The sequence below is a fragment of the Nelumbo nucifera genome, chromosome 1 (genome assembly GCF_055504915.1).
Source record: "Nelumbo nucifera cultivar China Antique chromosome 1, China Antique-T2T, whole genome shotgun sequence".
NCBI lineage: Eukaryota > Viridiplantae > Streptophyta > Magnoliopsida > Proteales > Nelumbonaceae > Nelumbo > Nelumbo nucifera.
The window spans coordinates 165,793,093-165,937,271 of record NC_142649.1 but is presented as its reverse complement, the minus strand read 5'-3'; the positions used below and the strand labels follow the sequence as shown (position 1 = coordinate 165,937,271).

The 144,179-nt window shown below is 38.2% G+C and overlaps 5 protein-coding genes, 1 long non-coding RNA gene and 1 pseudogene across 8 annotated transcripts; 4 read left to right on the top strand and 3 right to left on the bottom strand.

Annotated features, from left to right (window-relative positions):
* The first annotated feature begins 3,706 nt into the window (after positions 1 to 3,706).
* LOC148804112 (protein ELC-like) lies at positions 3,707 to 4,753 on the top strand. Its single transcript, XM_088886850.1, has one exon. It carries the CDS (start codon positions 3,707 to 3,709, stop codon positions 4,712 to 4,714), a length of 1,008 nt encoding a protein of 335 aa, XP_088742976.1. The 3' UTR covers positions 4,715 to 4,753.
* A 39,345-nt stretch (positions 4,754 to 44,098) lies between these two features.
* Positions 44,099 to 45,398, top strand: LOC104613276 (protein ELC-like). The gene has a single exon (XM_010281021.2). The coding sequence runs from the start codon at positions 44,170 to 44,172 to the stop codon at positions 45,151 to 45,153; it is 984 nt and encodes a 327-aa protein (XP_010279323.1). The 5' UTR covers positions 44,099 to 44,169; the 3' UTR covers positions 45,154 to 45,398.
* A 5,981-nt stretch (positions 45,399 to 51,379) lies between these two features.
* Positions 51,380 to 54,423, bottom strand: LOC104613267 (GDP-mannose 3,5-epimerase 2). Of its 2 annotated transcripts, none has more exons than XM_010281008.3 (7): positions 54,261 to 54,423; positions 52,918 to 53,331; positions 52,677 to 52,770; positions 52,445 to 52,574; positions 52,218 to 52,350; positions 51,903 to 52,110; positions 51,380 to 51,808 (listed from the first exon to the last, which is right to left on the bottom strand). In XM_010281008.3, the coding sequence occupies exons 2-7, from the start codon at positions 53,325 to 53,327 to the stop codon at positions 51,653 to 51,655; spliced, it is 1,131 nt and encodes a 376-aa protein (XP_010279310.2). In that variant the 5' UTR covers positions 53,328 to 53,331; positions 54,261 to 54,423; the 3' UTR covers positions 51,380 to 51,652. The 2 variants fall into 2 exon arrangements, with proteins under 2 accessions (XP_010279310.2, XP_010279312.2); XM_010281010.3 differs by having other exon boundaries at positions 52,918 to 53,328; positions 54,261 to 54,402.
* An 18,171-nt stretch (positions 54,424 to 72,594) lies between these two features.
* On the top strand, positions 72,595 to 89,061 carry LOC104613268 (armadillo repeat-containing protein LFR-like; annotated as a pseudogene). Its single transcript, XR_016080557.1, has 8 exons — positions 72,595 to 73,047; positions 76,126 to 76,295; positions 76,504 to 76,646; positions 76,756 to 77,012; positions 87,718 to 87,822; positions 87,915 to 88,053; positions 88,436 to 88,563; positions 88,660 to 89,061. The product of XR_016080557.1 is annotated as an armadillo repeat-containing protein LFR-like (transcript).
* LOC148804111 (uncharacterized) lies at positions 78,768 to 83,627 on the top strand. Its single transcript, XR_016080558.1, has 2 exons — positions 78,768 to 83,307; positions 83,522 to 83,627. It is a non-coding gene; the product is annotated as an uncharacterized LOC148804111 (long non-coding RNA).
* An 8,330-nt stretch (positions 89,062 to 97,391) lies between the features above and the next one.
* Positions 97,392 to 101,427, bottom strand: LOC104613269 (3-ketoacyl-CoA synthase 20-like). The gene is made up of 2 exons (XM_010281011.2): positions 100,468 to 101,427; positions 97,392 to 98,422 (listed from the first exon to the last, which is right to left on the bottom strand). Exons 1-2 carry the CDS (start codon positions 101,107 to 101,109, stop codon positions 97,640 to 97,642), a joined length of 1,425 nt encoding a protein of 474 aa, XP_010279313.1. The 5' UTR covers positions 101,110 to 101,427; the 3' UTR covers positions 97,392 to 97,639.
* A 14,498-nt stretch (positions 101,428 to 115,925) lies between these two features.
* Positions 115,926 to 138,515, bottom strand: LOC104613270 (uncharacterized). The gene is made up of 17 exons (XM_010281012.3): positions 138,059 to 138,515; positions 135,373 to 135,475; positions 133,907 to 133,976; positions 133,777 to 133,815; positions 133,576 to 133,693; positions 133,447 to 133,504; positions 133,231 to 133,295; positions 133,056 to 133,062; positions 132,908 to 132,968; positions 130,854 to 130,913; positions 130,722 to 130,741; positions 130,567 to 130,632; positions 122,671 to 122,838; positions 121,972 to 122,229; positions 117,476 to 117,688; positions 116,590 to 116,861; positions 115,926 to 116,486 (listed from the first exon to the last, which is right to left on the bottom strand). Exons 1-17 carry the CDS (start codon positions 138,145 to 138,147, stop codon positions 116,348 to 116,350), a joined length of 1,806 nt encoding a protein of 601 aa, XP_010279314.1. The 5' UTR covers positions 138,148 to 138,515; the 3' UTR covers positions 115,926 to 116,347.
* Between the last annotated feature and the right edge of the window lie 5,664 nt (positions 138,516 to 144,179).

Genomic DNA, 144,179 nt, shown 5'->3' with positions numbered 1-144,179 from the left:
AATCAGAAAGTTAGAGCAGTTGGTGTCAATGATCCGTGTGTTCGGTGGTTTCAGATTCTGCATTTCTGCTTATTCTACAAACTGCAAAGCTTTCCTACTGCTTCGGTTGCAAGGGGCTAAAAAATGTCATTTCTGATAAAATAAGTACTTATTGAGAAAGTGGCTCGTCAAACATCTTCATCCCAAATAAGTAGTTAAAATAAGTATAAATGATTTGATAAAAATAGGGCTGTCAATGGTTCAGGACAGGATGAAACCGTTTCAAACCAACAAGAAATTAGATTGTTCCGGTCCTGAACCAGACCCTATCGGAACAATAGTTTGGGACCCAAAACCGTATTGATTATTAATCAGGCTAGTCAGGTCTGGCTCGATAAGAACAATTCAGAGGGTTTTCCTTCAAAGATTAAGAGGTAAAGCTCTGCAATCGAATTTCGAATCTGCCCTAATGGTTACTCATTGCTGAAATCAAATTGAATGTGGAAAATACTTGGCAGAGTTGTACATAGGAGCTTAGGCAAAGAGGCAACGGTAACCCTTTATTATTGGGCCGTCAAGCATCCGCATGTACCAAAAGAAACAAAAAATAAAAATAGAATCACATAGAGGAAGAAAACACAACTCAAAGTGCTACCTGCTACTGTAACATGTTTCTGCCGTTCAAGAAGAAAAAACAACTGATATAAAACAAAATACAGTGGGGATTCAAGAAGAAAAAAACCATTGCTCAGATTAGATGGTCATTTCCTGCTGCAGTTCAAGAAGAAAAATCACCGATTAATGGTTACTTGCCACTGCCGTTCTTTCTATTCTTGCATGCATTCTCTACATAGATGCCCTTCGCTACACTTCCCAACAAGCAGATCTCGTCTTGTGCCTATCGCCTACAACTGCAACGTCTCAAAGTTTTGTGAGTGGTGTTTGGTTTTGGTGTAGGTGTTTCCCATAGTGGGCAGCAGATGAGATGAGAATAGTTTAGGTTTTAGAACTAGTATTCAATAATAGAAAGAGTGAAAAACGAAAGGGTTTAGGGGTGCATAGGATTTCATTAATAAAGTACTTCTGTTAGATGGACAATTTTAGACATCTACTATAACTAATATTATGTAAAATACCATTAACATATCATTAATGTTATAATATTTAATTGGTTTGAGACAGCTAAAACCGGTTCTGAACCGATAATAATCGGGACACACAATAAAGAACTAAGACCGAGCCAACGGGATAGAACTCTGAACCAGGACCTGACTCATTGACAACCCTAGGTAAAAGGGTCACCAAACAACCTTAAGTACTTGTTTAAATAAGCACTTAGAATAAGTATTAAGTACTTAGAATAAGCAACAAGTGCTTATTTCTCAAACCACTTAATCACCAAACATAGCCTAAAGAATCACATACTCTTGGTTGTGAAATTCCCCCAGTCAAGAGTAACGATCAGGATCCAAACCAATGAATCTGCTTCTCTGTGGTTATAAAACCGCTTATTTGTCTACGTTCTTCCTGCCCAAAAATATACCGCTTAATTTCTAAAACCACCTTCACTCTAAAGAACCAGAAAACCGCTTTTGTCGAAGCTGCTTCGATGTACCTCTTTAAGCTAGCTTCTATAATATATCTTGCCTCCCTTTTCGTCCCCTCCAAACACTCCAAAAATGCTGCTTTGTCAATTCTTGTTCTTCCAAACACTCCCACGAGATAACTAAGGCTCAGTTTGGAAAGAGTACAAATGCAAATATGTACAGTACAAATATATACAAAATAATACATAATATAAGATTTTGCACTCTACATATTTGCATTTATACTCCTTCCAAACGGAGCCTAAAGAACATTGTTGACTCATCTCTTTCATTGTTTGCTTTGTAGTAGGCAGACCTGTTGGCTCGAGTAAACCCAGTAGAAATTTTCGCTTCCATTTTATTTTCCTATCCTTTATTTGACGTAAATAAGTGAAGGTGGATCCAAGAATTTCATCAAAATAGGGTCATTTCAATAATTTTGTATATAAAATAATTTATAAAAAAGTATTTAAAGAAATTGATTCATTAGTTTAACGTTTTTTAAATGATGGAAGGGAGGTTTTTATCGATTTTTTTTTTTAAAGTTAAGGAGAGGTATTTTATTTAATAAAATGAAACGGAGGTTTTATGATTGTCAGACACTTTAGGGAAGGTTTTTGTATTTTACCCATACAAATAATTACAATATAAAACCTTGTATACCTTGTATTTGTATATATTGTATTTATATGTATTTGAGCTTAAAATAACACGATGGGGTGCTTCTACTTCTTAGAGCACCTAACTATCCAATAAAAAAGATGCAGATCCTGACCTGTGACAAGTGGGCTATTTTGTTAATGTTTTCTGGTAATCTAAATTTGGTAATCTTCAACTCTTTTGTTGTTCAACTGTCACTCACCGTCCACCACCCACTGCAAATTCCTTTATTGGTCCGGTCAATAGTGGTCAGTCCAATCCGTTTCTCAGATCGATGACCCTTTACATTTCTAGCTTCCCTCCCCTCCTTTAATTTGAGATATTCACAGCTAATAACATTACAATAAGCTGCAATTTGAAATCCTTTATTAAAAAAAAAAGCAAAAAGGTATATAAAAATTGAGAGTTCAGGACTGGAGCAGATTCACAAAACAAACTATTGGGAGTTCATGGATGTATTTTAGGCCTTAAATGGTCCCTTCTATGGTTGAATAGAGAAAAAAAAAGCAAAAGGTATATAAAAACGAAACAACGAAAGAAGAAAAGGATGTGCCTACGTATTTCAAATAGATTGCTCACCAACTGTCTACGTGAATATCTCAATCAGTAAGCTTCTGCATTGATACTACAATCTGGTTTCAACCCACAGTTCCCACTATCACCTGCAGCAAACTTTTTAAACTTTTTGACCTAATAGACCTAATAAAATCCAGAATAACAGACCATGTCATGCATGGAGCAGTCTCGCCTAGCTAAGAGTGAAGTGAGCTAGCCCATTAGTTGCCATGTTACAAAAAAGATATGTATAGTTGAGTTCTAGAGGGGAGAGATGGGGAATAAGCCTTCTGCCAAACAACACCTGCAAACTTACTACCCGTTCCAAAAATGTACCTTCACCTCATCAAAGCATGCTCAATTTTCAAAACAATACTGGGCCTGAATTCTCCTGGTTCACCCTTGATTAGTTGAATTACATCTTATCAAATATGAAAGTACCCTTTATGAAACATGAATCAATAAAATTAAAATAAGAAAGCTTTGATACGAATATTTAGTTGAGATTTGGTAAAGCAATATTATTTAACTCTCACAATATTATATTTAATTAATGAGTTTCCTAAAAGAAATTTAGTAGAAACATACTGGATTCGTTGAATGATGTGTTTCTTGGGGAAGAAGGTGGAAAGAAACATCCAGCAACGGTCATTAATCATTATTATATATATAATATAACCTTGAATTTTCATCATCATCCAACTAAACTAGCTTAAAGACATTGAATATATAATATAACCTTGAATTTTCTTGAATTCAACTTCTAGCCTTTTTGTAATGTACAAAACAAAAAGAAAAGACTATATCAGATTCATGCATGTATGATTACCAAACATATATTTTGAAGGAAAAAAAACAGATTTTTAATCTATATATTTTTTTAATTTCTTATTATTAAGTCTTCCCTATGGCTCACTCTGTTACCAATGGCACAACTATGTTCAATAATCCAATTCGTGGATGCTGCTCTTGCTTGTTCCTTCCCTTTTGCGCTATCCTATGGAGACCCTGATCAGAAATGGGTAATCCGCCGGCACTTGCTCTCCCTATTCCAGGACTTTCCCACTCTCCTCCCCTCGGCTGACATATTTGTCCATAATGATGGTGCCACAGTTTACCTTTTAAATGCTAAAGGTCATCTTCTGGTCTCCAAGACCACACCTCCTGTACCTCTCACTATCTGGGTCCATCAGAACTATCCATCAGCTCCTCCTATTGTCTTCTTATCTCCAACCTCCGACAACCCAGTTCTTGGTTACCACCCTTTTGTTGATTCGTCTGGCTTTACTACTTTACCCTACCTCGAGACCTGGCTTTACCCTCGCTCCAACCTATCTGACCTTGCACACAACCTTGTTCTCCTCTTTTCTCACCATCATCCTTTCTCTTTTCCTTCAGCCTCTGCTATGCGTAGATTCACTAACCCTTGTCTTGCCTCAAAAGAAGAGGCCATCGACCGTCTCTTTGGGGCGCTTCACTGTGATGTGGTGTCCAAACGTGCCCAACTGGACGAGGATATACAAGGACTACTAAGGTTGCAAGATCGGCTGCAGGACCGAGCCAAAATCACCACAACCATTTTAGAGGGGGCTGAACATGAAAAAACAAGTTTGGAGCGGAGACTGGCAGAAGTGACAGAGGAAGTTGACAAGTTGGAAGACTGGTTGAAAGTTCATGGCTCCAACTTTGATGTTTCCACTGAAGTTGATGATGATATGGGAGCATTTCAGGCTACAGATTTAGAGTCGGCAAGCAGACTCAACTTCATGGTAAAAGACAAGGCTATAGAAGACGTGCTTTATGCATTGGACGAGGCACTGATGGAAGAGGTGGTGTCTTCAGAACAATATATTAGACAGGTCAGGTCATTGGCAAAGAATCAGTTCTATTACAGAAATAGACTGATAAAACTAACAGAGACAAAGACTTCATAAACCAGATTGATTTAAGTACTCTTCGTTTCCTTGTACATGATGGACTAAATGGTTTGCTGTTTATTATTCCTCTCATTCTCTCATCAGTCGTTTAGTTTTATGAGAAGAAAAGTTGAATTAAGCTTTAATTTGTCTTTTTTTTTTTTTATAATAGGGAAAGAAAGCTTTGTCTTGTGTTAGATTGACTAAGCTCTCTCTTCGTTACATGTTATTCCAATAAATGAGGGCATTTTCTTGTTTAGCCGTGACTGAGCTGCCCTGTTAGATGAGCTACTTGTGTGATTAATATTATGTTTAGTTTAACAGTAAATAAACATCAAGAATTGGAAGAGATGAGACTAGTTACAACCACTTGCAGCTACGATCGAGTATTGAAATGTTCTACGAAAAAGCAATGGAACATACTATGGGGGGCAACGAGGGAACACTAGACCACTTGGTCAAACAGGGTTTTTATTCTGTAACTACAGATTGGATTGAGTGCAATAAAGTTTGTATATTTGACCAGCATGAACAAACTATGGATGAAAAGCAGTCGTTTTTCTAGTTTTGTTAGCTACGGTTGTTTAAGCCAGAGCAGAACCCATAGTTTTCCCTAGCCTGCTGATGAGATAGGTTGGTTAGAGATAATCAAGGCATCTATCATTTTCTATCTTTTTTGAACTTATTAAGGGGTCCCATATTCAATAAAATGGAAAAAAGAAAAGAAAAGCAGTTGACCTTCCTGTATATATTTCAAGTGATGAATTAAATCTTATAATAATTTAATTATAGTTGAATCCAAATGCAAATATAATATATAGTTTGGTCGATGGCGGCCACAAAAGTTAGCTATTAAATATTTCTTATGTTTTTGGAGGAACAAGTAATGCCCCCACCTCTCTCCGTCTTTATCGAATGCTCCGTATATATTATTTTCAGTTGCACCATAGCATCTATTTCACAACGCTGTTATATCTTATAGCAATGCAAGAGATATTGCCATCTGCCCATGCATCATTGCATATATTAAGCTTCTAATGAATCTAGTTAATGGAATTTATTGTGAATTAATATTAATGCCAATAATAAATGCTTTTCTAGTTTTGTTTTTCAAAATTAGTTACCTTATTTCTTATGGAAACGTCTTTTTCATTTGTAGAAATCAAAAGCGGTCAATAAGAAAGAAAAGATATATGCTCATGTATAAGGTTTAAAGTATCGACATGTATCGGTCCGTATCGATAGATACGTATCGTTTCGACTTCTGGGACCTTTCTGATACGTCCTTACAGTGGATGTATTGGGGTCTGACTGGTTCAGGGTGTGGAGGAGGTTTAAACCGGTTCCCCTGAACCTGTTATAAAAAAAAGTATCAAAAACTGTATCGATTCGCCTGATACGCCCATACCGGTATATCAAGCATATTGATATTTTGAACCTTGCTCATGTCCTAGTATAGACAGAAGAATTGGGCATATCAGATGTATCGATATTTTGAACCTTGCTCATGCTCTAATATAGATAGAAGGATTAAGAATATTTATGTTCATGATCATTGCTTTAATTTGTAAAAATTAAGCAATAACATTTATGTTCATGAAGGATAAAGAACATTTATGTATGTTCGTTATCTTTATAGAAAATCAGGAAGATTCCATATTTTGATCATCCATCTCACACCTCAATTGAACAGTTATCTAAGTGTCCTCACTCCTCGCAAATAAATTACGATGGGGTTACTGAGTTAGTTGTGTATATAATAAATTAATTGATCGTTTGATAATATATACAACTGTCCAGTAATCGATTGTCTCATGACCTAATAACAGCCTCGCTTGCCCGCAGCAAACACCATATCATGCTGACCATTAAACAATGGAGTGAGTACTTGGTGATAACTATAACATTTATTAACTAATGAAGAGGAAGAAGAAGAAGAAGAGGATCACTAACAATTAAGGAAGAAATTTAAGTTTTCTACCGAGAAGGAAGATGCTGAAGCTTCATCATAATTAACCTTATCATCAGAAAACTCCGTAAAAATGGTAACCAATTAAATGGATTTAATTATGTGATATTGTGATTAACATAAACTTCCGGTCCTTTTGCACATAATGAATACAAATTAAGCTTTGATGATGGGACAATCCTTATTTTGCTAGTCTCGGGTTGGGTGGGTGTTTCGGGCCGGCCGGTGTTCTTGTTTGGGGTTGTGCAGTTCCCTGTATTGCTTTATTTTGGGCGGGGCCGTCTTCAGTTTCTCTTTTTTTTAATGTTTTTTAATAAAATTTTTATTTTATTATCTAATAAATAAATAAAAATAATGGCACAATCCTCTACCTCCTAAAAGCCAAAAGCTTCCTCTAGCTAGAGCCCCAGCTGCTTTGCCTCTATCATTTGCCCCCATCAATAAAACAATACTTTAAAAAAAGAAAGCTATTTTATGAAATCTTAAAACACCACTCATGGTGAGGGGATAAATATAATATATTGTTTGGTTGGTTAGCTATATAAAAGTTGATGTAGCGCGATCTGGCTACTCCTTGTTAGAGGATGATCTAGCTTTTAGTCGGGCAGCGAGTTAGGTGAATCTGCAAGATAGGATCAGAGAATACGAGGTGGCTAACCCGACGAGGTCATTCCGATGCTTAAGTCAGTAAAATGATGCGAGCCGAAAAGCTTTGGGAGCTTAGAGAGCTAGAGAGCTAGAGAGTAGAAAAATCACGCGTACCTTGTATCATTGGGGTTGGTGCCTTTATATAGTTGAGCCCTCGCGGGTTTTGCAGATTGGTTCCGGGATCTTTGTCCTGATGGGATCTGTTTCCGCTTTGGTTGGGGAGCAACGTTATCAACAAATAAAGATTATCAATCCCGCCCGAACCGGGCGGGGAGAAGATAAGGCCTGCTGTTACGCGGCGTGATCCCGTGAGGTTCGGAGTTTGTTGGAGAGACTTCCGGGATCGTTACATGATGGTCCAGATCGGTAGCCTCGAGCTGATACTTCAATCTTTTAGTTCCGAACTGAATTGAGTGCTAAGGTGCCTCGATGCCGAGGTGACTATACGCCGGGGTGATCCTGCACCGAGGTGACCTTGTGCCGAGGTGAGCCTTGTGCCGAGGTGACCCTTGTGCCGAGGCGACTGAATACCTGAGCTCAATTGTTGCGAACTAATCTTGCTAGACTGAGATGTCATCTCTTGGTCAGGTCATGTCCACGTGTCCCCTTTTCACTAGGTCGGGCCAAATCACCCTTCATCAAAAGTACCTAACTATCCACCAGCCAGTGGAAGGTATATGCTATCATTCAACCCGAGCTATACACAAATTCCCTTGTATGTCCAGGGAATGCTCCGGTCAATCTAATCCTTCACCATCCACCCAAAAAAAAAAATCCAATCTATTGCTTTGATTGATGATCCTCTACATTGGTAGCTTTATATCCCCACTTTTTATTTGTGATATTTACACGTAATAACATTAAGGCTATTTGGTTTGAAGGAAAAGGTAGGGAAAGGAAGGGAAAAGTAGAGGTGTAAATGGCTCGTGGGTGGTCCGTGCAACGTGGTGGCCCGCGAGTCGTTATGGGCCATGCCGCCCTCTCTGGTGAAAATTTTGGGGGTTGGTTTGGCACGACTCACGACCTAAATCTGTGTGGGCCCGTGTCATACTGGCCCGTGGGTTGAGCCTTGGGCCTGGTCGGGCCGTGCATTGTGCCAAAGCTATTTATTTAAAAATAATTGACAATAAACTTAAAATTTTAATTTTATATGAATGTTGTGTATACAATTGCTTATATATACAATAATTAAATAAATTAGTATAATAAAATTAAAAAAGTATTTATTTTATTAATATATTATATACTATATGATGCGGCACGATCCGAGCACTCCTAGCTGGCAGCTGACTAGCTCCTTGTTGGCAACAAACGACACCTGAGAAGATGAAGAAGAAGGATTCCCGGGGATTTGCCCGGCGGGAATACTCCGAAGCTTAAGTTAGAATGCTGGGGAGGAAGGAAAGAGTATCAAAAGCTAAGAGTGTAGGTTGCACTAGATCACTGTGCTCGCGAGGTTAACTCGTGAGTAAGTAAGATAATCCAAGTTCAGAGTGAGTGAATGCGAATATCTCTCTCCTTCGCCTAAAAGGCTTTTATAGGGGCGTTCTTGTCAAATCGGGCGTAACCGCCACTGGCCTCCTGTCTCAGCCATTACCTGCCAGGTCTGCACAGGTGATCGTTATAGTGTACTATCCGCTTGGCTGAGTGACACGTCCCAAAGGGGCAGGCATGCCTCCATCTGTCGAGAGACGTGGGTCCAGACTGTAGAAAGGACAAGGACTGCACCGCTAGTCGAGAGACGTAGCGCAGTCTGACCGGTACGGTCTTGTCAGATGTAAGCTTCCTGAGAACATCGCATCACTCAGTTGCAAGTTACTTCGTAGCAAGCTATCATTGCCACGAGCTACTTTGTAGCAAGCTCTTAGGGGTACCTCGAGGCGACCCTCATCAAGGTTGGTTTCCCTAGCTCGCGAGCTGAAATAGTCTTGGGGTATTCCCTTCTTAGTAGCTCGGGGGACATGGAGCTCGCGTTGTAGTGAGCTCTCCCTATAGCGAGTTATGACGTAGCGAGCTACTCTACAGGCTCGTTACTTAGTTGTGGTCAGACCATGATGCTGAGCTGTTGCTCGTGCTGAGTCAGGTCCACGTGTCATCACCTTAGCGCGAGGAGTTCATGAAGTGTGACGGATTGATTTGACCAAAATTCAAACTTAATTGGCTGTTCATATTAAATGCGAGTGCGGGAATCAGGGGCTTTTATGGCATTTCGAATACCGAAAACGTGCTGAAGCAACTCTTAACTCCGGGTGTCATGCAGCCATCATTACCTCAATCATGGGATACATGCAGCCAGTCACATTTCGGTTTCAGAAGGCGTGCGGTCAGCTTGACTGCGAACCGTCAAATCTGCCTCGATCTGGGCCGTTGATTCGGAGGCACAGTGACTATAAATAGGACCCCCTGGGCCTCATTTCCTTTCATGCCATCTTGTTGCCTTCAGATTCTGAGGTCGTGCATCCATCTAGTCTACCCGAGTTCCTCAGTTTACTTCGTTTCGTCTCTTCCGGTGAGTTCCAATCACTGTCAATCATGTCTGGGTACCCATACCATACCTACTACTGGGGCGGTAACCAGGACGACGATGCTCCCTCGAGCTCGGGGGAGCTTGGGAGTAGGTCTCGGAGGCTCGGGAGACCTCCGGTGATGTAGAATCTACTTCCCAGGGGAGGGAGCCTGACACCTTCGGCCCTTCCTCCATGACGGCGGAGAGACTCAGGTCTCTAATCCGCTATTTTCACCTTCCTAGGGACCTTGTCTACAGCCTCCCCACTGGTAACTTCCCTTGGGAGCATGGTCCCAACGATATAGTTATCTTCCAGGAACAACTCGAGTCTGGCTTGCGTCTCCCTCTACAACCCTTAATAGTGGAGGTGCTAAACCATTTTAATGTTACCATCCATCAGCTTCATCCCATCGCTATTCGGAACATGGTTGGGACTATATCTCTGTGTTATGAGTATTGTCTCCCCTTGAACCTTGACATTTTTGCCTCTATTCTTTGTATAAAAAATGCCACTCCCGGGGTTCCACCGGAGAGGTGTTTTTACTACCTCTCTCCCCGCCGCGGGTATAAGTTCCTGTACGAGTTACCAAATAAGATTCCCGCCTAGAAGCGGGATTATTTTGTGGTCCGTAACCCCGAGGGGTGGCCCTTCCCAACTTCTTGGAGGGGCGCCATCTAGGTCCCCGGGGCCGAGCTTGACAACAAAACTCAGAAAACGATGTTGTCCTGGGCATCGGTAGGCTTCCTCTGTTCGGAATACTTGACCGAGGAGAAGCTCGTGCAGGCCGGCCTGAGTCTGGGTAGGTTGTCTTTTCAGGTCGCGTAGTGCCTTGTGGTAATATTGTGTATATACATATACTTTGTTCTTTACCAAATTGATATCTTGCGGTTTCTTTTTCAGCAGCCATCATGTCTGGTATTGACTCGCGGCACCTCCTCTCGAGCAACTAGAAGCACAAAGTGAAGAGGTCGCGCCCCGACCAGACCCCCACCTCTAGGGGTACCGAGTTCGGGTCTGCTGAGCCAAACTTCACCTCTCCACCGCCCAAAGTTCCGCTGCCTCCATCTGAAGGAGGTGCTGATGGGGCTAGCCTCGAGGAGAGCGAGCTCCCGTAGCAAGGGGTGATCCCTCCTAGTCCTTCTTAGACGTTTCCCTACCCGCGGTTCCTAGTGGGGAACTAGGAGGGTGTGAATGATTTCGTTGTGGCTCGACAGAAGAGCCGAAGGGCAATCTGCAATGAGGAGGTCGCTAAGTGGGGGGCGATGGAGCCTAGGGATCTCGCTGCGCTCACCGCCTCTCACTTTATGGTGGTAAGTGGTCATTCTCTTCTTCTCATCTTTCGCTTCCTTTTGTTGTATTCTGACTTCAGTTTCTTGTTGGCAGGTGAACACCACCATCCATGCCATGGCCCTCCAGACACACGTCAACTCCGGCGATGCTCGCAACTAGAGGGTCATCGTTCAGAAGCTCCAAGGCGAGCTCGACCGGACTCGAGGCGAGCTCCTTCACACTCACAAGGGGAGCGAGTCCCAGGAGCTGCTCGTCCGAGACCAGGAGGTGCAGATCGCCAGACTTTCTGAAGAGAGCATGCGCTACAGGGAGGAGTCATCGAGGGTGGCAGCGGAGAGGGAGCTCCTTTGCCAACAGTTTTGGGACTTGGAGTCCACTCTCCTAGACCGAACTTGGAAATTTGACAACATGGTGGAGGCCGAGCGAGAGAAGGCAATCTGGGACTTCAAGGACTCCCAGGAGTATCACGACCTCCAAGTGGAGTATGGCTCGAGCTCGTACCGCTCCAGATTCAAGCTCTGCCGTTGGTTGGTCCGAAAGAAATTTTCTGGGCTCAACCTCGATGGCATTACCATGAAGAGCCTATCTCCCGAGATGGCAGACCAGGCGGAGGAGGAAGAGAGCCTGACTCCCCGGAGGACGAGGACGAGGTGGAGGAGGTTAACCCCTGAGGCTGGCGGCATTGGTTTTCTGCTCTGATTTCTGGTGGCTCCCGGGTGCCATAAACCCGGTCTTGAAAAGATCTTGTTGGGCGGTTGTGCCCTTTTTACCTTCTCGAGCTGTTTAGCTCGTTTTTTTTTAAATGGTAATGAAATTCCTGAAATTCCTTCCTTTTTTCTTCTAAGTATGGTGTGCTCCCTTTATTTTTGCTAAAGCGATCTCATCACTTGAGCTTTCAGAGCTACATGCCCGAAGTAGGATTTTTCGGTAGTCGTTATCCCGAGCTGTCCTTTAACGTTTAAGGCATCTCTATGGTGTACCGCAAAGTGATTACCATGTGCGCCCGAACTATGCGTTTGTTGGTTATTACTTAGTTCATCCAACGTACTGAGACGAGCTATGCTTCGTGGGTTTAAACCCGAGCTGCTTACGCCTCTGATATTTCATACTTTGCCTTCACCGCTGAAGTGACTAAGTCTTTATTGATGTTGAGGTCTCAGTTAGCTCGGTATTTTATCCCTTAGGCTGAGGGGGTGACTTATAGTCTACCCTTGAAGTTTGCCCATGCCATGGAGGTGACTGGGTCTTGTTGTGCTGAGGTCGTGAGCCTAGCATTTTGGCCCTCAGGCTCTGGGAGTGACTTGTGGTCTACTCAGTAGTTCACCCGTGCCATAGAGGCCACTGGGTCTTATTGCGTCGAGGTCGTGTTAGCTTGACATTTTGGCCCTTAGGCTCTACGAGTGACTCAGGGTTTACTTAGTAGTTATAGGTAATATTGCCTTAAGTTGACAATATTCCATGCTCGATGTACTTGTTTCTCTTCTAGGGTTTCGAGCTCGTATGTTCCTTCCCCGGGAACTCGTTTCACCCAGTAAGGTCCTTCCCAATTCAGTCTGAGCTTACCCACGCCGGGCTCAGGTACCATAACTTTTCAAAGGACTAGGTCACCAATGCGGAGGTTCCGCTTCTTGACCTTGGCGATATAGTACCGAGCTACTCTTTGTTGGTAAGTTGCGGTCCTGATATATGCGAGGTCCGTTACTTCGTCGAGTAGGTCGAGGTTGGTACGTAGCTCGTCTTCATTTGCCTTATCGTGATATGCTTCCAGTCGTAACGAGGGTACCACGATCTCATCTGGGATGACTACTTCGGTGTCGTAGGTGAGGTTGAAGGAAGTTTCTCTTATGGCGGTCTTCTCTGTGGTTCGGTAAGCCCATAGAACACTGGGTAGCTCGTCTAGGCACGCTTTGAGTCCACGAAGAATAGCTCTGTTCATAACCTATGCTTGACCGTTTGCTTGAGGATGTGCGACCGAAGTGAAGTTCTATCGGATCCCCATGTCTTGACACCAGTTATGGAATTTGATGTCCTCGAACTGCTTACCGTTATCAGAAATCAATACCTGAGGTAACCCGAAGCGGCACACTATGTTCTTTTAAAAGAAGTTCTGAACGTTTCGGGCTGTGATTGTTACAAGGGGTTCGACTTCTACCCACTTGGTGAAATAATCCACTGCGACCACTAGGAACTTCCTCTGGCCTGTTGCTGGTGGAAACGGTCCAAATATATCGATGCCCCATTGCACGAAAGGCCACGGGCTAGTGAGATACTTGAGATCGGCAACGAGTTGATGGTGGATGTTGGAATGTCTCTGGCAATCGTCGCACTTTCTGACGAGCTCAATGGCGTATGCTTTCATTGTTGGCCAGTAGTATCCCTGTCGTAGTGCTTTTTGGGTGAGGGCCCTGCCCCCCAAGTGTCCGCCGCACAGACCCTCATGAGTGTCGCGGAGTACGAGCTCAACTTCGGAAGGTCGCAGGCAGCGCAGATTGGGGAGCATGTAGGATCTTTGGTACAACCGTTCGTCTACCATGACGTATTTGGCCGCCTGATGCTCTACCCTTCTGGCGGCATTGCAATCCGCAGGGAGGGTCCCCTGTAGTAGGAAGCTCGCGAGTGGGTCGATCCAACTCGGCTCTGCTTGAACGACGAGAGCGACCTCCTCTACCCCCCCGAGAATACTAGGCCGAGGCAGGTCCTCTATGTACACGGTCCTCATGGTGTTATCACTGGTGCTAGCCAACCGGTACAGGGCATCGGCCTCAGCGTTCTCCAACCTTGGGATCTGCCTGATGAAGTGTGATTGGAAGTTGAGCAGAGCCTTCTATAACTTTGCTAAGTAGGCAATCATAGTTGGTTCGCGAGCTTCGTATTCGCCTGTAACTTGGTTGACTACGAGCTGGGAGTCGCTGCAGATGATGATATGCTTGGCTTTCACTTCTTTGGCTAGAGCTAGGCCGGCTATCAACGCTTTGTACTCCGCTTCATTGTTAGATGCCGCGAACTCAAAGCGTAGTGCGTACTCCAACTTTGTGCCACTTGGGACATGCAGAACTATTCTGGCTCTGCTGCCCTGCTGGTTCGAGGAGCCATCTACGTAAAGGATCCAGGGCTCCTCATCCCAATTCGCGCTTGGCCTAACTAGGAGAGATGCCGCACTAGCTGCTACCTCACGATGCTCAGACTCAACCGGCCTGGGAGCTCTGGGCTCGCTCGAACTGGGGGCCTCGTGCTCAACCGGCCTGGGGACTTCGGAGCCAAAAGTGCACTCTGCAACGAAATCTGCTAAGGCTTGGGCCTTTATAGTAGTTTGCGGCTTGTATTGGAGATCATACTCCTTGAGCTCAATGGACCACTTCGTCAGTCGACCAGAGACCTCGGGCTTGAGTAAGACTTGCCTCAGAGGTTTGTTGGTGAGGACAGTAACAATGTGGGCTTGGAAGTACGGGCGGAGCTTTCGGGCTACAGTCACCAGTGCGTAGGCCAGTTTTTCTCTCTGGATATCTTGTCTCTGCTCCCTACAACACTTTACTAACATAGTAGATAGGTCGTTGGACCCGATCAACCTTTAGTACCGAGCTGACTACTTCGTCGCTGGCCGAGAGGTACAACTCTAAAACATCGCCCTCTTCGGACCGGGTTAAGACCGGTATACTGGCAAGGTACTTTTTGAGCTCGTCAAACGCGAGCTGACAATCTTGGGTCCATTCGAACCCTTTGCTCTTCATTGCCTTAAAGAAAGGAAAACAGCGATCTACCGATTTGGACATGAAGTGGCTCAGAGCGGCTATTCTGCCGTTCAACCTCTGAACCTTCTTCACTTTTCGATGTGGTCTCATATTGACGATGGCCTTTATTTTGTCTGGGTTGGCCTCAATGCCGCGCCGGTTCACAATGTACCCCGGGAATTTACCCGAGGTGACTCCAATGGCACACTTATTCGGCTTCAACTTCATATTGAATTTACGCAGAATTTCAAAAACTAAGTTCAAGTCTTGTATTAAGTTGCAAGAAAGCTGAGTTTTGACGACATTGTCGTTTATATAACATTCCACCTTTTGGCCAATCAATGGCTCAAACAGTTTATTTACAAGTCTTTGGAAGGTTGCCCTGGCATTTTTTAATCCGAAGGGCATGACCTTGTAATAGTACAAGCCGAGCTTGGTTATGAAGGTAGTTTTCTCTTCATCAGCTGGGTCCATCCTGATCCGATTGTAGCCCGAGTAGGCATCTAGAAAGCTCAACAACTCCTGCCCCGAGGTCGCATCCACTAGGCGGTCAATCCTGGGGAGTGGGAAGCAGTCCTTTGGGCAAGCTCGGTTCAGGTCGGTGTAGTCGACGTACATGCGCCATTTACCGTTAGCCTTTTTCACCAGAACGGGGTTGGCCACCCAGCTCGGGAAATGGACTTCCTTGATAAAATCGGCTGCAAGGAGCTTCCCAACCTCTTCTATCTAATGGGCCTAACTACAAGATCAGTATTAAGCTTATGAGTTATGATGTTGGGGTCTATGCCGGGCATTTCTGCCGCGGACCAAGCAAAAACATCTAAATTCTTAAGTAGAAAGCATACCAGTTCGGATCGCAGGGGCTCCTCGATGGAAGCACCGATCTGAAGCGTTTAGGTAGGATCCTCTGCCGAGGCTGGGATAGAGACGGTCTCCTCCGTAGGCGCAGCTCGCTCCTCGCTCTGCTCTGTAGGTTGCTCTAGCTCGAGGTCATTAGCCACCTTGGCTTTTCCCTTGAGGGCGGAAACATAGCATTTGCGAGACTCAAGCTGGTCACCTCACGCTACCCCGATGCCGAAGTCCGTGGGGAACTTCATGTCCAAGTAGTAGGTGGACACCACAGCCCGTAAATCATGGGTAATCGGCTGACCCACTATGGCGTTGTACGGGGAGGGGGTTGCGACCACCAATAAGTCATGGTTGAGCCTCACAATGCTAGGCCAGGTGCTGACTTCCACAGGTACTATCACCTTTCCTAGGGGCCGAACTTCCTCTCCGCTGAAGCCCACCAGGGGAGTGTTCGCGGGCATTAGGTCGCTCTCCTGAAGGTGGAGTTTGTCAAAGGCCGCTTTGAAGAGGATGTCTTCCGAGCTGCCTAAATCGATGAGGACTCACTTGACTTCGAAGTCATTGATCTTCACCTTTATGACGAACGCGTCGTCATTTGGGTAGTGGACCCTGCGTGCGTCGTCCTCTATGAAGAAGATGGGGTCCTCTGTCCTTGGCCGTTTCGGAGGGTTCTGCCCTTCCCTGCCGGTCTCGTGAGCTGACGCGCGAGCTGCTATTGCGGTGCAGCCCACCACGATTGAGCCTCCGATTATAACATGGATGATCCCCCGAACTGGTCTCTCCTCGGGGGGCTGCTTCTGCGGTTGCTCCGCTTGCCTGCTGGACTCGGGGGCGTCTCTACCTTGTTCCCCTTGTCGAACTTCTTTATTATTATTACTATTACTTTGTACAAAATTTCGTAAATAGCCGCGACGGATGAGCTCTTCTATCTCAACGCGGAGGTTTTTACAACTTTCGGTACTATGACTGTGATTTTTATGAAAGCTACAATACAAATTTTTATTTTGGGTGCTCGGGTTGGCCTTCAGCCGAGGTGGCCACTTCACATATGGAGCGTCCTTGATCGCCATGAGGATCTCAGCCCGCTTTGTGTTGAGGGGCGTGTAGTCCCTTTCTACTGCTAGAGCTCGGGAGGGCTGGACTGGCCTTGCCCCCCAAGCTATGTCCTTCCTCTTCCTGCTGTCGCCTTGAGACGGGGGCTTCGGTTCCCTCTTTCTTTTTTCTGGGGTCTGCTCGCCCTTCTGGTTAATTTCCTCCTCGGTCCCAATGAACCGATCCGCGAGCTTAAGGAACTCGGTCACGGTTTTGGGTTGGTGACAACTACGTGCCACTTGAACTCCTTAGGGGTTAGCCCTCGCTTGGCTGCTTTGAGGCGAACTGCGGGATCCAGGTCGGGTATCTGCAAACAAGCATCATTGAACTGCTTGATGTAGCTCCGGATGGACTCCCCTTCCTTTTGCACTATGCCGAGGAGGCTCTCTTGAGTTCGCGGACACCTCTTGCTGGTGACGAAGTGGGAGGTGAAAACTTGCATGAACTGCGCCCAAATTCTTATTGAGCCGGGTGCAAGGTTTCGGTACCAGTGCGGGCCACTCCTTTGAAGGTAGTGGAAAAGGTCATGCACATGCAGGACTCGCTGGCTCGTGCCAGGTGCATCTGGGACTGGAAGGCGTCCACATGGTCATTTGTATCGAAAGACCCATCATACTTGTCTAGAGGAGGGAGCTTGAAATCCCTTGGCATGGGGACAACAAGGAGTTCTGGAGATAGCGGGGAAGAAACCGAGAGGAGGGGGGTAGTTTTCACTTCACCTGAGCATACCTCCTCTTTTTCTTTGACCTCGGGAGAGGATCTGTAAACAGTTCTGTGAGCTCGTCGGCGTCTTCACTGCTGCCTTGCTGCTCGGCCTTGGTGCTTGACACTTCGGTGCCGCCGAGCTCGATAGGCTCAGACTGCTGGTGACGACTCTGGACCGAAGGGCCTTGTCTATAGTCCGTGGCCAGGACCTCGAATGGATTCTCCGCGAGTGGGAGCTCGAACTGCGAAGGCTGTGGTGACACGGGCTTTGTTGGCTGAGAGGCCTCTGACTCGCCCACAGGTTGCGAGGCGGGGGTAGCTGGCCTCTCCTTCTTGCTACGGGAAGAGGCTTGTCTCTTGACTGGATCCTGGACCTGGGAGGCTTCTCCCTGACGAGCCCGCTCACCCCAGCGGGAGGGCTTGGTCTGCTTCATGGCCGGGTGCCGAGGGGGAAGCGATGGCTGGGCCTAAGGCAGAGAGGGAAACTGCTGCTGGTACTGGTATTGGGAAACCTGGTGCAACACTTGTTGTTGGTAGAGTTGGAATTGTTGAAACTGTTGCGTTTGAGCCTACATGGCCCACATGCATTGCACCAAGTCCTCCAGTTGGTTCGGGTTGGCCATTAGGGGCACAACCGAGGGTTCAGCAAAGGTTGCTCCTACTGTAGAAGGGAGCGATGCAATGGCGGGTGCCACTATAAGAGGCACATTCAACCTGGGAACTCCGTCCACGGAGAGGGAGACGGTAAACTGTCCAATGCAAATAGTAGGAAGCTGGGGTTGCTCCCCAGGAGCGTTCTGGTTGTTTCCATGTCCGGCATTGCTGGATGAAGCCATGAAGAATGCTAAGTTTTCGGAAGGAGCTGTAAAAACTTGGAGGGAGGCTTTTAGAAGCGTAATTCCCACAGACGGTGCCAAATGATGCAGCACGATCTGGGCACTCCTAGTTGGTTGCTGACTGACTCCTTGTTGGCAACAGACAGCACCTGAGAAGATGAAGAAGAAGGATTCCCAGGGATTTTCCCAGCGGGAATACTCCGAAGCTTAAGTTAGAACGCTGGGGAGGAAGGAAAGAGTATCAAAAGCTAAGAGTGTTGGTCGCGCTAGATCACTGTGCTCACGAGGTTAACTTGTGAGTAAGTAAGATAATCCACGTTCAGAGTGAGTGAATGCGAATATCCCTCCCTTTCGTCTAAAAGGCTTTTATAGGGCATTCTTGTCAAATCGGGCATAACCGCCACTGGGCTTCTATCTCAGCCGTTACCTGCCAGGTCTGCGCAGGTGATCGTTATGGTGTACTATCCGCTTGGCTGAGTGACACGTCCCAAAGGGGCAAGCACGCTTCCATCTGTCGAGAGACGTTGGTGCAGACTGTAGAAAGGACAAGGACTGCGCCGCCAGTCGAGAGACGTCACGCAGTCTGACCGGTATGGTCTTATTAGATGGAAGCTTCCTGAGAGAGTCGCATCACTCAGTCGCAAGTTACTTCGTAGCGAGCTATCCTTGCCGCGAGCTACTTTGTAGCAAGCTCTTAGGGGTACCTCGAGGCGACCCTCATCAAGGTTGGTCTTTGGGGCAGTTCTTCTACCCAGGTGTTGGAGTGAGCTGGTTTCCCTAGCTCGCAAGCTGAAATAGTCTTGGAGTATTCCCTTCTCAGTAGCTCGGGGAACCTGGAGCTCGCGTTGTAGCGAGCTCCCCCTATAGTGAGTTATGACGTAGTGATCTGCTCTACAGGCTCGTTACTTAGTTGTGGTCAGGCCATGATGCTGAGTTGTTGCTCGTGCTGAGTCAGGTCCACGTATCATCACCTTAGCAGGTCGGGTCAAATCATCCTCCATCACTATATATTATTATATAATTATAATATTATATAAATATATAATATATAATATAAAATATATATATATATAGGTCGGGCTAGGCCGGGCTGCGAATTGGGCAACATGGCCCACTCGGTCGTGTCGTGTTGTGTCGGCCTATGGACCTAAAACCCCAGGCCCAACACGACCTACATGATCGCATCGGGCCTAGCACGACCCGTGGACTGTTGTATTGGACCATGTCGTGCTAGTCCAAATTTGTTTTAGGCCACACCAAACTGTGGGCGGCACGACCTGATTTACACCTCTAGTGAAAAATAAAGAAACCTATACAACATTTGTAAATATTTCCCTACCTTTTCCTTCAATTCCTTTTCCTAGTTTTTCCTTCAAACCAAACACAACCTAAAGGATGCAATTTCTTCTTCATCATCATCTTCTAAGTTGTATTACAATTAATTATATGGGGCCGGGATCGACTACATGAACCCTTTCGTACCATTCTATTCTGTTTAGTGCCTTAGCCATACTAACCCATGCCTTTTTATTTCTGTCTGCAATTTAATTAAAAATTCTTTATTAAAAATCCAATTGGATATCTATTTTAATTCAGCTTGGTTTCTAACTCGTGGTCGTAAGTAGATTCACAAAGCAAAATATTGGGAACTCATGCATGTATTTTGTCAAACTGCGAGGTTGATAAAACAGGAGATGTATTTAGGCGTTAGATGGCCCTTCCCCAGGTTAAAGCTTTCAGACCAGAGAATGATTATTTGCACTATTAAAGGGTAGGAGTAGTTACCTAGCTCTACCATATTAATAATCACCAACTAACCATGTTAATTGAATTTTATTAAAATGTAATACCTAAAAAGAATTATTGCGATACAAATTAAATATTTATAAATAAAACTTGATTTAATCTCTTAAATAATAAAATTCTAAATCAAATTTACCCTATAGATAATGGGTGCCAGATAAAATATATCAGAAAAGGATGTGTTTATGTATTCCAATAGATTGTTTACCTATCACACGGAAAATTCCACCAAATAAACTAGCTTAATGACCTTTATTTTTTATAATGCCTTTATCTTATCAGGACTTTTGTTTTTTTATTGGAAAACAAGGAAAAAAGTTTCACATTCATGCATTGCGTTACCAAAAATAAAAGATTCATGCATGGTTACCAAACATAGTATTATGGAAAAAAATCAGATTTTAATCCGTATTTCTTTCTTATAAAATCTACCTCCTTGGCTCCCTCTGTTATCAATGGCACAACCGTCTTCAATCAAATTCGTAAATTGATGGAGGCCCATCACAAGAAAGCCCATCACACCCATAGGGGCGGCAGCTCTAGGATAAGGATAAGGCAAGAAGTCAAGATAGAGAAGGAGCCAAGATTATCAAGATTAGTCCAAGAGAGATAAGCAAGAACAACTCAAGACTCCCAAGACTATCAAGATTAGCAAGATAAGGCAAGACTCTTCCAAGACTCTTCCAAGATTATCAAGAAAGACTCCAAGAAACATCAAGATTAGCAAGATAATCCAAGATACATGCATCTAGGGAGATCGGACGGTGGAGATCAGGCAAAGAGGAATTCGATCCTATCTAGATTAGATGTTTTGATCTATCCTAATTGTTCTTTCCCAATTCTTTCACAATTTCCAGTTCTTTTACAATTTCAATTTTCAGATGTATTATAAATACTGCTATTTTCCAGTTAATGAACACAATTCGTACTTCAGATTTTCAGATTTTCTTGAGTTCTCTTCTTCGAGTTTTCGCCACCTTTTCTCTCTCCTAGAGAAATCGGTGTTATTCGCTAGGTGCTAGCGAACGCCCAGTGCTTGCATAGCCAGCTCCGGTTCTCATTGCTTCCACGCTGCGTCATAAATGATGCTCTTATTCTACTCCTGTAGCATTATAATTGATAATTGATTGATTTGATTTGATGAAACTTTTCACTTTGTAGCATTAGATGCTGCAATAATTATTCAATCTTCAATTAAAAATCCGGTAGACCAATTCTTAGATTTCTCTTGGAACATTGAGAGTTCCTAAGGCTCAGTTTGGAAAAAAGTATAAATATAAATATGTATAGTGTAAATACATACAAAAGACAAGGTTTTGCACTGTACATTTGTATTTGTACTCCTTCCAAACTGAGCCTAAGGCAAATTTCAAATCAATAATTGCACAGACAGTAATAGTTAGGGGCCGGGCTGGTATTTTATTAATTACACCTTTTCACGTAATTTGCCATGTTGGATGCGGAATGTCTACATCATAAGTAAAGTAGTAAACAAATATGGTTAATTAAATAATATGCAGAAGGGAAGTTGTCTAAAACTCACCCTGAGTTTTTAATATTTCTCTTAAACTCACCACAACTTTTCAAACTGTCTAAAACTCACCATGTCACTAACTTGACATTAAACAAACTAATGGGTGTTAATATATTACTATTTAACCTTCATAGAAAATATAAAATATATACATATATTTTAATAATTAGACATGAAAAATAGGAAAAAGTTCAAAAAAATATTTTCAAATATAAAATACATAAAAATACAAAAATTGCAAATAAATAACAAAAAATACAGGAAAATTTATAAATTGTAGAAAATACAAAAATGTAAAAAACAGAAATTATAAAAAACATTGGAAATTATAACAAAACACTAAAAATGCAAAAAAAAAAAACATGAAAATTGTTATTTATGCTGATGTGGACACCAATGTTAAGAAGCATTAATAATGCACTGACGAAAGGTAAGTTTTGGAAAATAAAAACTTACTGACATGGTGAATTTTAGACATTTTGAAGAGTTGTGGTGAGTTTAAGAGAAATGTTGAAAACTCATGGTGAGTTTTAGACAAATTTCCCTAAACAAATCATATTAACAATTTTTGTTTTGACAGATTCAAAGTCAATTGGAAATTAAAGTGCCCATATGAATCACATAATTAACCTACATATATGGATTTATGAGAAACTTCCTGTTCAAAGATTTTTTTACATTATTATAGGTATGATCTAAGTTAACCATCTGAATTAAAAAAAAAATCTTTTATTAATTTGGGCCCACTAATATTTTTGTTAGACAGTTTTGTATGCCCTTAGCTTCAATCAGAATGATGTACTTTATGAGTTTATTGTAAATGAATAAAGATACATATTTGATTCATGTTCCCTTGGTATGTTTCTGTGTAATACCCTTAAACTAGACACTTAATGAGACTCGTGTTAGTTTAGAATGTTCACAGCCAGTGGGTCGGTCTGGGGAGACCTATCCTGACAAAGCTGACACTGTGGTGCCACCAAGTCGGTTGGGGTGGCCTGTCTCAGCTGCTAGGGTGAGACCCTAGGCACATATAGTGTAGGATTAATTGAATCTTTGAACTGGACCAGATTTCCAGTATTGCCCTGGACCTTGGAGATTGATGGGCAAAATTGGAAAGTTACACCCGACCCCTAGACTCGATTATGATACTACACTAGGTGTCGGATTGGGCTGTCTTTGATGTACCAATCAGTGAGATCCTTAGCGGGGGTCAAAACCTGGGTATGTTGGAACAGTCCGAGAATTCATCTGAGTGGGTGATCATAGTGACAGGATCAGTCCCTTTGTCGGACAAAGGTAATGATCGGGGATGCACTCTCACTGATGGAAACCAAGACTGCCGGCAGCCGATTTCAACCGTTGAGATTTGATTTGCAAAATATATTTTATATAAGATATAAAAGTATATATGTATGGCTTCTAAATTGTTTGCAAGAAGGTTTTAATTCCCGGGATCCATATAAGTGGAGAGTGCAACACTGTTTCCTTGCAGCCGAGGGAGAGGTCCTCTCTTGTCAGGCAGTGTATGATCATTATGGGCTGAGAGGTTAAGTGTAAGACCATTGAGGATAATACCTGATGGGCTAATCTTGCATCTGCTCACAGTCCCTGGGTGTTACAAGGTGGCTTGGCCCAGGGACCACTTAGTGTAAGTGTTGGGCCCATAGAGCCCATTTGATGGGTTTCAGGGGGTGCACTGTCATTAACAGTGTATTCGGCCAGGCCTTGTAACAAAGGCTGGGCCGAACCCATGTGGCTGATGTGTAGATGAATGCTTGGGTCCCACGCCATACAAGGAAGCCCAACTGGGCAGCAATTTGGAAGCCTTTTGAGTACATAACCTTAAATGGACCTTAAGCCCATTTCGAACTGGGCTGATTTGATCAGTCATTTAAAGGGGGCGAATTCTAAAGAGGGTCAGCTGAAAGGATTGGGCTTAGACCCTATCCACTCAGAGAGTCCAAGATCTAAATGGGATTTAGATCTGGAAACCTCCTAATTAGATTAGGAGACAGCTGATCTTATCTGCAGATAAGATAAGGGTTATCCCTTATCACTAAGGGACTTCTAACCCAAATATGATTTGGATTAGCAGCTCCTAATCTGATTAGGAGCTGATCCCTTTTGAAATTATAAAAGGGGAAGGGGGCGGCAACCTACTACACAACAACATCCATAGCATTCTTCTCTTTGAAGAAAGAGAGATTGAGAGATTTCCTGCATACTGCGAATTCTCTCCTGCCGCCACCTTCCTGCTTTTGCCATTCCTTCAGTTCGATCTCCAGTTCTTGGGAGCAATCAAGATTGGATCTTGATTTCAATCTTTTAGGGAAAAGATTGGTTGGAGCTGTACTCAAGTCGTCCAGTTGATCCTTAAGAAGGGTCAAGTTCTTTTGGAAGAACGTTGTTGATTCTGCTCCACCCTGCACTGCGCCATCTTCAGTGGGAGCAGTCTTTGGATTCTTCCTTGGGCGTGAACACCTCCATTGGGAGATATTACATCTCTGTATCAGGTATATTCCTCTCCCATTTTTTTTGGTTCAGATCTGGTTTAGTTTATGGTTCAAGATTGATCCTTGAAAATATGATTTTCTAAATAGGGAATACGATTCCTAGTTGAAGGGAGAGAAAAATTTTTTGAAATTCGCCCCTTATTCCGTAATCTTTGGGCGTCCACAGGATGGATCTCTCATCCCTTCAATTTTGAACTCCATCTGTTAGTTCCAGCATCAATCAATTTCTTCTGTTGCATGTGTTAATGGGCCATGACCCCTGTTAAATTAATAGGGTACATTATTGAAACCTCCTCTCAAGTTTTTGGTTGTTGATAAAACTTTCCTTAAAATTTGGTAATTGCAATTACCTTCTCTGAACTTTTTTAACAATGTTGCAAGACCTTTCTTTCTTAGAATCCTCTAAAAAGAGGCATACAAATATTCAAAATACCCATACAATTAGTTTTGACCAAAATGCTTATTTCCTAAATTTTCACCTCATATGAACGGTTAGTGTAAATGCTTCCAATCTATTTTCTAAAATAGATTTATTTTCCAAAATTGCCCTACTTATAACTGTGACAAAAACTTTAGGAGAGGTGATTGCAATTACCAGACTGAGAGATTTTAGCAACAGTCAGAAATTTTGGGGGGTGGTTTCAGCAATTTACCCAATTATTATTGGGTTTATTCAGAAATCACTCAGAATACAATTAGTGCATTTATTGAATTCAACGTGTTTAATTTAGTTCATTCAACTTGACCTAGCCTCAAATTTACTTCCTTGAAGAAAGCTTGATTGATTATTTTTTGAAGGTTTCAATCATGTTTCATTCATTCAAGAGATTGGTACAAAGAAATGTCAACTAGGCCAAATAAAAAACAGAGATACATTCTCAAGAAGAACAAAACAAATAGATGGAATTAGGAGAATCAGAAGAACTTCTACAACCAAAGAAAGGTGATTTAACATCACCAACAGAAATGGATAAGAATATCTCCAAACCACCATAACTAGCAAGCAAACTGACAAGAGGAATTACCAACACAACCGAAAACTTATTATCATAAGACATGCTATGAACAAGAACAAGAACTCAATTGTTGTCCCCACCTATGAACAAGAACAAGGAGTCAACCAAAAACCAAAACCCGAAAACCGAAAGCTTGATTGATTTGAGCTGCAAATTATCGTCCCCACCTATAAATCTCTAATTATCATAAGACATGCTATGAATAAGAACAAGGAGTCAATTTGAATAAAAGAATATTGGTAAATTCGTGGATATGTACGTAGCGAGCTGATTCAATTTGATTCATGGAATGATCAAATGGTGTCAGTAGAAAGTAGCTTACACAAATTAGGGGTGAGCATAATTCAGTTAAAATTAAAAAATCTAACCAAAATTTTGGTTTCGGTTTAATCGGTTCGGTCTAATCAGTTTTTTGGTCGGTTTCGATTTTAAAATTTGGTTATTTTGTATTTCAGTTTTTGGTTTCGATTATTATAGTTGATAAATTAGTTAATCGAAAAAACCGATTTAATTTTATAACAATATATTTTTAATTTTACTTATATTATAATTTATAATTTTATATTAATATTTAATATATTATGCAATATACATCATTACTTCATTTAATGCCAAGTTTGTAAAAAAAAAGTAAAACTGAAAAGAGTGAAAGACAAGTAAAGAAAAGCAAAATTCAAAAGAGTGAAAGACAAGTAAAGACTCCTCTCTCTATTGGGCATTGGCTGGCGCGATAGTCTAGTTTCTCTCTAAAGAGTAAAGAGTGAAAGACAAGCAAAGTTCAATTGTCTCTCTCTCTCTCTCTGACTTTGTCTCTTTGTCTCTCTAGTTTCTCTCTAAACTCTAAAGACTCTCTAGTTTCTCTCTAGTTTCGAACAAACCCAAGCCACCAATTGTTATTACCAGAGACAACGACTCTCAATCTCTCCAACTCTCTCAGTCTCAGCCTCTCGTTGATGCTGATTTGATTCTCTCACTTCTTCACAGTCATCACTGGTGGAGTAGAGAAGTAGAGGCACCAGCAAATGATCCCCGACGTCTCTTCCTCTCTCTCTCTCTCTCTCTCTCTCTCTCTCTCTCTCTCTCTCTCTTCTTCTTCTTCTTCTTCTTCTTCTTCTTCTCTGTTTTTGATAGAACACAGAAGGTTTGACTTAATTTCAGTTTTAACCAAAATATCCTAAATAACCGAAAAAAAATTCGGTTCGGTTTAAATAGTTTTTACATATTTCAATTTCGGTTTGGTTTGCTATTTTGTTAAATCGGTTTTGAAAATATTGGTTTTTTTGGTTCAGTTTTTATCCGAAAAAACCGAATGCTCACCCCTACCATGAACCAACAACATATTAATTCTTCACCGAATTTTGAAGATGAATTATAACTTAGAAGTCGATCTAACGATATTGGTGCAAAACGAGATACATGAAAAATCTGTATAATATTTCTTGATGCAATGTTGGAGGGAGATTCAAAATTTCAAGAATCTCTCCTCCCTCCTTTGTGCTATTTTAGTTTTGTTTTTTCATCTTTCCATCTTTGATTGCATGGGAAAACTTCTTATCCCACATTGCTTGGGAAATGAGTTGAGTTGGAGTATATTTATAGATTTGCTCTCTCTATGTTGGGGGGTAGGGTGTAGGTGCTTGTATATGCACGCTACACCAAATCGTTTTGGTTTTGACCAGTTTGACTTTTGAATTTTAAGACTTCTCTCTAAAAGGATTGGTCTGACTTGAACAAACTCTAGATGAAACTCTCAGGATTAGATTGTTCTGCATTAATAATTTTAAGGGTCCGTTTGGTTTGAGGGAATAGGACCTTGGAATCGGAATTGGAATGGACCATTCCGTTTCTGGATGTTTGGTCGACCGGAATGGGAATTAGTAGGTGGAATGGGATTCCCCCATGTGGGGGAATGGCCATTCCCGACCACCTTCCCTGGAATTCCATTCCCATTCTGCTATTTAGGTTTTTTTGGACAAAATTCTGATCTCTTAGCATTAGCACCGACATAGGTACATAAATGCTCTCTCTCTCTCTCTCTCTCTCTCTCTCTCTCTCTCTCTCTCTCTCTCTCTCTCTCTCTCCCTCCCTCCCTCCCTCCCTCCCTCCCAAGATTTTGATCTGCCTGCCTGCTGAAGTTTCATGTTTCCATTGTTCAGATCTGGTTGATTCAACTCAAGCTCGAAGAATCCCGGGCTATAGGTAGAAGGATTTGAATTTTGCTCTGCATTACTCTTCCCAAATTTCTTTGTCTCTGTTTTGGAAGCACTGGATTTTTCTTTCTTTTCTGATACAAGTTTTTGGGTTGAGGAATCTCCAATTTTATAGTTGGCATCGAGTTTTCATGGTACAATCCCATTAAAGCTAGGATTTAGTTGCTCCTCATATAGGATTTTGTTCTACAGATTTTGTCATTTTAATTGAGACTGAACAGATTGGGGCCATTTTCATTGGAAAAATTGTAGTTGTACAGGTACATCCCTATGAACTCTTGGCCCAGACAGTTTCATTCTTTAGTCTCAAAGGGTATATTTTGAAATTTTAAAAGAAAATGAAGGACAAAATAGTCACAAATGCTTATGTAAGTGCTTATTAAAGTAAAAGAGTACCAAACACCCAATATAAAATAAGTGCTTATGTTAAAAAATAAGCACTTGAAAAAGTTGGGTGCCAAATGCAAATAAGTGCTTATTCGAATAAGCACTTGTTTTTAAGCACTTAATTTTAACTTAAGTACTCTCAAACATGGCCTTAAACAATTTCCCTTTTATTTCTTATGACAACTCTTGGTTTTCATTAATTTGTAAAAATTAATACATCATTCACATATAATTGAAAGAGAATAAAGGAAACATCTTGATACCTCCCCCCTCACACCCAAAAAATAAATTAAAATAAAAAGACCCATCTCAAAATTAATAAAAATAGAGCCACCTAATTTTGTTATGGTGTTCCAATATAGCTACCCTATAATTCAAGACATTTATATTCATGGTCATTGCCATAATTTGTATAACAAACTCTCTTTTTCTTTTCTTTTTATCTTTTTGTTTTTTGACTGAACCAAAGAGAGCTGCACAAGATGGGGGTAACATGTCCCCAAGCATCACTCAAACAAAAGAAAAAGCTCTCATATCCATAATCTTGGGAATGTTCACACTCCACATGTACAAAGGATTTATTGAAATTTGAATTTGAATATATAAGGTTCATTCAGATGTGTAATTACAGATTTTTGGTCGATAATTTACTACAACATTTTAAAAAATGATAGAGAATCAGAACCATTCTGGCCATTGGTTTCCAATTCAATGGTTCAACCATTCGATTTGAACGGATGGCCTGTTTTGACAAAAAAAATTAAAAATTAAAATAATAAATGACCAAAACCATTGAATGGGTCAAACAAGTCGACGATTCAAACCACCCGGGTCAACAAGTTATTAACTGATTCAACGGTTTCTATCCAAAAACCGGTTTGGGGTAAAATGGAGTCGGTTGCCTGGATGGTTCTCAAGCCAAACGATCCAACCGTCCAAGTCAACGACAATTCAAAAACCATGAATTATTGCAATTTTGCACTTGAAATGTGTAATTGATATGGAAAGACATGCCTCTAATGCATTAGCACAAACAAAATGGGATTTTGAAATTGCATCAATTCTAGGTCTTTTGAGTTTTTTATTTCTTCTCCACTTTTTAAGATCAATTTCTTTGGAATAAGTTATGGATCTTGTTATTCGTGATTCATTAAACCTTTGGTTGTGTTTGGTTGTAGTGCAATTTTATTTGTACTAATACAAATTTATGGTAGTGCAAATGGAAAAAATGAAAAATTTTGTTTTGGATTTTACTTTATTCTACTTTACTCTCTTTATTTTGGTTGGAGCGGCTACTTTTTCTCTCTTTCTACTCGGACGCCAGGTATAGTGAAGCCTTAGTTTTGGGTTTTTTAAGTGTTAGACTGACCTCAATTAGGTCTATAAAGCTTGAAAGCCTTGCTTTTTGATTTTCATTTGATCAATGGAGCAATCTAGAAGTGAGATGAAGCAGATCCTGGTGTCAGGGGTTGGTCCCATAGATTCATTTTGACAGAAGTGACTACAATCAAACTTGATAGAACAAATTATTTAGCTTGGGCACAATCTATAAAGATTCATGTCTGTAGTTGAGGTAAAGTGGGGTTTCTCACAAGTAGTAAGGAGAAACCGAAAGAGATTGATCCTACATATGAGAAATTGATGTAGGATAACTGCACAGTTATTGGATGGTTGGTAAATTCTATGCAGCCCCACATAAGTCAACATTATCTTTGGATTACTTTAACCAAGGAGATTTGGGAAAGTGTTACAGAAACATATTTTTCGAAATTGAATGTTGCAAGGGCCTACAAACTGAAGAATGATGTGAAAAATGTAAAATAGGGGGAGAAGAGTGCAATTGTCTACTACTTAATGTTGAAGTCACTATGGCAGGAGATTGATATTATGGAAGCAATTATGTAGGAGGGCACAAAGGATGCAAAGACATTCAGGAAATTTGTGGAAAGAAATAGGGTGTTTGAGTTTCTTACAGGACTTAACCCTAAATTTGATATTATGAGACAAAAATATTCTAGCCAAGGATGAAATAACACTTGCTCAGGCATATTCTATGGTGAATAGTGAAGAGCGTAGGCGATAGGTATAGTTATAGGGTCCACCACCTTCAAAACATTTTACACAAGATGGAATAGAACCAAAGAGGGAAATTGAGAAGAAAGAGGTAATATGTGAATACTGCAAGAAACTAGAATATACTAAGGATACTTGTTGGAAACTTCATGCAGATCTTCTTCCATATAGGTTTTGGAACAGCAACAACTTTAAGAAAGGTGGTCAATCTAGAAATCCCAAGAATGCAAATGTTGCTACAACACCTGAAGGTGAAAATAAAGAAAGTGAAGAAAAAACTGTTGTGGAGTTGCTAGCAGCAGTGAAGGTAGAACTTAAGAGATATGGGAGATTAATTAATCACTTGGAGATTATGGTTGTAGCTTCCTCCTCAGGCAATACCTCTTCATCCGCATTTTCCCATTCAGGTATTCGTGCTTCTACAAATCATTTTACAGCCTTAGGTAATCATAGAATACCTTAGATTATAGATTCTGGTGTGTAAGACCATATGACCAGCATATCTAACCTTTTTTGTTCATATTAGCTCATCTATGGTAAAGAGAAGATTTCCCTTGTTGATGGGTCTCTTGCTCCTATCTCTAGCAAAGGGAATATTAGATCCTCTGACTCCCTTGGTTTGTCCTCTATCCTTCATGTTCCCAAACTTAACATTGACCTTTTATCTGTTAATTAACAAAATCAATGAGTTGTAGTGTAACCTTCTTTCCTACTCATTATGTTTTTCAGGACCTAAAACCTCAGAGGATGATTCGGAATGAAAATGAAGCGAGTAGAATATATTTGTTGGATATCTTTGATTAAAGTCCTGGACCACCAAGTGGAGTAGCTTTGGAGTCTATCTCATTAGAATCAATTGATAGGGTTATGTTATGTCATTTAAGATTTGGTCATTTGTCTTTTTCAACTTTGATCCATTTGTTTCCAGAAATGTTTAAGGGAATATCCCTATCAAGTTTTCATTATGAGTCATTTAGTGGAGTAGCTTTAGAGTCTATCTCATCAGAGTCAGTTGATAATCATATTATGTCATTTGAGGTTTGGTCATTTGTCTTTTTTAACTTTGAGTCATTTGTTTCCAGAAATGTTTAAGATGATATCCCTATCAAGTCTTCATTGTGAGTCATGTGAATTTGCAAAACATTGTAGACAATCTTTCTCAATGAGTAATAAAATATCAGCTTCTCCTATGCATATTGTGCACTCTGATGTGTGGGGGCCATATCATTTATCTGCTATGGGGGGTTACAAGTATTTCATCTTTTTCATTGATGATTTCTCTCATTACACTTGAATTTACCTTATTAGATCCTAGGCTAAAGTATCAAATATTGTACAAAAATTTCATGAACTTATTCTTACCCAACCTAATACTCGGATCAAAATATTTTGATCTAATATTGCAAAGGAATATGTTGAGAAGAGACTTTCCTCCTTTGATAAACCGGATGCCTTCCCAAGTTCTGAGTTTTAAAACCCCCTTTATCCTCCTATTTCCAAATGAGGGTTTCTTCCTCTTTCTCTTTGAGCGTTCGGGTGAACCTGTTATGTTCATGTTCACAGTCATCAGAAACATAAGTTTGAGCCTAACGCACACAAGTGTGTCTTCTTGGGATACACTTTTACACAAAAGGGGCATTGTTGTTTTGATTCAGTTTGTGGTACTCGCTTTGTTTCCAGAGATGTCACATTTGTTGAATTTGTTCTTTTCTTTGGTACTTCTTCTTAGGGGGAGCATTCAGAGGAGTTGTTTGCAATGTCACTACCAATGCCTTTTTCGATCCCCATTGAGTCTTTTATTGAGTCTCCTCTCGTCGAATCTTTTATTAGGCCTTCTTCTCATGTTCCTGCTCCCCCTCTTTCTGCTCATCCTTCCCAAATTTAGTTTCCACACATTCAAATGAGCCTCTTGCACCTCCCATCACTATTGAGGTAACAAGTCAACCCCCTTCTACCACTTGTGATACCTTCCTTAACCTTGATCTCCCTATTGCTCTTCGCAAAGGCAAAGAGAAATGTACAAATCATTGCATTTCCAAACACCTATCCTACAACCTTCTTTCCCCTACTTACTATTCCTTTCTTGCCTCTGTTTCCACACATGTGACTCCTAGATCTGTCCTACAAGCCTTATCCAAACAAGAATGGAGGGATGCTATGATAATTGAATTATATGCTTTGCGTAAGAACAATACTTGGGAAATTATGGATTTGCTTGAGGGAAATGAATTGATTGGCTATAAATGGGTGTTCACTATCAAGTATCTTTAAGATGGTACTATTGAAAGATTTAAGGCCCGTTTAATTGCTAAAGGATACACTCAGATTATAGTATTGATTACCTAGAGAATTTTTCCCCAATTGACAAAATGACTTTAGTTCGAGTTTTGTTATCTTTAGCTACTACTTTTGATTGGTCACTTCATCAATTCGATGTTAAAAAAGCTTTCTTAAACGAAGACCTACATGAAGAGGTCTATATGTCTTTACCTCTAGGGGTGTATGGGAAGGAAATACAAGGGAAAGTCTATAAACTGAAGAAGTCCCTTTATGGCCTTAAGCAATCTCCTAGAGCCTAGTTTGACAGATTTCGGGCAGCCCTTGTTACTTTTGGGTACACACAGACTCAGTCTGATCATACCCTGTTTGTTAAGAGCATAGATTCCTTTGTAACCCTTCTGATTGTCTAATGATATTGTGGTTACTAGTAATGACACTTAGGAAGTTACTCATCACAAAAGATTTCTTAACATTGAGTTTGAGTTTAAAGACTTGGGTGAACCAAGGTTCAAAATATCGACACGAATCAACCTATATCGACTGATACGTATCGTATCAAGAGCTTCCCGGTACGCTCCTATAGAGGGTGTATTGAGGTTTTGACCAGTTCAAGGGGTGGACAGACCTTAAACCGGCCCCTCCGAACTGGACTTGAAAAAAAAACTAAAAACAAACTACCGATGCACCTTTACTAGTGTATCAAGTGTATCAATATTTTGAACCTTGGGGTGAACTTAGATATTTCTTGGAAATTGAAGTTACCAGATCTAAGGATGTTATCTTCACTTTGCAACATAAGTATGTTCTTGATCTTCTTGCAGAGACTGGAAAATTGGGTGCTCGACCAACTTCCACTCCTATAGACCTAAATCATAAGCTGTTAGCTACTGATGGTGAACTATTGATTGATAGGGAAGTGATCTAGAGATTGGTTGGGAAGTTATTATATCTTTGTATGAATCAACTAGATATTTCCTATGCAATTAGTGTAATTAGTCAGTTCATGCATTCTCCCATAGATACACATTTAATAGCTGCTAAGAGGGTTTTGTGTTATCTAAAAAGGACTTCAGGAAAAGGTATCTCGTTTGCTAAGCATGGACACATGAAGCTAAAAGCTTACATTAATGCTGATTGGGCTGGATGTATTGATGATAAGAGGTCTACCTTAGGTTATTGTGCTATGGTGGCAAGGAGCATTGTATCATGGAGGAGTAAGAAGTAGTTTGTAGTGCCTAGATCCTCGGTTGAAGCAAAGTACAGGGCAATGGCACATGAAGTTTTAGGCCACTATCAACATTGCACATAAACCTCTTCAGCATGATAGAACTAAGCACATAGAAGTTGACAAGCACTTTATATGGGAGAGAGTTGCTTCCGGAGAAGTCTGTCTACGATTTATTGCTTTTAAAAAACAGTTGGTTGATGTTTGACAAAAGGTGTTCCTAAAGGAAAACCGGTTCATTGATATCTATGCTCAGCTTGAGGGGGAGTGTAGAGAGTCTAGGCCGAATGGGCCCATGCCCCTTACTATCTTATTGATTAGTTCTTTCTTGTTATTTGTTCTTAATGGGCCTTTAATTCTTTTTATGTTTTCTAAATATGTTGATGAGGTGGATAGCCACTTAAGGGTAGATTTATAATTTATGTAATCTTAGTGAGATTAATAAAAGATTAGAGAGGAGAAAGAGGAGATTATCGAACTCCTTTCTCCCTTCTCCATTCCTCCTTCTTCTTGTTGTCTTCTTCTTCTCTTCCTCTTCTACTATAATCTGAAATATTTTTACTATTTTTTATTGGTCAGAATCACATATGCTTATTCTTAAAATGAGTTCTTTTATTATCCTACTCTTATTTCACTTTATGAGGTTTTCTCTTGCATCTTTTTTCTCAATGCGAAAGTTTTTTCAACACCAAGTTAATATAAAAGCATTTTTTCAGTATCAAGTTGGTATTAGAGCATTATTAGAATTCTTCTGGTATAATTGCCATAACCAACTTAATTAGATGACATCATGCAAAAATATATCCTCACAACACTACTCATATATTCCGCTTTATATATCTTTTTTTTGTCAGTCCCAAATAGATTGATTAATCACCAAAATCAGAACTAATATGGGTATATGTGGTCGGTCCACCAGATCCTGACATGTGGCATTGGCCATGGGTACATTCAACTGACGACAATTTCCTAAGGGTGGGATTCCTGAGGGCATTCGGGTAATTCCCACCCTTAGCGAATGAGGAGCACTTAATGTGCGGACACACGTTCTAGGCGCATTTACTCCTAAGCCAATGACATAAGATTATAGTCAAACAATGCCTTTTCAGATCCCCCTATGTGACTGCGATATACAGGATGGTTACACATCGTACATTCCCCAGCTAGGCAATTCCTACTATAAAAGGGACACTGGAACCAGAGGTAGGTTAACTTGATCATCAAAGTTCTTGCAATTGGAAACACTCCTGGGGCCTCTAATGCCTTTTTACTCTTAATAGGCGGGACCTACACCCCTTGGGCCTTAGAAATGACTCCATTGCCCTCGGCTCCAAATTTGGCATCATCAAGAACTAAGAAGATTCCGTTTGCTGATCCTTTATATCTTACACTTACAACACAGTCACAAAAGTGTCCTCGTTCAAGACTGATGGTATATATAGATGATGCTAACAGCCTGATCATATATATATATATATATATATATATGTATGTATGTATGTTGACCATTCAACCATATGAAGCACTTGGTGATGATAACTCTTACATTTATTAACTAATTAAAGATAAAAAGGAGAAGAGGATCACTAACAAAGAAAGAAATTAAGTTTCCTAATAAAAAGGAAGATGTTGATGTGGTGGAAGCTTCATAAGGACTTTGTCAAGAGAATAGTACTCCCAAAAATGGTAACTGATCGATCAAATGGACGACTTTCGTGATTAACAATATTAAACAGAAACTTCATGCTCATTTTTGCATGCATATATAGTATGAACACAAATTAAGCCATCAACTTCAGACATCTTTCTCATCAACAAATTTAAAATATTCATGTATTGCATGTCACTATTAACTAATAACATCTCTATGTTCTCCTGTACCTCGCCCCTTCCTTATATTGACATAATGGCACTATCATGTTTAATTCAACTTTGTAGTAGATGCCCCATTTCTCTTAATATCGCTGCTTCTCCAGCCCTTATGAATTTTCTTTCAAAAACATCAAATATTTTTTTCTTAATTCATGAGATGAGATATATTCAGCTTTGATGATGCAAAAATTCTTTACCTTATAAAGCCAAAAGCTTCTCTTGGTCCCCAACTAGCTCCATGATGTAATCCCTCTTGCCATTTGTCTCTATCAAAATGGAAGATCCTTGGCCCAGCCCTACTACGGTGGAGGACATGTATGTCTCCTACCATAGTCATTTTACACACTGATTTTAGGGTTTAGGGTTAATGTTTAAGAATTTAGAGTTTGGAGTTTTGATTTTAGGATTTAGGATTTAAATCTAAAAATGAAGAGGTGGTAGGAGCCAAATATTTATCCTTAGTAAATACATCATGATACGAAAACAAGAAAGGCGAATGGAGAAGATAATAATTTCTCTACTATCAATTCAATAGGTTACAGCTCTATTTATAATAGAGTGAGATATAATCAAGAAACTAGGCCGGTGACCTAAAGTAGAATACAAGAAGGAAAGAAATAAGAGATAAGGAGATAAGATATGTACAACTAATTATCTCCTAGAAGTAAGGAGATAATGATACTAATTTTGATGGAATACGCTATTGCTAACATCCCCCCTCAAATTCAAGATGGTAATGTATCAATCATCTGGAGTTTGCCAACTAGAGCACGGAAGCAAAGAGGAGAGTGAGCTTTGGTAAATATATCTGCAGACTGATCCTGGGAAGAGAAGGGAATAAGGCAAACAGTACCCTCGAGCACATGATGACGAATAAAGTGACAATCAGTCTAAATATGCCTTGTGCGACCATGAAATACATCATTGTGGGCAATCTGTATGGTGCTACGATTGTCACAGTAAAGTGAGGTTGCAGATGAATGAGTAAGTCCCATGTCATGGAGTAACCATCGTAACCATAACAGCTCAGAGGTAGTGTCAGCAAGAGCTCTATATTCAGCTTCAGTACTAGAACGAGAGACAACCGTTTGCTTCTTACTACGCCAAGATATAAGAGAATCTCCAAGAAAAAAGCAATAACCAGTAGTGGAGCATTTATCAATAGGATCACCGGCCCAATCAGCATCAGAATATGCAATCAACTGAAGAGAGGAAGAACTGGAGTAGTGAAGTCCATGAAACAAAGTGCCATTGACATATCGGAGGATACGAGGCACAACAGTATAATGAGTAGTGCGAGGAGCAGACATGAACTGACTCACAATATGAATAGCATACGCAGTATCAGGACGAGTAGCAATAAGGTATACAAAACTACCAACTAGTTGCCGATATAAGGTGCAGTCACTAAGAGGAGTTCCGTCAATGGCTGTAAAATGGGCATTAGGCTCAATCGGAGTATTAACAGTCTTAGTATCAGTGAGTCCTGTACAAGAAATAAGTTCAGTAGCATACTTGGCCTGAGACAAATAATATCCCGATTAGTCGGAGGAGACCTCAACGCCTAGGAAATAATTTAGTCGACCAAGATCTTTCATTTCAAACTGTTTGCTAAGAAAAGTCTTAAGAGCGGAAATGCCCTACAAATCATCGCCAGTAATGATCATGTCATCCACATAAAGGAGGAGGACACAACCTTGAGAGGTCTTACAAATGAACAAGGCATGATCATAAGTGCTAGATTTAAAATCAGACTAACAAACAATAGAGTTGAATTTGGAGAACCATGCTCGAGGCGCTTGCTTAAGTCCATATAGAGCCTTACGGAGACGACAAACCTGATTAGAGAGATGATCATAACCAGGAAGGGGCTGCATATAAATCTCTTCAGAAAGATCGCCATTGAGAAAAGCATTCTTAACATCCATCTGAAATAGCTGCCAGTGCTTAGCAGCAGCAATTGAATAAGACTGCGAACAGAGGTGAAACGGGAAACTAGGGCAAAAGTCTCCTCATAATCAATGCATACTCCTGTGTGAACCCTTTAGCTACCAATCTATCTTTATACCTTTCAACCGAACCATCTGCCCGGGTCTTGACTTTGTAGAGTCATTTACAACCAATCACGGATTTATCTAGAGGCAGGTCAACTAAATCCTAAGTGTGAGTGCTTGTGAGAGCTTGAATTTCTTCTGCCATTGCTTTCTGCCATAGAGGGTCAGTACTAGCCTCATGATAAGTGCAAGGTTCATATAAAGATACAATGGTAGAATAACAATGAAAATCACGAAGAAGGACAAAAGGTTTAGTGACCCTACCAGAATGACGAAGTGGAGCATCAGAATGGTTAGGGTTGAACTCATCAAGAGCAATCAAGGGCTCAGAAGAAGGCAGAGCTGGAGGATCCATAGCCAAGGTAGATGCATTCGGAGAGGTTGCAGGTTGTGCAGTACTGTTAGAGCTATCAAAGGAAGTAGTCAGACTTGCAAGTAAATCATCAAGAAAAAGCGAAATAGTAGGATCAGTAAAAAAATGTGAATATGTCGTGGTAACTCGAAATGGGGAGAGACTTGAGAACATTTTGTGTTCCCAAAAGGTAACATGACGAGATATGCGAACTCGTTGGGAAAGAGGATCCCAACACCGATATCCTTTATGTTCAATACTATACCCGAGAAAATAACATAGACGTGCTTTTGGTTCCAATTTGGTATGTTCATGAGGTTGTAATAGAACAAAACAAGCACAACCAAATACACGAAGAGACTGGTAATCAGGGCAATGGTCATACAATCGTTCATAAGGAGAAATGTTACCAATAACAGGAGGAGGAATGCGATTGATGGTATAAACAGCAGTGAGGGCTGCTTTCCCCCAAAAACGTTTAGGACAAGAGGAAGAGATTAAATGAGCTCGAACAGTATCAAGAATATGCCTATATTTTCATTATGCACGCCCATTTTGTTGAGAGGTACCAGGTCAAGATCTATGAATGATAGTTCCATTTTGTGAAAGAAATTGGGTAAGGATAGAATCTCTATATTCCATGGCATTATTAGTGCGAAAAATTTTGATGATAGAGGAAAACTGAGTTTTGATCATGGTGGCAAACTGAATATAAATTGCAGGTAATTCAGATTTATTACGCATGAGATAAATCCATGTATATCGAGAGAAATCATCAATGAAGATCGCAAAATAATGCGAACCACCCATGGTATTATGAGGCGAAGGTCTCCAAATATCATAATGAATAAGATCAAAAGGTGTAGAAGAAACAAAATCACTTATATTAAAAGGCAAAGCATGATGTTTTGAAAGAGGACATGAAACACAATCAAAGTGTGTTGTTTTAACAAGACCCTAACATCTATTAGAAATTAAAGATCCTAATCTAGAGGTAGAAATGTGACCTAGGCGAAAATGCTAGACACTAGAGGTGATAGCAACAGCAAGAGATGGTAATTGAAGAGATGATAGCTCAAACAGTCTCTCAATCTTACGGCCTGTCCCAATGATCTTCCCTATCCGTGGATCCTGCACAGTACAACCACGACTTGAGAAATGTATTTCAAAACTAAGTTCACATAATTGTCCAACAGATATAAGATTTAGAGATAATTGAGATACCAAAAAAGTATTAGGAAGTGACAAACGAGATGTTGAAATAGTTCTTATACTTTTGACAATTAAGGTGGAACTATCGGCAGTATGAACAATTGGTGCAATAGAAGGATGTGACTTGGAAGTAAACAGGGATGAATTGGATGTCATATGATTGCAATTGGCAGAATCAAAATACCATGATGAGGTAGTACCTGGAGTGATGGATAAGACTGAATTAGAAGGCCTACTAGAATTAGGTTGGAGCTGGTGAAGAAGAGCTTGGAGTCTCTAAGAGAAAATTTTGGAGAGGTGTTATCAGAAGAAGTCTCTATGGTAGCAGCTGTAGTAGAACTCGAAGCCTGAGAACCCATGGATGAAGACTTCTATCCAGACACCTTTTTGGCTTGCAAGCGGCGGCACTCAGAAATAGTATGACCAGTCTTCTTGCAGTAATTGCAGAAAGTCCGTTTTGAAGATTTAGTTGAAGAAGTAGCAGATGTACCCAGAGTAGCAAGAACAGCATCAGTAAATAATAAGGATCGCTCATCTCGAAGTGTTTTTAGACGAGTTTCTTCAGAAAGCAAATCTTTTATCACAACTTCAAGAGAAGGCAATGGGCTACGATGAAGTAGAGTACCACTAATAGGTTCATACTCATCCCTAAGAGTCATCAGAAGATGCCAAACACATTGGCGATCACGAAGTTTGGAATAAGTAGTAGCTGCAGAAGGACTATCCCATTCAGGTTCACACTGTGCTAACTGATCCCAAAGAACTTGTAATTCAGAGACATAACTGTGAATGGTCTGTCCAGGTTGCTACTTCATACGGTGAAGACGCCTATAGAGCTGAAATTGATGCACATCATCAGAAATAGAATAACGGGCTTGTAAGAAATCCCATACCTCTTTAGGAGAGTCATATCTGCAAAATTCCAACTTGATGCTTGCAATACAAGTATTGCGAAACCATGTCAATATTTAATGATTTTTCCCGTCCCATTTTTCTATTCGTTCAGCAAATTTATCTTCTGTTTCATCAACAATTTTAGTAGGTTTAGGAATCTCACCAGTCACATATCGCCATAAAAGGCGTCCCTTGAGAAAACTGCACATCTCTTGGGACCATAAATCATAGTTTGAGCCATCGAAGGTAACAGTGATGGGATGAGAGATATGTTGAGTAGCTTCAAATGAATCCATGAGGAGAAACACAGATCTTTGGAGCAACATGAATTACGAGAAAATACTGACCTTAAAAAAAAAAAGAAAACTTCGCAAAATCCCTAATGTCTTCTTCGTAGGGGCAGCCTCAGTTCTGGTACACGCAGATGCTGACAAAGGTTCTGCACCTACGTAACCTTCCTTTCTAATTCGCAGACCACAGGATGTGAACCGCTGGTTTAAGCAGCGGGTTTGTCTGGCTTAAGCAGAAGAAAGGAACGCAGTACACCTAATGCAGCACACCTTCAAGCGCATCGGGAAGCAGGTCTCGTGCGCGAATGAGATCACCGGTTTGGTACTTCTTGAGGAAGCTCAAGAAGTTCTGACGAAGAGGAAATTCGACTGCGTCAATCAACGACATGACCGGATTTCTTCCAAGAGGAAATTCAACGACTATGGTTCTTCTGACGAAGATTTCTACGACTTAGTCTCCGTAAGAATGAAGAGAGACGAAGCTGATGTCGTCAATTCCTCTAGAGTAGAAAATGAGACTCGATTATCACCTAGTGGCAAAGCCGATGATGAATCTTCCGGTCTTGGAGTTTGATTTACCGAGGGTAGCAGCTCTAGTGGGAGCAGACGCTCGCCGAGTGCTCGATCCAAAACGACGTGGGGCTCCAGTTGGTTGGACAGATGAGCTTCTAAAGCAAAGGCTCTGATACCATGATACGAAAACAAGAAAGACGAATAGAGAAGATAATAATTTCTCTACTATCAATTCAATAGATTACAGCTCTATTTATAATAGAGCGAGATACAATCAGGAAACTAGGTCGGCGACCTAAAGTAGAATAATAAGAGATATGTACAGCTAATTATCTCCTAGAAGTAAGGAGATAATGATACTAATTTAGATGGAATACGCTATTGTTAACACATCATATTATTTTTTTTCTCTTATTCTTTCTTAGGTTGGTAGCTGTGCGATTAATATCGATATGTCCGATATATCAGTTGTGGTGTATCGAATAGTATCGATAGCTTTTATTAATTTTTTTCGAAACTAATTTAAAAGGACCGATTTAACCAATCGAAACCCTAAAACACCCCTGTAAGAACATATCGAAAAGCCCCCGATACAATATGTATATGGCCCTATCGATACTTTGAACCTTGGCGTCCTATCTCTAGGGCTGGCTCTAACATTCTTACCCTTCCTGGATTTTGCACAGAAAAATCATCCGCCTCTTTACCACTAGAGTACCTTCTCCTTTCCTCCAACCTCTATATCTCTTCTTGCTTCAGTGACCTGGCACATCTTGCCTGGAAAGTGATGACCCCCGACATTCTCTGACACGGTTAATTTAAGTTTGAATCTACTACCAATAAGACAAGACGCTACAAACACAATGTCCAACATGATCTATACACACATCTCAAAACCGCCTCTAAACTACCACATATCAAACAAAATGAAAACGTATAACTAATCAAATACAAAGCATGTTTGAGATGCGCAGCCAAAGATAAGGAAGCTGTTTTAGTATCTGATCCCGGCTCAGTTTATAAGAGCCTATTTTGTTTCCACCTTTCTAATTAGTAATTACCAATATAATTATGGCTTAACAATGAGCTGGGATTGGCCTGGCCTGGCCCAGCCCACACTAAAAATTTAGCACCCATCAAAGCTGCGGCCCACCATTCAAATAGTGTAGATATAAGTAAAATTGGTTTAAAATATTAAACCAAAAAAAAAAAAAAAAACTGTTGGGCAAATGTAGTTTTTTTCTAAATACCCTCAAAGCCTCAACCTATTATATATCATCAAGTTCATCACCAACAATGCAGGCAATCCGCTTCTAACACAGTTCTTCCGTTTCGTATCTCTTTAATTTCTTATTCTATTGACATTCAAACCAGGATTTTCATTTTATAAGGTGTAAACAGTAATATTGAAGTGGCCTCCATGGGTTCGGAACTCGATAGCAACTCCACCAACTACTGCTCTTTTCATGCCGAATGCCGAGGAAGTTGATGCAACTAAGAGAGAATGGGCAGTTAAGTTTTCCGTTGATCTTATTATTATTTATTAATTCGCTTAATTTTGATTATAAAATCTCATCTTAAATCTTAGCACACTCCTGACGTCACCACAAAGCAAATTAAAATATAAAGAAACAAAGAAATCACGTAATATTAAAAAAAATGGTTTGGTCGGCGAGTCAGTGTTTTCAAAATCCGGAACCGGTCACTTAATTGGATCTATTTTATCTCAAAACCGTTATTTGGCCAAAAACCATTGATTTGGTCAATAAATCATTGACTCGGGTGATCAAACCGTTCGACTCAGAAACTGTTTTTGGCCATTTATGGGTTTCTTTTTTTAATTTTCAAACTTTTTTTAATCAGAGCGGGCCGTCCATTCAGATCGGACGGTCGGACCATTCGACCCAGGAATCAGACCTAGAACGGTTCCCTGTTCAGTTCGATTTTAAAAACCTTGCGGTAAGCTTTTGCAATGGGTTCTTTTAGGTTGTATTTGGTTTGAAGGAAAAAAAAATAGAGAAAGTAAGGAAAATGTAGGGAAACCTTTACAAACTTTGTATAAGTTTCTCTATGTTTTCCTTCCTTTTCCTTCAAATCAAACATAGCCTTAGATTTTACAGCCTGTTCAATGCCCCCCCCAGGCCACACCACATTGAGATTTAATTAATTTAGATTTAGATGCTGCAATTTAATGTTTAATTAAAAAAATCCCCAGGGAAGATAGAGGGTAATTAAACTAATTGTTAGATTTCTGTTGCAACATTGAGAGGTCAGATACTGCATGTACCTCTGCAACAAGAAGGTCGGTAGGAAAATTCCTAAAGCAACTTTAAATTTGGTTAAGCTCACTACTGAAAGTAATGGATCGGAGCAGATTGGTATTTTAATTTATAATTAGACCTTTCCACGTAATTTGCCATTTTGGCTGTGGAAATGCCAACATGATCAACATCATACGTAAAACAAATATATGATTATTAAACAGAATTAAGTAATCATAAATTTTGTGTTGACAGATTCAAAACTGGATGGCACAATGCCCATAGGGAAAAGTACAGAACCTACAAGTATATATGGACGCGGATTTATATGAGAAATTAAACCTCCTACCTGTTCAGAGATTTTCTTTTACAAATCTAACGATACCAAGTAATCATTAATATTAAAAACAGTCTTTTATTCGGACCCACTAATATTTTGAACTCCATCTAATTCATACATCAAATAACTTGATTTTTTGGGTAAGTTACATGAAATATCAAATGACAGTGATCAGAGCAGTTCATGTGTCCATGGTGTAAATATTGGGGCCTCTACCTAATGGGTCATGGCCCTTTTAAATTAATTTTGGGTTTATTCTGAAAACAATGTATTTATTGGTTTAATCACGAGTTTTAATTGATTCAGATCGACTTCAAATTTAGGGTCTATTTGGTTTATGGGAATAGGGGTTTAGAATTACAATTGGAATGGGCCATTCTAATGGAATTCCATTTTTATTTTTGGTAGAATGACACACTTTTCCATTTAAGAGAATGGGAACACACCATTCCTTAGAAATAAGATTTTAGTCCAGCTGGGATACTTGAAAAATCTAAATCTGTATAATATTTATTGATGCAACAACCAGGTGATTCCAATCTGCATCATCACCCAACAAAAAATGGCCATCTGCTTCGCTTACTAGACCTCACACTCCCACGTACTAAAGCATGTTTTGCAGTACTGGATGATAATCTCTTTACGTTAAAAAAAAAAATTGATATTTGAATAACAGGGATTAATTGAGAAGTTTCTCAATGATCTTAGCTTATTGACTGGTGTGTTTTACTGTTTTTTCCTTGAAGAAGAAGTTTAAGAGAAACCTCCAGTAGTCGTCATCTCATAGCCTTATCAAATTAGAAGAAAGAAAAAACAAAACTTTTTTAGTTTCTTGATTGACTTCAACTTCTAGTCGTTGAGTAATGGAACAACAGACAAGAATATAAGATTCATGCATTAATCATCAAGACATTTAAAATATACATGCATTAATTCGTATAAATTAACATCTTCTGATCTTGAATCTTCCCTTTCTCCCTCTCCTCTCTCTCTCTCTCCTCCAATTACCAAATACCAATGGCACCACCAGCTTCGACCAAAATCATTGACTCTGCCTTTTCCCGCAGTAGCCCATATGCTCTATCTTACACAAATCCTGAGCAGAAATGGCTCATCCGAGAACACCTCCTCTCCCTATTACACGACTTCCCCACTCTGTCCCCCTCGGCTGACACCTTCTTCCATGATGATGGCAACATCGTCTACATTCTAAATGCAAGCGGCCACCTCCCAATCTCCAGTGCAACACCTCCCGTTCCTCTCACCATCTGGCTCCATCAGGACTACCCCTTTTCTCCTCCTATTGTCTTCCTCTCACCCACTCCCACCACCCCACTTCTCCCTCTCCACCCTTTCGTACATCCCTCTGGTCTTACTACCTCTCCCTACCTCAATACCTGGCGCTACCCTCACTCCAACCTCTCCGACCTTGCACACAACCTTGTCTGCCTCTTCAGCCACCACCATCCTTTCTTCTCTCCTTCAGCCTCGTCGTCTGCAGCCACCTGCAGGTTCACCCACCCTGCCCTTGCCTCGAAAGTAGAGGCCATTGACGGTCTCTTTGGGGCGATTCTCTGTGACATGCTGGACTTAGGCGCCAAAGCAGATGATGATATACACGAACTAATGGCTTTACAAGCTGAGCTGCTTGCTCGAGCCGATATCATCACAACCATGTTACTGGGGCTTGAACATGAAAGGACAACTTTGATACGGAGGGTGAAAAAACTGACAGAGGAATCAGACATACTGATAAATTGGTTGAAAGTCAATGGATCCAACGCTGTTGTCGCTACTTCCGAGGATGATATGGAGGCATTTGAGGCTGCAGATGAGGAGTCGAGAAGCTTGCTCGATTCTGTGGCAGCAGACCTGGCCATAGAGGATTGTATATATGAATTGGACAGAGCAGTGGAGAGAGGGGTAATTACTTTTCACCAATACATCAAGCAGGTAAGGGCCTTAGCAAGAGAGCAGTTCTTCTACAGACTACAGGGCTAGACAGATGAAACCAGGAGCTCAAACTTCTGCTTGAATTAAGGGTCCATTCTCTGAATATATATACTGAAATCTAGTGATTGTCCATATTTCCTCCTTTTCCTTCTCAGTCTTTTTAGTTTCATATGAGAGGAAAAGTTGGGTTTCGTCTTGCTTTGATTAGATTGACTAAGGTATATATTAATTGTATGGAAATTGAGCAATTGATCATATGTAAATATTTACATAATCAATATTTTATATATTAGTGAAGGTGGTGTGATGATTAATTTACCCACCGAAAAGAGGAAAAGGCTTTCTGCATTTTTTTTTTATTTCCCCCTGGTGTTCTTAGTTAATTATAGTAATTAATTTATATTATCTTTCCAAATCTGGATAATAAGGATTAAGAAATCCCATTACCCCCACCAAATAAAAATGAGTAAAAAAGTAAAGGGTGATCAACTTCCTTCTCATATTCAAGTTAAAAAAGTGCTGCTGGTTGTTTAAGAATAACTGGGGTACGTCCAAATGCTAAGATAATATGTTCGTTGATGGAGGCTATAGAAGCTAGCTATTAAACAATTCTCATGTTTATCTAGAAATACCCAATCCCCAACCCCAGTATCTGTCTCAGCACGTGCACGTTATTTATTTATTTATTTATTTATAATTGGAGGGAGGGGGATAAACATCACATCAATTCCTGAGGCCATACATATTTGGTTTGATAAAAAATAAGAAAAAAAAAACAGAAAATTGGGACAAAGTGGTAAACAATTTTTTTGAGATTGCTTAAGAGCTTAATTTCCTTAACACTCTCTTATTTTGATATTTTCTATCAAACCAAATACAGACTAATGGAATATGAAATAAGGATTCACAGCCACATCTGCTATAAGAATGAAAATGAATCAAAGTTATACTCAAACCTTTACACCAAATCGAAAGTTTTCATTATTTTGCTCTTGTGTTTGATTTGCAGTACAATTTTATTAAAATAAGATAAAATTTGAAACATAAATAAATCAAAATTTATATTTAAACCATTTGCACTACCATAATTTTGCACCAAAGCAAATTTTTTTGCTGTGCAACCTAATGCAGCCTTAGGCTCCATTTAGGAAGAGTGCAGGTGCAAGTATATATTCAGTACAAATAATACAAATTGCATGATTTTTAAAAATGACCCGGAGATCGAACCGGTCAGGGGTTCAGTTATCGGGTTGAACGAGAATGGTTGGCTCGTTCTGACAAAAATTTAAAAAAAAAAGTCAAAACCGTTCGAATGGTTCAAACAGTTAACCGCTTGGGTCAGCGTTTACTGACTAAAATCAATGGTTTTGGGCAAATTTTCGGTTTTGGAAAAAACTGAAACCGATCACCTGACCAGTTCCCGGTTTTTCCAGTCCAATCCGGTTTTAAAAACCATGACAAATTGAGCCTATGTACATGAGTGGTACATATTAGTATTTGGACTGAACATATTTGTATTTATACTCTTCCCAAACAGACTTTATGTACAGTTTGAGAATTGAGAGTTCACCGTGCAATGCAGGTGGTATATATATATATATATATATATATATATATATATATATATATATATATATATATATCCATTACTGTCATTGAGAGTTCCTCTCCCTATATAATGTAATTTGAATAAATCCCACATTTTATAAATTGGGCAACAAGGCAATCCAAATTCCATCATTTTATATTTGGATTGAATATGAATCCATGTGTATGTAACCAATATCAAACTCACTTAAAGATATAAGGTTCTGATAATTTTCAATTTAATTTAATAATGCTATCCAATATCTGGATAGTTTTGATCCAAATGGATTATCCAATTCAAATCCAATCTACTTGCATCCCTAAACCAAGCAGCACATCCCTAATGAAAATACAAAAAATAGTCTGCTTGTATGATGATAAAAATTAAAAAAAAAAAGGCTACAACCTACGTGTGCCTTTCAAACATGTACTATTTAATTTACTAATAGTTTGTGGTCTCTGTTTCATTTATAAATTATAATGTTAGTAGTGTAGAAGAAAGCTTATATCGCTGAAAAGACATAGCACATGCAGCATCAAGTGGATCCCCAGAAAGGGTGTCAAAAATATTTATATTGGATTGGATCAATTTGGTCCAAAATATTTATTAGATTGGACTGGATCTGGTTCATCCATAACAAATTTATATTGGATTGGATTGGATTAAGCCAATATTTGGTCCATTGATATTTTGGAATGAACAGGTTTGAATTGAAATCAATTTAAATCAAAATGAATTTGAACAGATTGGATGGTCCAAACATTGAATTGGACAGATCCAAATTGGTCTAAAACATTCATTGGATTGGATTGGGCCCGGTCCATTTATAATGGACTCACATTGGATTGGATCGGATTGGACCAAATCCAGTCCAATGACACCCCTAAATTCCCGAATCGAAACACAGACCTTACATTATATGTTCAAGCGGAAGTCTTCACTTACACGCTCAAAGGTGTATTTTCATTCATGATCACTCACAAGTAACCACCAAACCGTCCCATTCAAAGTAGTGTTACCAAGGTTCAGTTTGGAATGAGTATAAATACAAATATGTAAAGTGCAAAATTTTATATTTTGTATGTATTTGCACCATATATATTTGTATTTGTATCTTTCCAAACTGAGCCCAAGGTTCAAAGTATTTGATGCATATAAGATAAAAAAAAAATGTGTTTTTAGGCCACAATATTACGGTTTTTTTATTTTTCAACATGATGTTTTAAGATTATGTAAGGGTGTTCAAGAATATGGTTGGTTTTGTTTTTGAAAACAAAAAACAACTGCCACATCAGTAAAATCGTACTGTTTTTTGCTGACATGCTAGTTGATTTTGTTTTCAAAAACAAAACCAACCATGTTGTCGAACACCCCTGAAGTCATACAAATTAAGGAACCAGGAGTAGATCCAATAAGTGATGCTTTGGTTATGCGCATAGAAGACCAGCTATAGCACCTATTAAAAGAAGTCATATGTCTCAAGTTGAAAGGCCTAAAAGAAATAGGGACAGACCAAAAGGGGCCTGAGTGGAAGTAGTAAAAATTTTTGGAAAAATTCCCTATTAGTACCATGCATGTACTTTGGGCCTACTGCGATTTTGATCCCCGAACTTTAAAATGTGACAATTCAGTACCTGAACTTTTAAAATGTGTCATCAATGCAGTACCAGCAGTTAATCAATCGTTAAGTGGTATTTGAAAAGACAAAAATGCTTCTTGAGTGTCATTAATTTTCTTTATTAACCATCCAAATGTTGACAAAAAAAAAATGAACAATCCCAAATCTTTGCCTTTTCTATCCAAGAAAGTTGGGGTCACCAGAATGCCCACTGAGATGTGACCTCAACCTTCTTGAATAGAAAAGAAAATGATTTGAGACTGTTCATTTTTTTTTTGTCAACATTTAGATGGTTAATAAAGAAAATTAATCACTCAAATTGATAACACACTTTAAAAGTTCAAGTACTGAACTGTCACATTTTAAAGTTCAAGGACCAAAGTACAGGATAGTAGTCAGGAATTTTCCCAAAAATTATTTAAGCATTCCATAGTTTGACAATGAATATGGCCTGAATTGAATGGAACAGAATGGTGAAATAAGATTGATGTAGCTCACCCCAACCCCTCTCTCTTGACTGATGGAAGCACCATTTCTGATTCCCTCCTTTCGTTTAGATTTATTTGTTTTGATTTATTCTATCTTTTGTATGCACTGCGGCGGAACTTTTTGTGTCCAAAGTACTTGGAAGGAAGCTGAGTTAATGGCAATCTTTAGGGCCCTCTCTAAAGCTCAGGAATTGGGTTGGATAAATCTCCTAATATGTTCCTATGCCAAACTCGTCATTGATAGCCTCCATTCTAAAGCTACATCTTGTCTCCCAGACTAAAATGTTTTACTTAATTTGATGGGATCAGATGTGTTAACTCATTTTTATCGCACTGCTAAAGTTTTGGCCCATATGGTGGCCCAACGTGCAAAAACTCAGGCTCAGCAATCTTGTTTCTTTTATGACTCCCCTCCAAACTTTGTATTTTTGGCTGATCCTGAATGAAATTATTTTGCCCAGACAAAAAGAATAAAAAAAATTAAATCGTATCTTACTTTGCAATATTTTGAATGTTGGATATAATACTGCCCAATCAAAAATTATATCCAAATAGATGCTAGCAGTTATTTGGTTTTATAAAACGAAAAGCTCACTAAAAATAATTTCTGATCCAGCCATTAGAAGTTATCTTATCCAAATTTGTTTAGAGTCGCATGCGTCATAATCGCCTAAATAGCGTTGGACTTTGGAGTGTGTCAGATCTGCAATACTCACATAATTCAAATGCTTTGATTCGTGATTTATATTTTGAGCAAATTGTTTTCCTTCCAAAATGCAGACTTCATATATATATATATATATTATACCAGTCACTGGATCAGATCATTGGATGGATCCTTTCTCTGTTTCTTTGGATAAACTTGTATATATATTATAGAAAAAGAAGCAGACAAACGTTGCCTTCCACTTGTTCTGCAATTTTCAGACACACCATTTGAATTCAGAGATGACAGTATGACACATACAAGTGGGCCGCTTTGTAATTAAGCTGCAACCCATGTTTGTCAGTTTTTGCTGTTGCTTCCACGTAGAAAGACAGGCACCTCAACTTTTTCAACAAAGTTCAGTCCTGTCTTATCCCAACCTTGAGGACAGAGGTGAGAGGACCACAAACCACAAAGGTCAGAAACTCAAAAGAACTCTATCAGCGGTGGCTTAGCGATACATTTATGCATCCTTTACTTGAAATTTCTATATGATTCAATCAGTATTAAAGCAGTCCAATCCAATCCAGATGCGCCTTAATTTTTCGAGGACTATTTTGCAATACGGTTGGATGATTTGATGTTTCATTTCCATCTTAAATATACCATTTCAAATTTTCAATTTTGTTGTTAGTAAATAGTAAATAAGGCTCCTTTGTCTGCGGTTCATTTGTATTAATGCAAATGAATGCATGCAACTAAGGCACTGTTTGGTTGCAAATTTGGCATCTGGTTTGGATTTGAACCGCAAAAAAAGTAGAACCTATAAGAACCAGTATTATAACTAATTCTTATTTATATACCTTATTTTTATCACAGTTAAAATGAATAATTAAAATAGTGATGAATAAGATAAATTTATGTGGAAGGCTTGACCAGTAGGTTGCAAAAGAATCATCCACAAATTCCATAGAAGCACATTAATGAGAACCACTACAAAGAAGTGGATGGATGTTGACTTTGACATTTTGTCTTAGTCCAATTCCCAGAAACACAATGCCCTTCTGTGTAATTTATACATTCCAATCTACCATTCCAAATATTGCAGGTAAGATTGTTGAACCAATATCAAGCTGCTGAGAGATTATTGTGTTCTTAAAATCTGGGTAAGTTCCAGAGTTTCATCAATGAAAGATTTACCTCTTGGAGCTCTTTTATTTTGGCCAATCTCCCGGGCTTTGAATCAACAAATATTCATACGTTCATTGACAGAGGCAACCCACCACCGTGACATCACTCAACTTCTAAACAGTTAACTGAAGAAAACAGTTAGGTTTGTCAACATGCTATAGACAATCGCAGACTTTACGAAGTATGTTGTCATTCAGGACTTGGTTTTCATGCAAGGCATCATCTATACTTCTAGCTATGCTCACTATACTTTATAAAACTATAGTACCTTAATAATCTTGTATATATCAATAGAAAAAAAATGAGTAGGAAGGGGTAGCCCTAGTATATACATGTCTGTGTTATGTTACTGCTGCAAGTTACATTGTGTCTTCAAGAGTAGCAAGTCACCATGTGAGCATGGTCACCCAAAAACATAAGGTCATGTCTAAAATTAATCTCTATGTTACATAGGGAACTGGATATCCAGCGCCCATACAAGTCTACCTGATCTGAAATATCCGTCTATGGTAAGAATTTCTGGACCACCACATAAGAATTCCCAAGAGGCTTCTGTCTCTACTGATTCTACAGCCTTCCTAGCTCTTTGATCTCAGTCGACCTTTTCAAGAACATAGAAGATTGCCATTGATTACATTGACAACCATCATTTAACCAAACTTCATAACAGTGACTTGCACGAAGAATTCACCCATTTAAAAAGAACAAAACTACAAGAGAGACAGTACCATATTATCCATTCATTGACACATAAAATAGGAAGCTCACATTCGTTATTATATCATTCAACAACAGAGACCCACTCTCAAAATCTAGAGTAATACATGAGAATAAAACATTCCTTTCATACACCAAAATGGTAATTATAAAAATGAAAAGGACCATATGCCTGACCTGCATCATGAATTATTACTACTGTCTGTACCCAGTTCATCCCTGCCAACATGATAAGGTGGTATTGAACATAATACTAAGCATTTTGGTGCAACCGTAGATGTTGATTGGATTCACCAACTTCATTCTTTGCCATCAGCTGCACGTAGTGAGCCAAGTTGAACAGGTGCTTGCGTTGCAACCACTTTGGATGACCCATAAACAACAACATCAACACCCTGAGCCTTCTCCTTCTCAATCTGCTCCTTGATCCAAAAGTAAGTGATTCTCAACCCATCCTGCAAAAACACAAAGATAGGAATGCCCAAGATCATTAAGCATGTCAAAGACTGAAGTACTGAACAAGCCAGTCAAAATTCTCCTTGCACTTACCTTCAATCTCATAGTTGGAGCCCAGCCAAGTTTCTCCTTAATCAGAGTATTGTCTGAATTGCGTCCCCGCACACCCTCTGGGCCAGGAATGTGATGGATTGGAATATTCTTGTTCTCAAAGCTAAGGACAATTTCTGCCATTTCATTCATGCTAACCATTTCATCACTCCCAATATTCACAGGCTCCCGGAAATCTGACTTTGTCAATCTAAATACATATAAAAGTTAATGCAGTTAACAAGAGTGCAAAGAAAACATTATAAGAACAGAGCTTGAAAAGATACCAGTGAGATAGATATTCAGTTCAGAAATAACCTTAGAACACCTTCTACACATTCATCAATGAAGGTGAAAGACCGTGTCTGGAGTCCATCTCCCCACATCTCAAACTTATCAGTGGATGTAAGGACCTTCCGACAGAAAGCAGCAGGGGCCTTCTCCCTCCCACCTACAATTGGCGAAAGCAATGCAGCATATATCAATACATGGCCAGTGAAACAAATATACCAAATAAATATGAACTCCGGCATGTTTACGATAACCTTTCCATGTTCCAAAGGGTCCATATATGTTATGGAACCGTCCAATTCGGCACTCAATTCCAAAGTCCTTTGTGTAATGTTTGCACAGCTCTTCTGTTGCGAGCTTCTCCAAGCCATAAGCATCTTGAGGCTACAAGAAGATTAAAAAAAGGATTAAATCCCATAAATAGTCAGTAAGATGAAATCAATAGAAACATATCCAACTTCTTTGAATTAATTATGGACAGCAAACCTCTGCAGGCCAGGCATCAGACTCCTTCAAGCTCACATTAGTTTCCAACTGCTTAAATTCAGGGTAGATGCAAGCACTAGAAGCATAGAAGAACCTACAAAACTCAACATATAATTCAAATATTAAGACATTCAGACAAAAACTGCATCAATTGGTAACACAGTAACAATATCCAGAAACCAGTTCTCAAACAGAGAGTGCAAACATGATACAGTCAAGTGTTATTTCCAGGTTAACAAACCTTTTAACTCCATTGATTCTTGCAGCCTCAAGCATGTTGAAACTGATCATTGTGTTGTTGTACATAATAACTGAATGGTTAGACTGAATGAAACCCATCCCTCCCATGTCAGCAGCAAGATTAAAAACGTGATCAACCCCAGTTGTAACCTTTAAGCAGTTATCCATCACCCTGAGATCAACAAGATGGAATTCATGACAGAACATATCTTCGGTCATGTGTTCATTTTTCTTCCAGTCAGAAGCAATGATGTAATGGCCTTCACTCTTCAACCTCCTTGCAATGTGGGAAGCAATAAACCCACCAGCTCCAGTAATGGAAATTCGGAGCTTCTCCTGTGGCCAGTATGGCTCCCTCTCCAGATTCTCGTATGTGTATGCCCCATAGGTGGATCCATCGGTACTCCCCATTCTGCTGCACTCAATAATTCAGACAAAAGATGAAAAGAAAAAAACATAACATAGATACAATCCGCAACCCTTGATAAAGAGAGAACAAAACAAGCAACGATAAACTATCTCTTAGTCTTACCATCATCACCATATCCAGCCACAGTTAAGAAAAAGGAAAAACAAAGAAAAATAAGCAAAGCTATATTAACAGAGATGCAAATGCAGATGGAAAAAAAAAATAGCTGAACCAAATGAAAACCTTGTAAAGGCCTATAGAGTACCAACTATCTGAAGAAGAGGAAGAAACACACCGTCTAGAGATACAGATAATTACGAACAAAATACCAAAATGCAACCTCATCCACCCATTTGTAATCTATATCCCAGCACTAAAACATTATTAAAGCACTACACTAAACTAATAAAATAGAGATCGGTATAGATATAATAGCAAAAGAATTTCATCTCAACACAGAAAAAACTTCAAACACGCTTACACTCTTCTTTCCCATCTACAAAGCAAAATTCCAAGAGCCCGTATAAGCAAAGGAAAAAATACTGAGAAGCTTCATTAAATCAAGTAAAGCAAACTAAAAATTTAGGGAAATTAAAAAGAAGGAAAGGAATTAGCAAAACAGGAGCAAACAAAGGTGCAACACAAAGAATGAACACGTTTTATCAGATCAAAGACATGATCTAATGCAATGAGTGAACAAAAAAGATGAAGAAACAGAGCATCTATGAACGCTACCTCCACCGCCACGAAACTAAAAGATATAAATGAACCCACTACTCCATTAACATTGTCGGACATATCTATGCATTACAACGACATAGCAAACAAACGACCCATAACAACAAATCAACCATCCAAATCACAAATCACAAAAGACCAGAGTAAGCACGGCAAGCAAAACCCAGAAGACAAAAACACTAGGACTCAATGTTTACCTCTAAACGTAGAACTCGAAACCTCGGACCTCAAAGAGACGCAGAGAACAGAAAAGTCGGCGCGATATCGCTTGAAGAAACTCAAATGGATCTCAGCTCCAATCTCCCAGCGTTTTTTCCTATATATAGAGAGAGAGTGTGCTCAATGCCCAAGTGCGCTCTCATCTTCCTTTTTTTTTCTTTTTTCCCCAAAAATTAAAAAAAAAAAAAAAAAAACCTTTGTCATTTTAAATTTTTATTTTATTTTATATTTAAATGGTTGCGTGAGTGGAGTGAGTGGGTGCGAATTGGCCGCCACTGGCAGTGGGACTGTCCTTCAACGGAGACGATTGACGCGAATGGTAATTAACATGCCTCGTGATAGGTTTGCCCTATCCAAACATACGACGGGATGCACTGAACCAAAAATTAAGAAACTAATAAAAAACTGAAATATATTTTTTTATTAGCTACTTGTTCTTGTTCATTTCTTCACTTCAAAATCCATATGCCAAAATTGAAATTTGAAATTTCTGCAGGACTTATCTCTAATGAGATAGGTGCTTATATTAAATATAGAATTACTGATTTCTTTTTCTATTAAAAAGGAATATACTTTCCCATTAATGTTGGATTTTAGTGAATCACTATTTCAAGCATGTGTTTGAAAAAAATTACGTTGGGTTTAATTGACAAATTTAGCCTCCAATGATTACAGCAATTAGGTTAATTGACCAACCATTAAATTAAATAAGCTACGGGTAAACCTTTTTTAATAAATATTCACTGTTTTTATGAATCCTGTTGGGCCAACCCGTGCTATTTAAAACTGTATCCATTTGTAATATCGAAAATGAAAAATCTCAATTGCTATAATTAGGTATTGTTTGTGCTGCACAAAACCGAGTGCAAAATCTAATTTGCTATTATCTTGATGTCACTTTGTTTTGCTTGTTTGGGATAAGTAAATTTGGTGGTAAAATAATATGGTCCCCACTTTACATGAAAGAAACTGCCTGCTTTGAAGGAATAAGGTTGTAAGAAAATGGACATGGTTGCCATTTTGGTTTCGTTTTGAGTCGATAAAATGTATATTGCCTTTGATTACTAAGGTGATGTTTTGACATCAATGCTGTTTCTTCTTTATTGTTACAAAAGCAAACCTTAGGACTAAGGTGAAAAATCAGCTTTGAATCACAAAAATCGGGATCACTGATTTTCCATTGATTTCCTGAAAATCACAAAACTTGGCCAACCAAACAAAAAATTTCAGCGCCAATTGCTCTAGCACTGACATGGTAGTGATTTTAGGAAAATGACATCAATTGACTAATTTCAAGTGCAAAGTTTATTTATTTCAATATTCTTCATTTGCATTCTTACGAAATACAACCTTTAGTGACAAATGTAAATAAATGTGTAAATATAAATCTTGGGGATGTTTGGCATTGATGCCTATTTCCTTAAAATCAATGTCATATCAGAACCACATTGGTGTTTGAGGATTTGGTGCTGAAATTTCTGTTTCGTCGGTCGGTTTTGATGATTTTAGGAAATTGGCCAAAAATTGATTCTTGAAATCAATCCTTTTTTTAAGGATCACCACTTTTATGATTTCCTGATTTCTAGTTGATTTTGATTTTGATTTTTTTTTTTTTTTTTTGAGATTGACATGGCATCTGATGTGGCATTGAATAATAACTCGAATGCAAAAATAATTGGCTCTTGAAAATTAGTACCAAATAAAATCAAAAAGTCAATTTCTCAAAAAATGGATTATATGGAGAAATGATAGCAAACAACAAAATTCACTTGCTTTTGAAAAATCAGCAACATCAATGACAAACATCACCCTAGTTTAAATTCATGTACAACCCTAACAATTAAAACTAAAAGCATTGTTCTTTTTGTTGAATATTGATTTTCTGAAAATAATAAGTTTTCATCATTTTAAGAATGGCAGGAAAAAAAAACATATATAGTGCCCGTACGAGAGGTTTTTCACATATATAGAAAGCCTATAGGGCTATGTTTGATGAAAACCCCAAAAATCTATAATACAATTTAAAATAAATTGACTTTCTAATAAAACCATTTTCAATAGTTTTGATTTTTTGAAGGGCATTTGATAATGGTTGAAGTTTCTGAAAATTTTCAAGGATATTTTAATTGTTATTCAATTTGAATTTCAACTTCAACCGCTAATAAACTCAGAAGTTTCCTTATAAACAAACTTATTCACCAGAAGATATTTCAGCATGGTTTTTCAAATCGTTGTTGATAGGGTTGGATTGGTCGAACCGTTCAGCTCAGGAATTATTTAGGCAATTAGTTCAATTTTACTCTAAATCTGATTTTGATAAAAACTATTGAATCGATTAATAATTCATCGACTTAGGTGATTGAACTGTTGACCCATCAAACGGTTTTGACTGTTTTTTTATTTTTAATTTTTAATTTTTATTATTAAAACGGAGCATCATCAAATCGAACGATCAAACTGTCGACCTAAAAACCAGTGACAAAAAAGATCCCGTTTCCTGATGGTTTTTTAAAACCATGCATTTCTGTTTATCATCTTCGACTTTTATGAGACGGCTCTCAATTAAAAAAAGAAGTATTCATGAATGGGTGGCTCCAAACGTTGACATCATGCCGCTACTCACGACGTGTAGCTCTAAATGACCAACTCTTCACGGAACACGTGTATGGGTCCCTTCCTGATGTGACAACCGAATATTCCGTGAACGCTCCTAATTCTGTAATCCTCCGATACACCAAATGGAAAGCTATCAACTATGGAAGCGAAGCAGCTTCCCGGGGAGTTTAATTTTTAATTTTTTATCCTCTCCTGCTTATCAACGACAAAAGAATTCCTGTAAAGCTGGTCCACGTTCTCAAGGCACCGTATTCAAACACGGGTTGATTAACTCGTATGGGTAGCATCCATCCCCATTCCTTTTTGTACTCTTCCTTTATGGCAAATTGGCAATTACCAACCAACCATTGTGGGAAGGACAAAACAGACAAGTACAAAGTACAAGAGGGTTATATTATAACTCTGTTTTGTGGGATCCACATAAGATCCTTACTGTCTATGTGTCGTGGGTCCCAGGATTCCAATCTGACGGACAAAGACGATGAAAGAGGTTTCTTACATGGGAGACATATCACCTAATCAAAATGTCCAATATGATAACCGGTGTTTCATTATTAAGAAAAAAAATTATAAATAGATATCTTGTATTTTAGGCTAATGACACCTAAAAGGGTTTCAAAACTTTCAAGTGAGAAAATTAAATATGTTTCAACATTCAAAAATCTAGCATCCTTTAAGTATGTCTTCCAGCATCGATGTAGATTTAATTTCCACAATCACGAATACGAAAGGGGTTATGAGTGGTGCGTATCATCATCAAATATAAAAGAAATGATAAGGTTAATCTTGTTGAATCTGTTTGAGAGAATGATAGATGTATGATTTAATTTGTTGAATCTGTTTGAGAGAATGGTGAAATGATCTCATAAATATGTAAGGGGTGATTTAGGGGTTTTGAAGGAGTATCTTCTGTGATTTATTTGGGTATCTTCTGTTTTTGATAAATTATAATAATTATTATTAAAAACTCCATTTTTTATATTTGGTGACATGCCCAAATCCCTCATAAGAGCCGTTTGAATAACACAACACCACATTAATAAACCCCCCTCTCCTCAAAATAAGTCGCAACCAGAAACCAGTCCATGTCTTTACTAGAATAAATTAGTTAAGATACCAATTGACCCACCCTTCACATGGCGCACCCCATATTTTTAGACTACTGAAATTAATAACCAATTGTGGTTAGTTAAGATACCAATTGACCCACCCTTCAGATCGCGCATCCCTATTTTTAGACTACTGAATTTAATAACCAATTGTGGTTTTTTTGTCTTTTTTTAATAGATAATTAGTAAGTGTATACGTGCATTTATTTACATGTGGCAGTATCAAATGATGATAACAATAATAGTATTTTACTGTTTTTATTAGAATTCATGGTGCATGCCAAGAATTCTGGCATCAATAGATTTTGTGTCATGGATACAAAGATTATAGGCCAAAGGAAATAATACATGAATACATGGTGATCAAAATATTGAATGTAGTCAACTCACCTCAAGCATGTTAATAGAGAAGTTGAAGATTGTTGGTAAAGCTCAACTTTTCACAAAAGTTTCTGCGTCAACATTTAAATGCTCAAACCAGATTTCGATTTTGGGAATATCAAGTTCAACTCTAAGAACAACCCAGATACAGAGAAAGTAACTCAATAAGTATATTCAAGGGAAAAAAATTCAATTCAGCAAAATGAAGAAAAAAGAAGAGTCTCTAATACCTATCAATTCAGTCTTTGAGCTTCAACAAAATCTTCTCATTATCCTCCTTTGCAACTCTCAATAACCTCTCTAATAAAATCTTCTTTTCTTGTAAATTGAGACTCTCAATACCAACTTCTTTGGTCTCACCCCCTACTCCAGATAGTAGACCTTTCCTTATATGGTTATAAGTGGGCAGTTTATGAACAGTTAGTTATAAGTGGACAGTTTCTAAAGTGAGAGTAAAGGATATATATATGCCCTCTTTATGCCCGCTATATGCTTAGACAAACGGGGTAGAAATTTAACGTCCAATAAAAATCCAGAAAGAAGAGATATTCACTCTTTTGGCTCAGTTTGGAAGGAGTAAAAATGCAAATATGTAGAATGCAAAACTTTGCATTTTGTATTATTTTGTAGGTGTTTATACGGTACAAATTTGTATTTATACTTTTTCCAAACTGAGTCTTTATAGGTAGTATAGATATAGATATAGATATGCACTCAAACCTCAGAGAGAGAGACGAAACTTCATGATAAATAATAATAGAGTTAAGGGTTGGAATTGCATCGGAGGCTTCTAAAGGAGGATTGATTGAAAACGGAGACAAATAACGAAAGATATTGGACACAAGACTAGGCCAATAGCAATTGGACCATTGGTGCCATATATTTGCTCATGGGGCCCCATGATTTAACAAGCAATGAGTACACCACACCAGAGATCAACTGTGTCTCGAACATGTGCGAGCAATTAATGAATGAATTTTTACACTACTATAAATTTTAGGCTAGAAACTCGACCTAAATATCTGATCTCTCTCACTCGAATTGGCCAAAGAAATGATCAGTTAATTAATAAAGATACAATTTGCCACTAAAAATAAGAAACTGAATTTGTTATTGATTACCTAGAGAAGAAAGAGCTGTGCATATTAGCTGAGGATGCTGAAAACCGGGTGCTAATTAGGTTCGATCGTGTGGAATTGGTGAAGCTGGGGATGAGGAAGGTTGTGGCCATGGTGAAGCAAGTCTTCTTGGTTCTAGCTATTCTAATGCTTAAGCTCATGTCTTGCCAAGCTAGCAGGCTGGGTTTTCATATCCTTAATTGGGAATAATGTATTAATACCTCCTCTGGTTAAGGTTGTATTTGGTCTCAATATTCAAATGAAATGGTAGAGGTTTGTTTCTGATAGATAAATTTATGGTTTTGTTTGGATTTTCTTGATATATTGGAAAAAAAAAGAATGAATAATTTTTATATTTTAAGATGAAGAGAGACATTCATGTCAATAAAATGAATCAAGAATTAAAAAAAAAACTTTTTTCCATGTCAGTGCAATGATTTTAATTGGTTCTATTTAGAAAAAATGGATGTATTTTTTATCAATTAGGGTTTAAGAGAAAATGGTGAAAAAAATAAGGAAAGTTTGGATGAACATTTTGGTAATTTAAAGCATTATTCTATAATTTGGCTTAATGATCAAGGGATATTGTTACAAAATGTAAATTTAGCAGGGTCTTTGTCGCAAATGAAAGTTTAAGTGTAACCAATGTCAAAAACAACTTAGGGTCGGCTTAGTTTGTAGACAAGATCGAAATCGAAGAATCCCTTCATTTATAGCTAGAATTTCTCATTTGAAGGCATGATTCTCAGAAGCCATATGTTTTCGCTTCTAAGGAATAGAGATTATCATCCTTTCAATTGTCGCTATGTCCTTTCTGAAAAAGCGAACACATGGGCACTTGGGTAATTTTGTGCTAAAACTTATCAAGTCAATGAAAAAGTCCTAAACTGCTCTTGTTTTGGCCTTCTTCCTTCTCCAACGGCTCTCAGAATTTCCAATTGCGTAGGCAGTCGACTAACTTCAATAAGCTAGGTAAAATCACTTCTTCTTCTTCTTTTGTTCTTAACCAATTTTCTTCATTTTTCATTCCTTCTTTCAAGTGTTATCTTCTTGTATATATATTGGCGTTTTTACGGTTGTCATCTTCTCTGTTGTAGTGCTACAACTGATCTATCTCTTGTTCTCTTCAAACGTCCAACCATATTCCAAAACAAAAACATATGGTATGTGGGAGTGTGATTTTCGGTTTTTTTCTGGTTTTTCAAACAGGGTATAAGATGGTGGAAGGTATGAAAGTCACTGTTATTTCCCTATCCTCTTGAGACCGTTTGGATGCCAACCGTGCAGGAGAAAACCTCCTTCCCCATATTTCATCGTCTTTACTGACCTATCCGGCTATCCCAATTAGGTTACTTAGAGAAACAATATAAATTGGGTCGTCATTGATAAATGGATGTTCATCTCATTTGCATTCTGTTAACCAAGACAGGCACGTGACAACCAAGACAGGCAGTTGTAACAAATACACACCTGGAATAAACACGTGGCCAACTTGTTAGGCCCATTTGACCACTTGATCCAAGTCGGTTGTGTGTATATGTGTGTCAAAATAATAAATTATACACCATTTTATTCTCCTATCCAATATCATGTACAAACCTCATCGTACTCTTCCTTCGTGTGATAACATTTTACATCGCACCCTTCTTGCAATAACATTTTATATGGTATTAGAGCCACTAGTTCTGATCCAATTAGCATCATCGTTCCTCTTTCCCAGTAGCTTCAACCAAAATTGCTCCCTTCTACATCAATGGCGGCAGAACAAAACTCCAGTTCACTACGCATGAATTCCAGCCAGGAAATCAGATCCGAGCAGATAAGCTCTCTGTTTGACAATCCTTTCTATCTTCATCCATCAGACAACCTAGGACTGATCCTCGTCGCTTGTCCGCTCACCGATGCTAATTTCTACACCTGGCAGTGAGCAATGAAAAATGCTCTTTGAACCAATGAAAAATGCCAATTTCTAAAACCATCGAGCTCCTCACCAGAAGAGAATGTTTGGATCAAATGCAACTCAATGGTAGTTGCATGGATCTTTAATTCATTGGCAAAAGAACTTCATCACAGCGTTGCCTTCAATGAATCGACCTATAAAATCTGGCGTGAACTTGAAGAGAGGTTCAAACAAGGTGACATCCCACGCATACATCAATTGAAGCATGATCTTGCTCTACTCTAGCAAGGAGATCTGTTTGTGACAAATTATTTTACGTGATTGAAGAGCCTTTGGGACGAACTTGCCTCAACCACTCCAATGCCTAATTGCAACTATGGAGGTGTTGTGAAGTACTTCCTGGATGAGCATGAGAAAGAAAAGATCCATCAATTTCTCATGGGATTGGGAGACTCATTCAACATGATTCGCTCCAACATTCTTGGATTGGATCCTCTTCTAAATCTCAACAAGATTTATGTAATAATTGTCCAAGAAGAGTGTCATCAACTTGCGATTTCTTTGAGAGCTCCGCCCAATCTTGGAATCTGTAACTCTTAATGTTTCTTCTCAATCTAATACTATGACGCGTCCCTCCAGTCGTAATCGCCCATTCTATGACCATTGTAAACAGCTTGGGCACACCAAAGAAAAATGTTTTGAGCTCCATGGTTACCCATCTGGGTGGAATAGGTGAGCACAATCAAAGTCTAATAAATCTGATAAATTTGAGAAGGCAACTTCATTCACAATGACTGTACCGTCACCCTCTACTCAGACTTCTCCTGTGGCGGACTTACGCCAATTGATCTTGAATGCGAACCAACTGATCTCCCTTCTCAATAAAGATTCACAAGAAAATGTTTCTACCAATCTATCTAGTAAGACTAATTCTGCTTCTTCAATAGAATGGACAATGGTGCATCCAACCACATGGCACAATATCTCTCCATGTTCATAAATTCGTACATCTACCAAATGGGTCCACAATCAATGTATCACACCATGGCACAATATCTCTTACACTTGAGATTTTTCTTGATGGTGTCTTGTATGTTCTCGGATTTTCCTACAACTTATTATCTATCAGTAAACTGACACAACAGTTGTGATGTTCCATTTTGTTTTTCTCTACTCACTATATCATATAGGACCCTGTCTCAAGGACCACAATTGGAATGGGTGAGCTTCGAGGTTTTTATCATCTTCGCTTCAACACCTCCACATCTATCCATGTTTCTAGTTCCACAACCAGTTACAGCCTATGCCATCGGCGCCTTGGCCATGCCTCTAACTCTCATATGACTCATCCATCGAGTCTCTCCTCCCAATTCTAATGAATGTTGTGATCCCTGTCATCGCGTAAAGCTATCGCAGAGCCCTTTTCTAGTCAGCCACATTCGGAGCACAACCCCATTTCAGCTAGTGCATTGTAACATTTGGGGAGGCTATAAGACCGCTTCCTACACAAATGCTCATTTTTTTCTTACCATAGTAGATGATTTTTCAAGATGTACTTGGACTTTTATGATGAAAAACAAATCTAAAGTTTATCATTTTTTTACCTTGTTCTATTCAATGGTTGAGACATAATATCAGCAAACTATTCGCCAAGTCCAGTCTGATAATGGGCATGAATTCACCTCTTGACCCATACTAGATTTCTTCTCTCAACATGGCATTGTTCATCAACGATCTTGTGTTGATACGCCACAACAAAATGACGTAGCTGAACATTGACATCTATTGGAGGTAGCTTGTGCTCTGCGCTTTCAAGCCTCCCTCCCAATCACTTTTTGGGGAGAACATCTCCTCACAGCTACATACTTGATCGACATTACTCCTACTCCCTGTTATCTGGCAAGTCACTATATGAGATGTTGCATCGCAAGCCACCTACTTACAGTCATCTCTGAGTTTTTGATTGCTTATGTTACGCTCAAGTTCGGCCACAACCTCGTGATAAATTTGCTGCTCGTGTTGTTCGATGCATCTTTGTTGGCTATCCCTATGGCCAAAAAGGATACCGAGTGTTTGACATAGAAAAGCAGCTTATATTCACCTCTCGTGATGTTACGTTCCACGAAGAAGAATCTCCCTTTTCAGTCCAGCAATCGACTGAGGATCATGTGATAACCCCCATTGAATTTGTTGACAACCAACTTTCTCTTGACTCTCATCCCAAGTCAATTGCTGCCTAACATGACCCTAATAGCACATGCATCCATACCTCACTAGATTTGGACAATAGACACAATGTCGTGCCTAGTACCAGTAATCCTTCCCCAAACCCCTTAACTAGACCCAATGAATTTACAATTCTTGATAGACCCACTCGTACTCGCAAAATATCATCTCATCTTTGTGACTTTGTTTGAAACATTCCACTATCTATTTTTTCTCCTCAAGCCTTAACCACCTCCACCACACCACCAACCGAACCCTCCTCCTACCATCAGGTCATACAAGATTCTCGTTGGCAACAAGCCATTCGAGAAGAGTTGGATGCTTTATATCACAATGGGACTTGGACACTTGTGGACCCACCGGTTGGCATGCGACCAATTTGTAAATGGGTGTACAAAATCAAATTAAATGATGATAGGTCTATTGATAGGTATAAGGCATGACTCATAGCCAAATGATAAAACCAAGTTGAGGGCCTGGATTATCATGATACATTTGCCCCGGTTGCAAAAATGGTCACTATGTGATGCTTACTTGTCGTAGTTGCAGTTAAGCAATGGGAATTACATCAACTTGGCGTCAATAATGCTTTTTTTACATGGAGATCTTCATGAGGAGGTATACATGACCCCACCTCCTGGCCTACTCTCACATAGGGACCATCATGTTTGTTGCCTAAACAAATCTTTATATGTTCTCAAGTAGGCTTCTCAGCAATGGTTTGCAAAATTCACTCAAGCCCTCGTTGCCATTGGATTTAAACAATCCATTGTTGACTATTCATTATTCACCTCTTAACACCATAACTCTTATATTGCAATCCTAGTTTATGTTGATGACTTAATCATTACCGGGGATGATCTAGCTCGCATCGCATCCCTCAAAAACTACATCAATAATTGTTTCAAGACCAAGGACCTTGGACCCTTGAGGTTCTTCCTTGGCATTGAGATCTCTAAATTTGAAAAAGGCATATTTCTATGTCAACACAAGTACATTATGGATATATTGACTAAAACTGGAATGCAAGATTGCAAGTCGTGCTCAACCCCAATGGAACAATAGAAGCACCTCATTGATGACTCCAACCCACTTTTATCTGATCCAGCCTGCTATCGTAGACTGGTAGGCCACCTTGTTTATATTACCGTCACTAGACCTGAGTTGAGTTTTGTTGTCCACACACTCAGCCAATTCATGCATGAACCACATCAAGAACACCTTGATGCTGCTCTTCTGGTGGTACTATACCTCAAGGATACTCCAACACATGGTATACTACTGTCTTCAACAAATGATTTCATTCTAAGAGGTTTTTGTGATTCTAATTGGGCCAATTGCCCTATAACCAGACATTCTACTACCAGTTATATCACTATGCTAGGGGCATCCCCTATATCAGGGAAAACCAAGAAGCAATACATGGTTTCTTGATCCTCTACTGAAGCCAAGTACCGGATAATGGTTGTTCTCACCACTGAACTACTATGGCTTAAGAGAGTACTAGCTGACCTTACAATTAATCTCCCTTGCCCAATGCAACTTCATTATGATAGTAAGGCTGCCATTCACATTGCAACTAATCCAGTCTTTCATGACCACACAAAACACATCAACATTGACTATCATTTTGTCCGTGAGCACATTCAACAACAAGAGATTTAGATACATCACATTTCTAGACTTCACCAGCTTGTTGATCTCTTCACTAAGGCATTAGGATCTAATCGGTTTCATCAATTACTATCCAAGTTGGGCGTCACTCCATCACACATCCAACTTGAAGGTGGTGGTAGCTAAGACAGGAATGTGATAACCAAGACAGACAGTTGTAACAAACACACAGCTATAACAAATGTGTATATGTATGTCAAAATAATAAATTACACAACATTTTATTCTCATTCAATATCGTTTACAAACCTCATCACACTCTTCCGTCATGCGATAACATTTTACATCGCACCCTTCCTTCTTGCGATAACATTTTACACATTCTCATTTACAAAAAATGTGCTTGTTTGATGACTTGATCATCAGAAGTTGTTGTCTTGTATTTTTCTAGTTCCACAAATTCCATGAGTTGTAGGACTCATCATATGATTCTTCGTTAAGTAGGTTCCCAAGGGATTCAATCATGATTCAAGCCAAAATGGAATTCAGGGGAAAGATCTGAATTAGTAGAAATGTCTGATGTAAATTGATGAAATACATCAAAAACTTACAAGAGTCTTTGTTTCAAAAGCAAACAGATAAAACTAAGACATTCTTACCTCCCCAGATGTCCATTCCTTGGTTTTTGGCTCTCATAACACAATTTAATCATCAACACTCTGCATTGCACAACAAAATCCACTAAGGCCAAGCAAAATATATATAACTTCTCCAAGATGACAAGTAAGATTTAAATCATGGCCTTAGAGGATGACTCAATTGTCATAGAATCCCAATTTAGAAGTTGGGTGAGTTGTGGACCAAGGCATAATTAAGCTCATAGTTAGCTACTTAGCTTGACCACAATAGAATGTGAGGAATAATTTTGCATAACAGACATTGTATGTGTATGTTCACATAAAATAAGGGGAAATTTTTTGATAAGTATCTTGTACTTTAGGCTTAGTGACAATCTAGTACCCGAACTTTAAAATGCAATAATCTAATACCCGAACTTTCAATTTGCGACAATCCAGTACCTAATGTTAATTCATAGTTAGTCAAAATGCAAAAAGACATAACTACCCACCTACGGTTTCGACCAATGTATGGATTATTTTTCAAAATGACAAAAATGACCTCAACTATAACATCCTTTCTCTGCAAGTGGGAACCACTTTTCACCCACACTGTGACCTGAAGTTTTGAAGAAACCAGTTCCTCCCGCCGGTGATGTAAAGTGGAAGACGACACCACAAAAGTTGAAATCGATGAATCACACACCAGACAGTGTTGTACGAAGATCTTCTCTGTGTATTTTGAAAGAAATCATCAAAACAAATCACATCTGCTTCTGGTACCCCTTGTTTTTAACTCAACCATTATCGAAGAAGATGACCTCTTGTTGTTGGTGCCAGAGGAGACAACCAGGGTATTTTTTTGCTATTTTTTTATCATTTTCTATGCTTTTCTACTCTCATTATATTACATCGATTTCTAGTTGATTTTGATGCAAGAATTTTTAGGGTTTTGGTCTTTTAGCATATTTTATTCCAATGCCATTAGCATTAGGTAATGACTCCGGCGAAGTCAACCAGGCGTACCCGACAATACGCAGTGACTTGAACAATTAGGTTGTATTTTAAGTATTTAACATGTTTCTCTTGCCCCGCCTAGACTCCTTTTAACCTCAAATTATCATCCAATCATGTTTTGACCCATTTTGCTTCATGTCCTTCTACTATGGTTGCTTATGCTGACAAAGGCGACAGCAACAGCGGTAGCGTCAATGTTGTCTTTGACAAATCACGCGCGACTACCGGGAGAAGTGTGGGAACCTCAACATCCCTTATCCGTTTGGCATCAGAAATGATCCCAATTGTTTCCGAAATGGAGATTTTCAGTTTATTTGCAACACCACTAGTGACCCACCATGGTTACCATGGCTTGTTACAAACATATCTCTGTAAGGTGGTGAAGTGCAAATAGTCTTTCCTATACTTATTGTGACCTGTTACGTAGAGAAAAACCAAAAACTTTGAGCAATTGAATAGCTCAGCTCTTGTGTTTCCAGAGGTGTACACAGTCTTTGATACTAAGAACAAATTAATGACTCTCGGTTGTGGGAAGCATGGCGTTCTGAGTGGCTATGATGGGTCCTATGGTCAATGCGCTTCTTTTTTCTTGAACGATACAAAAACTGACAAATTTATCTTGCATTGGCCTTGGATGCTACCAGATCGACCTCAATAGTAGGGAATCTCAATGCATTTTAAATAGAAATCAGAAGCTATTATGAGGCCAGTTGTTGGTTTTTAAGTGAACCTCTTTTTCCTCTATTTACAGAAGCTAATTAGATGTTAGGGGTAAAAAACTTCAGCTCACCACCTTCGTTGTTCCTTCAACCTGCGTGTGCTCAAATGGAATAATAGTCTCATCTATTGTTCAACTCAATTTGAAAAGAAAGGGACGGAATGGGGTAAGTTTATCACCTTTTTTGTCAATAAACAGTTGGAGTTGATTGAAGCTTACCACCTCACCCAGTTTGAAAGAACGGTCATTTAGTCTCCTCTCCTCTCTCGCTCCTTCAACCCACATTGAAGAGAAAGGGGAATAGGGTAAAATGGTCTAATTATTATTATAAAGGTTAGTTCGGGCATTATGAAATTATTTAAACCACACCTGATCTCACGTGATGGCCCTGACTAATGGTGAATTAACACCAAGTACTCGATTGTCCCAAATTGAAAGTTTGGATACTAGATTACCGTGTTTTAAAGTTCGAGTGCTAGATTGGCATTAGGCCTAAAGTATATGATACTTAACGGGAATTTTCCCTAAAATAAGTAAAATGAGGCATCTTGTTCTGAATTGATGAAGTAAAATGATTTGATATTATCATAAATTTCAACCTAGTTTGTAGTTGAAGTAGACTAAGCAAGAAATCACCTTTGATAAGATAAGTGAACATAGTTGGAATAAACTATGTTTAAAAGTCACCAAGCTACCTATTATAGTCAACATAGTTGGAATGAACTAAAGCTATGAGGACCTCTATTTGAAGAATTGATATGAGAAAAAGGGTAATGTCAAACATGATTCTAATTCCAAGAAATAGGAATCAGATGAACGTGCCAAATAGATTTATAGATTCTCTGAATGAGAACTCTCAGAATCCATTATTTTATGGGAGGATTCTAAGATTCAAAATTTTCAGAATTGATAACAAACGGGGCTTGAGTCACCTATTCTTGACATTTGTTTGGTTTGATCAAGAATTGGAATTAGATTTTAATTGTTGTTGTACTTTATTATTATTATTTTTATTAATATCACATTATTTTTATTTATTATTTTAAAACTAATGTATTATTATTTAATAATTAATATGTTAGTATTTTATTATTACTTTAATTATATTATATTAATATTTTATTTTTACCTAATTATTATTTAATGAATAATATCTTTGCTTTTATTATTAATTTATTAGTATTTTATTATAAGACTATTATTTTATTAACAGTATGGTTTGAGGGTTTTAGTCATGAGTTCTTTACTTCTTGATAGACTCTAGAATGGGAATCCCACTCCCTAGGAGGAGCTTGGAATTAAGGGTGTCAGTAGTATTCAAAAATTTAATTTTGAATTCAAAATTTGACATAATTGAATCGAATTTGGATATTTCAAATATCATAATTGATCGGATTTGGATATCCTATTCATACCGTTTAAGTAATTGAATTGAATTTAAATATGACCTTATTTGATTCAATAAATATCTGAATTCAACCAATTATTCAATTCTTATATATAATATATAAAATATTTAAATTATATAAATAATTTATATATTTATATAAATATTTATTTTATATATTTATTAATTATTTAAAATAATTAATCAGTTGAACTTGAATCGAATTGAATATTCAAATATATTATCGAATTTGAATTTCAACATTGATTTTCAATATCCCTCAAATATCAAATTTTCTAATTGGATTCAAATTTGGATATTACCTAATTTGATTTGAATTTGGTTGATTTACACATTACCTGAATGTCCCCTATATGGGAATGGGGATTCCCCCGGTATGATGGGAATCATAATTCCATTTTTGTCAAACCAATAGTTGATTCCGATTCTAGGCACCTATTCCCATTCCATAGATTGTGGATTTTGAAACTGACAACTCTCACCAACCAAGGCTTGGCTTGTTGGTGTGTTAGCTGGTTTGTTCCAGCATTGACGCAGAACCAAATCCTACAACCAGCACTTTGGGCTGCATTCGTTTGCGGTGTAAAACGTCACCACCAGTTCAGTTTCGTCGATGTTTGGATGCAGTGTAAAACATCATCAGCAGTCCGGTTTTGTAGGCGGTGGATGGAGGTTTGGTTTACATCGTAAATCCATGTAAAACATCACTTATAGTAAAGTTTTACACCTATTGTCAATGTAAAAATCTATTGATCTAGTTTTTACATCAATAGACACATTTTTCAAATGGTTTGGTGTGGAGTTTTACATTGATGAAGTTATTAATGGTGCATATTACCTAAGGTGCCAACTAGTTGGTTGATAAGGTCTCTTGTTGGTCGTAGTGAAGACTTGGGATCGAATCCCGCCTGCACTTAGGTTGGGGATGGACTACCCCCCATTTTTAATAACCCTTTAAAACATATAAAAAAGGGGCAAATTTCTTAAAGTACCCCTAAGGTTTAGCTAATTGACTAACTCTACCCCAACTATTTGACTATTGTCTTAGAGTACCCCTTACTGTTTCTGACAATTGAATAGCTCTACCCTTATTGTTAGCATCCATTAATATTCTGTCAAAATCCATATACACGTGACACCACGTGATGTATAATTTTTTAAAACCCAATTTTACTCTTTGTCTCTCTCCCTCTCCCTTCTTATTCTTCATCTTCTCCTTTTTCACTATTTTCTTCCTTTCAACAGCGACAAACCTAGTAGTGGCAATAATCCCCTCCGCTAATGTTGTTTCCATTGCCACCAGAGTAGTGACCATTAACCTCAATTCCAACTCATGCACAACAACACTAGTGGCCAATACCTCCACCCTGTGTTTGTTAAAGTCAAATGACCAAAATATTTCCTTCACTCCCCTTCTCTCTGAACCATTGCAACTCGTTACAATAGAGGGGTTTTCTTTTCGTTGAAGACTATGGTTTGTCAAACCTGATTTTCTGTTGTTTTTTTTTTTGGTTTAGGGAAAATGTAGAAAATGCATAGAACGATGGATGGTCGGGTGGTGGAGACTTTAGTTTTCTATACCTACAGTGGTCAGGTGGACAGAGACCGTGAATTGCATTCTATACCTAGATGGGTGATTCAAAGTTATTCATGACTGCATTCTATTTTTTTTATGAGGTTTATTTCTCTCCATTGACTGCATTTCAGTCAAATTCAGGTGGAAGCGTCATTGGTAGCAATCGTGACAATTCGATTAATTCACTGGTTATGAATGTTCTTCCTAGTGGGAACATTTGCCCCTCCGCATGAAGAACTCCCCTTTCTCACTCACTCTCTCTCTCTCTCTCTCTGCATTGAAGCCTATGGTTCATCGAACCTATTAAAGTTCTGGAGATGCTAACATATGCCATGGCCAACATGATAGGGCATGCCATACTTAGCCAGCGTGGTGTGTTTGCGATAAAGGGGTCAGAGTCTAACGAGTTCAAGGACATGGTCGTGGAGCTGATGACATTGACTGGGCTATTCAACACCGGTGACTTCATTCCATGTTGGGGGGAGATTCAAAACTTCAAGAATCTCTCCTCCCTCTCTTGTGCTCCTTTAGTTTTGTCTTTTCCTCTTTCCATCTTTTAATGCATGGGAAGACTCCTTGTCCCACATTGTTTGGGAAAGGAGTTGAGTTGGAGTATATCTATAGATTTGCTCTCTCCTTCTTTTTATGGGTAGGGATTCATATGAGGAAAGCACTATAGATATTCACATGCATGTGGGGGGGGGGGGGGGGGGGGGGGTTGGGAGTGCTTTTCACACGTGCGCCGAGTCAAGATGGGATGGGATGAGGGTGCGGGTGTGGGTGTGGGTATACGTGTGCTATACTGAATCGTTTGGTTTTGACCAGTTGACTTTTGAATTTCAAATTTATTTTTTAAACGCTTTCTTTTATGTTTTGTGTCTCTTCGAACATGTGCACTGTTCGGAAGAGACTTCTCTCTGAAAGGACACTTCTGTGTCCGTTTGGGTGACTGAGAACATTCTATAAAAAAGAGTGTTAGTCAACCCAGAAACACAAATCATTGCACACAACACATCTCTCTCTTTGTCGAGTCTCGAGTTTTTGAGCATCATTATTTGTGGTTTGCAGAGGTCTGGTAAGCGAGTGCATACCTACCAATGGCATGTGGGCTGTCTTATCTTGGTGATTGAAATCAATCACCCGGCTACACCACAGAGGGCAAATGCGGTTTTAAGGAGAGTGACCAAGTGGCACGACTGAACCCTCCTCTCTGCAAGTTCTCAATTTCACAATTCTATAATGTTACAGCTTTGCAAGTTCCCAATTTAAAAAGCGATTATCGATAAATTCCATTCTGCCTTTTTACTATTTTTCAACATTCCATGGATCACTTGGATGGACTTGCAGGGGATCGAAGGCTCACAAACATGATGGAAAGCTAGACTTTCATGATTTAATCTATGCCAACAGGGGTGACTCGGATGGAAACAGGGCTGAGAGGCTCAATCAAACCAACATCGACCCTACTATTGGTATGAATATGATGTTCTCACGCCAGTGTCTTCATGTCTCTCTCTATCACTAAAGAGATAATCGGTGGAGGGAAACCACTGTTGTGCCGCCGCTGGTTCAAATGGAGAAGAAGAAGAACTGTCACTAGTTCTTGTCGTTGCTGGTTTTATTCTCTCTATCCCTTTCTCGTCTCTCTCATCTCTCTCTCTATTCTGCAACTTTGAAAATCTCCATTCTGCAAATATGTAGTTCAGACGAAAACAAATTTTACTTGAGTAATTGCCATTCTACCAAATTTATTCAGACATTTGTTCCAAACAAATATTATTGGGCATATTTCTTTTTGATTGAGTAATTGCCATTTGATGAAAACATTCGGCCACTTGTCATTAGTCTAAATGTATCCACAGATAACAGATCTGAAGTTGACACTAAATGTATCCACTTGTCATTAGAGTTGGAACCTGTTGGTGGTGGCAATGCCTTGGTTGGTAGTCCGGGAAAGAGGTGAGGAGAGAGATTTAAGAATAATGATAATTGTTTTCGTCTTTGACGTTTTAGGCCTTATATTTAGGGTATGTCCTCATCTCAAGGCTGAGGATGATGTACAATTCATTTTGAAAATTTAAAGAAGAACGATGAGAAAAATAGTTTTTTTAATCCTTCTGTTAACAGATACCAACGACAAAGAAGATTCACAAATGGTGCATACTGCATAGCACCGAATAAAAAAAAAAAAACTGATAGCTCTCGCATTTTACCGGACCGGGCGGTGAAATTGTCAAGCGGGCGAGGAAGAGCGAAGAGTGAATTTGGAGGGAGAGACCGAGAGATGCAGAAGAGAGAACAGGGTAAGATGGGTGGAGCAGCGGGTGCTGCTCCACAGCCGGCGAAGCGTGGTCGTCCTTTTGGTAGTGGAAGCAGCAGTGCCGCTGCTGCCGCAGCTGCAGCCGATTCGTCGGCACCGTCTACTCTCCTGGGCCCATCTCTCCAAGTCCACAGTTCTTTCGCTGGTCTTGACGACTTGAGTTGCGATTACATCTTTGAAATTTGAACACAACTCATACTTGGATTGTAGAATGAAGAAAGTTTGGAATTTTATAAACAAAGTTCGATTTTAGAAGAAGCAGAAACTAGAAAAACAGATTAAAAGATTTTAGCAGGATTTGAGTGTTTTCTACAAGGTCCGATTTCCCAAAAAAATATATATGAGAAAATGTGTGGTAGGAGATGGCAAGTTTTGTCCTAAACCATAAACACCAAATGCATCTGGTGTAGAAAGATATTTGCACCATTCTAGATTTCTAGGTAAGTGCAAAACGGGCCTCTTGTTTAGTTGTCTCTACATGTAATAAAGTTGTTCCCCCCTCTCTCCCCCTTTAATAGATAACAAAAGGATTTTACTAGAAAAGATATGAGAATGAGAGAGTATAATCATGCCAAATCAGTAACATGACCAATATGCTGATCTCAGAAGAGGTCCACCAAAGAAGTGAGAATCAGTTCTCACTCTTAGCCCAAAAAATCATCCAGAGTATTGGTTAAAAGGGTGCAGCTTATGTTGTTACTGACTACCTACAAAACTAAAGAAACATGTAAAAAGTCTGGTAGAGTAAGGACTAAAAGCAACTATCTCCGCTGGACGGAGCAAGCAAGACATCTGCAATGAAGCCAAAAGTCTGGGAAAATTCTATTTCAGGAAAAGAAGACAAATAGATGACATATTGAGAGTTTTTGAAGAGTCTGAGGGATTTCGAGCATTGGGTTAAATCTTTTGCATAATTTTAATCCATCTCCAATAGAGGACATATTGAGAGGCTGGCAAGCTGTTGCAACGTCCATCTCAGCAAGGAGTATAATACAGCCTTATTGGTCCCCACCAATCCTTTTAAATTTTGATGGCTGCAGCTTCGAATCTTGGAAGATCAGGCATTGGTGACCTGTAGGTAAGGTGATTCAATAAGGAATGAATTACAAGCAGAGCAGTACATCAGGGACTGAAGCTAGGGAAATTATTAAACTACAGAGAACTCAGTTGAGGGGGATTCTTGGGTCGTAGTGGGCTTGGGGAGCACAAAATAGCCCAGGACTGTGGTAATACAGACATGTTGTGAGGGAAGCAAAACAGTTGGCAATAGAATTGAGAGCTCAAGTTGTATTAACACTAAGATTGGCTAATAGCATGGCAGATGCCTTGGCCAAATAAAGAGTAAACAGAAATGAGGAATTGGTGGGGTTTTCAGAAATGAGAAAAGAAATACTATAGTCCTTTTCTCTGGTCCAATTGGAGAGGGTGATTCTCTCAGGGCTGAGATATCAGCAGCCCTGGAAGGGATCCAAAGAACAAGAGAACTGGATATTAGGAGACTGATTTTTGAAGGAGATTCGAAGCTAGTAGTAAGTTGGTTAAAGGAAGACAAACCTGGTTTGTTGAAATACAACAATGAAAGGAAAAAAATTTAAATGGCTGGCAAAGGATATTGAAGTCAAGTACAGCTGGGTTAAAAGAACTGCAAATGCCTTGCTGACGGGCTAGAAAGCAAGGGGTGTATAGGGCTTCATTGTTTTGGGCTTCTTTCTAATTCTGTTTTTTGCTTGTGGGGGAGTTAAGACAGTTTACCTCCCTCTGTTTGATTGTAATACCTCCTAATTAATTCCAACGAAATTCTGTTATTGATAAAAAAAACAGTAAGCAGAAATTAACTGTATTGAGGGGTTACTAATAGATATTCTGATTCCTAGGATTGTAAATAACAGTTTATGGATAATGATGGGAGAGGTAGTATAGGCTACCAAGGATATGGGGGTGCATGACACAAACCCTTGTCTGTTCCACATTCTTTCATTATTTATAACAAAAAAGCGGACTTTACCCCCCCGAGTTTTGCTTTTCATTTGTGATCAATCAAGTGACAATGCATTAGGTCATAAGTTTGTTTAACTATGAAGCAAGGTTCCAACCAGCTGGTTGGTAAGGTCCCCTGCTGGTCGTAGGGGAGACTTGGGATGGAATCCTGCCTGCACCTAGGTTGGGGGGGGGGCGGATGGGCTACCCCCTCGTTGTGTAGCTCCTCAAAAGAAAATAAAAAAAGTTTGTTTAACAATGGAAAATAGACTTGGCAAAAAGTTGACCCAACCCAACCTGAAAAAACAGGGTTAGGGTCTCATATCTAGCTACCTGAATTTGAGAATGGCCTGAATCGACCCAGAAAAAACTGGGTTGGGTCATGGGTCAACCCGCTGACCCGATTGTCAGGTCTAATTAGAACTATTTATGCATTGTTAGAAGTTTCCACTCTTTAGTTTTTACTATTTTGTCTTTACTCTTTATTGTTTATTCTTTGAATTGTTAAATGTTCAAGTTTTTTTATTTTCTATTTGGAATTTTAAGGTTAATTCCTGTAATTTTGGCATTTTTTCATGTATTTTTCTTTATTTTTTTTTTAATTTCAGCTATTTTTTTAGGATGACCCGAATTAACCCATGGGCCAACCCGAACCCGAACATTTAGGGTCAGGGTCTATCATTTGACAACCTAACCTGAAATTCAACCCAACCCGTAATCAACCTGAAGTGTCTTGACCCAACCCGAACCCGACACACCGAACCCAATTGCCAGGTCTAATGAAAAAGCATCCATATCAAATATAAATATATCAGAGAAATTAATATGGTCATTACATGGTGCAAAACATATAACATGAGGAAGACAACTTTAGTAATAAGAACATAAACATATGGAGTCAGTTATCAATAAAAGAGATATAAGTCAATATTTAGGTATTAACTGTATTAAAAAGGTACTATATATGCTACTTCGGGTGCTTCTTGTTTGTTTTTCCTGACTAATCTCATTTGAAGTGATGGATTTATGAGAGCTATTTGTTTCCATCTTGAAAGGGTGAGATACAGCACTTTTGATGACTGTAATTAAGCTCTGTTTACTGAATAGTGCTTGGAGTCTTGAACATTTCATAATTCATAAAGTAACATTCTAATGGACACCAAAGTGTATATCTATTGGCATTTGACCATATAGAAATTCTTGCTGATGCCTGTACTAATAATTATTGCAATTACTTTTCACCCAGATCAAAATAACAAAAGGATAGTTCTGGCTCTTCAAAGTGGATTGAAGAGTGAAATGACATGGGCATTGAACACTCTCACATTGCTTTCTTTTAAAGAAAAATATGACATACGCAGAGATGCAACCCCTCTTGCCAAAATATCTGGATTGCTGGATGCTCTTCTTCAAGTTGTGGGTGTTCCTTCCCTTGTGTGTTTTGGTTTTACAGCATATATATATATATATATATATATATATATTAGGAACGGGAAGCTTTTCTTAGAGAAAGTAGCTGCCATGTATTCTCCAAATTCAAATCTGGCAATACTATGGTTCTTTTTGCACTGCATTGTTACCAAAGAGGTTTATTTTGGAATAAAAACTTTCATTAATGGAACAGGTAGATGACTGGCGTGACATTGCTCTTCCGAAAGAACTTGCAAAAGCACCTAGAGTTAGATTGTTGGGTGCAAATGCTGTAGTTTCAGGTTTTGGGAACGAGTACGAGGCATTACACTCAAATGATGCTGTCCCTAATCCTGGGTAACCCCACCCTGATGTCCCTCATTGTATGTGGATCATGCCTTAAATCACCAAGAATATGGAATGTAGATTTGGAACTTTGAAATCGTTTTGACATTTATTTTTGCAGCATGGGATCTGGTTCATCTAATAATGAAACCCCGGGTCAGAAGAGCATGACCAAGAGTGGCCCTTCAGAATGGTGGTTTGATGAAGATGGTTTGTTTAATCTGGATGATGAAGGGCGTGCGGAGAAACAACAGTGTGCTGTTGCTGCTTCAAATATCATCCGGAATTTCTCTTTCATGCCTGATAATGAAGTGATTATGGCTCAACACCGTCATTGCTTGGAAACAGTATTCCAATGCATAGAAGATCACATCACAGGTAAGTAACAGGAATATGTGGAAATAAAAGTTATTTTTGTATTGACATTATCTTTGTTATTCAATTCCATATGTGCACCTTCTTTTGAGCCAATCTTCTAGTTTTTTTTTTTTTTGAAGAGGTAAAATAAGGTATTGTATTATATCAACAGTATAAGGTCCTGTACAAGAAAGACCAGAATTACGACCACCAAAAAAGTCCACCCTCAAAAAAGAAGCAGAACAAAAAAACATCAAAGACAACCAGCTCTTATGCTCCTTTTTTTTGATAATTGAAAGATAATTTCATTAATCAAAGAAGAAAAGCTGTTACATGCATCCCTTGGAGAGGCACAAGGTGCAGCCTCTCCTAAGCATTACAGTGAAACAAGAGAAACAAGAAAAAAGTTACAAACTTGCCCAAAATAGCTCTTCCCTAGATACCCCTTGTTTGGCTAGAAAGTCAGCGAAAGCATTTGCTGACCTATCCACCCGTTGGACTCTAATAGTGATGTGCCTTGTTAACCATTTGACTTTTTTCATAAGATCCCTATAGTTCCAAGTAACTGAATCTGGGTCCAGCAACCCACCCACAATCACCTTAGAGCCCCCTTCAACGAGTAATTTCTCTACCCCAAGTTGGTTGGCAATCTTATGCTCTTCCTCTATAAAGTTAATCACCTAAGCCTCAGACTTAGCTTTCTGCTAAAAAGACCTTATTGTTTCTTTCCAACCAGATGGCCCACATAACTCTAGAGGGAATAACAGATCACACTTGTTTTCCTTCGACATGCCTGGGACTCTCCACCCAGATAACAAGGAGGAGACTGTCTCCAGCCAGCACCAGCTCAGATTAATTGCCCTGAGGAAAATACTGCCAAACCACTGCCATGAAATTGCAATGAATGAAAACCGGACAAAACATAGATAGAATCACTTTAACTTCAGTTCCTGATTGGTGATTTCTTCCAATTGCAATAGAGAACACAATACATTTATCTTTCAATTATCAAAAAAAAAAAAAAAGAGAACACAATACACTCTGTGCGGCTTACTAAACTTTATTATTTTTTGATGCTAAGAAATATGAATGTTATCAGTCCCTATTCCCTAAACTGAACTGTTACATACATACAGTTCCCCAAACAGATTAGGGTTTTCACTCCCCTACAAAATTCAAAATTCCTCTTCCCTCTGTTTTCTTCCCAGCCCAGTTTAGGAGTAAGTTTCCAAAATCAACTAGGTGAGGTGAATTATTGGAATTTCTCAATTCAAATCATCTACTTCCATTCCTTTTCTTTTTTTTGAGTAAAAGGTAACGTATTTCATTAAAAGAAGAGAGAAAACCTGTTAGGAACTGCCTAGCACAGGGTTCTACTGAGGAACCACCTCCTGACTCGTGAGAGAGAGAGAGAGAGAAACTGCAGCTGTTACATTTGTTACGATTCTTGGAAGTTGTGGGTAGTGATTTAAAAGGTGCGCCTAGGCACATTTTAGGGTAGGCGCCTCGCCCAGGTCCTAGGCACGGCCCTTTCAAAAGGCGCATACCTGGTCCGCCTCCGGGCCCCTGTGCCACACCCCTTGAGGCAAGCCCAAACAAGTTCATGTTAGGGTCTTAAATTCTTAGATTTCACACAAAAAATAATAATTTTATAGTTTTAATTGCTTTTTAAGAAGATGTTTTATTAGGATGAATGAATGAACAACATTACCAAATAGGGGTTCCTGATTCTTCGGTGAGCGAGCGAAGCAAGTGAAGGCGGCTTGTAGAATCAGGATTGTAATATGTCACATTAGCTACTTGAAGTAATGTAATTGAGAATAAAGAGATTATGAATTTTATATGCTTGAAAATTTTGTGTTTGATTTTATTTTTAAATTCTCATTTGAATATGCTTTACATGTTATATTTATGTATTTTAATTTTAGATAATAGGTTTTTTAAAACATTTTTTCTAAAATATCAGTTTATATTTTTATTAGTATTATGTTTAATAATTTTTTTGATTTTTTGGCATTTTTTATTTTTTAGTTTTTTTTTATTTATTTTTGTGCCTTGCTTAAAAAGACGCATGCCTCGCCTTGTGCCACCTCAGGCACAAATTGACCACTGTGCTTTTTTTGCGCCTTGTGCTTTTAAAACACTAGTTGTGGAAGCTAACTTCCACTTCTTGTTGCCTTCGGTTATGCCAATCTGTCATTACTTGGACCTGAGAGCTGACGTGGCTTCCTTCTTTTGTAGACCTTGGCCTCAAGGTCAAGATGAGGAAACTGGCGGTGGAGTTGGATATAAGGTTCCCAGGTTGCATCTTCCTTGGGTAATTGAGACCATACTACAAGAGCTTCAGGTTCCACATGGTGTCCTTTCTTTACCCAGGGAAAGTCAATAATGGACTGGGGTTCTGTGACTAAGGCCATATCTTCAATAAACTCAGGTAGAGTGGGTTGATTTACTACATTAGGCTTGAGCCCCTTCTTCAGAACTGAAATGTGGAATACCGGGTGAATTTTTGAGTGTGCCAGTAGCTCTAAGCGGTAGGCAAGCTTGCCTATCCTTTTGATGACCTTGAAGGGCCCAAAGTAGCGCGGAGACAACTTATTCCAGCGTTGTTGTCTTACTGATAGTGAGCGGCAGGGCAGCAATTTCAGATATACAAAGTCACCCACTTGATATTCCACTTCTGGGTGGTGTTTGTTATAGGCATTCTTCATCCACTATTGCACTCTGTCTAGGTTGTGCTTGAGCTCCTGTAGAGTAGCATCTCGTTGGGTCAATGCTTCCTCCAACGAAGCCACTGGGGAAGACCCCTTTTCATAAGGCAGTAAGGCGGGAGGGTCTAAACCATATAAGGCACGAAAGGGTGTCATGCCTGCAGCTGCATGATAGGTGGTGTTATACCACCATTCAGCCCAGTGGAGCCATTGGGTCCAACGTTTGGGTGTGGACCCTGTAAAACAACGCAGGTAAGTCTCCAAGCATCTGTTGACTACCTCAGTTTGTCCATCCAACTGAGGATGGTAGCTAGTTGATTTCCTTAGCTGAATGCCCTGTATTCAGAATAGTTCCCTCCAAAATGTACTAAGGAACACCAGATCCCTATATGATAAAATAGATTTGGGGAATCCATGAAGGCGTGCTATCTCCCGTACAAAAACATCGGCCACCGTATTTGCTGAGACGGTCTACCACTACCAAATTCACTGATTTACCTGTTGAGATCGGAAGCCCAGTAATGAAATCCATCGAGATGTCTTCCCAAACTTGGGTGGGAACCGGAAGCAGTTGGAGATGTACTTCCGGATCATTCTCACCATTTCCTTCCAGTAGAAATGCGATGCAATGCGTTTGTATGTTTGAAGTACCCCTGAATGACCCCCTATGGGTGACACATGGAAGTAATCTAACAATGGGCCTATATGGGCTGAGTTGGCTGGTAGCACTAATCTGTTTTTATGATAAAGCAAGGTCCCCTTGACCATGTAATCAGGCTCAGCTCGCTGTGATAGGCTGTTTTTTATCTGTTGCAGTTCGGGACTTGTTGCTGCCTTTGGTCCCAGAGTTTTAGCTATGGGCTGAAGAGAGACCTATAGTTGCTGCAGTTCTGGGTGTCTTGACAGTGCATCAGCAGCCTTGTTGGTTGCTCCTGGTCGATATTCAATTGAATAATCGAACTCCATGAGCTTTGTGATCCAACGTTGCTGATCTGGTGATAGAATTCTCTGTCCCAGTAAGAATTTGAGGCTTTGATGATCAGTTCTGATTATGAAATTGCGCCCCAGTAGATAGGAACACCAATGTAAGACCGCCAAGACTATGGCTATCAGCTCCCTTGTGTACATTGAGCTAGATCCCCGCTGAACTGAGAGTGCTTTACTAAAGAAGGCAAGGGGTGTCCCTTCTTGCATTAATACAGCTCTAACTCCTTGACCCGTTGCATCGCACTCTATAACAAATGTTTGGTTGAAGTCAGGTAATGTTAATGCTAGTGGTGAAGATAAGGCCATTTTGAGATTTTCAAAGGCCCGTTGGGCTTCTAGAGTCCACGTGAATGGATCCTTCCTTAGTAGATGTGTTAAATGGGCTAGCAATGAGGCCATAGCCGCTAATGAAGCGGCGATAGTATCCTGTCAAGCCTAAGAAGGCTAGAAGTCCCTTCACATTTGCAAGCACAGGCCACTGCTAGATGCTTGCTTCTTTCTCGGGATCCACAATTACCATGCCTCCTACCAGGCTACCACGTGGCCGAGGTAGTGTACTTGGGAATGTCCAAAATCACACTTGGATGCTTTCGCATATAGCTGATTTTGCAAGAGAACCTTCAAGGTGGCTTCTAGGTCTTCCATGTGTTGGGCCAATGTAGGGCTGTAGACTAAGATCGTCCTAAGTACGAAATGCAATCTTGAGCTCGTCCAAGAGCTCATCAATCACCGGGATTGGGAATCGATCCTTGACGATGATGTTATTAAGTGCTCTATAATCAATGCAGAAACGCCATGCCCCATCTTTCTTTTTGACTAAGAGGACTGGGGAAGAGAATGGACTATGACTTGGATGAATTGTTTTTCTAATAGCTCTTTAACTTTCTTCTCGATTTCCTTTTTCTGAAATTGAGGATAACGATAGGGTCTTACATTTGTAAGAGCCGCTTTCGGGAGTAATGGAATGCAGTGGTCATGTTCCCGTGAAGGTGGTAGGTTTATCGGCTCTTGAAATATTGCTGGAGAAGTGCTTTCAGCTATTGCTAATGGTCTTCTTATGGGATTGCATTCCGGGCCTGGGTTAGCATGGACCTTGTCTGAGTGAGCTCCCAGAGGATGGTTTAAGCGGGTTCTTGGGCTGGTTTCAGGAGAGACGAGAGGCTGATTGGGCTTGGGCCTCTAGTTGGTATATCTTGGAGGCGGATCTTGGTCCCATTTGTCATGAAATCCATTGACAACTAGGCCCAATCAGATAGTACCAGCCCTAATTGTCTCAGCCACTGTATCCCCAATATTATATCGGCTCCACTAAGCTCGAGTGGGTATAAGTCCACCACGAATGGCTGTCCTTGGATTGTCGGTTCAATGCTTGTACAAGATGCCTTTGCAGGGAAGAGATGTCCCATTTGCTACTTGGACCTTGAATGATGCCGTGGGTTGGATTGGTAGCCCCAGTTGTTGGGCCGATACTCCCGTTATGAAATTCAGGAAGCTCCCACTATCGATTAGTATGGACACTTGGCGTCCTTTTATTCGTCCTGGAACCCTCATAGTTTGTGGGGAGTTGTGCCCAATAAGGGCCTGAAGCGATATCTTCGGTGCCGGATGCTGTTCTTCGGCCCAGTTGAATTCTGCATTGTTTTACACCGGTGGCCCGGCCCAAATTGTTAATCACAATTATGGCAGAGACCCTTTGCTCTGTGGACTTGCATCTCGGCCCACAGTAGCTTCTTAAAGGGAATGGATGAGCCGGTGTTCATAACTCTAGGCGTACCCAGAATGCTGTCTTCTTTCACTAGGCCGAATCCTTCGCTCCTGTGTTCGTCAGGCCTTGGAAAGCTGGCCGATCTTTGGGGTGGTAACCAAGGCCGGCTAAGTTTCCTTGTTCTGCTTAGTCTTTCTTCCTGGATCTTGGCCTGGGCGATAGCTTCCGTGACAGTGATCGGTTGGAGTGCCCTTACTTCCAGTTTGATGTGTTCTTTGAGCCCCCCGACGAAGGCTCCGACCAACGCGTGCTCTGGCCAATCGTGTGCGCATATAGCTAGGCGCTCGAACTTCGTTTGGTACTCGCGAACACTCCCGGACTGTCGAAGTTTGGCAAGACTCATAATCCTCGTAGCCTGATTCTCCAAACCAGATGCTAAGTGCTTCCGTGAAATCCAACCAGGCTAACTATGGGTGTCGTTGTCGGAAGACTCGGAACCATTGGTACGAAAGAATGGCGTCTCCTTCCAGGTGGATTGCCGCTAGAGAGGCTCAGTCTTGGCTAGGGGTTTCGTTGTATTCAAAAAATTTCTCTGCCCTGTAGATCCAGGGAACAGGGTCGCTGCTGGAAAAGACTGGAAATGTGATTATGGTGTTTCTTTCTGGCCATGAACCGCTCCGTCGGCTGCTGTCGTGACTCCCTCCTTCGTTGGAATCAGCATCCTTGTTTCCTTCACCGTCTGTCTGATCAAGCTTCTTTACTAGAGCCGCTAATGTGTCCTTTCAATTCTCTGATGTCTCCGGATACTCGATAGAGTTTGACTTCAACTTGGTCGACTCTGGCATCCATCGAGGTTGCTCGTGTGCTCGGCACCAGCTTCTGATACCAATTTGTTAGGAACTGCCTAACACAGGTTTGTACTGAGGAACCACCTCCTGAGATAGAGAGCCTGCTTTGTTACTTCTTCTGATTGTATTTATAACTGCGGTTGTTACATTTGTTACAATTCTTGGAAGTTGTGGGACTGTTACAGTCTTGGAAGCCAACTCCCACTTCTTGTTGCCTTCGGTTATGCGAACCTGTCATTACTTGGACCTGAGAGCTGACTTGGCTTCCTTCTTTTGAAGGTCTTGAGTTTGGGCTGGCTATTCCCATACACCGGCTTGGGTTCCGTGTTGCTGCTTGTCCTAACAAAACCTCATTTGAAAAACAAGTCCAATTTCTTAATTGAAATCATCTACCTCCATTCCTTTTTTTTTTTTTGAGAAAAAGGTAATGTATTTCATTAAAAGAAGAGACACAGAAAACCTCATTGAAGGGTTTGTTTTTCAATGAGGTTTTCTGTGTCTCTTCTTTTAACGAAATACATTACCTTTTTCTCAAAAAAAAAAAGGAATGGAGGTAGATAATTTGAATTTAGGAAACCACTCAAATGGTTCAATGGGTTAGTTGTTTAACCATATTTCTACCTGATTTTGACCAAAGCCAATAGTTTTAAACACAATCCAGGCAGTTCACTTTTCAACTCAATCACGTTGTCTGGTATGGTTTTGAAAACATTGGTTATCATTGCCACTTGAAAACAATCCTAGCAACTCAAAACCACAACACAAGCACCTAGTAAGACGAGTCCTTCCCTTTTGCATAAAGGCTATTACCAAATGCTGGTCCCGACCATCTGGGGTCTTGGGAGGGGTGGAATGTAAAGAGGATCTGGTTTTCATTCCACTAGGAGCTAAGCCCTATTCCCTCTTCCCTTCGGTGATTTCTTCCTTCCTGCTTCCAAAACTATAAGTCCATACTTATTCCCATTGGTTTACACCCCTTATTGCCCTTTATCTCATCAGCGGAAAGGCATCATTAAATTCTTTGGTTCCTCTATTCCCAATGTTGCTTTGGCAATGGCAACCATATTAAGTTTTGCCTCTGACCTTTTTGGTCATCACCTTGTTATGCATATCCTTCCCTATAATCAGGGTGGAATCTTCTTCAAACAAGGCATGTACAATGGGTTTATGTGTCCCAATCAAGAGTGGATTGTGAACATGCCAGTGATCTGTACAACTAGGGGTGAGCATTCGGTTTAAAACCAAACTGAATAAACTGAAATTTTAAAAGCCGAACTAAAAAAATAAAACCGAACCAAAATCGAAATTTGGAAAAAACAAAATAACCAAAACCAAAATTTTTGGTTCGGTTTTCGGTTATTCCGGTTAAAACCATATTTTAATAATATATACTCTATTATATATTATAAAAAATATATATTATATTATAAAATATATATTATGAAACCAAATTTCAGTATATTATATATTAATAGATAAATATATAATATACTATATATTGTATATTATTTATTACATATAATAATAAAAAGTTCGGTTAACCGAAATTCTAATTCTAAAAACCGAATTAGCCAAAAACCGAATTAAGCAAATTGATTTAACCAAAAACCGAAAAACCGAACCGAAAAAACCAAAACCGAAATTTTTGGTTCGGTTTTTCAGTTTTAACCAAATAGTTCTCACCCCTATGTGCAACCATTGACATGCTTATTCTTGATTGGGTTACATAGCCTGTTGTACATGTCTTGTTTGTAGCAGATTCCTTGTTGCCTAGTCACCTAGGCAATAAGTTTTTTATAATAAAAAGACCAAGTTCTTGGGTAATAATTACCATAATCCTCATTTATCAAAAAAATAATAATTACCATAATCCTCATGAGATAAGTATAAACCTCATCAAATAGAAAATCAATATATTTTGGGTGCAGGTGGAATACTCTGGACAGATTGGACAGGTTGTTTGATGGTTTTACTTTCAGCTGGCCAAAAAGGAAGGAAAGACTAATGTGGAGGTGTACAAGGGCAGCAGTAATCTGGACCTTATGGGAGGAGAGAAATAAACATATATTCGAGGAAAAGAAAAGGAGCAAATAAGCATTAATTGAAGGGATTATGGCAAAAATGGCTTTCTGGACAAAGACACTGGAGTTGTTCTCAGCTTTCTCTATTGATGACATATTAAGGAACTGGAGAACAATTGCAGCCTCAACTTCAGCCAAGTGGAAGGCACTAAAGGGTTGGGATCCCCCAGAGTTAGGATTCCTGAAATTAAACTTTGACGGAAGTAATTTTGGGAATCCGGGTCTCTCTGGACTTGGAGGGGTTTTAGGAAATGAAAGCAGAGTGATCATGGGCATGTACTGAGGCCCCATTGGATTGTGTGATTTTGTAACAGCAGAACTGAATGCAGTGATTTACATGATGCAGAAAACAATGGAGATGGGGGTAAGAAAGCTAATAGTTGAAGGTGACTCCAAAATATTAATAAGGTGGCTAAAACAGAATGAGAAAGCTCCTTGGTTTTTTAGAAACAAAATCAAACAATTCAAGAGGTTCTCAAGGGATGTGCAGCTGATAATTCAATGGACTCCTAGGTCGGGAAATGGTCTAGCTGATCAACTAGCAAAGCAAGGGGTAAACAGGTTAGTGTGTTTCTGGGCTCAGTTGTAAGACTGAATATTAAATTGTCTTTGTATTTTCTTGGTGGTAGCTGAGGCTGCCTTTGATTTGTACATTTCTCTTTATCTAAGTAATAAAATTTGATGTTGATGCTGATAAAAAAAAAAAGAAGAAAATGAAAATCAACATATTTATTTGAAGAAGTCTACATCTTCCTGCCTGTTGATGCCTTTGTGATCAGCATGTGTGGCATCCTTATCCATTTGCAAACCTTTCCAATCCATCATAACCAACCTTGCATCTCGTCCTAAAAAAACATTTAAGTTTTTCACTTGGACTTCCTTTTTTTTGTTTTTTTTTTTTCATGAAGCAACATGAGGGGAAAAAAGGAAAGTATCTTTGACCTGCTTCAGAAGAAGAGGATTGGAAGATCCTATTTGCCCCTTAGTGTGTGCATTATGTGCCTTAGGGATGGGGAGTAAACTAATCATCTTCTCCTATTCTACGCTGACTAGGAAGCTTTGACATTTTCCTTTGGATATGCTGATCCAGCTGGATTTGCAATGACTTTTTTGGTAGTAAAACAAAGAAAATTCATTAAAATAACAGAGAAAGTTGCATTCGAATCGGTGATAAGCAATCACCTTCAAAGGAAAGATGAATAAAGCAAAACACAGTCAATTAGCCCATCCCTCTATGTTTTCCATTTCCAACAAACAGTCAAAGACTAACCCCTGGCTCAAAGGACTCTATTTATATCTTTAAATTCTGGTAAAACCAAAACCCAGTCCGGCAGCTTGAAGCTTATTCTTGAACACATCTCCTTGCCTCTTGCTTTTCCTTCAAATGTCCTTCTATTTCTCCTTACAATGATGAAGAGAAAGACAGATGGTGTATGACCTTGATGAAATGCTTTGGAACTACATTGTCCAGACAGAGGGCTATTAGCCAAAAAGAAAAATGATGGGGGGGTCCCGCTCCCATTTAGACCCTGCTTTCTTTCTTTCTTTTTTTTCTCTTATAAAAGGTTATTATTTAAGATTTGTGAACAATTTTTCTCAAAATTGGCTTACACATTCCCCAAGGGAAAATACAACAAGGAAACAAAAAACAAAAAAGAAAAATTCTTGAGATACAAGCAATCAAATGTGGATTCTGAGATGGGAATTCTTAAGGATTGATGGGTGCATTCTCCAAAGATGTGCCATACTATAAACCTTTACAGGTCTTAAGAAAACCATGCAGATCCCTCTTTCAGTACTACCCATATACGGGTCTGGAGCCTGCATAACCATTGGATGGATCCTACATAGAAGATAAGCTGGGATAGTTCATCAGAAGATGGCAACCTTTGATTTTACCACATTTAATTGGACAGTTAACAATAAGTTTTCTTGAAGTTGAAAAATAGCCTTGCAAATAATGCTAATCAGATGGTTAAAGCTAATCTGATTAGGTTGATTCTTTTTGCACAAGTTACTTTTTTACTTGGGACCACTCGATGGTGGGTCCTGATTATTGCTACATGACACAGGTGGCATGTAATGGGGGTCTCAAATCCTTGTATAGGTACTCTGTCTCCAGACCCAATGTTTTTTACTTGAAAAGTACAGTTCTCATTATCAAATGGAAATATATGCTTGAGAGTAAAAAATAAATAAATAAATAACATGCATAATTGCACATCTCATTGACCTGAAGAAAGTTTCCATTGAAGAGCAAAAAAAGAGCTTTTATCTCTAGGAATATCCCTGATAGATAAAAAAGAGGAAAAAATACAAAGGAAATTATAAGCATTTGTTTTGTGTGTAATATTTATGCTCAATATTCATGTAATAAATTGCTCATATTGACAGAGGACGAGGAGCTCATAACAATGCACTCGAGACAATTGTGAATTTAGCACCATTGCTGGACCTCCGAATCTTCAGCTCATCCAAGCCATCATATATAAATATAACGTAATTACTGAAATTTGTTTCAGGTTTTTATATTTCATTCTAACCTTGATTTCTGAGTTGATTTTTTTTTCATTATTTCTTGACTGAACCAGTGAGAAACGTGCAGTTCAAGCCATCATGGGAATGCTAGGATCCTTGGTCAAAGCCTGGCATTGTGCAGTTTCTGAATTGCTTGGCCGTCTGATAATAAATCCTGATAACGAACCATTCCTTCTTCCTTTTGCTCCTCAGGTTTGGGTTACCTTGTATTTGAGGCTCCGCAGTTATGCACAAGATATTTGAGGCTCATTATTTTTTTATCCACCTCCATCATTTACTCTTCACATTATTATCTTTATACATTGTGATCTTTTCCAAGTTGAAGGGGCTAGAAGAGTTTGGTGCGGCCCAAAAGGGACATGGGTTGATGTAATGAGGAATGATTTTAAGAGCCTACAAATTAACAATGGATATGGTACTGAACAGGATTGAATGGTAGAACAGGATTCTTGTAGTTGACACCATATGGTTGGGACAAGGCTTAGATGATGATGATGATTATTATTATTTTTATACCATTTTGTAAAACCTCTAATGTCTAATATCTTGGTTTGTTTCCGAATTGTTTCTGCAGATATACAAACGCTTGATTGATTTATTGAGCTTACCAGCAGTAGATGCACAGGCTGCAGCTGTTGGAGCTCTTTATAACCTTTCAGAAGTCAACATGGATTGCAGGCTGAAGCTTGCAAGCGAGAGATGGTGAAACTTTTCTTCCTTACCCTGGCTAGTATAGAAGCCTAATATCTGTCTAAACTAAAAGGTTCTTTCTGAAATTTACTTCTGTTTTTAACACAGGGCAATTGATAGGCTTCTGAAAGTGATCAGAACACCGCATCCTGTTCCAGAAGTATGCCGAAAAGCAGCAATGATACTGGAGAGCCTTGTTTCAGAGTCCCAGAACAGGGCCCATCTGCTAGCTTATGAGAATGCCTTCGCAGAGATCCTCTTCTCGGATGGCAGACATTCCGACACCTTTGGCCCGTACTGTTTGGGGCATGTAATCAAAACATAAACGTTACATGGTCGGTACCAATTGGTGGTCTTTTCATTCCAGAGCGTTAATAGGGATATGGACAGATTTTGTTGTCCATTTAACTTTTAACACCAAGCATTTGGAGTGGTTCCTTCATTTGTTTTGTGGAAGATTTGTTTTTTGGGTGTTAAGTTAGTATAGATGAATTGGTTTTAACTACGGAATGTGAATGCTGGATAAATTTATTCAACCAGTCCAAAATGAATCAAGGCATACGTCAAATGAGCAGCGAGACTCCAAATGCACAAAAAAAGTCGCATTAGGCTTGTACATAGCAGGGTCAAGAGTCGAGGAATTAATCATTCCAGCAACTCCCATAAGACTTGGTATATGTTTGGTTTCGTTTACTTTTATTGAGGGTGCTACATAGGTGCCCTGTCAGCAAATAACTCATTAATTGCATTTGTGTTGAAGTTTGCAAAATAGACATTTATTAGCATTTTACTGATATGGTGCCTAATGGTGCCTATGTGCCATAAACACCCTCACTAAATGTGTTTTTGGGTTTTGCAGGAACACAAATACCAAACGTTTACTGAATAAATGTAAACGGAGCCTTAATTTGAGCACAAAATAGTCTTTTGTGTAATGTGCTTTCAATTACAAAACAGGCGTACCATATACACTTCAAAGCCTTAATGCCATACTGTTAAGGCTGTAATTGGATCTGATTCAGTGAATCTGATCCCATTTATTTAACACATTCGAATTTGATCCGATATTTGATTGGATTTGAAGGCTTTGGATTCAAGTTCGAATTGTAAGGGATTCAGATTCGGATTTAATCCAACTCTGCTTTAATTTTTTTAATTTTTATATATAATAATTAATGTAAATATCAAGGTTCAAAATTTCGCAACGTATCGGACCGTATCAGTCAATACATATCATTCCGGTACAAGTCCGATACACGGAACACATAGAAATTATTTGTAGCATTTATTTTTCGTATGTATTGAACCGTTTCGGGCCCGAAATAGTCCGATACAGCCTGATACAAGTCTCCTTCTCTCTCATTAATTTCATTAAATTATAAAGGTCGAATTACCTCTCATTAATTATATATTTACTCTTATATTTAAATGAATTTATCTCTCATTAATTAGTTAATTAATACATAATTTTAAATTTGAATGTTAGTTTTAACACCTAATTGAAATTCTCTTCTCATTAATTTTGTTAATTAATAACACTCTTTCTCATTAAATTCGTTTTGTTATTATAAAAACTACAAATTAGCAATAACAAGATTCAAACCCTATACATTAAGCTTTAACAACTAGAGGTTCACCACTAAGCCATGCCCTTTTGCTTTGTATTTGTTTATGCATTTTTATTTTTAAGTAAATTTTCTCTTTTTCTTAGTGTATGCTTATCAATAAATGTTAGAATTAATTATTAAAATTTATGTATTAATAAATATTAAGATAAATTATATTGATCATTTTAAAACTAATGTATATCAATATACATTTTAGTATTTTTTTTGTTTTTTCACGTTTTAGTTATTCCATCATTGGTCAATAGTTACTAAGTGTGTCTCGATATCTCGAATTTTATATAGACCATTAAATTACAGTTTTTTACTTTTAAATAACTTATTTACAATCATCTAAAACTTGTAACTATTGTTATTCATATGTTTTTAGAATTTATTTAAATTTTTTAACATATTTATGTGTATCTTGATTTTTCATCCATATCCATACATATCCAAAGCGTATCCCGATACGTCTCTTAAATTATCTTTCCGATACACCTTACGTTTCCGATACTTTGAACCTTAGTAAATATAGCAATACTGAATTTATAATATATATATATATAATTTTAAATATAATTATATAAATTTTATATATTAAAATTAATAAAGATCATAATATAATTAGATTCAGATTTTAATCAGATCGGATGGAGTTCAATCTGAATTTGATCCAATTGCAAATTGTAAAATCAAAATTCAGTCCAATTATATAAATACACCATCTGAATCAAAGATAATTAAGTCAGATGTTAGATCAAACCTTGGATTTTTGAATATCATTGACAGGCAGGCCTATTCAGTGCAAGAACTACTTCACAAACAAAAATTTCACATTAATTAACTACCAAACTTGTGGATTCAGAGATCATAATGCTCAATATGAGAATCTGTGTCCCTTCTCATACTCCTCTTTGATCGGGGCTGTCTATTAGGCTCAGTCGGGAAAAAGTACAAATACAAATATAAATAAGTAGATCACAAAACCTTGTATATATTTATATTTATACTCCTATCTATTTATTAGGAGGGCGGATTGAAGTCACAAAATTGTGTTCACACCCGTTCTCACAGCCATTCTCAACCGTATATTAGAAAATCTCCATACTTCTTTCTATTCATGAAAAGATGTTATCAAATATGGGATGAAAATGACTATGAGAACAGTGTGACACAATTTTATTAACACCAAATTTGACTTCATTTACTAGGTGCATGGGTAGAGTACCCATCGACTCCATGAGCAATCAAATCGGCAAGCCAATTCAATTCGCTAAACATGTGCCATACTTAAAAATCTGCTTTTCGGATTGCTAATGCTCCATTGAATGTTCTCAATTACATATATTTTTTATTAAGTATATGTTTGGCATCGATGTTGCAGTTGCAGCACCGTTTTCTTAGAAAATGATGCCTTTATTTTTGTGTGGAATTGTTGTTGTCAGATAGGACGTTTCTTGGAGCAACAACAACATTTTCTGTTTGGTACCATTGCTCCAGGAAACGTTTTCAGCACTGGTATCCATTATCCAGTGCCACATCACTGCCCTGTTGGCTGCAACGATTTGCAGCTCTAGGAAACGCCAAATTTAACATTACTCCAAACTATGAATTCCCAATTTTCGAGGCATGAATTGGAGCACCATTTTTTCTGATGTGGCACCATTGCTCTAAGAAACAACAACGATGCCAAACAGCCCCTACGATAATCTTGATGATCGATGAAATGGTTCATGGTGATGTTTAATATCACTTCAGCCGGTCTTTAAGTCAATAATCAAAATTGCTATCAACATTGTGAGAGTCATGAATTGAGATTTATTCCATGAATAACAACTAAAGGTTGGGAGATATTCTCAATACATAATAGGATGAGACTGTAAGGTCCGTGAGAGGTGCTTTGTGTGGGGAGCAGATCCGGACTCCAAAGTCACTTTATACTGTATTATTAACCTCATCTCATTGAATAGACTGATTTATTGAACCTACCAAGCAAATGATGAATAGGACTACTAACTAAGACATCAAAACATAGACTTATATGACATAAATATTGAAAATTGACTTGGGCATATGGTACAGACTTTAAAAAACAACCTGCCGACTTCACTTTTTTTTTGCCTTTTTTACGATCAATTATTTTCAAAGACCTTATACTATAGTATGATCAATTCTGCAATTTTTTTCTTATTTTAGAAAAAAATGCTGTAGTTCAATTAATTGAGGGTCATTTATTCAAACACCTCCTATAATTTTATTTACTAAAATCTATCTATACTTTGTGTTTTACTAAAATACTCCCTATATTTTGCAATCTATTTACTTAATCGACCTTTCATTAGATGATAATTGAAAATTACAGGTTGACCCTAATGTCTATTTTGAATAAATTTAATCAAAAGAAAATAAAAATAAAAATACTGGTTTTGCCCTTAATAAGATACGGGCAACCACTTTGTGTGGTTCCATTTGGTCAATTTTGTTTTCTGTACAAAAAAGTTCAGGGATACTTTTGAAATAAACAATCATGGGCCCATGCCCTTTAACATTTTTCACTCAATTTAGGTGATCATGTTACTATTTTTAGGCAAAATAAACATTTCTTAATAGAAGGTCAATTAAGTGAATAGGTTGCAAACTACATGGGGGTGTTCTAATAAAATTAACTATAGGGTAGATTTATGTAGATCTGTAAAACTATAGGGGGTGTTCTAATAAATGATCCATTAATTAAAGGGCTTTTCACCAAAAAATTAATGATGTCTGAGGAATTGACAAAATCGGATACGTTTAGAAATAAATACAAGGATTAAAGTATCGGTATCGGGTATCGTATCAGACCACTTGGATACGGATACGCTTTGGAAATACATGGATACGGATGAAAAAACATGGAGACGCTTGTATACATCAGGAAATGCATATAAATTCCATAAATATATAAATAACATTACATTTTAGGCTAAAATAGTCAAAATTAATGCATAAATGCATAAGAAATGTATATTCTAATAGTATTTGTGAATAAATATATTACAATTAATATAGAGGGATGCATAGAAATCATACAATTTTTATTGATAATGTATTAATCTAGAGTCCTAAAATATATTATATAATTTTTCATAAATTAATACATGTACAAAGCTATTATTTATTTTCAATTGAAGTTCATGCCACAAAACACATGCAACTATTATATGTAATTATTATATCAATTGTTTTTATTTTTATATTTTTACATTTTAACATTAACTGAATAATCAACTAAAAATTAATTCTCAAATGTTTGGTAAACAATAAAAATGTTATTATAAAATGTAATTAAAATATCACTTAATAATTTATAAAAATATATAATCTTATATTAAACTCTCTCAAAGATACTAAAATTTCTAAGATACATATCGTATGCAAATTCATAATTTTTAATTACTAAACTTTTTATATTATTATTTTTATAATTTTATGAAATAAATTGTCATTTTTTGTAAATAATAAATATATTTTTATTTAATGCAAATTAAAATATTAATTAATAATTTATAAAATTTTTAAGATACATTTCACATTCAAATTTATAAATTTTAAGTACTAAAATTATCATTCTATTATTAATATTTTTATTTATATAAATGTTTTGAGATTAAAAACCTCTTTTTGATATAAATGCGGATTTGAGAAGTTATTTACTCCATTAGTTTATAAAATATTAAATTTAAATAATATTATTTAATCTTTACTTACAATTATTGAAAACAAATATATGTTATTTGTTAGGATTACATGTAGGCATTAATAAAGAATTATTTTGTTTCACTTTTCAACAAGAGCTAATGGTTGCCTTAGTGGCATACAGACGTGTTCAAGTCTGCGCGTAGTGACTTGGGTTCAAGCCTTGTCAGATGTGCAAGCGTGCGAAAATGCGAATCACCCATGTATCAGTTCGTATTGACGCGTATCGATCGATACAATATAATACGGTCTGATACTGATGTGTATCTCTTCGATACGAACGATTCAGAGGATACATACCTGTTCGTAGTGTTTCCCATATCTCTTATGACCGATACTGATACAATACGCCGTATTTAAATCCTATATAGCAAATGCGGTGAGCGGAACAAAAAATTCACTTTTTAGACTAAATTGCCCTCTCTTGTTTTACTTTTCTTCTGTCTTCTGATTCCTCAATATTCTGTTATTCTTCTTGTGAACTCCGAATGAAGGAACCTTGGTGAGAAAAGTACTTTAGCAAGCGTTAATAAATAAAAATAGGAAAGATATCCCCATTATGAGAAACCAGATAAGGAACACATAGCTTAGTAGATCTGAAGCTATATAGAGATAAGGATAAAGAAGATCCCGAAATGCTACTTGAAGGTGTCGCCATGGCTGGACTTGTTGGTTGTACAGATTTGAGATAAAAGAGATGGTACTGTACATGTTTTCTCCTCCTTAGTGCTTTTTCATAGGGATGCAAATGGATTGGATTGGATTCGAATCAGGGTATATTTGAATCCAATCCGATATTATTCATGTTGGATCTGAAGATTAGATCAGATCTGATAGGACTTGATCTGAATTTAAATCCTATTGAGTCTTTTTTTTTAATTAATAAATTATTAAAAGAAAAAATAAAATATACCAATTTAAATAAAGAAAAAACAAATATTTTTAATTATTTTCACCATATATATACATATTTTTTATAAAAAAATAATTAATATAATAAATTTACAAAAATACAATATAAATAAATAATATATATATATATTATATTTATATTTATAAATATATAACACATTGGATCAAATCTTCTCTGATCGAATAAGGGGAAGGGGGGTGAACAGAACATAATACAATAGCTTAGATTCAACACATGGTTGTAAGAGATGAAGAATCGTCGTAAGGAACAACCATGAGTCTTGGATCTGACCGACGAGACCGAGGCATCCTTTTTTATGAATAGCTTGTTCAGTCTCCGGGCTTGAGTAGAGTTAGCTACAGGACTTTGTTTAATGTTTCCACAGGGCTAGCATCTGCGTTAATGAAGGGAAGTTTGAAAACTTTGAGAAGAAACTAGAAAGTGCTGAGCAAGGGTGCGAAGAGTGATTTGATGAGAGAGAGTGTGTGTGGGAGAAAAGTAATTCATGAAATGGATTTTTTTCATTAAACAGGGGCAATTTGGTCATAAGATGGATTTTTTCATTCCCGCCCACCGTTTTTACAATTATTTTTTTAAATATATCTGGTTTTGTCAATTCATCATTAACTTTTCCGTAAAAAGCCCTTAATTAAAAGTCTAATATCGATTATATTTTCAGAATCAAATAAAGGTTAAAATATTATCGCCAACTACTTCAGTTCAGTTCATAGGTGTATTGCATCACAGAGCCCTTCAATCACAAATGGCAAAAGCTATGCAAAATGCATGGGTTTATGGATAAGGATGACCAAAGCCGCATTAGGGCTGAGTTAACCCTAACCTAATAATCTGATGCAATCGGGTCAGTGAGGGTTTACCCACTTAACCGACCCACTTACATTTACATCTTCCGTCTTTTTGGTGTAACTTAGATTGGCCCATGATAGCATCTTACACTGCTTCGGGTTGGACCGAGTTTATTCGAATTTTGACAAAAGCCCAACCACCGAATCCGCCCAAGTTGCACCCTATTTTAATTAATTACAAGGGTAGCAAATGGCAGGAAATTAATAGCTGATGACAAGGACGGTGTTTTGATATTTGAATGGCCATGCCCCCTGCAGAGCTTCGGTCAGTGTAAAGCCTGTTCGTGCTGTTCTTATGGCCTTGCATTAGGAATATTTCTATATTTGTGTGGAAGATACTTCGAATGCAAGGTTCCAACGGTATGAGACACGTTTGAACAGCTCTAATAGAAATATCTTCCCATAAAATAAAACACGTAAGTATGAAAACAATACAAGGCTATAAAAACTGTTTAAACTTGCACTGACTGAAGCTGATGTCGTGTGCATAGACTTGCACTGACCGAAACCGAACTCGCAGAATCAGAAGTCCATCCCTCTTTCTTTAAATCTTGAATTTGTACATGATGGATGCCTGGACCTAACGCAGTTGTTACAAACTTTGGGGTGGACATGCATGCACATGCAATGGTCAATGATACACCAATTCAATATTTGTTGGGTTCCTAGCGTCTACGTGTTGTATTCCTGGTAACACAAAAATTTGTGAAGAGAATAGTCAATTATTTAAATAATAAATAAAGTGATAGTCTAAGTATTATTTTTTCGTCCAGGCTCAATTTGATTGCAGTGTGATTTTCATTTGTACTGGTGTAAATGCATGGAAATGCAAATATAAATACTTGAAGGTCTGATCACTTCATTCATTTGGGTCCACATCATTTTACTTCCTATTTGATCTTTAGAGGCCACTGCAGTCTACATTGGAAACATCTCTGGAAATTTTTACTTCTGTGAGTCATCAGTACTGGTTCATTGTCTTTACAGAGATTGTGACTTGGCAAATTGGAGCCACTGATCTCAATATCAGATTTTAAATGTCCATCTTTTAATGATGATTTGGAGAATCCACACTTGTTAGTTATGGACCATTCAACATTTTCTGTTGGCCTATTGAAATTTTGGGAAAACGATTTATCAAGCCATGGATGACATACCGACCTCCATATGGTCCCAAATCCTGCAGTGGCATATTCAGATTTCACTTTAACACAATAAATTTCATTAATATGAGTGGTTCCGATTTGTCATGTCGCCATCAAGTTGGGCATTATCAGAAATCAATTGGAGGCTAACCCGCCCATGCAAAATTTGGATTATAATTAAATTGTGTAGTGTGGATAAAGTTGAATTTGGAAGAAGTTGTAAATGTGACATGACATATTTGAAAGAGTGGAATTATACCAGAGTAAGTGATAAATGATAATGATCTTTCAGATAGATAAATAACTTCTAGGGAAAATTGTCAGGACAAAACGATTATTATCTTATTTACTTAAAAAATAAAATAATATGAATAAATAAATTAATTAATATTAGTAGATAAATGCATTTATCTCATTAAATAATTTATTGAAAAGCAAAAAGGTCTTAATTAATAAATAATTGTTCAAATTAAGGCATCTTACCATGAATCCCCATTTCTCTATATATCTCTCATTAAAAGAGAAAAAAATAACCATAACTATAAAAAAAGGTAAATAAACATATGATCCATTATTTATTTTATCCATATATATCCATTGACCATTGATCTAATTAATTGAGTTATTCCTTTCCATTAGTGATGATGGAAATTAAATGACATGAGAATATATTTCTGATTGATGGTTGAAACCATCTGATAACTTTTTTGACATGGGAACCAAAGATATAGCAAAAGGCATATAAACATGCATTAACATGCCTAAGATCGACGACATTAACATTATATTCAATCAAAGACTGATCAAAGTTGTTGATGAGGATCAATGCTGAGTTGAGGCCAGCTTGGGCACGATAACCGGGAAGTCATCAATCTCATCGGACCAAGCATTCCTGTCCTTGGTGGGATCTACGGTCCTGAGTGCCCGCCACACAGCACTGTTGCACTTAAAACCAGAACCCAGTGCAATCTGCCACACCCGATGCCCCTTCTTGACCCTCCCCTTAGCCTCGGAGTAGGCAAGTTCATACCACAAGGAGCTGCTGGATGTGTTGCCAAACCTGTAAAGGGTCATTCTTGAAGGCTCCATCTGCCAATCCGTCAGATGCAGATTCTTCTCTACGCTGTCAAGGACAGCTCTACCTCCTGCATGGATGCAGAAATGCTCGAAAGCCCGCTTGAAGTCTGGCATGTAAGACTTTATCTTCATCTTAAACACCTTCCTTGCAATCAAATTGGCCAAGTAGAAGAGTTGCTCCGAAGGAGGAAGCACTAGAGGACCTAGCTTAGTGATGTTGGTCCTCAGCGCATCTCCTGCCGTTGTGGCTAGGTCTCTGGAGAGGGTCACACCAACAATTCCAGTTTCGTCTTCTTCCTGGTATGCGGAGCGGTACCCACGCTCCTCCGCACCGTAGTGTGTGCGGAGGGTGTGGAGGAGCTCGTACTTGGCGCGGTGGCGGTCGGACATCTTGTTTGAAAGGAGGACGGCGCCGGCGCCCATGCGGAAGAGGCAATTGGAAACGAGCTTGGAGCGGTTGTTGCCCCAGTACCAATTAAGAGTTATGTTCTCTGTGCTAACCACTAGAGCGTAGGAGTTCGGATGCACCTGTTTATTTGATGCCCAAATGCATGAGATCATCACTTGCTAATTTCTTCTATAATTACTTGTAATATTAATCATTTAAAAACCCAGAAACAGGACTTATTTGGGTCGATTTCACTTCAACAGAACAACAGAATCCACCAAGATAAAAGTTAAAACCAGGCCACCAATAGGTATAGGCTACAAACAAACAAATTTATTGTTGAGCCAACAACCGTTAGAGAGTAAAAACATATTCAGGGACCTGACCTACCAACTTAATTACCAAATGGTTCACTTTTCTTTATAATTCAGAATTAGATTGAACGGTTCCTCGAGACCAACTATATAAATCCGTTCCGGCTTAGGCCGCTTAGTCTAAATACAATCGAAGACAAAGAGTGGTTCGATGGTGACTGTCAATTATCTGAAGGGGCCAATAATACCTCCATTAATTTCCTAATCAGGAACATGGCAACATGGTCTTTATAACTTATAAGCAGAGCCAATCTTGAACCAATTAAACAGGAAACTACTAATAAAGTTGATGAGTTACTGATAATATTGGAGACAGAAATGGGAAAGAGATAAAACGTTAATTTCGAACAAAGACAAGTAAAAAGCTTAGGGTTCACGGGAGCACTGAAACATCATGCAGCAATCCGGATGCTTCTGCCAGTATAGCCTTTCTCTTGGTTGCTATATTTATATTTTTAATCTCTCCCCTTATTTATATAAATATCAGTTGCATGCATCACAGGTGGGTCATCATGAGGTCAGTTGCATGCGTCACGGGATGTGGGCAGCAAATCCGAACTCCATATCGAGTCCTGGTCGATCTTGAGGTCTAAGCAGTTTGTAAGTTTTGTGTTTATGATTGCTCTGCTCTTCTACTTTTGCCTTTATTACCTTTTGGTAGAAAACCATCAATAGTGGCTGAAATGTGTCTTTGTCTGTGTTTCTCACATGAGAGAGAAAGAGAACAGACTTCCAAGGTTTGGACTTTGGACCAAGTGATGAGTGGGGATTATTAGGAAAAAAGGCGTTGCACTAGCACTTAATTAGTAAAAGTATCCTTTTGTTTTCTTCCCCATTTGCTTGATACTAATTGTATAATAAATCAATCAAAATTTTAAAATGGAGAAAATGAAAAAACCTAAAATATAGAAAAATATCAAAATTTATGTGAAAATAACAACCAACTGTATATCGTTCCACAATTTATGTGAAAATAACTCAGTCAAAGTTTGACAGAATTTTGGCTGACTATTGACTCCTGACCATATGGGCATTAGTTTTTTTTTTTCTTTTTTATATGGTGCATGGTAACGTGATGGAATAATGGAGGATGAATTTCCAATTTATTTATATACGTGAAGGACGGAGATGAAAAAAAAAATTGATTTATGCTTAAAGTAATAAAAAAAGCTGATTGGTGTAAGATAAGTAGAACCTCTGTGTATGCAATACATGGCAACTGGGCCATATCATGCACATAGGCACAGCGGATGAAGAAAGGAATACAAAAGGACCTTCCATGTAAAACCACTCAATTGAATTTACTAACTGTACTTCGAAATTTGGAAATCGAACCAACGTTCAGTCTAGTTAACAACTGAGTAAACTTTCCCAAGTTCCGATGGACCAAACAAGTTTCGAAAATTTGGCTCCAATGAAAAAAAAAAAATCATCTAGAATGCCTTTTAATCAGATATATATGGTTAGATAGTAGTTGCTGTGATGAATATCTCTTCATTAAAGATGGTTGTTTGACACGTGAAGTGGCAAACAAAGCAACCGGAACAGCACCTACCTTTTACTGGGAAGAAGAAGGAAGAAAAAAAAAACAGAAAGGCTGAACCTAACTTGTTGATCTGGTTAAGTTTCACGTGGCAAAATATTATAAAAGAAAAGAGAAAATCTTTATTGTCTGTGATTTATTGGGATCACGGTGACCGTTAATTGTATTATTTTAGAGATAAACAACATATAATAAGCTTAAACCAAATGAAAACAGCAAGCAGAATATGCATGAGAGGTTGAGACTTGAGAGAGAGAGAGAAACCAACCTGGAGAAGCTGTTTGGCAAGGTCCAGGGATATAACTCCAGCACTGCAACCCATACCACCGAGGCTATAGCTCCTAATATTACTTCTGAGCTTGTAATGGTTTATGATCATGGCAGCTAGAGAAGGAGTTGGACTAAAGACGCTACAATTGGTAACCACAACCCCAATATCTGAAGGCTTCACCCCAGTCTTTTTCAGGACCTCGTCGATGGCCCCAAACATCACAGTCTCCATCTCTTTCCTTCCCTCGGCCATGCACGGATTGGGTGGCAACATCCATAAGGCCCGGGGGAAGTATGACTTCTGCCCAATCCCTGATTTATCCAAGATTGTCTTCTGGAAATTCATGCTCTCTTCAGAGAACACTCCCAAAAGACCCGAACGCTCCAGAAAAATGGAATGAGGACACCTTAAAGCATCATCTGGCTTGTAGCACGCAAAATCCAGCATAAAGATCCTCGGACGACGATTCACGTAGTGCATGGCAGCGATAAAAATTGCAAGTAAAGAACAAAGCACCACGCTTGGGAGATGAGCAGACACAAAGGCCAAGGCCGGAGCAAGTGGGAGAGAGGTGATGACTTGGGACATTATTCCTTGGGCTATGATTATTGCTGATTTTTGAGTACTACCGGAATTCATCAACTGATGATGATCTAAATTCTAAAGCTTCTCCAGTGATCGATATCAGAGAAAATTGGGTACCCACTTCATGATGCAAAACAGTTTAGCTAGACAAAGTTGATCAAGATGAAGATGCCTTACACTAGGGTTGGGCGTGGGTGTTCAGGTCTTAGGATGGAGTAATGCATGGATTTATATAGAACGTGGTGGGTGGAGAGACTGGTACGTACGCATTACCGACGAAGAAGTAATGAACTTTTGAGTTATAAGAGACCAAGGGATACGTGGTGGACGTTCAGTGGCTGGTTGCAAAACTGAAACGCAGCTCTCACTCTCAAAGAGTCAAGGGGTGTTATCACTATTTGATGAAGTGGGTGCAATAGGAAAATATTATAGAGGGAGGCCGGTGAAACTGAGAGAGTGGGCCTGCTCCTTCACCGCCAGGTATTATGTATTCCGCACGGTTGGGGGCCTTATTTATTATTGCTATTCGGTTGGCTACGTGGTTGAAAAACAGTTAAGTGTAATAATCAAACGAGCTGGAGCTGGAGATGGCCTTCTCAGTACGTAGTTGATGATGAATGAGAGAACTCAGATTCGCTAGCTTAGCTTCTTCTTCTTGTAAGGTCATGCATGTTAATAATTTCTAGTATGCTTTTTATTAGAGCATTGCATTCTGGGGTTGGGGTTGGTTTGGTTGGTTGATCACCAAAATACATATTTCCTTTTACCGCTGGCAATTGCTTCGTCGTCCTGCTAGATCTCCTTTTTAACACAAACCTTGGCCACCAAGATGGTGTTTGGTATTGAGTTAGGTCTGTCTCATCAACTCACATCCTTATTTTGAGGACGTAAAAACTGTAAAAAAGTATAGGCCTTTCACATAGCACATTTGTTCAGTGTGATTTTGTTGGTTTAAAACAAGTAGTAGGTGCGCCACAGCCCACATGGGACATGTTAAATGGAAACGCCACCTTGAAGAAGTTAGAAACCTCAAAAAGTATTTCACCTAAAAGTTACTTTCGCATTACCTGAGGCGGAGGTGAAGGAGGACGATGCAGAAAGTACTTAAATAAGCCCAATAACCAAACACGTTTGATGCTGACGGAAAGTTGATGTTGCATGCCACCAAATCTTATTAGTGAATACACTTGTTGGCAGAAAGAAAAAGGGGTACGTGGTGGAATGGGTGATGCAATGCGTAACATTGATGTGCTCAATCGTAATTGGATACAATTATACACAGCTTTGCGAGCAGGAGCAGCAGGGGAAAGTACTCTAGGCATCCCCTCTTGCACTGTGGCATGAATACCAATAATTGAAGGGAAATTAAAACTATATATATGGGCCGAGAGAAAACAGAAAATTTTTGGTAATTAGGAGAAAAATAAAATTGAAAAAAAAAGACAACTAATATGAGGGCCCTTCAAACCACTCACAAGTAAGGGTGATAATTCATGTTTTTCTATCGTGTTCGTTTATTATGTTAACGTAAAGGTATTCGGATACATGAATCAATGTATTAATGTGATACGATTAATTAATCATGTTAATTTTTTAAACACAAATATAACTTATTTATTATATGTGTAATACAATATAAAATCATCTGCATAACTCATTTATTTAAATAAATTGACACGGCATGATTTTGATACCCATTTAATTCTATATTAGAAGACATATAACCTAAATTAAAACAAAATCAATACAATTAACTTGTTTAAATCAAATAATAATATATTTAAATAGTAAAATAGTCCCACTACTGCCTTTATTCCACAACAATACTTTAGTATTATATAAGTCTATCCCTTACACATTCAAATATAGTCTAAATCTATATTTTTAAATCAAAACTAAATACATACATCCATGATCTAATACTTGGAACTTCAAAGAAATTAATACAAAATTCATATAAAATAAAAAAAAGACATATAAATGTTCAACATTTTTAAAAACCTTTCAAATAATAATGAAATTTTTTTTCAGGTCAGCAACATGTTATTTTCAAATTAAGTTAATCAATCCAAAATTAATATATTTATTAATCATGCTAAAGAGGTAAATACGATTTTGACAGAAACAATGAAAATAGACTCAAATCCACTAACCTATCGTGATCAAATTATGTTCACCATTATGTCAAATATTACCGACTCAAGGACATCGAAATCTCAATTATTTCTCTATGGGTTTCCAACAGGTTGTTAAAAAGTAAAAAAAAAAAGAAATCCCCCTATCCATGTCTCCAATTTCCGACGGGGAAAGGAATCCCCCTCCATCCTCAACCCTGACGGGGATAAATTTTTTGTCGGAGACCCGAATCCCCGACGGATTAAGAGGTTACAGAGAGATTGAGACTGAGAGAGAGAAAGAGAGAGAGGACTGTTGGGAGAGTTAAGGTTGGCGGCGGTTAGCGATGATAGATGAAGGTTAGAAGGATTGATCACGATTGAAACTCTTCTTTGAGTATCTCTTCTCTATCACTCGAGAAGGCATGAAGCTAGGGTTCTGAGTCTTCTGACGGTGACGGCGGTCGGCAAATCAACGATGAATAATCGAAGATGAAGGAAGACAAAGGCACTCACGAAGCTAGGGTTCACTGGTTTAACTGTTCTAGAGACAGAGTTGAGAGTTCTCGACTTCTCTCTTCTCTTTGTCGAGGATTTTATTTTAATGTTTTACACTTTTATTGTTTTTAAATTTTTAATAATTAATATTTTAAAAACGAATAATATACATACCCCATCTCCGTCCCCGATCCCGCCAAGGCACCCCCCATCCCCCACCCCATCGGATCGGGGAGCCCGGATACCCGTCGGGGACAGGGAAAATTGGCACCTCTACTTTGAAATTTACGACAAACAAGAGCTTCAGTTCATAGGTCGCTCTGCGAATAATCGACAACATGATCAGACAACATCGTTAAAATAGTGAGAATGCAGAGGGCGAGTGTGTTAAAGGGAATTAGAACTTAAACCCTGCAAAGCTGAGTTATTATTATTATTATTATTATTATTATTATTATTATTATTATTTTGTTAAATGGGTTTGGTCATTCAAAGGGTTTTGTCCATTTTTTGTTGATTCTGGGAAGAAAAATCTCCCAACCTACAATATTTCCGTCATTGACGACCTTCGTTTCGTCGTCCATCTCTCATTTCTTTCAACCATCGTTCTCCCTTCGCTTCACGGTGGAGAGGAGGTACGCGTGCGTCGGGTGGATCCAGAACGTGCGCACGAGTGTGTTTAAGTTGGAACGTGTACGGATGGGTTCGTGTTAGGCGGGGGAGTCTGTTGAGCTTTGGGGAAAGGTGAGGTCTATCACAAGTGGTGGATCAACAAGCAAAGTAAGAGGTGCTTCGTGGACCGTGCAGAGTGGTTTCATGTGGGCCATTGTCGATCATGTCATGTGATGGCTGGCGCGGGCCCCAAGGAGGAGTTGTGGACCCCAAGGGGAGTTGTGGGCCCAACAGTTTTTCTCCTCTCCTCTCTTGAGGCGGCCGCGTGAGGCGTGATAGTCCCCGCCCGCTCGCGTTTTGGTGTGTTTCTTTTGGGTGGTTCGATCGAGATGAGAGGAAAAGGCTAGGCTGACTCTGCTGAGTGCTGACACGTGTCTGGTGCTTAACTGTCATTGTGAGGACCTCTTCACCACTCGTTTGACATGTGGAAAACGAAGACGTGGCATGGCGAATTTTAGTGCGTTTCCCTCTCTCTCACTCTCGTCGCTGGCGGGTTTTTCATTGTTTTGGTGACTGTGACAGGCTGAACAGAGTTCAAATCAGCCCCACAATGTCCAACCGTGTATCCGATGATAATACAAAAAATGATGAGGCATTATTCAAAGATGTTCCCAATACACGGCTCGAATGTGCTGTAGGACGATGTGGGTCACCTCCTTGTGGGGGTTGATATAAATTCGGCAGAACATCGCTGCCGGTTATAGGTCGGGGCTGGAGCCAATCGAGTATGTTGTGCACTCTTGATTCAAACATATGCTCTTCGGCCAGCTTGCAAAAATCGCATAGAGGTTGAGCGAAAGCTAAGCCATCATACAAATTTACTAGTGAAGGGGGCCTTCGTTGCAGGAGCTTGCTCATAAACTATCATGTTTGAGGAGATTTGAGCTCGAGTTTGAACTCAGTTCAAGTCAAAAGTTCGGAAGTTTGAGCTTGGCTACCTTTGATTGCAGGTCTCTCAATTGCCGAGGTGTAAAGCCGAGATTTCCTTCAGCGGCTGAAGTGTCAAGTTGAGGTTTCCCTAGTAGGTGAGGTGTCGAGCTAAGGTCTCCCTTAGTTGACAAGGTGTCGATCTGGGGTCTCCCTCAGTTGTTGAGGTGCTGAGTCGAGATCTCCCTCAATGACCAAGGTGTCGAGCCGAGATCTCCCTTAGTGGTCGAGTTTGGCTACCTTTGATTATAGGTCCCCTAGCAGTCAAGATGCCGAGCTAAGGTCTCCCTCAGTTGGAGAGAGTGGCATTCTTGTAATTTATAAGGAGAGAGAGATATGACATCCTTGTAAGTTGTAAGAAAGAGAGAGAGAGAGATGGTAGGAGAGAGTGGCATTCTTGTAATTTGAAAGAAAAAAAGCAAGAGAGAAAGAGAGTTGGTATGAGAGAGTGGCATTCTTGTAATTTGAAAGAAAAAATAGCAAAAGAGAGAGAGAGAGAGAGAGAGAGAGTTGGTAGAGAGTGGCATTCTTGTAATTTTTATGAAAAAAGGGCAAAAAATATTGTTAGATTTCATTTCCCTCATCCTCAATCCTTCTTACATACACATTTCAGCTTAATATATTTACTAGCGGATGGGACCCTACGTTACAGGGGCTCGCTCATAAACTATTAAGTTCGAGCTCAATTCGAATTAGAGACTTGAGCTTGAGCTCGAGCTCAGCTACCTTTGATTGAAGGTCTCTCAAGGCGTCGAGGTCTCGCTCAATTACTGAAGTGTCGAGATGATGTTTCCCTATTGGGTGAGGTGTCAAGCTATGGTCTCTCTTAGTTGACAAGGTGCTGAGTTGAGGTCTCCCTCAGTTGTCGAGTTGTTGAGCCAAGATCTCCCATAGTAACCAAGGTGTCGAGCCGAGGTCTCCCTCAATGGTCAAGGTATCATCTAGCTCGAGCTCGAGCTCGATTCGAATTAGAGACTTGAGATTAAGTTCAAAAGTTCGAGCTCGGCTCGGCTCGGCTCAACTCGACTACCTTTTATTGTAGGTCCCCTAGCAGCCGAGATGCCAAACTAAGGTCTCTATCAGTTGGAGAGAGAGTGGCATTCTTGTAATTTATAAGGAGAGAGAGAAAGAGATAATTGATAGGAAAGAGTGGCATTCTTGTAATTTATAAGGAGAGAGAGAAAGAGATAATTGATAGGAAAGAGTGGCATTCTTGTAATTTGAAAGAAAAAAAAAACAAAAGAGAGAGAGTTGGTAGAGAGTGGCATTCTTGTAATCTGACAACCGTCTCACTGGTTTTGACTAGTTTCTCTGGTCATCCATTGTTTCTAGCTTCGTAGCTATTCGTCTTCCTTCGGCTTCATCTCACCAGAATTCCTACTCTTGATCCTTCTTCCACCCTTTCTCTGATCGCCACTACAACTCTCGGCAGCGGCGATCTAAGAATCTCAGCACTCCCATCTCTCTCTCATTCCTCATTTTCCCTCTCTCTCTCTCTCTCTCTGATTGCCGCTGCAGTCATGGAGCTCTCTTCTTCATGAATCCAGCAAAGAAGCAGCACATGATGGTGCTTTTCCTATTATTTTCTCATATATAAAACCAAACAATAGAAAGGTAAATTTTTACACTTTTCCATCCTATCCCATCCCACCCAAATCTTCTCACAAACTAAACGGAGACTAAGAGAAAGGAGAAAGAAGGAGAACGGTTTTATTTTCTATTCTTTCTTCATATTAGTAAACCATTTTTTATATCAGTCTACCATATATATATATATATATATATATATATAAAGCGGCGTCTCAACCTATAAGTTTTATTAAACTGAAAAAAAGATATTCTCGAAATTGAAGAAATAATATCTTCTGCTGATCATAAATAAAGACTTAAAATGGAACCCCACCTACTACTGGATTGGGGGATGAGCTACCCCGTTGTGAGCCCTTTAAAAGAAAGTCTTTAGACCAAACTGGTATAGCATTAATTAGGTTCAACTGAGAATCAGACTAGCATGTCTTATGTCTGATTTCAGTCAATGGATCGGTCGCCCTATATTAATGGCGAATGTTTTGACTGAGGAAAAGGTTGCTGAGATCCCCAATCTTTGATAAAAATAAAGACAGACTGACATGTATCTTACTTTTATTTTATTTTTGTTTTAGAAATATGAAAATTTTATTCCAGTAAACAATTTTCTGCCTAATGCTTGTTTTTTGATTTCAAAATGTTTAAAGCAATAATGTGTCTAGTTCTGAATGGAGGGTTGAAATTGGCCCCTTTTCCATGAATCAGAATCGAAAAACACTTATTCTTACTAGGTAAGTACGTGGCCTTGGTCATTTAGCTCTTATTTTTCCGAAGCTGGTAACTGGTAAGCGATTGATGATCAGTGGTATTTCACGGGTTAGGTCAGCTACAACTATTAGGGCTTGGGAGTTGGGAGGGCTTCAACGTTGATTGAGGTACCAAAACGAGCTTCACTAAGGAGCAATTTCTCGGCTCATTTTAATCATTTTCGGGCTTTCTAGACTAAATATAGCTTTACTGTTTTTCATTCGAGGAAAAACATGTAATTTTGTTACATTAAAAAGCTTTTTAACGTTAATAGAGGTCTTCACATCATCAAATGCTTTCGAGAGGGAAGAAGAGGACAAAAACAATAGCCAACAAATACAAACGAAAGAGATAAAAGTCATCAGATTTCTGTAATTTGAAATAAAAAGTATGCACAAAATTTTTTTCACTTACATGAATTGATTAAGCTCAAAAATCTCTTTAAAAAAGCAAAAACCATTTTTGTCCAAAATATTCTTTGTCAGTTGACGGCTAAATTTACGATTGAAGCTCTTTAAGCTTTTCCCTTCAAAGCCACTAATTTATACTTAAAAGTGGGTTCAACTATGATATGAAAAAGATATAATATCTAAAAAAATATTTGATCAATCAACTGGATTATAAATTTAATAGCCTATCAGTGTTATTTATCAATTTTGATTGATCAAAACTCTTTCAATATACCTTTCCTGCAACATAGATTTTTCCTTTTTTCTTTAACACAAAAAAAAAAGAAGTTTAGGTGTTACTGGATTACAAATGTACAATTGCATATAAAAGTAACATGCCGAACCCGTCAACCAAAGGCAGTTTTACACAAGTCGGTATTTATTACACGTATGGTTCAGATTGCGGCAGGTGCCCTATACGATTATCCATGCTAGGTAGACACAATGTAACACTTATAAATTTTTTGACATTTGTCCCTTAAAATACCTCCAGCCTATCCATCCTTATAAAAGATTAATTCTTACTTTTTGTCAATTGTCAAATTTATCAAGTCTCCATTTAGCGTGCTTCTGCCTATTAGATCCGATGTCTACTCATACACGTGTAATATAAATGACACCTGTCATAGCTTGAACCGATCCAAGTTCACGCGAAACCAAGTTGGTATCTGTTGTATTCAGATTGTGTCCGATTACACGTACTTAAATAAATAGTCATCGTGTGAATCACATGTAATTGGACACCTGTGATAGATTGATTGAAAGTGCATGCATGATACGTGTAACAGATACCTGCCTTACACGTTGAACCAAAACGATGATAATATTTAGGCTACGGGAAAGGTGCCATCTCATGCCAAAATTTAGATGAAAAATGAGGGTTCAACGCAGGGTCAGAATTTTTAGGCTTCAAGTATAATTGGGATAGGTGTCAACTTCAAATTAATGCTAATTTACTGGCGAGAATTGATGTATAAAATGAAAGTTTTTGACATTTTGAATATTTATTAGTTTGCGGTAGAATTCAGAAATTTACATTGGCCTATTCATATATACTTTTTCAAAAAAGAAAAACGTAAGTCACTTAGGCCGTTCATGCGGTGCTTTTCAAACTTCCCCTATAGGAGATGATTGAGGCATATCACCAAAAGTACAAAGAAGAAAACGTAACAGGAATCAAGTAAAACCCACAAGAATGATAATCTCAAGCAAATTGGCAACCACAATAAGAAAATGGGCACTGACCACCAAAGTAAATAGATATAGAAGAAAGAACTAGCTTTATGGAATATGAATGGACAGATTTTGTCAAGTGCAGTTGAAACTTCAATAAATTAAAAGGTCGGGCATAATTCTAGCAACAAATATGAGTAGCCGATTCATTGAGTTTCTATTGTCCAAATGAAAAACAGATAATTAAAAGAAAAAAAAAACTGTTATACAATGTATGTCCTTAGCTCCAATAAACATAATGTATATTATGATATTTATTGTAAATGAATAAAGTATATATTTGATTCATGTTATTATGGTGTGTTTTTGTGTAAATCGTTGGATAAATCTGGGAAGATTTATCCTATCAAGGCTGGCATTGGTGTACTGCCAAGTTGGTTGGGGTGGCTTGTCTCAGTTGTCAGGGTGAGACATGAGGTACATGCAGTGTGGGCTTTCTTGAAACCTTGAACCGGACCAAAACTCCAGTATTGCCCTGGACCTTGGAGATAGATAGACAAAACTGAAATGTTACATCTGACCCCTAGACTCGATTATGATACTACACTAAGTATTGGATTGAGCTATCTTTGATATGCCAATCAGTGAGATCCTTAGAGGGGGTCAAAACCTAGGTATGTTGGGACAGTCCGAGAATTCATCTGAGTGGGTGATCATAGTGACAGGATTAGTCCCTTTGTCGGACAAAGTGAATGATCGGAGATGCACTCTCTCTGATGGAAACCTAAACTGTCGGCAGTTGATTTCAACCGTTGAAATTTGTTTTGCACTATATATTTATATATTATGGTTTCAAAATGTTTGCAAAAGGTTTTAATTCCCGGAATCCATATAAGTAAAGAGTGCAGCATTACACCTTGTAGCTGAGGGAGATGTCATCTTTTGTCGGGCAGTGTTTGATTATTATGGGTTGAGAGGTTAAGTGTAAGACCATTGAGGATTATACCTAATGGCTAATCTTGCATCTGCCCACAGTCCTTGGGCCTTCATAAGATGGTTGGACCCAATGACCATTTAGTGTAAATGTTTAAGAGCCCATAATGATGGACTTAGGGGTTCACTGTATTCAGTAGTGAATTCGGCTAGGCCTTGTAACAGAGGCTAGGCTGAACCCATGTGGCTGATGTATAGATCAATGATAGGGTCCCACGCCATACAAAGAGAGCCAAGATAGGTAGCATTAAAGAGGAAGTGAGCCTAAAAGCCCATTTCGAACTGGGTTAATTAGATTAATTAAATAGGGGCGGATCTGGGATTTGGATCAGTAGATAAGATAAGAAATTATCCTTATCCACTTAAAGAGTCTAGATCCAAATAAAGATTTGGATCAAAGGAACTCCTAATTTGATTAGCAAGACTGATTTTTATCTACAGATAAAATAAGGGATTATCCTTATCACTTAAAGAGTCCAGATCCAAATAAAAGATTTGGATTAGGAAACTCCTAATGGGATTAGGAAATTTTCTCTTAGGCTATAAATAAGAGAGCAGGGCGAACCTCCAAAGATACATTCGCTGAATACAGACAGAAGACAATACAGTTAGACTGCTCTTGCCTTCTGCTCTTTCTCTTCTTGCTCTTGCCGCCCTACCCTGTTTAATCTCCAGTTCTTGGACTGGATCAAGATTTGGTCTTGATATTGTTTCTTGCCAGAAGAAACGATTTAGAAGCTGTGCTCATTGTCCCATTCGATTCTTACTGAAGAATCACTAGTTCTTGGTGAAGAACTACTTACTGATCCTGCTTCACCCAAAGTTGTGTCATATTCAGTGGGGTACTCTCTTTGGGTGTGAACACCTATGTTGGGAAGAGCATTCTTGTGTGGATTCCATATCAGGTATATCCCTCTCTTAACTTGGTTTCAAATTTGGTTTGGTTTGGTTTGGTTACAAGAATGAACCTTGAAAATGCAGTTTTCTAAATTGGGAATAGGATTCCCGGATGGGAGTAAAGAAATTTTTGAAATTTCGCCCAACCTTCCCGCAAGGTTCGGCCATCCATATGATGAATCTCCCATCCCTTCAATCCACATGAAAAACAGATAATTAAAAAAAATAATAATAAATAAAAAACAGGTAGGGTTCAACAACAAGAATCCCTATTTGTCAACCCAACCAGGAATCTTGCATCCACATTGATTCTGTGTTTAAATTTAATTACCCAACTTGAATGTAACACTCTTTTAAGTATTTTTTTCTAACTTCCTAAGATTTTAGGAGGGGCAGCCATTTTAAATTTTATTAACCATTATGAAAAGAAAAAAAAAATCCATCATTCAATTTGAAATTACAGCTAAAATCCATCATCCAATTTGAAGTTGTTTAAGCTCACCTAAGATACTCTGCAAATATGTAGACGCTTGAAACCTCTCTCCATCAATGCCCTTATTCATAGTTGTACTTCTCTTAATCTCACAAAGAATGTAAATAGTATGCCAAGGGTTAGTATAAATTGGCTATGAAATTCAATTTTCTCAATTGTGAAAATTTTAATCTTTTAAAGAAAATTTCATATATTAAAATTGTACTTAAATTTTCTCTTTTTTTTTTATTTCCCTATCGACTAATTAGTACTCGATAATTCCATATCCTCATCTAGCTTTCCTTAACCCTATTTCCACCGGAGGTTTAGCAAACAAGCTTTTGTCTGTAGAAATTGTTGCAACATAACTCAAATGTGAGGGAAAAAGTGATAAAATGTAAAATTATATCTTGTAAGACATGAACTAATGAAAAATAAATACATCATGTGATGTGATGTAACTCCTTTATCATGTAACATGCCCTAAAGATTTTCAAATTGCACCTTAATTAGTCTTTTTATCTCTATAAAATCTAGAAGCTTTCCAACTAATACTAACATTTTAGTTTATAAATATAAAATTTGCACACAGCTATAGTGGGTCTAATGTAACAACTGTAACATTACAGTTGAAAAGAGGAAAGGTAAGAATTGGGATCTGCTGTGCTGGGGGCCATGCACATTCATCCAACCGTAGATTGGAATTGGAACCACCTCTCCTCTCTTATATACTTTATAATTATCGCCGATTCACATCCGGAAGCGGAAGGTAGGTTGTCTTTAATAGCTAGCTAGCTTAGCTTGGTGCTAATATAACTGCAAGTATGGGAAACGTGTATTTGTACTCTTGGTATTTAAACTTAACAGGTAATAATAATAATAATAATAATAATAATAATAATAATAATAATAATAATAATAATAATAATAACCAGATATGCTGATCTTTAGCAACAGCCCATTTTGCTAAAAATGGAAACTTTTCCTGTTAAAACGACAAAAACAAAAGAAGTAAGGGTCGCGATTCATCAATTAACTAGTAAATAATAGCTAATGTACCCTCTTTCTTTATCAAAAAGAAGAAGTTGATATTGATGAATGATTTTACGTGGCCGCTCTAGCAATTAATCCATCATTCAATGCTTCTGCTCTTAATTGCACCAGTATTTCAACAACCAAGTAAGTAGTTAGAGTTGTTGAAATACCGGTGCATTAATGAATTGTATCTGCTGTAAATCATAGCTTTTTGGATCTCACACACGATACAAATTTTTAGGTCATGTTTGGATAAGCTTTTGGATTCAAGCTTTTAAAGTAAAACCCAAACGCACAACGCCCTAATTTTAGGTTTTGTCCCTTGGGGTTCTAATTAAGTTCTAGTTTCTAAAAGCTAACTCTTATCAAAGTCTCAAAACATTTCTTTTTTTTTTTTTTTTTGCCTCAATTTTGTTTTTCACACAGCAAAAAGCCATAAACTTATGCTTTTGAGCTTAATTTACAAGTGTTTGGTAAGAATTGCTTTTAAAAACATTACATCTAAAGCCAAAACACTTTTAAGCCCCAAACACAAGCTTTGTCTTTCGGAAACAAATTATGGTTGCCGACTGGCCATGGAAGCTGTCGGGTATTTCGGCCAGCATCTTGTGGTTTTGTTATGAGTTGGGTGGGGGAATTTAAGAGGAATGGGCATGGAAGAATATAGAAGGGATCCTCTTGGAAAGGCTTGATTATTTCTGGTTTTGGTTCCAAGTGAGCTAGACAAGTAACAAATAAATTTCACAAATTTTGTATACAACTCTCTCGACTTCTGTTTCTTTCTTATTTCCTATCAAAACTAAACACAGTGTAAGTTGGTTGTCAACTAAGATTCGTCCTTGTAATAGGAAGGATACAGTTGGTTAATTAAAGGGGAGGGGTGCTCTTTATCTCGTCTGGCGTGTATGAATCTATTGGGTCCTACTGTGGTGTGGTTGAAACCACATGACTTGAATCATACCACACTCTATAATTATTCTATTTCTGTTCTGTGGTGTGGATGTATTATCAGTACAGTGCCCCTTCAGAGCCGCCCATCCTTCTGCCATGTGATATGTGAACTGGGCATTTTCCTAGTTGCTGAGCTTTCGCTGCAATAAAAACGCCATGAATATCCCTTAGAATGATTCCTATAGCTGCATTTCTCATCCCCAACTGATGCATCAAAGTTGATTATACAATTTTCTACATTCCAATCTCTTCAATAATTTCTCCTTTTGGCACAAGTTTCTTTTGGTAGAATCATGGTTTTTAAAACTAACCCGGTGATCAAACCGGTTAGGGGTCCAGTTATCAGGTCGAACGGTCTGATTGTTCGAACCGAATATTCGGCCCGTTCTGACAGAAAAATAAAAAAATTCAAAAAAATAAAAAACGGTCAAAACCGTTCGAGTGGTTTGAACGGTGAACCACCCGGTTCAATGGTTTGCTGATCAAAATCGACGGTTTTGAAGAAAATAGAACTGGTCAGATGACCGGTTCCTGGTTTTTCTGGTCCAACCGTCCGGTCCAATCCGGTTTTGAAAACCATGGTTAGAATTATTATTATTATTTAAAAAAGAAGAAAATAAATAAAGTGATAATACATGGGAAATCCTTTCCCTCTCTAAATGTCATAGGCACACAACCCATTCATCAATGAGATCAAAAGTAAAAATAATATATTACAATTCATCAAGATTATCATAATAAAAGGGAAAATCTATGATGCCGAAAAAACATGGTAGAGGAAGATATTTGACCAATCAAAACCCACCCGTAATAATAGCACTTGATTGGTTATCACACTTAAGATATTAGTTGATTGATCAGAATTTTTTTGGATCTTATCTTTCCGGTATTATAATCGAACCCTAATAATAAAACCCCGCAAAAAAAAAAATGAAAATGAAAACTATTGTACCGGCAATTCAATTACTCTTGCCATTACTCTAGAACCCAATGCTGGTAGGCAACAGAAATCCACAGAGCAAAAAGAGAGCCACATTACTTGCCAGAAAAAAAAGGATCCTTGCCAACATATAAACCCATGCACTGCAAAGGTCATTGTCTGTATGTTAAAGATACAGGGAATATAAGAACCCGTTCAATTAGTTGCCTGAAGGCCTATGACAGTTCAGTTTAACCCAAACTGATTAGAATTCAGATTTCATCCTCACAAAACCGTAGTCACAGCCTTTTATAGCTGTGCATTGATAACATTTCGATAATTGTATGTTTTCATTCATGGGGAGATATTCCAAATGCACAGCTGCAAAGGCTGAGGATGGTTTTGTGAGGCCGAAATCCAAATTCAACCAATTAATATACAAAAACCTGCTGACTTTATCAAAACCTATTCAGCTTCAAACCATTGAACTGTTGAAATCCAGTCACGGTTCATACCATCTTATAATATCAGTTTTAATATTTAATTTTTACTTTTCAAAATGATATGAATATCACAATTCATCTAACCAACCAGTCATTAAACTATCAAACCTAAAATGCCCCCCCCCCCCCCACCAACACACACACACACAGATCTTTAAAGGGCGCATAGAAGGGGATAATAATTAAACAGCAAAGGATAAATGTGCAAATCAGAAGTTAAAGAATAAAAAGAGGGGGAGTCAGACTAAAAGAAAAAGAACAGGTGCATTCTGAGCATATTCCAACATTTCATAGTTTACATAAATTGTGTGCTTACCTTGTTTATAGTCAATTGAAGCCTAGACTTTGTGTTATTGATGAATTTGTGAGATTTATATGAGTTTCGCTGGGATATCCATACATATTCTAATCACCATATCTATGTTAAGCCCATTTTAGGTGAAATTCCTTGAGAACTTGCCCTCGACTTCCTGTTTCGCTGCTTCAGGAGAACGACGTTTGATCCACGAGGATCCTGTGGAGGAAGAACTTTGGGCAGTCTGGAAAGTTTTGTTGTTCGCAAAGGAGAGAGGGTTCTTGTCTGTGGTTATTTTATGGTTCTGTCTTGGTGAAGGCATTATCTACAGGAACTCGGGATCTTCCATGGCAATGTTTCTTTTTGCTGGATAAAACTACATCTCTTTTGAGAATTTTTAAATTCTCTAAAGTCAATTATGTGAATAGATCTTTAAATATGCCTGCCCATAGTATAGCTAGGGAGACAAAGGTTTTTGAAGCTGATCTTTTTTGGGAAGTTATTCCTCCTACTTTTTTGGAACAATATATTGTAGTTGATGACTTCTTATAATGAAAAAAAAAAAAAAAACACTTAAATGAGTATTAATCGTTAAAAGGCAGCTTCTTAGCCTAGATAAATTTGATGCAAGGAAAATATTGCCTGATGAAATGCTAGAGTCTGAACTCTCTGCCCTTTATTATTTTTCTTCCCTCTCGGTAAAAATGCGAGCCCTGAAAGACCCACACATTGTCCACCTGAACCAACAGAAACAATAGTTGCCACCAATCACCCGTCTCAGAAATCTTACAAAGGAGGCTTTGCAATGTCCAAAATAATTAAAGAACAATACAAACTATATGCAGATGCTACGGTTACAAATGGTTGGCCAATCATCATCTGATCTTCGGCTTCTTTTCGCCATTTCCAATTAAGGGTTTATCGAGAAATACACAACACCAACGGGCACCGTAGAAATAAAAAAACTAAATGGTTTTGCCCAAGGAGAATGGTAAACAGAAGCACATGCGTTGTTCAGGAGGAGATTTTGCAGAAACAACCCCAAAAAGCAAATTCATCTTCAGTCAGATCTAGGCCGACTTGTGCCACCTTTTTGGTTGTACAGGGGTAATAGCAAACGAGCCCCATGTTTCCTCCGCCCATAGCACCGCCAGTAAAGAACAAAAATCGATAGTGTAACAACAATTGGAACAGCCCATCTGTCACATAAATGAGAAAATCAGAATGCTACTTGACAATCTTCAACAAACTATTCTTAGGGGTACTAAAAACTGTGTTCCGAGAAAGTACTCGTTGTATTACCTGTCAAGATCGAGAATGGGACTATAAACTATTGTCTCCCAAGTTGCTACAATAAAATGCCATGCAGGGTTGTAGTAAAGAGACTCTGCTGTCCAAAACATCCTTGTGTACGTCTCCAAGAAGATAAATAGTACCCATGCTCCAATCTCAAGCAAAATAAATTTTATAACAAACCGTCCCACTACTACCATGACGAGGGAGAAGGTCACCAACCAATTGAAAAGCCTGTTATTGTATTCCTTAATGAATTGAGACCTTGACTTCCCCAGCATCTGTGTATTACATAGGGAAGATGCATATTCAAAACAACCAAGCAATTTAGAGATAAGGGAATGAGATCAAGAGATTGAAATAAATAGAAGTCCAAATATCTATCAAACCAAGTTTTACTTTCTCTTTCAATCTATTAGTATATCTTTAGGTGGATAGAATTTAGGTTCAGATTCTATCAATTGTCACTGAAATTGTAATGTCAACTTCAGAAACTAGCTACCATGCTCTCATGAATTTCAAAATTCCAAGGGAAGAACGGCTGTAATATCCATTTCCTCCAAATGATCTGCACTTTTGGATTGGGGCAGAAGCAGAAAAGACAGCTCCAATAGGATAAAGGAATCTGCTTCCTTCTGTGCTTCGCTGTTTACCTCCTGAAATGGTATTGAGTGATATTTCTTGACTTATTTTTCTGCTTTTCTGGCAGATTTTCTATCCTTGGAGGGTAGTGATTCGGGAATCAACCAGAACTGGATTTCCTACCTGCATTTCCACCTCTCTCCCCACCCCAATTGCAAACACATCCTTAAGTAATTTAATCCCATCCAACACTTAAAAACTAAGTCGTTACCAAAAATGCAAGCAAAAGAAAGGATATAAGATTTGGTCAAACCTTCATCATCCGTTGTTCATAGCTTGCCTTTGAAGGGCCAACACACTCCTCTTCAAAGCTTTGATTACATTGCAAAAAGCCCACATTAAATTTTGCCATGGAAGGAAGCCTTAGGACTTGAAGCTGATCCATTTTGTCCTCACACTTGGTATATAGTGCCTCACACAACTTTGAAGATTGATATTCATTTGCCAACATGAAATTCTTGTAGACCTACATGTGAATTTCCAATAACAGACAGTTATTTACTACATTATATGATTATAATATTTAAAACATCTAGGCTTATTTTGGAAAGAGTACAAATACAAATATGTACAGTACAAAGACAATACAAAATATAAGTTTTTGCACTCTACAAATTTGTATTTGCACTCCTTCCAAACTGAGCCCTAAGTTTTGTCACGCAGCAGTATAGAATTTACCTCAAAGCACAGGTAAGCTGAAGTCACACAAACACCAACACATATACTACTAATTGTAGTAATACCACTTATCATGAAAAATTGAAAACATGTGCAATGTGTATGCATGCATGAGTGGATTCTTCCAAATTGTCATGATCAGCCTTCAGAATAAAATGTCAGTTAGGAGCATCTTTGCTTTATGTTGGGCACGGAAGGACCAAAGAGAGATGCATAAAAAACTTTCATACAAGAAAAACAAAGTGACAAGAAGTTGTTACGTGCCTACACCCAAGAGTGAGTTAGACAACAGTTCAACAAAGAGGACTGACTTGTGGAGACCAAGTTGAGGTCCTCAAAGGGAGTTTTCTCTTCTTTTTACCTATCTTAGTGTGAAAAAAAAAAGAAAATGAACAGGTTGGCTTAATTTTAGGAATGCCAGAAACCTCCGAACACAAATGAGTTGTATTAGACTGAAATTGGTCAGTAACGAGATGACTTCCTTCACAGGAGATTAGATACATGCAGCCACAACATTCAACTTACTGACTTCTAGTGGAGATTCATTCTCCTCATTAATAACAACTACTTGACCCACATGAATTTGACTCAATTAACCCAACAAGCATAACTACTACTCAAGGTGGGCCCTTATACATGGACACATGTTCGTGCATGTAGCTAACTCATGTAACTCCATGATTACAAAGAGTTGGATCTGTATCACAAGTTCAACATGAGATGGTTCAAGTGTCTTGCTTACGAAGGATATAAGCAAATGACATGAACCACAAGGTGATTCAAGTGTCTTGAGATGGGCAGAGATCATGCAAGGAGGGTTAAAACTAAACTTTATTTTTACTATTAGAAAATCACAGCTCAACTAGGATAGGAAGAATTTCTAGAAATAATAATAGCCAAATAGTAAAGTTCTTTCTTCCAGAGGATTAGAACATTGTTTTTTATAGTTATTATTTATTTATTTATAAAGGAGGCGGTATTCTCTATGGATAGATCAAAGGCACTGGGCCCAAATGGTTTCACGATGGCTTTTTATCAAGATTGTTGGGAGATACTAAAAGAGGACCTAAGGCTGGTATTTGACGAATTTCATACTAGAGGAGTGATTAGCCCTGGGCTAAATTCCACTTTCATTGCCTTGATACCTAAGAAAAGTGATGCAAACCATCCGAAGGACTACAGGCTGATTAGTTTAGTTAACAGCCTGTATAAGATCATCACTAAGGTACTATCCATTAGAATTAGGAAGGTGCTCCCAAAAATCATAGCAAATAACCAAGGAGCTTTTGTGAAGGAGAGGCAGATAACAGATCAGATACTTATAGCAAATGAAAGTCTACAGGACTTCAATAGATCCAAGAAAAAAGGGGTGGTTTGCAAATAGGACTTGGAAAAAGCTTATGACTTGGTTTATTGGTCTTTCCTGTTGGAGGTGATAATCAATTTTGGGTTTGGAGATAAATGGTGCAAATGGGTGATAGGCTGCATTAGGAATTGCCATTACTCCATCTCGGTGAATGGGACAGTGGTGGACTATTTTCCAGCGTTGAGAGGGATTAGACAAGGAGATCCCCTTTCCCCTTTTTTGTTTACACTGGTCACGGAAGTGTTGGGGAGACTAATTTCCAAAGCAGATTCTAGGGATTTAATAAGGGGATGGAGAGTTGGAAGAGAGAATATACCGATCACACACTTGCAATTTGCAAATGACACAATTCCTTTTTTGTGAAGGAGGGGATCACAATAGGATCAGAAACTTGAAGCTCACTACACAACTTTTCAAGCAAATGTCAAACCTAAAAGTGAATTTTGAGAAAAGTTGTATAGTTGGAGTCAATTTGGGGGAAGGGAAGGCATGTGAATGTGCAGACATTTTGGGGTGTGTCGTATCTAATTGGCCCTTAAACTACCTTGATTTGACATTGGGAGGTAATTCTCAAAGAGATGAATTTTGGGTTCCAGTTGTAGAAAGGTTTGAAAAGAGACTTGCGAATTGGAAGAAAAACTATTTGTCTCTTGGAGGGAGAATCACCTTAATTAGGTCCACATTAGCTAACCTTCCTGTCTATTTTTTGTCAGTCTTTAAGATTCCGGTTAGGGTGGCTAGCAGGTTGGAAAAACTAATAAGAGATTTTCTATAGGAGCCAGGGGAGGAGGACCATAGGGTTAGGTGGGAGGTGGTGTGTAGGAGTAAGGAGGGAGGTTTGGGAATTGGGAACATAAGGAATAGGAACTTAGCATTACTAGGGAAATGGCTATGGAGATTTTCATTGGAGAAAGAAAAACTTTGGGTTAAGATAGCGGGAAGTATTCATGGGGTGGCATACAATGGATGGAACTCTGGGATTCTAGCAAGGACTGCAAGAGCATCTTCCTGGAAAGCTATTCAAGCTACTTTGCCCATGTTCTCTCCCTGGATCAGGTAGGATTTGCAATCAGGCAACCTAATTAAATTTTGGGAACATGTTTGGGTTGGGGATTCCCCTTTGAAAGATCAATTTCCAACTATTTTTGCTATCTCTACCCTTAAAAATGAACCATTTTCCTCCTTCCTTGTACCTTCTAACTCACCTTTTAGATTCGGTTGGAACCTGGGTTTGAGAAGAAATATCAGGGACACAGAATTAGGTTGTATTTCAGCCTTATAATCCATACTTGAAGGGATTTTCCTAGAGCCAACAAAGAAAAACAATAGAATTTGGACACTCACTCCCTCGGGTTCCTATACCTGTGCCTCTTTCTTCAAAGCCCTAATACAACCTTCTTCTGTTGGACTGCCCTTCCCAGTTAAAGAGGTGTAGTGTCAACCTATACCTCCGAAGGTTGGGAGTTTCTATTGGGAAGCCTTTCTGGAAAGAGTTAATATAGGAGATTTACTTCAAAGAAAATGACCCAATAGCTGGTTGTCTCCTCATTGGTGTGTCCTCTGTAAATCTGATGGCGAGTTTGGATACCATTTACTAATTTCCTGTCAGTTTGCTAAAGCTATTTGGGAATGGTTTATTTCTTTTCTTAGGTGCAGGTGGGCTCCCCCTTTGAATGTGCAAAGCTTATTCACTTCCATGCCCAACTGCTCAACAAAAAGGGCAAAGTTCATGTGGAGATATGTAAGGGCTGCAGTTTGTTGGACTGTTTGGGAGGAGAGAAATTCACAGATTTATATTGACAAAAAGAGAAGCTTGGAAGTAATATTGGAGATTATTCACGTTAGGGTGATACATTGGTTAAAAACTTTGGAATTGTTTGTTGATTTCTCAATTGATGAGATGCTAAGGAATTGGAAGGAAATTGCAGAGTCAACTTCAGCTAAGAAAGCTTTAAGTTCTTGTTGGACCCCTCCACCAAGTAGCTTTATCAAACTGAACTTTGATGGCAGTAGTTTGGGCAATCCAGGGCCCTCCGGAATAGGGGGAGTGATAAGAGATGAAAAAGGGAATTTGTTAGCTATGTATTCTGGTCCAATTGAGGTGGGAGACTCCTTGAGGGCTGAGATACTAGGAGCTCTTGAAGGGGTACAAAGGATCAAAGACATGCATATTAAGAAATTGATCATAGAAGGTGATTCTGAAATTGTAGTGAACTGGTTAAAAGAGGGCAATTCCAAGCTCTGGAACTACAGCAATGAAAAGAGGAAATTTATGTGGCTGAGTAAGGACATGGAAGTTAGTTGTACATTGGTAAAGAGAAGTGCAAACTCATTGGCAGATGGCTTAGCTAGGCAAGGGGTGAACAGAAACTCTATTTTTTGGGCTGTTTTGTAATTGATTTACAGTTTGGGTGTACATTGATGTATTAGGGAGTTAAGATTTTTTAGCTCCTTATCTATGTACTTTCTCAATCTTTAATAAAATTCACTGTTATTGATCAAAAAAATATTTATTTATTTATAGTTGAGGGTCAAAATATTGTTGAAAAGAATGGGGATGAATCTAAAAAGACAAGTTAGCAAATAATTACATTGAAGTGGCAACATATCTCTTACTAAAAACAACTTAACTATTGCATGTTTCATAAAATCATGCTATTTAGGCATAAGTTAACTATGCATATAGTTCAGTCCTTCTGCCATACCTTTTCTATTTCTTCATTCAATTTAGCAACTGATTGCTTAGCATGGTGACGGCCAAAATGCTGCCCATCAAAGACCTTCATGGCTTCTTCTTTAGAATTACCATGTGCTCTTTGCAGAGATTGCTCTGGGAGTGGTAATCTTAATTCACCCATCCTCTGGTCGTATAGCTTCAAACACCGTTCAAGAATTCCCTTATTGAAAACTTCAACAAGAGAACCTGTGGATGGAATCTCTCCTTTGTTCAAGGCTTCAAGAATCTGCAACATAAAAAGCATTTTGTTAAATCAGTGTTGAATTGGATTTTAGCTCTCCCAGATTTTGCTCAAGTTAGACTGGCAGATATGGGAAAATTTCTGGAATGTACGTGGAATTCTGGCCTGTAATGTTGAACAGTTTTCGGTATATTAGTTTTCTGACGAGTTGCTTCCTTTGACACCTCTCAGATTGTAATATTCTTTTTGTTTAATGAAATCCTTTCTTTTACTCGTCAAAAAAAAAAGGCAATGAAATAAAATAAGACCAATAGTCATGAACAAGGCAGAAATGAAGAGAGGCATGCTGGAGTAAACCCACAAATTCATACAGAACACCATCTGACGATCCAGACCCATATATGCTCATAAGATGGATGGTCAAATAACTTCCCATCACAATTAAAAACAAGCAGCAGTTGAACCAGAGATCAGAAAGAAAGATACCTGTTCCAGAAAAGATACAAATTCCCTTCCATTTAGAGGTTTACCCTGCACAATTTTTGGACGAATAACAGAAGCAACTAGTTCTTTCAATTGCTCCCTCTTCTGGACATACATAGGATCGAGCTCGTCATCATTCATGTCACAAAGCTTTGTTCGCTGAAGATGAGGCTGTTTGACAATTAAATTCAAACACTTGTTACTTGATTCCTAAACAATCTGAGAGCATTTTCATACACCAATCCTATGTAGGGGGTGCAAATGATACCAGATAAAAGTCCAGGCCTATAACCAGCCCATAGGCCAAAATAGCAGCCCAGGCATGGCCTTAGAATATTGTACAAAGCCTTAGTTTGGGTAAGGGTGCAAGCTGAACCCATTCAAATTCTAACAAATGCTCCCCAAGCCTACCCGGGTTGCACCCTAGGCCTGGTCCTCGTATCAAATTTGGGCTTAGGTTGGCCCATTAGATTCCAGGCATGGCCTATTAAAGAGTAAAACATCTACATTTTCTTATTTGATAGTCAAAAATATTAATAGCACTACAGGAACTTAATTATGCTTTATGTAAAGCACACCATTAATGCTCAACAAAATATTTAACAATCACTAAAAATAATTATAAGATTCTGAAGGTTGGCATAGATAAAATATTAATTTTGGGCCTACCATGGCCCATCAGGCCTAGATCATAGCCCTGGGGCCAGATCAGTTACTAAATAGTCTTCAAATTAGGCCCAGGCCTGGCTGATAGGCTATAAAAACACAGCCAAGCCCGGCCTACCATGGACCTGGCTCAAGTACCCAGTTGGGCCAGCCTAGGCAGTTAGGCCATGCGTACTTCTAGGCCTAAGCACTGTCAATGACAAGGAGTGCTTTGACTTGTAAAATAAGTCCAAATAAGCCAATTAACTGGATATGAAACATGCATACATATAAACATCAGTACACGTTTGTGGCTGTGTGCTCAAACTTGTGTGTGGAGGTATTATACACAAGAAGATGATTTCCTTGAACAACAAGAAAAGAAAAATTCACAGTACTCTTAATAAGGGCGCATTCATCCATTCAGGCTTGAAAGATGGAAAACCAGTCTGTTCCTGTGAGGAGACAAAAATATGGACATGGTGCATAGGGAAATACAAGTGATCTGACTATCAGTATATTTAAGTTATCATGAAGATCTCTCTGGTGAATGCCAACGACAAGCAAGGTTCAAAGTACTAATACAATACACCCCATATCAGGCATATCATTTCGTATTGTGGGTCACCCAAACGCCAATACATGGATTTAGGACATCTGACCGGTTTCAAGGGTTAATACCCTTCTTAGAGATGTCCCGGGTCAACTCTTGAAGCCTAATTATTTTTTTCATCTTAATATGACGCCCAATACACAATTTTTGCATATTGAGACGAGACAATACTTTGAACCATGATGATTAGGAAACAAATGCATCAAATCCAAGCATAGTTCGAGCCTCAAATAACCAAAATGTCAATATATGCTTTGATCCTTGGGAATAAAAGGCATCAGCCTCAAATGATCAAAATGAATTGTAGATGTAAATGTCCATGTATGATTCCAATCAAAAGGTATAATTATTTTGGTCATTTAAACTCTTTAATTCCTAGCTCCTTGTTTCTCCTTGTTCCCTTGCAGTCACCCTGCCAACAAGTCAACTCAACTCAACGAAGACTTAATTTCAACCAATTATATGACTCCTGCTCTAAAATTCCACTCCAGGCCAGATTTTTTGCCAAATAATATGCCATCAAAATCCTTATTACCACTTACCACCTCCATTGATGTCCTTTGGAACTTCCCTTTCTGCTCTTAAAGCTTTCAAGTTGCACCAGATCACCATTGCTGGTGCAATCATGGTCTTTAATGATGCAAATGCATAAAGCACTCCATTTGTTTGCCCAAGCCTTACACCCACCCAAAAATGCACTTATTTTTAGTTTTATCCTTCCTAATATTGCCATGGAGTCATTTCAATGATGTTTCTTAACTGCACAACATTTTGTCACATGCAGCACTGTATCTAAGCTCCTGCAGTAAATGCCTTGTTTTTTACATTTATTTTCAGAATTTTCCTTTATTGTGTTTCAGAATGATCTTATACTCATTTCTTCAAGAAACAACATACACCATGTAAGCTCCTATAGTAAATGCCTTGTTAACTCATCTATGGATAAAGTAGGAAAGAAAAGCTTGACGCCAGAACTTGTGTGGACCTATGGTGATTGGAATTCCTTGCATCCCTTCAAGCATTCTCATGTTATTTGATGCTCTTTTCCTACTTAACATACCAGGTTAGCTCTGGCAATCAAGTCAGTAAATATCAATCCCCCCCCAAGCTTCTTCATCAATGGCCTACACAAAAATATAGCTAAGATGCTTGCTCTTCTTCTGTAAATCTGAGTAGATCTATCAATATTCTAGTTTCATGCCCAAGTCTTTTCTCAATTACTCTCTTTTAGAATTTCATGATTCATATCATGGCTCGCAAGCTAGATATCAGATATTTGGTATAACACTCACAGACATGGCATTTCCTTGTCATTATGGTCACATTAAACATCTTTGTCAAACAAACTAACCCATGCATTTTTAACATCTATTAGGAAACTATCTGTTCCAGAACCTCTCTTGCCTTCATTGGTTTGTCCTACTAACTTCATATACTCTAGATCTATGAAAGTATGTTTATCAGCAGAGAAATTCCTCACAGCTATATGCCCAGCATGGTCATCATCTAATAACTTCTAACAATAGCTTCTCTATACAGTCACCATGCCAGCAATAGCATCTAACCATTTTCTCCTTATTTTTGTTTGTCAATTAAGAGTGTGATATTATAAGGGGGCATGTCTTGAAATAAATATTGAAAATTCCTACCAGACGTGGGCTAGATTTAAAGGTAACTGTGATAGAACAAGAATTAGAAGAAATTGATGTCTTTCTATTGAGAAAGTAGTACATATATATACAACCTTGTAGATACTAAAAAGGAAGAAAATCATACAGCCTTGCAGATACAAAAAAGAAAGAAAATCATACAGCCTTGCAGATACAAAAAAGGAAGAAAATCATACAGCCTTGTAGATACTAAATAGGAAGAAAATCAAAGAAAAAATAATTCCTATAATCAAGCTATTCCTAATTGGGCTAATACTACATATTTACAGCCTATAATTTCGTAACAGTAACTAATAACTATAGAATGAAATCTTGACAACATCCTCTAATAACGTGTAGTTAATTATCTGCTGCACAACATCTACCTCCTAAACACAAATGCGAACACAAACACATGTTTACATGTGTTGCCCCCAGCGCCCATTTAGATACAGTAAGAAAATGAATCCTATCCCACCATTCCACTCATTCCAAAGCAATATCTTCTATTGAAGAATGAGATAAGAAGTATTTTTTCAACTGTTATGCTACTGATCATTCCTAGTGAGAAAAAAAGATGCCGATGGATGTTCAAACAGCAGATTTTGGAGAGTGTACAAGATTAGAGAGGCTGGATCTCTGGTATCCACTGTGAAACCACTTATTCCATTAGGTTTCTGGAACAACCAATTCAAAAGCTGATCGTCTTGCAACAAAATCATTGAGGAGTAAGCTATCATGGAGTACATACCTATAGAGGTTTGCTTTTAGCTTTTAACGTTCTTGTATAGAGGTTCCAACTAAGAGCATAACTTGATAACTTCAAGCTCTTCTAGTATGCAGTATCAATTTAAATCTCCTTGTATCCCACCCAAATCCTACATGAGGGTGGCAAACACCTCCACCTACCTATAGAGGTTTGCTTTTATCTCTCAATTAAATCCCTTAAACCTCCTACTAATGAAGGAAGAAACTGGCCTAGCATCTCAAAATTTTGGTTGCAGATCAGATAATTTCAGAAGAAGTTCAAAGAAAAAGGTAAGAAATATGAAATGATCAGAATCTGCTGTAAGAATTCACAGCTCAAGTCAGACGATTTCGGAAAAGTAGATCGATTTTTTTATAAGAAACTGTAATTTCATTAATTATAAACAGCAAGATATTTACAAAGTACTATACAACCCAAAAATAGGCTAGAATTTACTACCTATCCCCCACAAAAATTCATTTTACAAGACAGCCCAGAACAATTGATTCCTGTTTACCTGCTGTTTGGCCAATGCAGCAGCCATGCTATTAAGTGATCTTTGCACCCACTGAATAGTAGTTTCTAAGTTCCTAGTCAACCATTTGATTTCCATGATTTCTTGTCTGTAAGTCCACATAACCTACTCTTCATGAGTTAACCAGCTGGTAAGTAATAACTACCCTGGAATCACCTTCAATTATCAATTTAGTGAAATTCATTTGTTTTGCCAGTCTAATTTCCTGAAAAACAGCCAACAGCTCTGCCCTTATGGAGTCCCTCATATCATTGGGCCTAAGAACACTGCATTAATAATTTCATATTCATCTCTAAATACACCACCCATTCCAGAGTGTCCTGGGCTACCCATGCTGCTGCAATAAAAGTTGAATTTTATAGCACCTCCGAGGGCTGGCTGCCATAGCTGTTGCACTCTACCTTTTTGAAGATGCACCTGCCACTTCCCCCTAATTGTAAATATCATCCATAGTGAAAGGGGAGAAAATACTCAGATATCACTCAATGTGCAACTCTCATTGTGATGGTCTCAATGATTGTTTCTTTAATTCTTTCTTGATCTTTGGAAATCAGAATACTCGCATTTCTTTCTTCCCATACTGTCCAAATGACTACCATTCTAGTGCATCTCCACATAAATCTCCCTCTCTTCCTTGGCCACCTAAACATTGATGAGCAAAACAAGCTAGCCACATCTAAAGGTATAGTCCACCTACACCCAAAAAGAAAGAAAAACCACTCCAAATGCAAGTAACAAATGGACAGGAGATTAGTAAGTGGTAGCAAGTGTCCCCTCTATCTTAACAAAGAATGCAAATATTTGAAGATAAAACCCAACTAAGTTTCATCTTTAAAAGAATATCATAGGTATTAATCTTCTCATGGAACACCTCCCAGTAGAAAACCCCAATTTTAGGAGAAACAGATTAACTCAAAACTTCCTTAACAAGAAAGTGTTATAAGGGATTAATATTCCACAAAGTCCAAAAAGAGGAGGCACAAGTAAAGGTTCCTAAAGGGAAAGCAGTCCAAATACAACCATCAGGTTTGAGAGGGTCCACAAAGACACCCACCCTCAAGGATCTGTATTAAACCCAAAGTAGAGGAGGCCTCAGATTCTCTAGCCCCAATCAAATCCAAGGAAGTTGGAGGAGGGAAAAGAGAACTTAGAAACAGGCTCCTTAAAAGAAGACAAAGAAAGGAGGGAAAGCAATCCTTGAGAGTAGAAATCCCCACCCAAAAGTCTTACCAAAAGCAGGTTTTGTCCCCAAAGTGTGTGCATCACATCTAATGAGATTTAAAAAGGAAGGGAGAATACCATGAATAGCCTTCCACAAAGAGGCCAAGGTGGTATGTGTAGATAGGCCTGCATCCTAGTCATTGTCCAATTTCCCATGTATGCTTATCACCACATGATGCAAAACTCAATCGCTCTCAATTGGGAGTCTCCAAAGCCATTTCCTAGCAAAGCCATATTATTTTTTTTCCTAAATTCCTTATAAACCATCCTTCATCCCTTCTCTTGCTAACTACATCCCATCTCACTAAGTTAACCTTTTTTTGTCTCCCTTGGTTCTCAGAAAAAGTCTCCCTATTATTCTTTCTATCTTCTTGACAATACTCCTACGGATGATGAACACTAACAAATAATACACCGGGAGATTACCCATCATTGATTTTATGAGTTATCTTCCCACCCAAGGAAACATAGTTCCCTTTCAACACAACAAGCTTCTTAGATGACTTTTCAACAACAACACTCCAAAAACTACTCTTCTTAAGCTTCTAGTAGAAAGCCCAAATATTTCATAAGCTAGGTAGTGGTGGAAAACTCAAAATCTTAGCATAGGAAGCTGATTCTGCTTCACCTACATCAGTACCTACCAAACAACTCTTGTCCAGGTTCTGTGTTCATGTAAATAACTGATGGACATGAGTCACATAATTCACTGCTAGAACCTTGGAATATGATTATTAGCATGGCCCATTCAAAAACAATGGTAAGAAATCTAAGATTTGATCAGAAATCTGTACTTGTAATTCACAGATCAAACCAGATTATTTCAGGAAGAGATTTTTTTTTTTTTTACAAAGATGACTATTATATTCAAAAGGGGCAAAAAAGGGGGGATGTACATGAGAAGATTTACAAACAACCATCAGGATTTCACAACTAAAATATCACCCCACTTAAGGGGGCAACTATTAGCACCATACAAAAAATTTCTATCCACCCCCCCAGAATTGGCCAAAAGATCCGCAATTGAGTTCAGCTCCCTTGGAATCCATCTAAAGCCACAATGCAGAGAAGAGGTTATTTCTGAGATCTCATTGAGGAAATGACCCAACTTCCAAGGGCCCTTTCAATGAGAACAGAATTCAGCTGTAGAGATCTAACCATTCTCAGACTCATCATGAAAGCTCTGATTTCAACTTCTGAAGCATCTACAGAACCAACTGGGCCACTGTAAGCCCAAACCACAGAACCATCTCTGTTAAAAATAACTCCCCCAATGCCAGCCACTAGCGGTTGGTTGGGAGATGATCATCTGCTGCCATCAAACTTCAGTAAGAAATCTAGATCTGGTCTTGGAGTGCTGGATTGTCCGGGCTGATTGTCAAGGTGGGAGGAATGTACAATCTCTAATAAATTTCAAATGCAAGACTTACATAATGCCATCAAAACTCCACAGGAGGGAATGATAAAATCTCAATGTGTCGAAGATTTGCACACAAAGGTAAACACGGTTTAAAATGTCAACGTATTTCTTAATATTTCCATTTCCATGGGGATCGACACGAAATATTACTAGAATCAACATATTCCCCAGTGAAAACTACCACTGCTACGTGGAGTACACAAGATAATATTGTAACATGATGGTTTGGAAAAAGTATTATAGATGCATTGAGCAGTAATATTATCATCCACCTGACGGAGGCAGCTGCAAATTCGTTTGGATGTGATATTAAATCTTAATTTTTGTTTGTGTAATAGATTATTTGGTTGATCTATTAGAATCATTTGCACATTTTGTGCTTAAATTTTGCTTGAGTGTACTCTATTATGTACTTTTAACTCTTAAAGTCTACAAGATATTTTACCAATTGGAAAATAAAAAATAAAAAATCTATAGGACAACTTTGTAGGACACTACTTTTTTTTATGAATATTTGTAGGATACTACTTTGTCTATTAACCTTAGCTTCTTGGCTCCGTTTGATGTTTTGAAACAAGACAATAACCTAAAAGGGTGTATGAACACTTATTATCATTGCCTTTTTCTCAAAAATATATCATCAACATCATCTAAGCCTTGTCCCAACTATATGGTGGTGGATACATGAATTCTATTCCACCATTCCATTCTATTCAGTGTCATATCAATTGTTAACAATGGACATAGTTGAAAAATAAGTAGGTAGGAAAATTATTTGTTGCTTCTAAAATGCATCTAGTCCCATCCATGACCCATGTTTCCACAAATACTCCTCTATTTAATTGTACTCTCATTTATTAGTATTGACAGAAACACACAACCTGGTGTAACTTCTTCTGAGAAAGAATGGTCACTCTTAACTATATCTCATGGAAACTACAGAAATCCAGAACCTTGGAATTTGATAATTAGCAGGGCATAGCTTTGAAAAGGAAAAGGAAACCATTGTTTGAAAATGATAATCTATCTTACCAAAAAAAGAATTAAAGAAACAAAGAAACCCAGTACCTGTGGTAAGCTAAAAGCAGTGCTGTTATCACCCATAATTGCCAGAGATTCGCGAATCTGATTAACCTGGTAATATCAAGGAACAGAATTATGATCCCAGAATGACACTTTTCCCATTTAGCAAAAATAAAGGAAGCGTTCAGCAGAAAAAATACCTGATCAAGATTTCTGTCACCTGCAGTCATAATAGATGTCCAGGGTCAAGCATAATATAATTATATAACATGAATGCTGCATAAATAAAACTCATCAGGCGTGCAAATGCAATTAGGACATGTAAAACATACCATCATTATTTGGCACCTGTTGAAGAGCTTCATTCACCATCTGTTGCACAGATTTCCCTTCTGCAAAGCAGCATTAACAATGTCAGACTCTTAGACTGAACAACAACAAGAATGGTCCCCACAGAGATACAATATTGTCTCCAGCAGATGCCTAAGCAACTTTGGAGAACATGATTGGAAAACCATGTTTGAATCCATAATACTGCTCAAATAAACAAAGAAAATTACTCCCAGACAATACTTTTTTCTTTCTTTTTTTTTTTTGATAGAAAACAACTGTCACCACCCAAAGGATGGCTAAACAACCAAAATCATAAACAGTCTACAAGCAAGCCCAAAATAAAGCCCCCCTATTTACTCCTTGCTTTGCTAGACATCAACCAATCCATTTGCTGATCTTCTTACCCAGTGTTTTAAAAGCGCAAGGTGCAAAAAAGGCGCAGGGGTCAATTTGCGCCTGAGGCGCAAGGTGAGGCACGCGCCTTTTTGAAGCAAGGCACAAAATTATAAAAAAAAATGCTAAAAAATCTTTAAAAATGTCAGAAAATTCAAAAAATGCCAAAAAATTCAAAAAATAAAAAAAAAATACTAAACATAATATTAATAAAAAATATAAACTTAAATTTTAAAATAATGTTTTAAAAGACCTATTATCTAAAATTAAAATACATAAACATAAGATATAATTATGTAAAGCATATGCAAATGAGAATTTAAAAATAAAATCAAACATATAAAACATTTTCAAGCATTTAAAACCTCTAATCTCCTTTTTCACTCAATTGCATTACTTCACGTAGCTAATGTAATGTAAAACATATTACATTCCTGATTCTACGAGCCGCCTTTGTGCCATGCCCCTCGAGGCAAGCCTAAACAAGTCCACGTTAGGTCTTAAATTCTACAAGCCGCCTTTTGAAAGGACTGCACCTACGACCTAGGTGAGGCGCATACCCTGAAATGCACCTCACCTGTGCACCTAGGTGCGCCTTTTAAATCACTGTTCTTACCCACTTGAACTGTACCCTTAACTCCCTTGCTAAGTACAGTATTTCCCTTAACTGTTGCCTGTAAGGCCATGCACCTAAACTTCTTGCTTGCATCCAGCCAATTACCAGCTTGGAGTCACCTTACACTTCTAGCTGTTGCGTACCCCACTGCTTAGCCACTACTTTTTTCTATCTTTTTATTGATAACAGGGAAAAGGCAGGAGTTTTATTGATATCGGTTGAGGACTTGCAATTTGAGAGAAGAACATTGTACTTGATAAAATGGAATGGCAAATCAGGATTTGTGTAGTAAACTAATATTATTTAGGTTATGCTTTCTTGAGTGTTTATTTATTTATTTATTTATTTATTTTGATTGACAAATATTGTATTAAAGAAGAAACAAAGGAACACACGGAACCCATTAGGATGTGAAAAAAGGTGCCAACGGTGAAGAGTTCCACCATACAAATATTGGAGAACACTTAAGGCTAGAGGTAATAATTAGAGGCTTCCTATGGAAGTTGGAGTGAGACCAAGAGAGGTTACTTAATGAGATGGGATATGGTGTGTAGAAGGAAGGACCATTAGGATTTAGGAGTAGGGCATCTGAGGGTTATGAATTCTGCTTTGCTTGTGAAATGGTTGTGGAAATTACCATTGGACTTTGATAAGTTATTGCATGAGGTGGTACTACTTTACTTCTAAAACTAGTGCTGCCAATGAATTGGAACGAATTTGGGTAGGGGGAATATCAGAATCCAACCAATAAGAATACAAGAGATCTGAATTCAACCTGATATCCAATGGATATATAAAACATAGATTCAAATTCAATAAATTTATATATCCAGATATCCTTTTTGATTAAAATATCAGTAAATCTATATAAAGTATTAAAATTAGCATAAATTTATAAAACTAAATATTAAACAAAATATATATACCATAAATGGAAAAAATAAGTTTAAATCTGAATCCGACTTTGAATAAATCAAATTTGAATTCAAATAGAATCCAATTTTATCCATTTGCATCCCTATCTAAAAACACCTCCAAACTTACGTAGGAAATCACGCTGTATTAGCCACAACAGCTTAGCTGGTTCAAATGCGACGTCTTGCCCCTGTAAAAAAATTCAACCAGTCAATCTCATAATAAATGAATATCTCTAATAAATGCAGGAAAAAAGCTACAGTTAAAAGTAGGTTACCTTCACTCTGTTTTTCCACATACATTCAACCAGAAAATACAGAGAACCAGAGAACAAGTTAGGGTTGTTGGCAGAAATACCATAATCAATAATTATGACAAGTTCTTTACCTTTGAAAAACAAAACATTTGGAAAAGAAAAAAAAAAAAAACAAGGAAATTGGAAAGTTGCAAACCTTCCATAAAATTCCTCAGCAAGCTCAATAGCAAAAGACAAGCGGGATATATCTGCCTCACGAATCTAAAACAAGACACCATGAACCAAGAACTTAAATTGGACTTCCATGCAAAAGTGGCTGAATAAAGCCTTCATAAATGGATTATATTCCATTATCAAAGAAAATCCAAAAGGAATCTTAAAACTAACAAGAGTTATGGTCTAGAGGACAAACCGTCTCAGGTAGGTTATAGATAAGCACAGAACTCATAACAGTTGCCAGGGCAAAGATCCTGCCAAAGAAGAAATTAGAAAAGAACAAAGAACCAAGACTGCACATGATACTAGAGTATCAAATTATCACCTGTCATCATATACATTAGATTTCCCAACACTTTCAAATCCTTCTGTATCAAGGTAAAGCACAGATGTTTTTATTCCATCAATATCCAATTCTAATGGGGTTCCCCATACCCATATACCTGGAACCAAGGAAAATAAATGTCAAAAATGTCAGTCAAAGGTTTAGTTATCAAAAAATGCCAAAGAACGACAGAATATTAACCTTTTGTTTTAGTATCACGCATGTGACCAACACCAAATCCTGAAAAGAATATATGGTTCCGATGAGAGTTCCAAGTTCTAATATGGGGAGAAAACTAAATAAGCTAATCTATGAAAAGAAAAAGACAAACCTTCATAACATGAAAGGGAGAGAAGCTGATTAAGAAGAAAAGATTTGCCAGACCGGTATGGACCAATAACCTAAGAAGGCAATCATGAAGATAAAGTCAAAAGAAAAACAGTATAATAAAGGGAGGTGCTTAAATGGCTCTTGCTGTGTAATGATACCTATATAGGTAATAAGAAAGACCACTGGTTATGCAAAAAGGAAAACAACAACAACAACAACAACAACAATATTTACAAAGGCAAGCTCAAATATTTCTATAAAGTTTGTGTGGGAGGTAACACCTCGTGCCTCTCTGTGGGATGCTTGTAATGCCTACTTATCAAAAAAAATGGCAAGCTCAATTATTTCTCTTTTCAGAGAGTAGTGACAGTAGAACACCCAAAAATCTTGTGGACTGTGATGTGTTTACTTGTTTCATGGAGTCTTAAACTTCAAGTCTTTAATGTAAAGATTCCTATGACATGTAAGCTTAATGGATTGAAACCATATTTTTTAATTGACCAAAACAAAAAATGCTTGTAGTATATTAGGGAAAGCACTAAAATTAAATAATAATAATAATAATAATATAAGTTGATTTGTGGCATGAAATGCTGGGTTTTTCTTCAAGGACCAGCAATAATAAGTAGCAATAGTGGACAACTTTGACCCTTCAATGACCAATTCACAAGAATAAGAAATAAGTCACAACAGCTTCATAGAAACACATGACTTTTTTAACATTCTTCACTAAAAATTAGGCTGTAATATCTCTATATATAAAATTATGTCCTAATCTACTAAAACTTAATAAAGAAAACCCATAGCAAGTGTATATTCTTGCTTTACAAGAATGTCCCACTTCCAATTTCTAATAAAACTGCAAATGAGGAAAATTACTTAACCATCCCATGTCTAAGCATTATCCTACTTGCTATAAAACTCATGCAAATCATCCCAATCAAAACATGTAGGCCAGGTCAGGTAAGACCAAGGCAAGTAATCAGCAAAAGGGTAAGGCCAAGTCCAACTAATATGTGGGCCCACTGATTTGCAAAATAAGAATGCCAAGTCCAAACAACATACTACATTGGAGCCCAAACATTTTGCAACTTTGGTTGGATTCTTGGACCTACCCATGATCCATGTGTTCTTTGAATGCTCTCCATGCCATGGACCTCCTAAAGCTGGACAGTGGTTGAAGAACTTAACAAGTGGAGTGGCTTTGAACGATTAAAAGAGAACCTAAAAGTTCATGGAGGAAATTTGTTCTAGCACAATAAGGGAACAAAAATCAGTGACAAAGCTTGTTATTAGTTTCAAAGATACTTAGAGTGGATAAGAAATATTTTGCATATATTTAGTTCCAAAGTTTGAAAGTATTTTATGTAGTTTTGTGACTGAGAACTAACCTCAAACATTTATCTTTGTTGGATAAGAAATACTTTGCATATAGCGTAAGATATGGGAAACAGTTTTAAGGCTTACCGCAACAGCTGCAATTGGTGTTGTTATTCTTTCTATTGCCTTTAATCCTTCTCTTGCAAGACGAAGTTTTGTATGACCAGAATCAGGTTCCACAATAGGAAACCTGTTAATACAACAAGAGCAACAAACACTATATGAATGAAACCCAAAAAAAAATACTTTATTTAGCCTCAACAGGAAGACAATATAAAAGGTTAAAAAATTTAAGGTCAAATTTTTATGAATTATAGTTTTGATGTAACAAACACAGACAACAGTTTCTCTTTTATCAATAAGATAAAATTTATTCTGTTTATTATCACCTTGCTGCAAAATAACAGAATATAGAGACAAGGAAAGCAAGCAAGGAAATTGAACAGAGAAAAGGACAGGTCAATCTTCAACAAGAAAATGACCAAATCATTGTTATCTTCAAAGTTTTGCCACTTTGTAGGATGCATAATAACATAAAGCCACCTGCAAATGACTTTATAAAGCTCAATTTTGATGAGAGCAGTATGGGGAACCCAGGGCCTTCAAGACTGAGTGGTATTTTCAGAAATGAAGAGAGCCACATTATTGCTCTATTTTTTGGCCCAATAGGCATAAGAGATTCTCTAAGGGCTGAGATAATGGCAATGCTAGAAGATGCACAAAGGGACATGAGTTTGAACATCAACAGATTGATTATTGAAGGGGATTCCAAATAAGTGATAGGATGGTTGCAGATACAACAAGTGATAGGCAACAACAGGGATAAGGGTTTTGTTTTGTACTTAGTTCTCCTCACCTGTTTTCTGAATCACACTGTTCCCTGCTATCAATACCTTTCAGTAACAGTTCACCCTCATTAAAAGGGTGGGCTTTAAAGTTTCCTGGATTTTGGTAGCGATTTTTTGCTTTTATTTTGTAAGGGCAGGGAAAGAAAAGGATATATTATAAGGGGTTGGAGGGTAAATGTGATATGGTCTTGGGCTTTGAACTGTTTTGGTTGATACCTTATCACCTCGTATTTTTTTTCTTCTTTTATAAAATTGTTCTTTTTTATTACCAAAAAAATATATCTTTTAATAACATGGCTCTCTTTCTTCCTAGATGATCATAATAAAACTCCTCTGTTGATTGATTACTGATCAAAAAAAATGCGAACATTGCTTCTGAAACTCAAAAGAGAAAGTAAAAAAGTGAAAAATGAAATATAGAACTGAATTCAGGGCTGATTTCTATCCAATTTTTCTACAAGCATGAAAAAACATTTTCATTTAGTCCATTTCAAGTCAGTTTAACTTATCTTGTGTGACTTGCATGGCTTTAATATGTTTGAGTCTTGAATCTTGAATAAGGTGTGGATTGTTAAATTGGAGGTTGGCCACCAAGTTATACCAAAATGGTAGCATAGTAGACCATACCTTCTTTTTTTTAGTCAGCCATGGTAGGTAGACCATACTTTATACACCAGAATGCTACATAGCTAATAAACTGCGTGGATTAGCACAAGATTTAAGGTAGATGAACAAAAAGGCTATTAAATACAAAACAAGGGAAGACCTTAGAAGGAAATCAGGAATCTAGGAGTAGCCCCAACAGATGGCAGATAAAGAAAAAATTTGAGAAAAGAGTAACAGTTTATTAATAGAAAAAGGGTACATGAGATGATGTACAACGAGAACAAAACACAGATCTGGCTACAAAGACAAAATTTGTGTGCAATGAAGATAACTGATGGCACAGAAAGATTGCAAGACCAGAATACCTTTGGTAAAACTGTTCAAGATAGACCCTTCATATAATGAAAAAGGTTTGGATACAACCCAAGGGAATGTGAACTAGGTACTGCAGAAAAATCTGGAAAGACATTCTGTGACAGTAGGTCTGACTCTAGATAAAATGGTGTTAAAGAAGAAGATTCATCTTGCCAACCACAAACAGTTCAGATGGGAATGATAATGATGATTTTTATCCGTGACTTGATCATGAGTCAATCTGCTTTTAATTCCGTATATCCTCTTTTTACATTAAGTTGACACATTATACTGAAATTACAAACTAGTATTGGCCTTTGTAAGTTCTCCCTCAGACAGAAAGATAAAACGATTATACCGCTATATCTTAAGCAAGGCATTCAAATCACCCCAGACCAAAATTTGTCGTCATACTTTTCTTCCCTAGGAAATGACCCTCTTGTTTTTGCTGGGAAGGTCCTCCTACTTATCCTCAAGAAAACAATTTCCTTCCGACCATAACAGGTGATAGGCATCTGTAGCAGTCACACATTGTTTCCAGGGTATACGGTTATCACACCAGTTAATGCTCAATTAATAATGTTCACGTAATCCAATAGCAGTTTCCAGAAACCTACTGAACCAATAAATTAACCTCTTAAGAAAAAGCCATAAATGCTCATTGCAGAGAAGAAGAAATTGCAATGTAGCGGTACATCTTATTAACACAGTTTTTTATTTAAACTCTCCCATTGAGTCCCCATCAATGAAACTCATTACGAATTAAAACGAAGGTAACAGAATGAAATTCCGTCTAAAATATAAAGCATCACTGGAATAACCAAAAAAAATCCCTACTTTGCATAAGAAGACACAATTAAATTGAATTTAAGCGACTGAAATTTTGAAAGAAAACAAGCCTATTAAACTAAACTCCCAATCAAAAAATAAAAAAATAAAAATAAAACAAATAAGATCCCACTTACGCCTGTCGAAAATCATCTGTTGAAGAAGAGCCGGATGCGTAGAAGCAAAGGAAGATCGAAACAAGGAAAATCCAACCCAAAAATCCCATTTTCTTTCGAGACAAGAGCGTTATCTCTCAAAGGAGGGAAGATCGCAGATGGGTATTTGTAGCTGTACAGCCGACGTGACCATGAGAAGGCAAAGGAGGAGATAACCATTTGGTTTTGGAGGCATGGGAGGGGAATGGATCTCAAGAAACTATGGATGTAATTGTGGGTCGGGTATCTTACAAGCACACCTTTCGTCTCGCTTTCTTCGCTCCTCAGAAAACGGAAGAAGCAAAAGAAACGCCTTTGCAATCAAAGAAAAAAGCGGATTCGTGTTCAAGAGAGGAGAGTTTTTTTATTCTGGTCTGAGGACTCTTCTTCTTTACACAGAGAGAGAGAAAGAGAGAGAGAGAGAGAGAGGAAGTGAGGAAATGGTCAGACAAAGCAAATAGGGTATTTTTACTGTGGCCTCCGTGATTTGAACTAGAATTACACAAAAGGATCTACCCTCCATCAAGTATATAAATAAGGTCCCCTGTCTCGCCCTGGTTTGGAGAAATTCAACTAACTGCCGTTGCAGAAATTGTAGTTTTACCAAAAGAACACTGTCACACTGAAGCTAAGGATGCCAATTACCAACGGGTCAGATAATATGGTTTGGCTCAATTAAACCCGACAGGAAGGCATTCAACCCGAACCGACTAATATTAGAACAAATCGAATAAGCCTGGCTCCAAATTTTTATTCATTTAATATGAATCGAAACTTATCCATCAAAACTGGGTCAATAAAATAGTAAATACCATTAATAAATTAAAACAAAACTGATCAAATTAATAATATAATTTGAAATTGAATTTTGATATTGCATGTGATGGATAAAATGACTTCAAAACAACTTGTATGAGACTTAAACCTATGACTCGTTAATAAATATAAAATATTCAATCTAACTTTTTGCTAATAGATATAATATAAATTTTATCTAGATATGAACATAAGGTTCAGTTTGAAAGGAATATAAATGCAAATATGTAAAGTGTAAAACCTTGCATTTTGTATGTATTTGTTCTGTATATATTTGTATTTGTATTCCTTTTAAATTGAGTCTAAATATTTAAATATCATCTAAATATAAAAATAAATAAATTCTAATGACCTTTAACCAAATCATATTTAAATTCAGATATTGCTTACTGCAGCCCTACGTAAGGTATTAACCACCAACTCAAGACTGGACTCCTTGTCCTTCAATTATTCTCTTTCTCTTGTTCATCAATTATTCTCCTATTCAGCCTACATGCACATTGTTATGTACTTATGTGTATCATGGATCGGATTTGGTCCAATCCAATCCGAATCCAAGAGTTATCCAAATAAGATGTTTCAAATCCGAATCAATCCAACGTGGGGGTTTGTCCAAGTGGCTATAATCCAATCCAATCCAATTAATCCATTGGATTCAGATGATTTGAGCAAAACCACATGTAAAGAGACACACCCAAAAGCTTGTTATTCATTGATTGGTGCCTTTCTCTCTATCTCCATCTCCTGATTTGTCTCCTAAATTCTCTCCAATGATAAAAGGTCCATTTTTCCCTTTAAGACATACTAATTGGGATCCGTGTGATACAGGGGTTTTGTTAAACGAAATTGAACCAAGAGTCTTATGACATTCTCATTTGGGTATAAGTAGTTCCTACCCAATCCAAACATTATTTTTAGGTTACTTATTTATCTATGATTAATTTAAAATATTTTTAACTTTAAAATACAAATTGAATGTAATTATTATAAATGGTATTTAAATAGATTTTAGATCAATAATAACTAGTTTTGAATTATTGACATTTTAACATATAATTGAGTTTTATATAACTAGTAATATCCGTATGAATATTAACACTTAAATTAAATGTGATAATATATAATGCTTAATTGTAATTTTAATTTGCTTAGTTACGGATGAAATGTTAAATGTAGTTATATTAATATATTTATATTAATTAATTATACTTTTAGTTTTCCTAAGTTTTAAATTAATTAAGTAATAACCTGTTTTATTATTTACATTAATTAAATAGTTTAATTCAATTTTATATCTAACAATTATTATTATTGATCAATAACTAACATTATTTGATGTTAATTCCCGGATGGTCTAAATTAAACTAACCCAACATGGAATGGCATACAATGGCTCTCGTAACCATTGAATTAGGGTAAAACACCGTCAAGAGGTCTAAGTCGGCTTTGCTCTATTTCTAACATGTTTTAAATGACTTGGGTTTTTACTTTTTTTTTTTTTTGTGAATAACTTGGGTCTCCATGTAAATTAATTTCTAAATTAAACGAATCAAGGTTTTCAAATTTATTGGCTTGGACGGTCATATCATTTGGCCTGGAGACCCATTAGAGTATCGGTTTTGTTTCACCCCAAACTGTTATTTTCCCAAAAATCATTGAATTGGTAAGCAACATGTTGAGAGCTCGGATCTGCTACCCATTAAATGGAACGGGATCTGCTCCTCACACTTGGGTGTCTCACGTGCACATCCACCGTGCATTGGGAACATCTCCTGTGAATAATAACTTATAAGTATGAGAGATGTTCCCAATGCATGGTAGGATATGCGTGTGAGGCGTCTTACGTGAGGAGCAGATCCGATCTCCATGAGATGTTAGATGTTTCTAATGCATGGCGGTGGTGCTCTGTGGGTATGGATGTAAGTACAACTTGTGGGTAGCAAATCCTGAGTCACCTGTTGAGCCAAATTGTCAAACTATTAGCCTATTTGAGCGAGATGATGGTCTATATAGGCCAAATTTTTATTAATTATTTTTAAAATTTTTAAAACGATACAAGTTAAATCTATTTAGGCTGGATGGTTGAACCAATGACCAAATTGATTTTATAATTTTCATTTTGTTTTTGGCTAAAATATAAAACCCTCCCTTGAAGTTTCTGACAATCATAAAAACCTCCCGTGAGGTTTCACTTTAATAAAAATCTCCCTTGAATTTTTAGAAAACCCAACAAATACTCCCTTTTATTGCTGACCCAAAGAAAAAAAATAGTCAAGTTACAAAAATTGCCCCTAATTAATCGTTAGAGCATCTTCACCAGATTTTAAAATGCAAAAATGCCCTTCACTTGAGTTTTGCCCCACATATCTTTTGTTCGCAACCCTCGTCAGAAGGCCTTTCCTTTCAGCTCTGGATCACTACGTAGTGGAGCCTCCAATAAAGGGAGAGTAGGTGGAGGAAGTGGAGAGAGAAAACTCAACCCAGCAAACGCTCTAAGACCTGCACCACTGCTCCTTTGATACAAAGTTGATTGCAGGTGTGAAAATCTTATTTTCTACAAAAACCCATACAATCCCAATGAAGAAAAGAGTGAATAGAGATAAAAGAAGCACAAGGGCCCAATTGAGTTTTTCCTAAGTTCTGAATCACGATATGGAACAAGAGAAAAAAAAACGAGAGATTTTGATTGGAAAGCACAAGATAAAAATAACAAAACCAACTGGGTATTTTTTTTCTCTGTTCGGCTGAATTCTAATAGAGTTGCAATGAGATATTGATCATACGATGAGAAAGAGCTTTGTAAAGTTTAACCCTCTTTTCTCTTGGCGGGATTTGTTTTAGTGCAGGAAATGGAGATGTGGGATCTCTCTTCTAAACTTGATATATGGGAGATTGAAAGATAAGACAGAGGACATCAATGGGTGATTCATGTTGAAGTTACTTTTATGGTTATTTTAGTAAAATTTTATATGAAATCATATAAAAGGGTATTTTGAAAAAACTAATGTATAAGTCAAACGTTTTTCGTCTGGTCAATGAGGGAAGGGAGGTGTGTGTTGGGCTTTCCAAAAGTTCAGGGGAAATTTTGTTAAAGTGAAATTTTATGGGAGGTTTTTATAATTATCAAAAATTTCAGGGGAGATTTTTATATTTTATCCATTGTTTTTTAAAACACCCAACAACACATGTGGGCCCTATCTCCTTAAATGCATAAAAGAGTTAAAAACCTTAGAGGCATGTTTGGAACCGTTTAGTTAATTGAAAAAACGGTGCCAGATCAGCACCATATCAGCATCTGGGAAGATAAATGTTTTTTTGGCTCAAAAAATACTGTTTGGTGTATGCGTTTATTAAGGGTATGTTTCGAACCGTTTATGTTTATTGAAAAAACGGCACCAGATCAGCGCCATGGGAAGATTAAAGTTTTTTGGCTCAAAAAATACTATTTGGTGCACGCGTTTATTAAAAAAACACCGATAAACGTTTATTCATTTATTTGCATTGGTTTTCGTGCATATAGCTATTGTTCTCGCTTCCCCCGTTGGGCGTTTGATCTGGTGCAACCCGGATCTACCATTCTAAAGGTGCATCTTCTTCCTCACTCGATAATCTAAAGCACCAAAGATAATCTTCTTCCTCACTCTTTCGCCGCCTTAGAGGAGAACACCTGGATCTACCAATCCAGCGACGATCAGAGAGAGGTTTCTTGACCGGAGGGAGGAGCAGCTGCCGCCGGTAAGAAAGTCTTCGCTTTCTCCCTATTTTCTCTCTGACTTTTCTTTGTTTTCTATTTTCTCCTAACATTCAACAATATCTCTGTTTTCTTTGAAGGTTTTAGGAGTGTTGCCGCATCTGAAGGCTTTAGAGAGAGAGGGAGAGGGTGTTTCTCGCCGCCTGTATGTTCTGAGTGTTGCCGCATCTATTTTCGTCAATTATTTTTTATACTTTTCTTCACTCTTCAACATACCAGCTTGAGTATTAATTCTTTCTACAAATTCCTGTTCAAGACCCAAAATATATTATTATATGTTGAGACTTGAGGGAAGAGGGATAAGGTATTTCCTAATTGAATTCCTGTAATTTGTATATACCTTCCACCTAACCAGCAAGTGTTGACGAGCCATCCAATGGCACCGTGCTTCTCCATTTTCTCGGCCAGCATTGCTGCATATTTGGTAGGATGCAGCATGATGAATGCTGCTCCAAAGCAAGCGGAGAATGTCGCTTGTGGCTCCTTTATACCATCCTCTGTTCCGGCCACCTGTTTTTATTTTCAGAAAAAAAAGGCCATCAAAATGCTTCTCCCAGAGTTTACATCGGTACTATTTCACTATATAATTAATTCAACTAGCCAATGGACCCATAATAGCATAGAGCATCCTATGATTACTTAACGAATACCAATCATAATAGTAGTTGATGAGGGGTAATTTGGCACGACCTAGTAAATAAAGGTCACGTGGACGTGATCTGCCTGTAGGATGATAATTCAACAAGGGGAGCCTGATTAGCAGTATGCGGGGTCCGAACGTTTGGTCACCTCGTCATAAAGCCATCTCGACACCTAATCGAGTTCAAGGTCCAGGAACTGAAGTGACACGTAATCAATTCAAGTAGCTTCCCATTAGACTCCAAATATTACAGGATCACACCACATAACGACAAGCCTTATCTTCTCCCCGCCCGGATCAGGCAGTGACAATAAAGTTCATTGATTGATACGTTACTCCCTGACTAAAGCAGAAACGGATCTCGTCCATTTAGGCCGCAAATCTTAGAACTGTTTTGGAAAACCCGCGATAGCTTAGCTATATAAAGGCATCAATCCCTCTATGGTGTAGGTACGTGCGTGATTACTTGAATCCAAGCTCTCTAGCACTCAAATTCTAGCTCGCAACCATAACAGAATACTGACTTAAGCATCAGAGCGACCTCCCCAAGTCATCCTCTCTGGGTCCTCTGACATCTATCGATTTCTTGACGAGTTCGAGTGTGTTTGCTTTCATTATGGGCTAGTAATAGCCCTGCCTTAATGCTTTTGGGGCAAGGGCCCGACCTCCCAGGTGTCCTCTGCATAAACATTCATGGATATCGCGAAGTACAAGCCCAGTTTCTATGGGTCACAACCAACGTATGTAGGGGAGCGTGAATGATCTTCTATGCAGCCGTCCGTCTATGAGGACGTACTTGGCTGATTGATGCTCTACCCTCTGAGCTGCATTGCGTTCTGCAGGTAAGGTCCCGTGGAGCAGATAGTCAATGAGCGAGTCAATACAACTCAGTTCCG

Excerpts from the sequence above, each read along its gene's own strand:
- LOC104613269 (XM_010281011.2), bottom strand. The coding sequence starts at position 101,109 with ATGAATTCCGGTAGTACTCAAAAATCAGCAATAATCATAGCCCAAGGA. Across the intron at positions 98,423-100,467 it reads TTGCCAAACAGCTTCTCCAG|GTGCATCCGAACTCCTACGC; the intron begins GTTGGTTTCTCT and ends TCAAATAAACAG.
- LOC104613267 (XM_010281008.3), bottom strand. The coding sequence starts at position 53,327 with ATGGGGAGTACCGATGGATCCACCTATGGGGCATACACATACGAGAAT. Across the intron at positions 52,351-52,444 it reads ACCCTTTGGAACATGGAAAG|GTGGGAGGGAGAAGGCCCCT; the intron begins GTTATCGTAAAC and ends CGCCAATTGTAG. Across the intron at positions 52,111-52,217 it reads TGTGTAGAAGGTGTTCTAAG|ATTGACAAAGTCAGATTTCC; the intron begins GTTATTTCTGAA and ends ATATGTATTTAG.
- LOC104613276 (XM_010281021.2), top strand. The coding sequence starts at position 44,170 with ATGGCACCACCAGCTTCGACCAAAATCATTGACTCTGCCTTTTCCCGC.
- LOC148804112 (XM_088886850.1), top strand. The coding sequence starts at position 3,707 with ATGGCACAACTATGTTCAATAATCCAATTCGTGGATGCTGCTCTTGCT.
- LOC104613270 (XM_010281012.3), bottom strand. The coding sequence starts at position 138,147 with ATGGGATTTTTGGGTTGGATTTTCCTTGTTTCGATCTTCCTTTGCTTC. Across the intron at positions 116,862-117,475 it reads ATGAACAACGGATGATGAAG|ATGCTGGGGAAGTCAAGGTC; the intron begins GTTTGACCAAAT and ends TGTAATACACAG. Across the intron at positions 116,487-116,589 it reads CCCATTCTCGATCTTGACAG|ATGGGCTGTTCCAATTGTTG; the intron begins GTAATACAACGA and ends TTTATGTGACAG.